The following is a 121,896-nucleotide window of genomic DNA, read 5'->3' as shown; positions in this document are numbered from 1 at the left end:
ATGTTTCCTGACTGACAGAACAATAAATCAACCAAAACAACACACTGAAGGGACATTCTACACAGTACAGAGCAACATGACCAACGTACAGACTCAGGTATTATTTCAAATCATTTATTTTATATACCATACATCATAGTTTTGAGGACTTTACTATTGTTCAAAAATGTGGGAAACTGTAGGCCATTCATTCCTCATCAACAGAAATGAAGACACCAACAGAAAGACATGTAAATACTGTTTTATTGTAAGAAATGGACTTCAGTTAAAAATGTGGACCTCTTAACAGCCTGCAAGTACAAAATCAGGGAGAGAGACAGTTTTGTCGTGGTGCGTGGCCCACGATGTACTGAGTACCTTCGCTACAGATTGTTCTTAAAGGCCACAGAGCATTGAAAGAAAGGAAGGAAGGGTCGATCACTGCCTTTAACAGACATTACCTGCTTCCAAACTATTTCCGTCCACATTTTTACTTGCATCCACCTTGTGCCAATATTTAACAGTTCGGCTTGTGTGAAATTACAATGGCATATTTGTCAATGCAAGTGTCACTTACTTTCCTTTTGTCTCCTATTTAGATCAGATCCAGCGCTGTTATATTAACCCAACCGCAGCAATATATTTCTAATCCAGTGAACCCAAACATCCAGCAAAAAGGCTTGTCTAGCTCAAACAGGCAAGTTCTTAAGGGTCAAGGTATTCGATAGCACCAATAACAACTCTGATTGCCGGTTTTGCATGTGCTATTGATGTACAATGCAACATTGAGAATTACACACAGTAAAATGCCGATCGATTGAGGATGACCGGTGCACATGAAAACAATGAAGCTACACATCGGAGAAAGTCAGAGCTGGCACAATGATCTAAAGTCAGAATCCTGTTGAATCTCCCAAAAAAAACAAAAAAGACAAATGAAGTGAGCGAGCATTGCCTGGAAAGATCAAATTCAGAGTGAGAAGTAAAGCTTTCATCTACAAAGCTCATTAAGTCGATATTTTTAGTGTTTCTGCATTTGTATCATCGGCTTGACATGGTTATTTGGGGAAAGGTCTTGAAAGAGTGCAATATTTTAAAATAACTCGAAAGATTTCACGTTCTCATCTTGTGTATTTAAAAGATTTGGGTCTGAGATAACCAATATTCTGCTGCTGCCGTTACGTCTACAAATAATAATTAAAAGAAACAAAAGAAAACGTAAATGTAAAACTTTGAATAACAAACATTTGCCAAAAGAGACAGTACAGGACAGGATAGAAAAACGCATTAAATATTAAGGCAGTAAAAGAGGAAGAAAACGGGCAGTGTTTGTCTTGTCAACTCAAATTGTGGCCGACGTAGTGGCTACTAACTTCATCCAGCGGTTTCAAATAAAAGCAATAAAATTATAACAAAGACAGTTAAACTCGTGCAACCGTGGCACCACAGTACATCGGCGTCCTGTAGGCCAAAGTGCACGACTGAGTGTTAGCACGTGCGTCGACTTCACTACATCCATAACACAAAGACAAACGTCAGACTGGGTCTACTCCCTCCAGACAGTCTGTATAAGGCACAGTCACTGAGGATAGACTGGAGCGCTGGAGACTGCTACCTGCCTTACGCTAGAACAAGCACCAAAACCATGAGTGGAAACTAGGAAGAGAGAGGCTTTTTGCAATCAACTAACACACGTTTTGTCATTCCGTCCCTGGGTTTTGTGTCAGTAAGGTACGGTTCGGACTAAGACGTGATCACAGATATGTACCACAGCAGTGAGGGGGAGACGCCACCTATCAATCACTACAGAGCAAGTGTCCAAGACGTTTCGGAGACATTTAAGATAAATACAACTGCAGGTGTCTGAAGTCGCTGAAAGAGGAAAGCAATGTTAGATCATATATTACAGACAGGAAACGCACTGTTCCTCGGAGAGAAACACAGGGTATCATGGCAGCCAGAGGTCTGAGGGCATTAAAACGGTTCTTTCTTCATGAAGTGTCTATGCATGCTTTAGCAGACGCATGGAGTTTGTTTGGAAGTCCAGATGCGTAATATGATGTGTGGATGGCGGGTAGTGACTGTGTGGAGAGGACGGGAATGGAAAGGTGAGAGGAAGGTAAAACTGCAGCAAATCACGAGCATTAGAACTCCTCCTGGTCCTCCAACTCAGCGTCTGGTACAACAAACCCCTCCTGAGAGAGAGAGAGAGAGAGAGAGAGAGAGAGAGAGAGAGAGAGAGAGATTGAGTCATCTGAGAAGAAACATCTTGCCATTTAAAGTTTGTTCCACTGTTTTCCACTGCAGGAAACATTCCCCAGAACAGCAGTAGTAAATTAATGTGTCTAATGCGGATCTGCAACACTTTCTCCAGACTGCTACTTGGGAATTCTGTGATGTCCATTTTTATTTAATCTTTAGAGGCTTTCACAGACATATCGGAGCTTTTTTTTAATTAATGTAAAGCTGTAATATACAAAAAATAATAATAACTTGACACTGGAGGCTTTCATTTCTATTTCACATATTGTGCCAAACCCATCTGACTTCTGCTCATCTTAACCATACAGTGGTGGCCAAAATTATAACAACACTTCAAGCAGCTAAAAATGGTTTTAAGTCAGTTATTTCTATGTTTTGCTGTAGTGTGTCAGTAAGAAACATCAGTTGACATTTCCAAACATTCATTTTGCCATTAATTGTAATAATCCAGTGAGATTTTAGTCTGACAGCAGCCAGTAATCCACACAGAGATCTGATCTCATCATCATCAGTCTGTCTGGAATTACATGAAGAAACAGAACTAACTGACACAGACTCAATCCAGAAGAACTGTGCCAACGTCTCCAAGACACTTCAAGAGATAAACCTGCAAAGCTATCTGAAAAACAATGTGCAAGTGCAACGAGGGCAAAAGCTGCTTTAAATGCAAAGGTTGGTCACACCAAATGTTGATTTAATTTAGTTAACAGAAGTTAATTGATAAAGAATCTATTTATGACATTATTTTTGACAGCATCCCCATTTTTACACAAGTGTCTAACACTTTTAACAGTACTGTATCTTTGCGTGAAAGATTTCTGTCCCTCCCTTTAAACTTTGCCGCCAAACACATCCAATATGGCAAACAGAAACTCAAACTTGCTTGCTCGTCATCCAAGAACTATTGAGGTTTTAGAACAGTTATGCTTTGCTTTATTATTTGATGAGTTTGTTGTATTTTGCATTGATCAATGTTCATGCATGAATAAATGGCCAAATTAAATCTGTTCATAATATAACATGAGCATGCCTATTCAGAAGACTTTTAAGATGTCTTTATTATGAAGCATCTAAGACTTTTACTGAAGGGACAGAAATTGCTCAGGTTTGATAAAAATATCTAAAAGAAATTTCATTTCTGGGTGACTATCCCTTGAAGTCTAAGATGATGCCATATTGGCCAGAGAACATAACATATATTAATATATAACTGAAAAGGTCATGATGAAGTCATGAAATTCATTGGTCAATAATTCTGGGAACACTGTTAATTCCTAATATGGTCAGAGACTGTAGTTGTGTTTGACTCACGTCTGTGGCATAGAGAATATCCACAATCCTCTGCAGGGTGGGGTCTCCCTCCCCCTCCTTCTCTTGACAGATCAGCTCAATGTTCCTCAGTTTGCCAAAGTAAAAGTCCCGCTCCTTCTCCATGTCCTGGATGGTAGACTTCAAGATGTTTAACTGAAAGTCACCCAACAAACATTTTAGTCAAAAACCCCAAAGTACACTTAAGTTTTTATGCATACGTTAAGTTACTAAGTACTATGCTGATGACAAAGATGAAACTTTTACAGTGCACGTTGTGTGCCTTTGCTTGTTTCATACTGAAAAGTGAGAGATAGTATGACAAACCTCTTGAATAAGCTCCGCCCTCTCCTCATCACCACCAGCACCAGGTCTCCGCGCAGAGCCAGGTGCCATCTTGGGTGTCACCTTTGCAACCGCTGCTCTCTGTGGTGCTGTTGGGAACAAGCAATAAGTAGTAAGATGCCACAAACTAGTTTGAAATACAGGAAAGAGAGACAATTAGTTAATAGCCTTCTAACAGTACAGCAACATCACTGGACCCGTTACTGAAATGCACTGAAGTGCAAGTCATTGTGTTTATTAAAAAGTATTTAACTGCAGTGAAGTCAAGCACACCCTGTTTCTCTCCTTGAATATCATGCTTCATTTAGAAACATGTCAGATTATGGAAGTAAGATGGCTTGGGAAGACCATTTCATTCTGCTTGTATGCCCATCTATGCCTACATATTAAACTGACTAACAGTCTAAAAGCGTATCAGACTCATCTCATGTTCCCTTCTCAGAAGAGTTTCTGTCCAGCACTTTCCATGTGTGGGTTAGTTAACCTGACACTTAAAACTTTTTAATGTTATGAATTTACTAGAATGACTACAGCAATGTCAACTTCTCCAGCACCTAAAACCATGTGTATTTCTCGGCTGACACCTCTCATCGTCTATAGTGCCTAGACTACAGTGAGCAGACGGTGACTAGTCAGTAAAGACTGAGATGTATCAACAGACTAAAACTGTTACATAAACTAAAGTGTACAAAGTAAACTGCTTTCAAAGTGATCCACCACTTGAGTTCCCTTACAGACACTGAAGACATTTAAAAGCCCAAAAACCCAAGCCACATTTTTTAAGCAGCTGGCATGGCAGTCTTAACAGAAGACGACTGATGGACTGCAGTAAGCCAATGAACACAGACGTATTTGGCAAGTCAAAACAAGGGCAGGAACAGAATGATCAGTTCATGTGCATCTTACCGAAGAATTCATGTAAGTGCACAAGAACAATGTCTGGTGGTTATCAATACACTATTGTGAGTAAGTTTTGTTTTTAATGATCTTGACAGAAGTCTCTTATGCTCACCCAGGCTACATGTATTTGCTCAAAACTACAGTAAAAAAAAAAAAAAAACATTCTAATAATAAATGTTTTCTACTTTAATATATATAAAAAAATTTAATTTATTCCAGTGATGGCAAAGCTGTCACACGATCCTTCAGAAACATTCTAACATGCTAATTTGGAGCTCAAGAAACATTGCTTCCTGTTGAAACCATGCACTTGAACTTTAGGTGCATTTATAAAAAAAAAACAAAACAAAAAAAAAAAACCCAAGAGTCCTCTACAACTTGAATGGCATGAGGGTGAGTAAATTAAAATCAAATTGTGCGCTGACATGATGTTGTGTTATGGGTGTCCCGAGTTCAAATCCCAGCTGGAGGACCTTTCCTGATCCCACCCCCCTCCCTCTCTCCCTCTTCACTTCCTGTCTCTCCTACACTGTCCTATGGTAATAAGACAAAAAAAATAAAAATGGCAAATTAAAAAACACTTCAATATTACAGATCACACACTGACGAATGCTACTGTATTTCTGAATATCTGACCTTTTTGGGCAGATGAGTAAAACATTAAAATGTATGTTTAATCCTAAATGCTGAGATCAAACAATGAGGTGCAAACAACTGGTGAAATGTAACCAACCTGCATTCATGATCTTCCTAGGCTTGCTGAGGGCAGGCATGGTTGGGTTGGGTACAGGCATGGTGTCCTGGCCCTGTCGCGCTTCCACTGGGTCATAGTCTTTTCCATCATAATTGGCATCAAAGAACTTCTTAAACCACTGAACAAATTCAAAATTGTCTTGAAATTTGCCCTTCACCAACTTGTCAACCGGGATAATCTGAAGGGGAAAACACATTCAAATATTATTTCACAGATTTATTAGGGTCACGGTTTTGTTGACAAATTATATATATAACAAATAATCTATATAACTTTTCTGATAAAATGGAAAGTAATAAACCTAAAGTGGCGTGTTAATGAATCTCAAAAAGATTTGTTCAACTTGACCAGACAATCACTGCTTGTGCAGACAAGCTTGAGGAAAAGAAATGAAACCACTCACTTTGTCAACACCCATCCTCTTGAAGGCAGCCTGCAATATCTTAAAATTGTGAATGTATTCATGCTCTAACTTTGCACCAAATTTTACTTTCTTCAACGGTATGCAGCCTGGAAAAAGCATGTCCATGAACTGACAGTAGGCTGCACCTGTAAAGAAAATCAGGTTACAAACAGTTGATAAATTGACAAAATGCTTCCATTCCTCCAAAACATATTTATTATTATAAAGTGAATCAGTGCACACCAATTTCTTTAGCGGCGTTGGTTCTGGAAATATTTTCTCCATTCATTTTATCACAGAGATTTTAAAGAAGTCTTTGAAATGACAATATAAGTCAGAAACCAAACCAACCAGCTATTTCCTTAAATTTCCATAAATTTCCTTATGAAAGGAATTGAAATTTTACTTTCAGAACCCTGCTGTTGCACTCTGTACAACAACAAATCACATACATTCTTACATTCATACACTCTTTACTACAAAGCCGCATACATCTCACCTGAACATAAAAGCTCGATCTTGGTGAAGTTCATCTGTAGAGACTCGTTGATCCACGCGAGCATGTCATGGCGACTCAGATTGTCGCTAGTCACTGAAGTGGAATAAACGTTCACAGCCATGTCCTAGAATGAAGCAAAAGATAAATGAGACATCATGATGAGGAACCATGTGCTGCTGACGCAGACTGAAAATGAATAGTGCTGAATCTAGGGCATATAATATCAGGCTATTATTGATCAGCATAATATTATAATAATATAAGACTTACTCTGTCGCAATTTTACTAGAAAGGGTGCTCAGTTATTATCATACCTTAAACTTGACAGAGTATAAAGAAACATAATCACTGCAATGAAGGCATTTCATCACATGGCTGAATCCTAAGGGAGTGTTTCACGGATGTTAGTTAAATCTCACATTTCCTTTTCTATACGTCTATCCAAAACCAACAAATAGACAAAACACACGATTCTTGATTTTAATAAATAAATAGTCTTTCCTGTCAACAAAAGACTTCATAGTGTGATGTAAACTATGAAGAAGAATGGAGCAGTAATAAATATATCGTAACAGCCAGAGTCTCAAGAAGATGCTGAGAAAGACAGCAATAGTGTCAGTCACTTCGTCTGTGCCTTAAAACCTAATAAGTTGTCATACCTAGACAGCATTCTATTCTTAGTCAGTTTAATTATAAGCACATTAGACGCCCAAAATGCTTTCTTCTAGGCAGCTCGCAGGGTTTTGAGGCAAACACCGCTTCAGCTTCTTTACATCCGGGCCTCGACTAACACACTATAGCCCTTATAACAGACGTATTACAGATAACGTTATTTATTCAAACAAAAAGGCTAAAATGAATATACGTATTAAACCACAAACACTGACCTCACAGACCAGAGTACCGACAAAATATAAGACACGTCTAGCTAATTCTGTGTCCCATAAAACATCCGCAGCAGCTTCCGTTAGCGGCTAACCGTTCATCTCAGAGCACTCGTTCAAAATAAACCATTCACAGAGGGTATATAACGCGTTAACGACGTTGTCGCAACGTAACCTATCTCTTTGCGTCATTTGTTTACAGAATAAACCAAAAGGAAGAATATCTAAAGGTATTTGGTGTGTCTCAGCCAAGTTTTACCTCTTGTCCGCCGGCGCCTCTTTCTATCAGATCATGCGTCGATTTGTTCTTCGGGCGTCTTACGTCATCACGTACAGATACGCAAGGAAAAGTGACATTATACTTGGTAAAATAAGAGTCTTTCCGTCTCATCGCTTTTATTTGGTAATATATCGAAGGAATTGTATTTATGTAAAAATGTGATCGTATTGATGTACGCTAAATAAAGCACATTTTAAATAATAAATAATTATTCATGGATGTATATATATATATATATATATATATATATATATATATATATATATACATAGAGAGAGAGAGAGAGAGAGAGAGAGAGAGAGAGAGAGAGAGAGAGAGACCATAACTGGTCAAACGAGCAAAGAATGTGTAAGGGAAGTCGTGCTTTTGTCACGAAAATTTGCTGCTTATTAGTAGTTAGTAAATTTGAGAACAGGGTATGATGACTAAATTAAGGCATCTAAAATATGTTCATGCAAAATAATGCATTAATATGTGCTTTATAAGTACTAATAAACAGCCAATATGCTAGTAATATGCAAGCAAAGTTGAATTGGTCCCTAAACTAAAGTGTTACAGTAAGGGAACTGCATACACAGCTATTCTTCATGAAAATGTATAAAACACCAAAGATCTGTCTCATGAAGACTTTATTTTTCTTACAGATATCATCTCTGCTTATTCTTTTGTATTTACAGTATGTAAACAAGAGAGTCCACAAGACAAGCAAAATAAGAAACATGCCTACAATAATATAATCTTTTCCTTCACTCCTCTAGACTTTTGCTCGTTTTTGTTTATTTGTTTGTCAAGAAGCCTTTCGTGGATGAAAGATATTAAAGAATTAGATTTTTCCCAAAAAAAAAAAACGTAGTGACAATCCATTAGTACTAACAATCATATTTCATAAGTTTTTGACCTGGTACAAACACGCTCTTCATTTGATAAAATGAACTTACTCTTTCAGAGGCACTACTAAGTGCTTCTTTTACATTAAGAGCAAAAAAAAAAAAAAAAATTGAACAAACACATTTGTTTACAAAAGCTGATATGTATATAAAAAAATGACAACAGTTTTGCAGTTGCATATTTTATATCAAAGGGTGTTTCTGTCTTTGTACTAAACAAGTCACAAATTCAAATACGAAATGTACGTAGAAATGAAACAAACATTTATAGGCATTTGCCCTAATGTTGTGTTGGATGTAGTGAACAGGAAGTGACATCATCACACTGAACAAGAGAGAGTCTGTTTGATACGAGTCAAGGTCCTTTGGTGTTCACATCTGACTCTCTTTTAATGGCACTGTTCTGATGCTAAAAAAAAAAAGTCTTCACACTGGGGTTATGAGACAGCCACGGAGGAGCTGCCTTTAGTGTTGTCCGTGGAAGGGGAGGGTCCTCGGTTTGCGGGTGATGTTCTTTCTCCGGTTGGTGAAGGTTGGGTTTTAGGGGACTGTCCTACAGGTTTTCCGGCTGTGTCTGAACTGGCTTCTGCTTCAGTTTCCTGCTGGGACGCTGTGGCTGAGGAGATGAAAAAGAGCAAGCTAGAACTCATTTGCTATTCAGTAATAAATGCAAAAAAAAAACACAAAGTGGCTATGTTTAGAATAAACTACTAGCTTACATACTGAATACTGCACAGAATATACTGTGTACTGTCTACTAGTTAGAAAAGGACTCTTTTCACAGACTATTCTGATGCATTTTTACAGTTATTAACATTATAAATCGAGCAAGTTTTTATATATATAAAAAATATTTATATATATATATATATATATATATATAAAGTACAATTCTAACATTATACTTTTGTGTTTTATTACCTTGGCATTAAATCAAAAAAAGTTCACACTTTTGTGAGAGTGTTTCTTATACAGCTTGAAAGCTTTCTCTTTTATGACCAACAATCTCTCAATATTTTTTCCTCTTTGGGAAACTCATAAAAACGCTATAGTGAATTTTTTATTTTGCTATCGGGACAAAACGGAATGCAAAAATTATATATGGTAAAGTTTTACTTACCATTACAGAATTTTATCCAAATATGACAACCACTTCAATGAAACCCCCTAACTTGAAAAGGGTCTATAGTAAATGGTAAATAAAATGGTAAAAATAAATACATAGTAAAATAGTACCTATTCAATGATGTGACTGGCTTTCAGTTATCTTTCTGGAGTTAAAGTTTGCTATTTAGAATTTCTATTTATGTAAAATGTCTTAACATCACTTAAATAATATTTTAATCACACTACAACAAGTAAATAAAGAGACACACTGCATTACACTAGAAATGAAAATGCAATGTATACTGCACTTTTTTGCCAAATATATTCCATTCCATACAATAACTGGCATTCTTTGCACACTATACACATTATATACACTGGAGAAACCGTGTAAGTGTTGTGTTAGCGTGCTATTAGCCATTCAGTGTTGTGGTCTTGAATTTGGTCTTATTTACAGACTGAGCTTTGGTGCTATTTGAATATGGCCCGTTTCTTGATCCCTGCCATTTCTTGTCCTCTCTCTTCTACTCTTTGGGTAAAAGTGGTCAACTCTTGGACATAAAACTTCCAAAAGCAGGTTTTTAGTATTGCCACACTTAGTGTGAAGAACATATTCATTATCCCATTATAAAGAACCTTTAGTACAATAGAAAGTCAGTTCTCCATGGAACCATAGACTCCAATAAAGAACCTTTATTATTAAGAGTATAAAAGAGCAAAAACAGAAAGAGAGTGGGGTGTGGGTCTGTTTACCTGACTGGGTGCAGGATTTCATGTGTTCGGGCCAGTGTGCCTGCTGGCAGGGGTAGTCACAGTAACTTGTGTTCCAGCAGCAGTAGAAGATGGCCTCTTTCTTGCAGTTGGCACACCACTGCTTCTTCTTGGTCTCGTCCACCGCCTGCTGTTTCTCCATCTCCATCTGTTTCTTCACCTCTGACACCAGCCGCTCTCTCTCCTGCTCCAGACTCTGCCTCATCTCAGCCATGGTCAGCTCTACACACACACACATGATGAAGATATATGAGTGGCTGAAGCTCTGGCTTGCTCATCTAGAACTAGTAGGAGAGGAGTTCAGTGATCTGTTCTTTGTAAACGTTCTCTACATTGCATTGGATAACAAAAGCATTTGCTATCACAAAACTCCCATGAAGCAGTCTGCGGAGCTATTGTGAGTCATAAAGGAGAGTTACCGAGGTTATGTTTCATCTCTGACAGCTCCTGCTGATGCAACCACTGGAGCTTCTCAATCTCAATCCGCAACCGCCGGATCTGCAACACAATCCACAGAGGATGTCAACCAAGAGAAGCATGAGTTATGCCATTATAGAAATTCAATCTGTCAGCCTGCAACCTATAAATGTCATTTTATATTAATATATCACATATCGAGAATAATAGAATAGAATCAAGCAGAAATGACATAAAAAAGCCCAAACCTCTGCAATGGTGTTCCCCGTCGTGCTCTTAGAGAGATCATTGTATATCTCTGTCATCGTTCCCTTGATCACGTCCATCATCTGCCATTATGATGGAAAACACAGGCAGCAGCCAAATACAACATTTTGAAAAAATTATTTATACAAATTATTTAGGCACAATACTGCAGGTTAAAGATTCATTTAAAAATGCTCTATTGCTTATTATTGTTTCATGGTACTATATAGGATATTTATTTGAGTTTTGATTGAACAGGATTTACATCAGAAGTGAGTGAATATCTGGCTCACCTTAGTGGTGTACTTGGCGATGTCAGCGGCGACATCAGCAGAGGCCGGAGGGGGGAGGAAGTCTCCAGCCAGACAGGAAGTGGACGTAGCAGAGCCCATGTTAACAGGTGAGGTGTCTTTGTGTTGAACAGCTGGGGAAGCAAGAGAATAAAAGATTAATGCCACCTTGAACCTACATTATGGGTTCAATACGAATTGAGCTGCATCATGAAAATACATTGTCTTGTCTTTCAGCTTTATAGTTGTTGTTATTAATAGCAGAAATTACTTTTGGAAGAATGTGAAGCTGGAAGCTGTGAAACTATACAGTATGTACATTTATTATTATTATTTGTTTTTCATAAAAGAATGTAATATTTGAGCTTTAAAATTGTCATTAGCCTCACAAGGATGGACAGATGATGAGCCATGATGTCCAAATGAAGTAGAGACTTACAAGATGTTTCTAAGATTTATAAGTGTGTTATAAAGATGTGATCTATTTTATATGTTGTGCTGACACTAGCTTCCAGTCGACTGTTTGTGTCATTTCTGTAGACTACAGCAATGGATTTGCTTATTACAGGAAAAATCGATTTGTTTTAGATATACATTTTTATATCGTTTTTTTAAATCTAATTAAACAGATTATTCAAAGATCAAAACTTTATTATACAAATTATAATCAATAAATAAAAACATATATTTATATATATTCATCTTAATTATAAAAAAGTTTGTCAAAAATATTTTTTATAACAATCCAAAATAAGAGTTCATTTGCAAAAACAGATAATTCAGTTTTTAAAAATGTTCAAAAATCATGTTTTTTTTTAATGCTGCATTCCAGTTAATATCAATTAAACTGCAGTTTTATTGTTTTGATTAAATAATATTAACAAAAAATAAAACACAATAAAAACATGATTTATGAAAATTAACAAAAAGGGAGTTATCTGTTTATGCAAATAAGCTCTTCATATATATTTTATATCTTAAATAGATTTATATTTATATAGATTATTTAAAAGGCAGGGATTTTTTTATCTAGGGGTATTCGTCTAGATCAGAAACCAAATTAATATTTTTCAAAAATCTATTAAAAAACACAAAAGTTTATTTCTTATAAAAACTAATATATATATATATATATATATATATATATATATATATATATATATATATATATATATATATATTAACATTTGAGTAACTATGGGAATCTAATTTCTGCACAGTTACCCTTGATGGACTGTCTGGTCTGGTAGCGAGTGCTGGAGTTGTTGGCTGAGGTCTGGGGCTGTGCTTGGCTCTGAGGAGCCGTCTCAACTTGTTGTTGTTGCTGTCTCTGCACCTTCTGAGACGACGTCTGGCATTTACCGCCAGCGGAGCTCCACGTCGCAGGCCGCTGGGCCGGCTGTGTGTTCTCCTTGGGCAGCAGAGGGCGCTGTTTCTTCACAACATTGGGAGGGACAGGGACAGCAGACGGGGGTTGAACAGCAGAGGTGGAGGTGGCCTGATTGCTAGATGCAGCTGGGACGGTGGCTGGAGCCTTGATGGCTGATGCCACTGCATCTTTTGGCCCGGGATTTAAGGAAGGTGAAGTGTTATCTGTAAATGAAGGAGCTGACAGACCGGTAGAACTTTTACCTAGACAGAGAAGAACAAAGATAAAGATTCAGATTAGAAATTATAAACGTCTAAATGTTTTTGCAGAAACGAAATCCAAACTGTGAGGTCGCCTACCATCTGTTTTAATGCCGGTCTGATCTTTAGTTGTGGAGCTGGGGGCTGATGGGGTCTCTCGCTTGGCTTTCTTCTTCTCCCTCCCGCCCTGTTCTTCCCCGAGGTCTATCACCAGCTCCCGCTCGGAGTCAGAGTCCCCCTCCAGCTCTGACCCAGCCGGCCGAGCGTCCTGCCCAGGCTGTGTCCTCTCCTTCTGGGGCTGCTGCACGGGTTTGCTCTTCTCCTGGGAGTCTTTCTCCACCCCGCCGCTTACCTTCTCTTTGGTCTGGGGATCGGAGGATTTCTTGTCTCCACCTGGTGTTCCTCCAGCGGCTGACGGGGCAGTGTCTTGTTCTTGTGCTTGAGCGGATTGAGGTCTGGGTCTCTTTTTGGAGTCTCTGTGGACACTGTTGCTGTGGTTAGTGTTCTTAGGCTTCTGTTCATCCTCAGACACGTATTCACTGTCGCTGGAGTCAGATTTGTCCGAGTCGTCCGAGTCACTGTGCTCAACACCACTACACACAACATCTGAGATCTCATTGATTCCTGTGGATAGAGAAGGAGTCGTTGTTTTATTTCGGTTTTAATTTGACAGACTGCATGAGCTCAAAAGCAAGGTTTCAGACACACAGCAGCGTTCAAAAGTTTGGGGTTGGTATGTTTTTTCTATATTTTTGAAAAAGAATTATTTTATGCTTACATATCCTCCATTTATCTAATCAAAAATATTTGTAATATTGTGAAGTATCATTAAAATGGTTTTCTATTCTCTGTGAAGTATAGGATTACTAATACATAATGCACAGTTCCTGAAGCATAATCCACCAATCATCAATAAGTGAAACAAATCTAGGCAATATTTGCAGGTTACCTACATAAGTTTAGCTAATAGCAACCAGCTACCCTAGTAAAAAACAAACAAAAAAAGAAGTCATAATTTATTTAAAATACTTTTATTTCTTACTAAGTATATTTCAAATAAATTACCATTTATTGACATATATCTCTTAATTACTAATATAAAATTAAAATTAATCTCTATTTGGAGTATTTCTTTTTTTCACAATGCACATTCATGAATATTAAGCCTAAAATGTGCTTTAAAATCACTTTTATTACGGATTGTATGATCTCATCGTAATATTAGTCTTTAAATGAAAGATATTTAAAGTGCACCTGAAGTACACTTGCAATTTAGCACAATCAGATAAACTTCAGTAAACCTTTAGCTGGACTTCAGCGATACTTCTGCACAATCACAGTGCATTGAGCACAAAATGAGTTGTTCCAGTTTAGCTGACTTTAAGTAAATCAGTTTAGTAGATCAAAAGTACAATTGCAGGGTATTTTTGTCAAGCACATAAATATGAAAAAGTATTTGGAGTATATATAATGTATTTCAAAATGAAGAAATACATTATAGAATTGAAGATTTCTTCTACCCTGGTTCATAAACCTGTTTGTCCATCTGTCTGTAAGGCCTGTAAAAACATCTAGAATTTTTCTTTTTTAGTTTCAAATAGACTGTCAAACCAACATTAAAAAAAATGTTTTTTTTGACAAACTGTCCCTTTTCATGTTAATATTACACTTATTATATAGGATTGGTGTGAATTAAAATTAAAACGACGTGATTAAGATGTTATTTTTGTTTTCTTTGTGCACAAAAAAATATTCTCATAGCTTCATAACATTCAGATTGAACCACGGACGTCACATGAACAGTTTTGACCTTTCTGGGCCTTGAACACGTCAGTTGTGTTGCTGTCTATGGAGGGTCAGAAAGCTCTCGAATTTTATCAAAATGATATTAATTTGTGTTCTGAAGATGAACAAAGCTCTTACAGGTTTGGAACGACATGAGGCCGAGTAATTAATGACTGAATTTCCATTTTAAGGTGTACAAAGCTTTTAATCTTAATTCTACCTCTTTAATATTTAAACTTCAATGCCACCACAAACTGAAGAATTGAACAAGAATTGAAAACACATTCTCAGTTCAATTCTGAAGGCTGTAAAGCCTGTAGTAAATATTATATTCATATTTTTGCAACAACAACAAAAAAAAAGCTAATTGTTTTTTGGTTTACTGTTAATCATCATTTGCCTGTGTGCATGTGTTCATTACCCAGCTGAGCCTTGCAGCTCTCTATAGTTTTATCCAAACTCCTAGTAGGTTTTGGAGAGGTGAGGAGAACCGACGTCCCTTGCTGCTGCTGTTGCTGTTGGACAGTCTCACTCAACTCCTTCAGGTCCATTTCAGCTTTAATGCGATCTGAGGGAGCACATCCAACACAAATATTCAACAAACATTGTTAAAGGATCAGAGATCAGTGGTTGTTTCTGTGTGCCTCAGGCTGATTTGAGACTCACCTAGATTGAGGTTAAGTATGCCTCCGGTGCCTGAAGTCCTTTCCTGTTTAACCGGCGTGGGCAGAAGAGGCTTGGGGCTGGTGCTTGTCTTCACAGATGCAGGAGACGCTGCGGGCAAAACTTTAAAACTTTAATCACCCACTATTAATCCGTAAACAAAACACTAGCCATTTCAAAGCATGAAATCGAACGAATCACCTGTGCAATCCATGGAGTCTTCACCGCCGCTATAGTGACTGGATGACACCCTCGGCCCTCGCTCGTCCTGCTCGAGGTCAGACCCCGTGTGGACTGAGGAGTTGGTGCTCATTGGTGACCTGGGCATGTCTGTCACAGACACCCGCCGCCCCGGTCCTCCTGACATCACGGTCTTACTCAAGTGCATCTTGGGGGATGCGGTCATGTCGAAGCTGAACTTGACCTTGTCCTGTTTCTCAGGCTTCACCGTGCCTTTTTTAGGGTTATTAGGGTCCTGCAGCATCTGGAACTGGTTGTTGGGCGTGTAAGGTGTCCTGAACGGGGCGTAGTTGAACACGCCGTATTTCTTGCGCACGTTTTCCACGTACACCTCCATTTCCTGCATGGCGCTGTTGAAGATGCTTTTGGTCTTCTTCACAGAGAAGGGGATCTCCTTAGACATGAGGTAACAGTTGTTTAAGGGCACCCAGGCTCTGAAAGACAAATGAGGGGGAAATACATATTTTATTGCATATAACAATTGTGTATGGCAGTAAAATTCCACTTTAATATTGATGTTGGTGTGAGTATAACAAGCACCATTAAGAATTTTGAATGTAGGCCTACATGTAAATACAGATGTAGGAATACTTCATTTAAAATTTTAAAGTAACATATGCATTTTCCCTGAAAATGTTGTCTAAAATAAATCAGTTAAAGAGCCACACAGATGGGAAATCAAAAATGACCTGTATTACAGTGTATGATGTAGCTGTCCATCAGTGTAAACAATGTGCAAAGTAATTACACCAAAAAGTACACAATTTATAAAGTTATTGGCTTCTAAAGTAAGGAGTCGACTCTGAATCGCTGAAACGAGTCGTTAAAGATTTCAAATCTTTTGCCCATCTCTATGTACGTCACTAGGAGCACTTTGCATAATAATCTCCGCCTACCGTCTTGGGAGAAACGGATCTCTGACCTGCCCCCCCCCCCCCCCCCCACACACACACACACAGACGCTCTGGTTGGTGTGATAGCATCATGTCGAGGAGACAGTGTGTTTTTAATTGTAAAGGTAAGTTTGTTTTATTTTCACTGCCAAAGAATGAAGATCAGAAGAACCAATGGCTAAAATTCATTTTTACCACAATACCAGAGAAGTACAACAAATCCTTGTTGTGTTCACAACATTTCACTGATGACTGCTTTTCTAATCTCGGTGAGTACAGCGGGATTTTCAAAGCGTTTGGCCATAAAAGAGGGTTCATTACCAACTTTATTTAGACCAACAAGCATCTCCGAATCACAACGCGAAGTATGAATATGAAGTTATGTGTCTGTTTTCTCCCGAGCGTCTTATCAGTATGTGTGCTGTCTGCAGCCATTGTCTGCGCTGATCTTCATGTACAAACACGTCATTAAAATGAAGTGTAACTCCGTGATTACTCAACGAAGAGACATGAGAGAGATATCTAGAGAAAGCTTGACATGTCTACTTTAAAACGAAACAAGTGCTGGCGAAAACAGATATTCTGTGATAAAGTCATCCATATGATAACAACGCGATGTCTATTTTTCATATCTCCCTTCGTTATATCTAATGTGACCACGCCCCCGCGCTTGAACGCGCTATTCAGATTCAAACTGAAGCGCGAGGCTTGAATACGCACACACAGAAGAAAAAGCAGCGAGACTGTTCAAGTTTTTTATTTTACTGTTTGCTTCGTGGTGAGAGGAATAAGACATAATTCACCCCAAACAGATGCTAACGCATAGTTTACCGTGGAGGTGTGTGCGGAACAACCAATCAAAACTATGTCAGTTGACCAATCAGAACACAGTATGCTACCGAAAGGTGGGGTTTAAGGAAACGGAATCTTTTGAACAGCTTCGCGCAAACCGTTTGGGGATCTCTGAGAATTGAGGTAATTTTAAAATGATATTTTGACAAAATGACAATGTTTTTTAACCTTGGATGGATTTAAACCTTATGTACAGGACTTATAAACAGTGATAGGAAGCTTACAATTTTCATCTTACTGGCTCTTTAATTATTTCTTTTTTTATTTCTACTAATATAATAACAGTAATGTTAACCCATTTTTTTTTATATGTAGAACTATCAAGAGTAAAAGCATTGGCTCACCTGTCATGCTGACCAAAGAAGCGTGCGTCCACCTGACCGTCCTTGTCCCTCAGGGCTTTAGCGGGCCAGAAGGGAAAACCTTTCAGTTTGGCCCACACTAAAGGATGAGGCTGAGACTTCGTGAAAACAAAAAAATATGACCATGAAATATAGCCCTAGACTAGATGATTTAAAAAAATATATCATTACAAAATGATTAGTTCTTACACAAGGTTCACAGAACCAGTTGTCCCTCTTCTGACAGGCAGACAGGTAGCACTCTGGACAAACCTCAATTTCATTCATCTGTGGATGATTTAGGAATACTGTCATTTTTTGTGCAATTATACATATTCTACCTTTCAAAAGCTTTGAGCTTGTAAAAGTCTATTTATTCAGCAAGGATGCATTTATTGACATTCAAAAACCATTCAATCAAATCTTACAGACCCAAACTTCTGACCGCTAATGAATCAGATTGTATAACTTGCTTTATATATTGTAGGGATGAGAATAACTCACCTCATGTTCACAGATCTTGACGATAACTTTAGCAGTTGCCGTTAGCTTATGGTTTCCTGAAACAGAGCCATTGAAACGTCACGACTGTACAGATATGAGTCAGGACACACTCACACTGATTTCAGAGTCCAGCACTCACCTCCGTTATATATGATACAGTTGTGTAGAATCCACTTCATGTCAGCCAAAAACGCTTCTGTGCAGCCGTACATTTTCTTCTTGATATTCTACAGAAACATAGTTCTCAGTTACACTATTTTTTTGCTACCTTTAGGCACATACAGTGGCCTCAATCTAAACTTTAAAGAAAATGATGTTTACTGTTATTGTTTATTGTTAAATGATGTAAACAATAGACATATTGTTCAAAATCAACAGAAAATGTACACTTGTCATACAGAAACCTGATCTACCTTCTCTAGAGTGGACAGGTCCATGGGGTGAAATATATACTCGGCATAATCCGGGTGCTGTTCAAGTGACACTGGCTTCTGAAACGGTTCGGTCTGCAAGATAAATCATTCATAATGATACACCGCAAGGGTTGAATCAATGTAATGCAAAAACTCAAAATAAATTGTGAGTGTATAATGAGGTATGGTTGACTAACCCCTGGCTGTTTCATTTTCTGCAAAGCGAACTTCAGCAGGTAGGACAGCTGCTCCAGGTTCAGCATGGTCATAGCTTTACTCTGAGTCTCTATGCATTCAGCCACCGTTATTTTCTGAAGCAGAGAGTAAAATGTCTACAATACTCATAAATCACATGCATACAGTTCATAATCCTTCATGTGCTTCACAAATCAATTGATTCTGGTACAAGTAAACATGTTTACAACTGAAAACACATCTTTACACCCCTAGAATGAATTTATTTGATAGACAGTAACTGAATCAGCAGTTGCTTTGAGAATGAAATTCCTTCATGTGCTCTCAGTTATTCTCAAAGCAACTGCTGATTCAGTTACTGTCTATCAAATAAATTCATTCTAGGGGTGTAAAGATGTGTTTTCAGTTGTAAACATGTTTACTTGTACCAGAATCAATTGATTTGTGAACAAATTTAAGATTGTATGATGCATGAAAAGATGTGGCAAAAATGTTAGCAAAATTAATTGTTGTCAGCTAGAGCAAATATCTACACATTTATTAAAGATTCATAATTCCCAATCCGCTTGAGGTTGTAAGTGATCGCGCTATGAAAACACGTTTGGGAATGTTATGTGTGATATAAATCATTATGATCTCTCTCCGTGTTCATAAAGTAATGCTCCCATGATTCACTGTTCAGAAACTCTTTGTAAAATTATAGGTTTCATTTAATTCCAGTTAAACGTATTTGGTGTAGTGATTTCACAATAGAATTCATTTCAGAGCATCATTAGAGTGTTGCATTTTTTCCGTAATGCTTTTAGCATTAAGAAATTAAGGCGATTAATTAAATACAGAAGTGGATTTCAATTACAGTCCTCACTGACCCTTGCTCTGCATATTTTGCATGTCCCTCTTATTAAACCTGATTCAGGTAACAGCTCGTTGGAAGAGATCTTCACGAATTAAATGTGTGCCGATTGACATGATCCCTACACAGTGTTCATTGTTCCCTAGTCCTACTCCCTGAGCAGGGTAAATCAGTTTAAGTTTACTTTTCTTAGGAATATTCATTCATGGATTTGCGCTACGCACACAGACACTTACTAGAGAAGTATGAAATAATATACCTTTGTATATAAATGCAATTTAAATTCACGTCTTGTATATTTTAATGCTAGTTTAATATACGCTGCCTTCAGACTGGAATCATGGCAGGATATGTCAAATTCGCAGGGCACTTGCGTTCGAATAGAACAAACGTCTGAAGCGATCGATGTGCAGAGCGGTGGACCGCTAACATGATTTTGTGTTTGTTGTCATTTTACGCTACGTAGCGTGTCCTAATACATAGCGGCAACTACCCGGAATATAACGCGCAGTGACGTAATCTATATTCACATTCTCGTGTTATTTCAGTACTATTTGCTTAATTTTATAGTATTCATTATTTTTTTATATAAATAATTTAATTAAGTTTAGTCTAAGTTTGAATATTTTTTTTGATATTATGTGTTTTTATATTTATTTTTTGCTTTTATTTATTTGTATGTATGCTTTAGTAATTTTTTGTACTTTCCACTTGTTTTCAGTTAGTTGTTAAGGCAACATTTAAGTTGATTTCATCTTTATTTAAATAATAATAAAAAAGAGTTTTCGTTAACATTAACAAGATTATAGGCTACAGTTTTGCAATGACATGAGAGTGAGTAAATAAAACATTCATTTTTAGGTGAAAAAACTTAAAATACTAATGCAAAAAAACTAATGCAAAATTAATTTAGACTACTTTTTGAAACAATCTTCACATCAGTACTGTGCCTGTCCCTTAAAATGCCATTAAGCTCTCTAGGTTTCGGAACAGATCTCACGTTTCCATTTGCCTGGTTATGGCCAGTGTATAAATCTATTTATGCATTTAGCAGACGCTTTTATCCAAAGCGACTTACTCAGGCTTACATTTTTTACCTAACATGTGCTCCCTGGGAATCGAACCCACAACCTTGTGCTGCTAACGCAATGCTCTACCACTTGAGCCACAGGCACACTATTTATTGCTACTGAGCAGTGTTTTATGTTCTGAACCTATTTAAACTGGCAGAAGGACAGTCCCATGACATGACAGCTGACATACACAGTCCTCAGTACCTCACACTCTGGACAGAACCAGTCGCCCTCAGGCTCTGCGGCCAGTTTGAGGCACTTGGCGTGGTAGACGCGCGGGCAGAGCTCACAGCAGAGCACCTGACCCTCGCGGTGACACACCCAGCAGTAGAAGTCATTCCTCCCGTCCTGCGGTACAACATCAACAGGGTCTGTGGTGAGTGCGGGCTGCTTGACATAGTAAAAGGGACCATGTCTAAGCTCACACTGAAATGCAGGCAAGAGAGACAGGGCAAGGGGTCAAATCACAAGCCACAACACTCGCAGGGGAAACGTAGCAAGACACTGCAATAAATCAAGCATGGACAGGTAAGCAGTCGCATGACCACTGGGTCAAAAGCGGCACACTGGGAACACACTGTAGGATTTCATTTCACATTTTCGTAAACACACATCATGACCCATGTGAGATCTGAAAACCACGTGGTGTCCGAGTGCGTTTCACCAGGATTTGAACGAAATCCTAAATTACCATCAGATGCCAAATACAGATTAGCAAATATATACTTCAGAGCAAGTGGAAATAGATTTTTAAAATTGACAGCCACTATTTATTATTATTTATTAGTTTTCAATATCTGTAAGGTAGCAAAAGAAATCAACATGTGCTTCTTAAATAAGACTAATAAGCAAATCCACACTTGGCATCTTTTTTTAATGAAACATTGTTCATATGCATTGCAACACACCACCACAAAGACAGCACAGCATTCAATAAAATCAGTGCACTTGTGTTTTATGAAGTCAACATACTTTGGGCCCATTAAGAAGCATTTGGACATGTGCATAATCTTTTAAAAATTAGTCATATGCAAACAAATGATTAGTAACGAAAGAAACTGTTTTTTTTTTCAGTACTAACTTCCCTTTAAGCTATTTTTGCAGTGACATTAACCATCTGGGAACCACAGGTGCAAGTATATAGACACTACAGTTCAAAAGTTTGGGGTCAGGAAGATTCATTTTTTTAAATAAATACTTCTACTCAGCAGTGATACATTAAATTGATGAAAAGTGACAGTAAATATATTTATAATGTTCCATTTTGTTCCATTTCTATTCCAAATAAATACTGCTCTTTTGATCTTTATATTGATCAAATAATAGAAAAAAATTTCTGTTTCCAAAAAATAAAATTAAACCTTGGTGAGCATGAGACTTTTTTTTTTGTTTTTTTTGTTTTACATCAAAAGATCTTATTCAACCCCAAACTTTTGAATGGTATGTTACAATTATTTTATGATTTAATATTATTAAATATTCTATTTTGTATAATTTTACTAAGGCATAGTTCCCCCCAAAATTAAATTCGGTGTTCATTTATTGACGCTCATCTCTTTCCCAACCTTTATTAAATTATTTCTTATGTGGAACAGAATAAAATGTATTTTTGTCCAAATTTTGTTGTTTGGAACCCATTCACTTTCATTGGACAAAAATATGTTTCACTGAAGAAAATTATATTTAGAACAACATCGGTTTGAGTAAATGACCAATTTTGTGTTGGGGTGACCTATATCCTTTAAATATGTCTGTGGTGTCCAAATGCTTTTTGAGGCCACCCTGAATCTTACAGGACAGAAATTCCCACAAGGGGTCGACTTTGTTCATGCAAATCAGTAAAAGCACTTGGCCATTTCAGTGGCCAGTGTTTTGTCATTAAAAACTGCAGAGTGAATGGAAATTCAAATATAACACAAGCCACAATAAATGCTGATTATTCCGATTGGCCATTTGAATAGAGAAGTGCAGGAACATGTAAAAGGACACAGGAAGAGACAAGAGTTTGACTTACAAACCAAAGGTCTGTTTTGGTTACAACAAATGTTTTTAAATTCATTTGAGCAAGAATTCTCAGCTCAAACCAATTTAAATTCAACAAAAGGGCATCGGGATGAGAGGGAAGCCTAGGAGGGCACATACTTGGTCTTTATTGGTGTTGACTAATCCTGGTTTCTTCTTCTTCTTTGTTGGACTGGGTGACGTGTCAGTAGGAGAGTGTCCGTTTGAGGAATGTGGAGGACTGGGTGCTTTCCTCTTCTGTGGAGCCAGTGTCTGCTCCGCTGGTCCTAGATCAGGGACCGCTGATGAAAAAAAACCCACAGCTGCTTTATTATGCAAAGCCACATGGATAATACAACTCCTCATCCAGCTGGGCCTGTGATTGTGACCTTTCAAAGCCTCGACAACACAAACCACCATTGACCTCCACATGCACAAAGAGGGTTGACTTTTATGCACATCTTCAAAAATAAAACATCTCAAACATCTGAATAACCAACTAACACGAAGCACCAGATAGCAGCAATCAGTCAGCATAATGAAAGAGAAAATTAGGTTGCATGCCACATTTGATGTGGCTCAGACTGACTTGCTTTTTATTCATTTCAGATGAGGAACTGTACTCTCACAATCTGAATCTATTTTTGGAATCTGTTTTGTAGAAGATTAAAGCATGAACTGAAAAGCTAAAGCGAAAGAGTCACATTAGAATCAAAGAAAAAATACCTTTGGGTGGCATGGACACCTCCATCCCATCAACAGCATCAGACTCCGTCTTTATTTCCTCCACAGCCGAACTAAATGAAGAAGGGAAGAAAAAAAGACAGTGAAATCTCGTGAGGTCTCCCCCTGAGATAAAAGACTTGGGTGATGTAATCTAATCTCCAGAGTTATGTTGTTGTTGTTGTTCATAGCAATCGTCCACCATTCCTCATCTGAAGCACTTCTGCTAGTGCGAGTAGACCCTTGCATGAGTATTGCTTTGTCTAAACTGCTCTGTAACCAATCATGGGCCTGGAAAGTGAATTTACAAGATGATATTAAGCTGTTTAACCTTACGAGGGAAACTCGTCTGATCGAGACGTGCAATACGTTAACTCTCTCTCTCTCTCTCTCTGTGTGTCTAGTAATAGATCAGCACCTCCTTCAAATGAAGCAAACATGCTCGTGGGGAATACCGCGGTGAACAGGTCCACACACACGGGGGATTATGGAGTAGACGTCTGCTGAGCACCGGAGAGTGTCTTTTATTCAGTCTCATTAAGTCCACTTCTTGTCTGAGAGGATTTGGCCTCATCCACGTTCAGGCGTAATCGGTACTAAAATACCATCAGCTACTGACACGGATACATTCAAAATGTGGCCTATAAAGCACCAAATTCACATTAGGCTGCCGAGCCGACATTCATTTTTCTGAGTAGTAGTCTTTGCATTATAATTTAGCCTAAACGAATTAAATGATGACTTCATTAGTAATACATTTTAACAAAAAGAAGTTAAAACAAAGCATTGTGTTATTTTGAAACCCTTTACACAATGTAAATGTGAAAAAAAAATTCTCATTGATACATTTTTGTTATTCGCTCCTATGTAGGCCTGAAAAATGTATTGTACTGATGTAACACAGTGCCTATCACTTTACAAAGAGCTTAAGTGCTAAAAAATAAATTTTCTACAACGAAATGAGTGAACGAACATAGTAAAAGGTTCAATTGTTTTTTTAAAAGATGCAATTTGGAAAGATAATTTTCAGCGAACTGGCCATTTCTGGTGACATAAAAAAAGTTTACGCAAATAAACTGCGACTACGAATAGGAGCGATTCGCCACGATACATTTGAATACCGGTGCAGAATAGCAACGACTAAAAAAACAACAGTTTAGGGATTTAAAGAACTCCAATGATTTAATATTATTGTCAGCATAAATGCAGTTTAACCAGCCACTACCACAACGAGCCACATCACATTTTTATTCGTCAAGTGGGTTCAGTTTTTGTGCCGTTGTACCGAGTACGCACACCTAACTGAAATCTCATCGGACAGATGAAAATTTATGTCAGATTTTTACATTGCGTTGTTTTTGGCATTAAGGCCTTTTAGTATTTGCTGCTGAAAAAACTCTATTTGCGCAACACAACATATTTCGCAATTAATATATCCAACAGTTGTGTGGAGTGGTCCTTCTAACCAGTGAAAATTCAATGGACAAAGAAAACCCAAAACAAATTTGCTTCATTTACACTCTGAGTCTTACACGATCAATGTGACCGTTTTAAAAAAAGTTTTCTATAAAAATTTGTTCCGTTTAAATTTCTTGAATGTGGCCCAACACTTGCAAATAAAGATCTATGCTTCTAACAAATGTAACATCTAAGACAGAATTAACAAAATAGATGCAATACATTTAGTGGTAACTTAATCTAATCGGAATCAAACAACGACAAAAAGTTGTGACTATTCTAATTAATGCTCAACCACACGTATCTTGACCACAATGAGACATCATTCACCTCATACAGGGGAAACTCCACTGTCAATCGATCAACAAAAACCTTCTCAACTACAAGGGTTGGATGGAAACGACGGGTACCAAAAAAAAAGATTGTAAATGACAGGTGAAAGAGGAGAGGCGTACAAGGCCAACAGCACAAACACAATCCTACAATGACGAGGCCTTGATCCCGGTCTTTGTGCAGAAGAAAAGACCAGAAAAGATTAGAAGCCGGCAACGGTTCCCCATTACATGAGGTCAGGATTAGGACCAGTGTTGAGAACGACGAGCACTTTTGAGAGGATTGACCATCAGGGCACAATGAGGCCTTAGTCTTTCACTCACATCAGTTCTCATCGATGGGGCCACGGCTTGACGTCGTCGAAAAAAAATCCATGTACCTTCACTCTTTAGATATTCAGAGACTTCCTCCAGGAGGCCGATAAAAAGGAAAACTAATCAAATAAATAAAAATTACACATAATCCTCTGTGGCGATGAATATAACTCACCTTTCTCAAAAGAAAATATTCCAGGTTGTTCATAAAAATTTGTCAGAAATGACAAAAAGGCATAAGTCTGGAGAAAGCATATCCTAAATAAGACATGCAATGTCTGAGGTTGGAAATGCACATCTAAGCATGTAGCCCAGGGCCTGAGGGCTCTCCAATTTTACTGTAATGCGAGGCTAAAAGGAGCCGAATGGATGTTATGTCACATTATGGCCACGTCACGTCAAAAACTCCCATCCACCAGGCCTCTCGGTTTCTGCTCGCTTCAGAAAGGTCAAATAATGTCAAGCCAACTGCGTGGCTGGAGATCCAGATCTCTACACAGAAATCAAAGAGACAGGAAGTCCTGAAGCTGATCCAATGACGAGAAAGAAAACCAGCGCTCTGCAAGCAAGCCAGCCTCTAAACCTGAGTCTTCTAGAACGATCTGAGCAGAGAGACAATCAAAGGTCCTCGCAAACAGGCCAAAATAAAGAGCAAGGCAGCTGTGAATGTGGAGATAACTGGTCAGAGAGTGAGCCGAGGTCTTTTTTTCTCTCTTCGCAGGAAATGAGAGTGCCTCCCTTCCCCCAGCGCTCTGCTCGAGCTCCCTTCCCCCTCCCTCCAGGCCAGAGACGCGGCTCTGGCACGTCCATGGCACAGGAGCTTACAGTAAACAGGGAGAACGAGAGAAACCTGTGCTTATAGGTCAGTCTCAAGAGCCACAGCTGAGAAAAACAAGTGAAGTGCTAATGCACTTGAGGATCAACATGCAAACAAACGTTGGCCATTCAGATAAGGCATACCTTTCTCCCAGATTCTAATCTTGGGCTGTTAAAAACAGCAGCTTTGTGGTTCACGGTGACTTTGTGAATCATTTCAAGGGCAAGCAGTGACTTTACAAGCACACAGTTGTTTCCTGTCACAGATGTCAATGTTGATAGGATTCGACATCTTCTGTTGCTGATATAACGCAGCAAAATAACCTTGTTCAGACCACTGCCGTTCATTTCCTCCAAATGGCAGAAAGCCAATCACCACAATCCTTTCTAATGTTGTTTCCTTGACAAGAATCCCAATCGCAGTGGCATGATCTCCCTGGGAACACATTTTGAGCTGCACCATACCGACATTAAACCCTCCAGTCATTTTCTCATAAAGAGTAGTTAGGCTAACAATAGGCTATATATAAAGATCTAGTCGACTTTATTGTGATTGCAATTAAATTAATTGTTCATAATTACAACAATTAACTCACAGGCCATTTGTTGTTGATATACATGTGAAATATGATACGTATTTGATTTTTCTACTTTGAAATGCAGCCATAAATATCATTAGAAAGGCCAAGGATCCGTTGGGAATGCAGCGGGAGGCTTTCGGTCCCGTGTGGTTTGCGCTCGCTCGTTTTGTCTTTGGGAGCAGCTGTGTGTGTATGTGGCAGTGCTATTTTATTGGTAACTTCAACATAAATCCCTGAAGAAACATAAAGGAGATGGATAATATGTAAATATCATCCAAATCATCTTCTTAAAAGTGGAGTTTCACACCATAGGCCGTTCTATGACAAGAATGGATTTAGTTTCAACACAAGTTTGTTTAAAAAGAAAGATGAAGTGGCGATATGGCTAACTTTGTAATAAAGCGATGGAAAAAACATCTACTCATAAAGAAAAATTTAAGAAGATCATAATTTTGATTAACTTGGTGGCTTTTGATGGCATGTGGTTGTCTGCGGGCATTACATGGAATATATATGCTAATTATTGGTCTAAGAAAAAAATATTTCCCCATTTCCTTGGCATAAAGTTTACATATAGATCTGATAAAATCCTTATCCAAAAATAATCAATGCTTGAAAAAGTTGCGTAAGCAAATGAAAAAATGGTGTCTCAAGACTATTTTTAAACTCATGCTTGCACTCGCAATATGATTGACAGTAAAAATGCTAGCAAAAATGCAAATATCCAGATAGACCAATTATTTTCTTAAGGATGTGTTCGAGAACAGTACAAACAATAGCTTTACCTACATGAAGAATGACGCTAGAATGTCATCTACGATCCCTCCTGAAGCTAAAACTATCACCTGAAAGTATAAAACACACACCTCTGCCACTGAAAATTGAATTTAATATAAAACATTACATTTTTACAATCATCTCTCCACCCCTTATTAGTAGCTCACGTCCTGAATTACCCATCCTGCCCCTGTGTAAAGTGACCACAGCTGGGGCTCTCAGCTCTCTTATGAGGCCCTAGCAGATGCCTCCATTTTCTATGGCGGGGCTTGTGACACAAAAGACAATGGGACAGGCAATCAGCTTACAAAGTACATCGCCTGAGCACCCCACCCCCCTGGTCCTCCACCCCCTTTCATGGGGCAGATCAACAGAGGGCCCAACATATGCAGAAATGACTGTCACTGAGCTGTTTGTCAGTACAGCTATGAGTGATATCTGACTTCGTCTGCCATGTAACCATGTGACTGAGCAGCCCCACGGGCCAAAGCTCAGAAGAGCGAGAGGGAGAGAGCCTGACACCTCTCCTCTGGCCCTCTCCCCCCTCACCTCCTTCCTCCTCTGCCCTGTTTCTCTCTGAGACACAGGCCTTTGCTTAGGCCTCCCCAGTCACTGGAGAATCAAATCTGCAATTCACAGTGTTAGCAGTGGATGAAAACAGTACAATGACGAGAAAGGACAGACGTAAGAAAACCTCAGGCTTACCTCTGTGGATGCATGGCTGAAACAGTGTAATGTCAACACTTATAAAACATGGAGGACAGCCTCAGCCTGTAGACTAGGGAGGGCTCTCCTCTCCACACTCAGAGCTCAGGCCTGTGTGATCAGAGCAGGGCCGTGACTGGCTGCCCTCCCACTCGCAGGATGTAAGGCCTCGTCTGATTGGCCGAAGCGCTTCCTGAGTAATCATCTTTGTTCGACACAGGCAGGATCAGCAGTGAGTGCGGGAAAGAGCACAGAAGAGAGGGAGAGAGAGAACTAGGCCTCACTTGCTCAAAAACAGGCTTGTTTTGCGCAGAGCCACTGCGAAATGGCAGCTGAATGTCGCTTAGCTGTGGATGTGATGGAAATTTGGTGGGATTTGGTGTTAAAGCTCTTTTGTTTGTCCCCAGTCCGTGTGGAGCCATAGGCCTATGTTTAATCCCTCCCCCCCACAGGAGCCGGTTGAGAAATAGGAGACACTCCTAGTGAAAATGAGCCCTGAGCAAAAATAGTGCAACCGCCATTGACTTCCTGTGCTTGAACTGTGACCGATTCTTCAGCAATGTGTAAACACAGATGTGATATTCCACCGAAAATGAGAAAAATCCATGTACCATGCTACCTTTATGTCAATAAAGAGTGCAAATCCAAATGAAATGCACTTTGGAGTTATGTAATGAGTGAAATAACAAAACAGATCACATTAACTAAAACCTAAACCACTTTAAAAAAAAATCATTACATTCAGTGAAAACTGTGTTTTAGAAAAAGCATATATCATGAAAAATATATCTGACTATATCCTCAAAGTAGAAGAGCTAGACAGATGCCAAAGATTCATAGCGTATCGGTGTGTTAAAGTAAAATTCAACGAACTGTGTGAAGACATTGTTACATTTTAAGGCGCCTCTGTGTTTGTTAGATATGTTAGCAGGAATGTGTTCAGGCCTTTATAGCAGAGCTTCCACTAGGCCCCAAACAGCGCGATGACATTAACACCACACTGACATCTTCTGGAGAGAAAGAGAAAAGACTTCCGTCTGAAATCAATGGTAGGATTAGAAATGAAACAACACTGGTGAATTCTCATACCTGCTGTAGGTTCCTGCTGGTGATATTGTTCTTCTGTTAATAAAATTGTGAATGGTCAGTACAGTACAGTGCACTGGGTTTCCAATCAAAGATCACAACCTCAAGGTCATTTCTATCTGCTTGATCACCATGTTTTCATTGACCTGAGACCTAATAGAGATTTTGAACGAATCATTCTTTAGAATAATTGTTTTCATGTGTTCTTGTCACAGGCTGCATACGGTCCATTTGTAAATCTGACTCTTCTAATAGCAGCGCTCAGTAGTTCAATAACCACTTGAAGCACTTGAAGCAAGTTAACAAATCAGTGGATCTGTCTTGTTTGACTCAAACGAGTCAGTGGAGAGTGAAATGATTCTCAGTGCTCCAGTGTGTTTACTACAGTAGTGATGAATAATTCAGTGTTATCAGACTCTTACCTGTTTAACATCGTATCTGTACACTACTGCTCAAAAGTTTGCTCACCAAGGCGGCATTTATTGGATCAAATGTAAGACAGTAATATTTTGAAATCATTCCTCCAGTCTTCAGTGTCACATGATCCTTCAGAAATGATTATAATATGCTGATTTGGTGCTCAAGAAACATTTTAATATTTTTTGGAAATTTGGTTTTACAGCTTTTATTTGAATCAGAAACATTTTGAAACATCACCAATGTCTTTGTCACTGTTTATCAATTTAACGTTTCCATTTCTTTCCCAGAATGTTAGTGTAAGTAAGTGTGACTGGAACATTGGCATTATGGACTATGTTAAAAACTTAAAGTTAAGCCTGTTGGGTCATTTTTTGGGTTCTTTTTTCCATTGTTGGGTTTTTTTTTTTTGTGTTACCCAGCCGCTGGGTTGCTAAATAACCAATGGTTGTTTTTTACCCAACATTTTAAAGAGTGTATGTAAATTCAGAAATAAGTACTTTTAGTACTAATTATTAGTGCAGTTTTAAGAGAGTACTTTTACTGGACTAATATGTTACCAGGACGTCTGTTCTTCTCAAGCAGAGGATGTACTTTGTCAAATGGTAACTCAATGAAAATTCACATAAAAATGCTTTTGTTTTACAGGCTTTGGCTTAGATTTTAACCTGCAACCAGTTCTTACCATAATCGGTATATACTTCATTGTGAAAAGGCCAGTAATGGCCTGGCAATGGCAGATCTTCCTGTCCACCTTGGCTCCCCTCAACCAGTTTCTCTTTGATCATTTTGGATGGGGAGGAAGCTTCCTCGTCGGAGTGATGCTCAACCGTTGCATGGCAGGATCCCTTACGAGACCCATCAAGATAAAAACAAAACTAGTATCTCTTCAGCTTCGCGGTGTGATGTCCTGTGCCATGTGATGTGTCATGTACTTTGCTTGTGGTGTGATGATGCTGGCTGAAGGTGAACTATTACAACTACAGATGGTTGGAAAAGGAACAGAAACAGAGAAAGGTGGAGGGGCTAGAGATCGGCTCAGCCAAAGAGCTTGCTGTCAATGAGGACAAAGACAGTGAAGAAGAGATCAAACTCAGCACAGAGGAAGTAGGAAACTCCATGCACCTGCAAAGAGTTATGAATCAGTCTTGCTTTGTTAAAATCTGTCAAATGCTATCCATCCGTGTGTGTCTGTCATTCTATCTGTCTTTTGTTCAGTCTATCTAGATCTGTCATTCTTTATCTGTCTTTATCTATTATTGAGAGAAGCGGAGGTGAAAATTATTTTATAATCTTACCTGTGGATTTTATTAAAGCTTCAACACATTCTAACGAGAGACATGAAAGTATTGCCACGACTGACCCATCAGAATCAAGTATTCAAGAAATGCATTTTTATTAACCAGCTTTTCTTAGCAATTTTGTCTGTTTTTTTTTTTTTTAATGGATCATATAGGTTTCCATATGAAAATGTTATGCTAAAGGAAAAACAGACGAGTGGAAATGATCTGTTATCTATTATAACAGACATTAAGATTAACCTTGACAAATGAACACAGTGAAATGTCTTAAAAAACATTTATTTATCTAAATTGTTCATTCTTTACACTTTGATCAAAAAACAGTTGGTTTGTTTAATGTATTTAAACTCAGAACACACCACTTACATCTCAGAGCACCAATGTTACTGAAGTCAGGAGAACTGATCGGTCATATAGTTATCATAGTCTCTGATCTATGCATAGTAACACTACAGGCCTTATTTAAGAGTGGAATGTATGCACCAGACCATTAAACACATTCCAGAGCTTTAAATGCATTTGCTGTGCAAGCTCTGCTATGTACATATCCATGTTTCAGACCCAGACATCCTTGTTTAAAGGGATAGTTCACTCAAGATTTGCTTGCCCTAATGTTACCTGCATGCCTTTCTTTCTACTCTGGAACACTGATTATATGAAAATATATTGTGGGTTTTCAACAGTGGAAAGTAAGTCATACAGATTTGGAACAAGAGAGTGAGTAAAATGAAGACACAATTTTCACTTATATAGACTTTCAATAATAATAAAAAAAAACACTTTGGAAGCATGGCCTTTTCATTCGACACACACAGAACAGACATGAACAGAAACCTATTCAAGTAATAAAAGCAAAGAGGGTTACAGCTTTAGCCAGGGATGTTTGAGACACTGGGCTGCGGTTGCCCTCCGCTCTGGCAGGAAGTCCAACATCTGTAACAGGAAATCAGAGAAAACTGATGCCTCTCTGAGGAGAAGGTGATATTTCTCTACCAGCACTTCATACAGCCCCCACGGACGGAGCACAGCTATTCTCCGCAGGTCACCTGTGCAACAACAATCATAGTTAATAATAAGACTGCTGTAACACTTCTGTTGGAGAATAACAGATTCATCTTATTTCTGTAATAAACATATAATCGTCCTTGGATTAAATGATGAATTGAACCTGTCGCCACACTAAGATGAACTAGGAAAGACTAGTGTTGCACTCACCCTTACGGTTGAAATACTGATGGGAATATTTCCCAGACAGAGCCACAGACACTGGGATCTTACCCAGGAGCTCAATAATATGAGCCAGGTGGTCTAGAAATAACAAAACGGTCAACCCCACAAATCTACAAGTTCTCTAATAAGAAGATCGATGATGTGATGGCTATTAAATAGTTTACCTTCCTCTAAGGAGAAATTCGGCCCTGCTTTTGGTTCAAATAGGGAATCTCCAGTAGCAAGCTCAAATGCCTGTTGAAAAATAATAAAGATAAAAATAAACCGTGTCAGGTCGTAACTGATTACGTCATCTGAATTATGTAATCAAATCTTGAATTTGAAAAAAAAAAATGGGTACTTGTAATTAGAGTATATTACATTTTATAATGGATTTAATGGATTTTTTTAATCTTCCTAATTCCTACTGTGTCACCCCATTTAACTTGGACCATATTCACATGTGTTGTGTAAATAAACCATGTATGAAACAGACCATGCTTCTACATTTGGATGAAAAAAAGACCTCTCAAGCAAATAAACCATGTATGAATCAAATAATTGTGTAAGTTACTAAACACTGGTGATGTATAGCTGTCAAACACTATCATATCCACTGATCTTTAGTGATTCTTATATTAAACCCAGTTTGGGAAACCCTGGTGTAATGTAATGTATAATTAATTTCATGATGTTGACATAAAATGAGTAACAGAGATTGTTTTCATCATGATCATCATCAAAATTAACTGTTATAATACAAAAATGTGGCTTAAAACTACAAACAACAAGATCAATGCCTGCTTATAATTAAGTAATCCAGTCATGTGCCACACAGTCGTGCACTTCTGAAAGCCCAGAAGAAATGTTCTCTCAGGATGAGTCTAGTTCGCGGACAGCTGTGGACTCACCAGACAGGCCACACTCCAGATGTCAGCCGGAGGACCGTATTCAGAGCCCAGGAGGACCTCCAGAGAGCGATACTGTCTGGTCTGGATCTCTTGACAAAAGTGTTTGTACTATAACAACAAGAAAAGAGGTTCAGTAATCCAACCAGGTACAAACATCAAGTAATGTCACTGATTCATATGCTTCCACAAAGTTTGCCTTTGAGGACAGCGTTATATGAATTGACTGAATATAGACTGAATGTGTCGCACCACCCAACACGAGCTGCCAAGGTCCGCAATCTTCACCGTGATATTATCCAAGTTTCCAGGTGCTTCTGCATAAAAGTAGTAGATGGTGACTCAATGCTACATTTATTACAGGGATTCATTGTAATGGTTCACTTCCTTCACATTTCAAGATTTTCTAACCAGGATCCTGGAGGAGTGTGGTTTTAATGGCTGTAGAGTAAGTTTGTGTCGCGTCCCCCGGAGGATGAGACGAGGACTGCGGCGTGACACACAGCAGGATGTTCTCCGGCTTGATGTCTGTGTGAATGATCTTGCAGTGACTGTGAAGATACGCCAGACCTTCAAGCACCTGAGACAGATCCAGGTTTTCAGGTCTTGTGCTGATTTCTTTTTAGCCGCCAGGTCTACTGCGTTACATTTCAGACACACATTAGACGTTTCTGACCTGAGTGATGACGTGTTTGACACAGGTGAGAGAAAGGCCTGGATTCCCAAAACACACTTGCCAACAGCGCAAGTCCGGCCCCAGCAGCTCCAACACCAGACAGATATCTACACAGGGGTCAAGAATCAACTCTCCATATGTACTGCTGCATTATATAAAAGACTAAAGTTATTTCCACGGAACAGAACTTGGATTATTTTTATAAAGCAGTTTATCTTTTAATTTGCAAGTTTCGATACATGACTTTTCACTGTCAGTTTCCATATGTGGTCACATTTATCGTTTACCTGTGAAATTTCACTGTCAAAATTCTGCAAATGAAAGGTCCTACAGAATGCCAGTCATTATGAGTGGTGCTATACATCATTTTGCCAGTAGGTGGCAGCATCTGACTGACTTAATGAGTCATTTAAGTCATTCACTCAACTGATTCATTCAAACACACCGACTCAATCAAAAACGAAGCAACATGTGAATAAAGATGACCATATACTGACTTAATTTACTTCTTATATTTCAGCAATCAAGCTGTTAAATGTGATTAATGTGTTCGCTAACGACAGCTTAAATTTAGAATCACTAGTAATGCCGGATTTGCAAACAAATCACTCTTTTTATCAAAAGACCAGAGACTGTTCGTGATTCAGTTTCAGCACAGTTCACTCAGGCACTGGATATTTTGCAAACGTAACAAGATATTTTATAAAAAAAATTAAAAAAGCACTTGATGAAGTAGATATTTAAATACAATTAACTGTAGGAAAATAATCTCTTCCATTGTTTGTCAATGAAGCAGCACTTTATTGCGTGTGCAACTTGTAGGCCTACTGCAGGTAAAGACGGTTTATATATTTATATATGATGTAGGCAAACAATATCAAAATGTATACATGGTTTTTGAAAGTTTAAAACATCCCGAATCAAATCCTAAAATGCTAATTTTACTATGAAAAGGTGATGAATATTATTTGGCTAGTGTTTATTATTGTTGTAAGTGCTTTATTTCACATACATGAGATTATGAAAGGATACGAATGCCGTTCACACCAGCTATCTTAAACTCATCCAGTAACTGCACTATACGGTCTTTTAGAGGGTCGCGGGCTGTGGGACCACTGGCCTGGAGAGAGATAAAAGGTTTAGAGATGTATGTGAAAACATACAATGGAATAGAGACAAAGAACCAGAGAGAGAAAGAGAGAGAGAGAGAGAGACACTCACACATCGCAGTAAAGTCAGTTCATCTTGTCCAGCTTGAGTGAATCCAGCTCCGCTTTTCAACACTTTCACTGCCACATGCCTGCCTGACCTGCAAAACCACAAACACTTGAGAACTTTTAAACACACACACACACATCAATATACACAACACTACAGATAGATCACAAAGTTTCAGTACCTGAGGTCAATGCAGAGCCATACAGTAGAGAAATAACCCCAACCCAGCTTTGACAGAACCTTGTATCTCTTATTAAACACATCTCCCACCTGGACTGGGTGATACCCACCTATAGAGGGAGATATGTCAATGAAAATAAAGGTTCATAATTGGCATCTGCGGTTCCATGGAGAGCCTTTAAAGCAACACTATGTATACTTTGGCGCTCTAGCGGTTAATAAACAGAACTGCACGCATTCCGCGGAAGAACATTCTAACCGGAGCTACTTCTCCAAGTTTATATCTATGGCGATTCACGCAGATACGTGTTACTCCGCAGCGACGAACAGACTACAATAGTCCAAAAAGAACCACTTATTATAAATGTACCGTAGTGATTTAGAATAAGACAAAAAGGCTGTTTGGTAGATTAATTTATGGTGTACTCGCTCATTATATACATTTAGCAAATTTTGAAAACATACAATAAAAATAACATAAAAATGAACAGTGTTGCTTTAACATCCATGGAACTTTTTAATGCACCACAAAGATTAATATTCTTCTTTATTCGGGAGAAATGGTACTTTTAAGAATTGTTCATTGGAGGTGAACCAGAAAGGGCTTTCTATAGAATCAATATTGTATATTAATGACGTTATTGACTACAAGACTCTTCAGTCTCTCATTTTATGCCAGATGTAGAGGCTCACCGTAGCAGTAGTCTCTTGGATCTTCATGTTCCTCTGTGTAATCAGGTTCAAGATGTGTGTAGCTCCTAAGTGTTTTCAGCTTAGAGTCCATAACCGCATCAGACCTGCATTAGAACCCAACACAGACGTATATTATATATTATATTATATTAGTGACGTCTGACTGTTCATTTATACATATTCACACACATATGATGCAAAAAGTAGAGTCATAAAATTTGCAGATGTAAGCATACATAATTCAGTGGTTGCTGATGTAATGGAGCATGTACAAAAGACTAAATCCGTGCTGTGTATTCTTAGACAACCATAAACGTCCATCAGAGGTGGAAGCACAGCTCTTATCCTGACACATTTGGCTCACCAAGGGTCAGATAAGTCAGTACCGCATTTAGATCTCAACACCCGCTGCTGTGGGAGTTTACAGCAGCATCTGAACCGTGACCTGAAAATATATCATGCAACTCTCTGTCTGTCACTCATGGCACACAAGACTCTGGAGGGCAACGTGAGGGAATATTCCCACAGTTAAACTCACTGTAATTTTACTGACACGTGTAAAAGTACCATTGCATGCACTCAGTACAAATCATAGTATTGCTTTAATTACACCTGATACTATCACTGTACCATGGTATATGGTTTATTTTACTAAATATATATTATTAATATTAACTGTTGTTCAAGTGTTTTGGAAATGTGCTATGAAAAATATATAATTTTTTTTTTAATTGATATAGATTTTCTTATATTATTTGTCATTTCATTTATAGGTGATTAACCTGACAGCAGTATACATAGTATATATAATTTATAATATATACTAATTAATTAATGAATTCATTCTAAACTTAAAATTCTATAATTATTGTGATATGTCTGTGTTAAAACAGTGAAGACCAGTCAAGAGACTGTGAGTGTAATGGCACATGGCAGGATAATTTAGGCTACTTCAACTACAGAAATATTGATATCTATCCAAGTATGTCTTTATATCAAAATAACTACTTAGAATAAAACTCAAGAAATATCAATTAGGTGGATGGAGTTAAATGATCACAAAAAGGCTTGAAGGCTTTAAGTCTGAAAACCAGTGCTATAGACCAATAAAGCACATACTATATATAAAGCAACATAACTCATCTAAATATAAAACAGACGTTTTCATTATATAAAGATTAACTTCTGCCAACACTAAGTGTGCAGTACAGTATTCTGGTCCTGAAGACCAGTGTTTACTGCCAAACAACTGCAGCCAAACTCTCTCATTTAAACTTTTTATAGAAGAATTGAGAGACATTTACTAGATGGAAACCAAAGGCCACAAAACATAATCTCTGACCAAAAAAACAACAACCCAACAGCAGCAGATTTTAAGATATTTAAAGTAAAATATATACAGAAGCATGCTGAGTAACGAAGCGTGTTGTACTCACGATTTGGTGCAGATCATGTGCTTTGTGTTTGTTTGCATGATTTCATCAGAGGTCTGGAGCTGCTTATAGATGCTCATCCTGACTTTATGATGGTGGGGGTTTCCTAAACCCTCCACAACCCTCTCACTTTCCTCACCTCTCTCTCTCTCTCTCTCTCTCTCTCTCTCTCTCTCTCTCAGAGTTGAGAGATATTCTGAGGAGACAGGTGTCTGTGCTGCTCATTTTAACTAAAGCATAGAAAACAGAGAACACTGAAGCTGGCAAAAAAAAAAAAAAACATTAACAAGAAGCTGAAGCAGCTAAAATAAGTTGTACAAAGCCACAAGAAACCAACATTTTAAAGAATAAGATTGCAGTATTCTGCATAGCAGCAATAATTCAAAATGAAGACACTAGAGAGGGGGTAAGTGTTTATCTGTAACATATTTAGGGCAGTTAGTATTACGCAGTATTTGGAACGGAATGTAAAGCACATTTTACTCACACATGACATCACATATCTATAAAAAGACTGCAGTATTCACAAAAACACCTGCTGTGCAGTCTGGAGCATGAGTTGCTGTGGTTTCTGTGCATTGTGCTGAAAATAGCCACCAGTTATCCAGGAAAGAGAGAGAGAGAGATATACAGTAGCTATCTGCCGTTAATATGAGCCTGTTAACACTTACTAGTTTAAGTCATAAATACTGTAGAAATTGGGCTGTTTGTGGGTGTGAAAAAGTAGATGAAAGTAGATGAACGCAAAATACTGTATATATTTAAATGAATGCAGATGAATGAGGGATTTTAAATTGCATGTAACATAATGATTTGATGCAAACAAAACACTAAAATGAAAGAGAATAAAACTTTTCTAACATTTAAATTAATTTATAATAATGAGGGATAGTAAATTTCACAAAAGCAAATAATAGTTGTGTATGAAATTAAAATCTTAAATTTTTTTGTAATTGTAGAGATGTAGAGAAAACATGAAAATTTTAAATTTTTTATATTTATTGAAATTGCTGTAGAGGAACGTCATGCATGTTTAAACTACACAGAGCAATGATTTAGCAAACTCAAAACATATTCAGGTCTCTGTTTTGGTATTTGTTGCCTTTCAAGTCACAATTTTCTCAGTTTATTCCTTGTTTGATTTGGAAATGCACTGTATTGTGGATGTCAAATATGTTGTGAATACTTTTTCGTGTTTATTTTAAATGCCGTCTGTAAAACGTATTAAATGTATTTTATTAGATGCATTTTATGGAAGACACTGTGCTATTTCAGTCTGATCGCAATCCAGATAATTTACAAACACTTTTTATTCATAAAATCTGTATTTTTTAGGATTTTTTAATGTTAGGCTAATTCTCTTCCTAGCGTTCTCCCCTGGGCTTCGTACTCTAAATGGGACGTGTCTCAAAACTGCATCGTGGGTTATAAATAGATCACTTCTACTCTCAGACCACCAACTGCCAAAGTGATACAGTTTGACTAACACAAATCAAAAGCAATTATCTGGAGGAGAAAGCAGCTGAGAATTAATCACAAGGCACATAATAACTGAACGATGAGTTCATTAGCAATGAGAAGGATTCAGCAGGCATTGAAAAGCTTGGAGTGGATGAGCTTTTATGGCCTTGAGTTGAAGGTGTTTATCTTCCATTAAAAGTGCATCGGGCTTTCCATTGGCCTCAATAACATCAGCTGTTGATGCTTTGCTACTGTGCTAAAATAGCCACCAGCATTTATCATTGTTCTATAAGAGTAACGTGTTTTCATTAATTACTACTTTTTAACTAAATTTATAAAAGGAATTGTTTTATCTCCAAAACAGCAGTTATGCTATAACAACTGTATGTTATATTAAATCAATTTTGCACCACTAATGTCAATGTGTATGTGCACTGATTGGAAATGAGATACTCCTGAAGTAACTTCTATAGGGTCAAAATCCTCTGACCTTCAGTCTCTGGATGGTTTCCAAACACACATGAAGGCACTTATCACTCAGTACCTCACTCTCTCTCTACACACACACACACACACACACACACTTCGGAGGGTCAGTGCCAGTGAGCTGTTTGACCCGATCTTATTTAAAACATAACATGAGTGAGTGACCTGGTACTGAAGAGTAAAAGATTAATATTTATTGACAATATAGCCTACCATTTGTTAGGATCACATCACGATTAAAGCAGTTAGTCAGCATATGAATGCATTATAATGACTAACAATTCGATTACAGCTATTCATGTACACACAGGAAGCAGAAGTCTTGATGTTTGTCACCTATAAGAGAAGACACTCCTGAGGTCTTTTCTCTGACAGGGATTAAAGATCCGAGGATAAATATACACCGTCTCTCTGCTGCGGTCCTGCAGAGGCTGGTTTTAGACCTGGCGGACGGGCAGATGCACATATCCTGGCTGAAGTCAAAGCAGCACACATAGAAAGTCCTTTTAAGGTAAATCTTTACTTCACTGTATGAACGCAAGGATGTGATGGAGACACTTCTTTTCCAGAGATCCCAGAAATTAATTCAAGCATTACTTGTTTATGATTACTTAACGGTATTCTGAAACTACAAAAAAACTGTTCCTTTAATACAAGGATGAAATCATTTTGTCTTAAAATGCTGAATGTCCAACAAATTCAGAAACATATGATAGTTTTGAGTTTGAACATTGTAGAGTTATAGCAACATTTTATTTACAACGGAACAGAAATGCACAGGTAGAAGAACAACAGATGGTAGAGACAAATTACAATCACTTCAAATAGGCCAGCGCGTCCTGTGCAAGACTTACAAAATCTATAGTGTTTCACAGCCACACATACGTACAAAACACTGAGCACAACAGTGAACTACAGTAAAAATAAGAGCAGTAAATCTGCACCAATGCTTAAAGAGATCTGAACAAACACTGAAAACGGCAATCAGTTCGCTGTAGATTACAAACCAAAAAAAAAAGAAAAAAAAAGGTCATTTTAAATTTGGGGGTGGATCACAAATGACCAAATTTGGTCGGTTCATTAAGCGAACACAAAATAAATAAATAAATACAATAAGAAAGTAAAACGTGCGAGCAGTGCACAGTACGACAGTTATCGCAGCAGCTCACAATATAATGTGCATTCAGTGTTCAGAAACGATATAAAAAGAGAAAAAGAAAACATTAGAGCCTAATTTATGTTAGCCACGATCCAATAGCCGAAACAAATCAAGAAATAAAGAGTGTGACAGCTGGAGAATTTATTTGTAAAAAAAAAAACCCTATGAAAATAGTTATTGAAACATTTGAAAGGATAGTCATGATCACGCACACAAAAAAGCCCAGCATAAATTAAATACTTCTGGCATAACTATTTCAGCGAAGTGTGCAGGGATGTATTGCAGATATACACTTATTTGGGACAGACACCTTTTTTTTTCTTTTTTCTGAAAGCCAACCAAAAACAAGCACACTTTTAACACTGAAGAAAACAAACCTTAATGAGTATGAACACATGTACAACTGAGCATTGTGACCATTACATGAAACCTATCCACCTAAATCAAGTGTGTTAATCGGGTTAACCTGCCATTTACATAATCAGAATGGACAATAAAATGCACACGCGACATGCATGTGTCAACCTAAAATCTCTTAATTCACGGTGAGTATCCATGCATGTTAATGTATATAATACCATAGCCTGTGCCACATGAAAACATCTCAAATGGCCCTGTTAGCTTGAGGTCCCTTAAAACATTGTTTATCATTTAAAACAAAAATATCTGCATAAAAACATTTCACAAGAGAACACTCAACAAAAAGGGAGTGTTGAGCAAGAAAATTAATTTAGTTGTCCTTAGAAGCCATCCTTTGTTTTTGTATTTTTTCTTTTGAATTCTTTATTAAGACACAGGCTGCAACATAAAGCACATCACACCAAATGCATGAATTAGAGGACAAACAGTAAGACTTCTTCTTTAAATACAGGAAAGGTGTTGCTCAAGCATGCTTGACACGCTGAAAACAACATTCTGAGCTTTGGGCCTCAAGTCACAATGCACCAAACCCTGCAGGACTAGTGCATCTCTCAGAAATGCCCCGCACACAAGAGTAGTTTTACAGGCACTGCAGCGTGCTGGCGAGTGACGGCTGTGCAGATGAAACATCTATGAGAGATTCACGCTTCTCGAATCTGTGAATGCGGTCTTTAATCGTATCTATCCGTCTCAAATATCCTCTTTTCTCCTCTGTGCTCTGGAGTCTTCAGGAAGTAAGAGTTCATGCCTTCTGGTGAGGTCTCTGGTCTCTTTCTGTCACTGGCTTTGTCTCTTTTACAGTCTTTTCAACGTCTGTCCGAGGGTACAGGTCAAAGGTCAGTGACTTTATTCTCCACAGCTGCAGCGATCTGTTGGAGTCTGTAGCCCAGCTGCATCTTTTGAGCAGTGGAGTCCTCCTCTAAAGCGGTGATGATCTGAAGAGACAAAACCAATTACAGACAAGATGATGATTGTGGATCTTTTAATTTCCTGATATATAAACCATCGCCCCACAGTTGGCCGTTTAGTTTCAGACAATGTAAAAAGGGGTAATATTATGCAAAGTCCATTTCTAATGTCACTTAAATTTAAAGATTAAAAAAAAAAAGGAAAAAAAAAAGCTAGCAAACGATTTCCACTCCATAAATTGATAGTAATTTGTAGTAAGCACATTGCAAACTTTTACAAGAAAAGGTCAGGTGTTTAAATGACCTAAAGTGGCATACGTTAATAGTACAACAAATACTTTATTCTCTGAAGATCAAGAACACGTGATTCCTCATGATAAAAGTAATGTCTACTCGCAAATATTGCTGTCCTTTCAAACGTGGGGCAGTAGGGCAGGGGATGTTTGCAACAAGGGTTTATTTTTGTCACTGTTAATACTGTGCATCGTTTTGTTACTAGGTTGCTATAAAACACATGTGCCAAAGCATGAGTGCATGACAAGAACGTGCTATTCACTATTCACACCGGAGCATGCAAATATCAATAACTCCTCTAAAGGTCAAAGCACCCAAACAGACAAAAGATAACCTACCTTGAAAATATGATTTCAGTTTAATAATCAAGTTTGATATAAAAAAAACAAATCTTTTAAAATTATATAAATACAATATTAATGTAAAACATAAACATACAGAGAGAGAGACAGAATATATCACGAAGTTCTCACCTGATCATAATATTTGTTGATATACTTGTACAACTCATGCAATGCCACTAGATGATTGACTTCATTAGAGTAGTTCTGCAAAGGAAGCATAGCAGAGGGTTAATATTAATATTATAATGAAGTATGTATGCATTGTCATCCGCTGGAACACCACTTTCTCTTGTATGTGTGTACAACAGTTAGTAGAAGCTAAAGATTTTGGGTTATAAAGTTTTAAATAAGCACATTTCTCTTACACAAACACATCGACTCCAGAAGGCCTTTTTTAACCCTCGGAGCCATTTGGAGCACTTTTTATGATGGATGAATGCACTTTTTTGGGCTTCAAAATCTCAACCATCATTCATTGCTATTATACAGCTTGGAAGAGACAGGACATTTTTTTTTAAATAACTCTGCCTGTATTCATATTCGGAAAGGAAAAAAATTAATAAATCATATACGCCTAGGATGGTTTGAGAGTGAGTAAATCAAGGGGTCATTTGAATTTTTGGGTGAACTATCACTTTAAGTTTCTTAAAAATTGGATTTTGCATTCACCAGATATAAACCTATTCATTAAAACAGGCAACATTCAGGCAACTTATAACTTTTTGTCACCACTGTCTCAAGATGATGCATGCCAAATTTCATGTGAATCAGACCAACAGCTTATAATAGTTATATAGTACAATAGTACAAAGTACATTTATCAGAAAATTATAAATGGCTGGAAATTTTTCTAAACACAAATGAAGTCAGAGATATACATATTGTAGGACTTGACAGAAGAGTTCATACCAAAACTTAATCTTAAAACATTCCCCAACTTTTACAGAGACCGATAGGTTAACCCGAGTATCACAGACTTGGTAAATGCCCATAACTCACCCTAGAGAGTTCAGCTAGAGAGGAGTTCATCTCTTGGTCACTGACAGGGATGGTCTGTCTTATATCTGAATAATACCTGATGAAATACAAGCAACAAATATGGTCAGCACATGCCATTACACATTAAGCATTCAACTGCATTAATATGAGCTATCTGAACCCACCTCTCCACCATTTGTTTGTAGCGTGGGATGTCCCGAGCGTACAGGAGCTTGTTGATAGGGGAATCCTGTATGTACAACACAGAAAGTCATTAGCAGCTGATCTCTCTATCTGGATTATTCCCACAATGCAGTCTGATTGGCTTACCCTGCCCAGTTTGTGGTCGGCGATAGTGCAGGAGTCCATGAAGGTCTGAGCAATGACCGACAGCACTGCGTCTACATTGTCAGAGGCCTGAACGTCGAAGATGAACTGGGGGTTCTTCAAGATATTAATCCAGAATCTCAGCGGCAAGCTGCAAAACGAAGTCACAATACAAGTTGTGACCAAATTAGCCATAACTGATGGTTTATCGGACCTTAATTATTTACCAACCTGTTTGTTTTCCATATGTGGATTGTCTCTGGGTCTGTAATGTTATGCTGGGCAGCCTGGTCGTCCAACAGATCAAAGAAATATTTGACAGCCAGAGGAACCGGCCGACTGGTGCTCAGAATCACAGTGAACAGATCATCTACAAACTTCTGCAGGGTACCCTAAAACACAGAGTACAGGTCATCCATCTGCCTTGTTTAACACTAGAGCCTCCAGGGGTCACTGAACATCTAAAAGCGCCAGCTGGTAAATCTTACCCATGCACATGACAACTGTTTTCTCATGGCTAAAGCACAGATGATTTCACTGTATTATGCCACTGTCTACCCATTGAAGCGACGAGAGTCATGAAATGATTGTGTCTAGTCATCAGCTATATTTTATGTTCCACTTATCACTTTTTATAACGGGTCAATATAAGTAAAACAAGCTTGCACTGACAACAAGAATTAGAATGAAGTGAATACATATTTGGTGGGTGTAATATTATAATATAAAATGTTATTGATCAATATAATTAATCAATAACCTATGTTATTCAAAATGACTAAAATAGCCTATACCGTATTTTCCGGACTATAAGTCACACTTTTTTCATAGTTTGGCTGGTCCTGCGACTTATTTATCAAAATTAATTTGAAATGAACCAAGATAAATGAACCAAGAGAAAATATTACCGTCTCCAGCCGCGAGAGGGCGCTCTATGCTCCTGTAGTCTACACTGAAGACATAGAGCGCCCTCTCGCGGCTGTAGATGGTAATGTTTTCTCTTGGTTCTTGGTTCTAAATGAATGTGACTTATAGTCCAGTGTGACTTATATGTTTTTTCCTCATCATGATGTATTTTTGGACTGATGCGACTTATACTCAGGTGCGACTTATAGTCTGAAAAATACGGTATATAGACAATGAGCAATAATAATTCACCACACTGCATAGATGCGATGACAAACTCAAGCGCACAGCTTCACCTAATTAATTGTTCATTTGTTTATTTTTTTCTTCAGGTAATGGCAGACTAGAATAAATAGCAACACAGAAGTGAACAATAAACGATAGAAATGGCAAAACAAATAATAATCAAATTTAATAATCAAATTTTTTTTACAATTATGAGTAACAATAGGCTACAACATATAAACACTGTCAGAAGAGCCGTCCCAGGACGCATTAGGCTATCTCCTCACCATCAGACTCTATCGCTCATTATGGTTTTTAGTGCTTCTATACCTCTTCAGCTTCCATAAACCTTTAACTCCGGCTTCTTTAACTCATTTATGAAACTGATAACTGCTAATTCAGTGAGTGAGAGGCATTGTCTAGCAATGTACAAGTGGCAAGAAAATGACAGCGCAAAAATACAAACCCGATTCCAAAAAAGTTGGGACACTGTACAAATTGTAAATAAAAACAGAACGCAATGATGTGGAAGTTTCAAATTTCAATATTTTATTCAGAATACAACATAGATGACTATCAAATGTTTAAACTGAGAAAATGTATCATTTTAAGGGAAAAATAAGTTGATTTTAAATTTCATGGCATCAACACATCTCAAAAAAGTTGGGACAAGGCCATGTTTACCACTGTGTGGCATCCCCTCTTCTTTTTATAACAGTCTGCAACGTCTGGGGACTGAGGAAACAAGTTGCTCAAGTTTAGGAATAGGAATGTTGTCCCATTCTTGCCTAATACAGGCTTCTAGTTGCTCAACTGTCTTAGGTCTTCTTTGTCACATCTTCCTCTTTATGATGCACCAAATGTTTTCTATGGGTGAAAGATCTGGACTGCAGGCTGGTCATTTCAGTCCCCGGATCCTTCTTCTACACACCCATGATGTTGTAACTGATGTAACATGTGGTCTGGCATTGTCATGTTGGAAAATGCAAGGTCTTCCCTGAAAGAGACGATGTCTGGATGGGAGCATATGTTGTTCTAGAACTTGGATATACCTTTCAGCATTGATGGTGCCTTTCCAGATGTGTAAGCTGCCCATGACACATGCACTCATGCAACCCCATACAATCAGAGATGCAGGCTTCTGAACTGAGCGCTGATAACAACTTGGGTTGTATTTGTCCTCTTTAGTCTGGATCACATGGCGTCCCAGTTTTCCAAAAATAACTTCAAATTTTGATTCGTCTGACCACAGAACAGTTTTCCACTTTGCCACAGTCCATTTTAAATGAGCCTTGCCCCAGAGAAAACACCTGCGCTTCTGGATCATGTTTACATTTGACTTCTTGTCTGACCTATAGAACTTTAGCCGGCAACACCGAATGGCACGATGGACTGAGTTCACTGACAATGTTTTCTGGAAGTATTCCTGAGCCCATGTTGTGATTTCCATTACAGTAGCATTCCTGTATGATGCAGCGTTGTCTAAGGGCCCAGTATGGTTTTCTGGCCTTGACCCTTACGCACAGAGATTGTTCCAGATTCTCTGAATCTTTGGATGATTTTATGCACTGTAGATGATGATAACTTCAAACTCTTTGCAATTTTTCTCTGAGAAACTCCTTTCTGATATTGCTGCACTATTTTTCATTGCAGCATTGGGGGAATTGGTGATCCTCTGCCCATCTTGACTTCAGAGAGATACTGCCACACTGAGAGGCTCTTTTTATACCCTATCATGTTGCCAATTGACCTGATAAGTTGTAAATTGGTCCTCCAGCTGTTCCTTACATGTACATTTAATTTTTCCGGCCTCTTACTGCTACCTGTCCCAACTTTTTTGGAGTGTGTAGCTCTCATGAAATCCACAATTTTCCATTCCTTTTTTTACTCACAATTTGTCCCAACTTTTTTGGAATCGGGTTTGTACAAACATTATATAGTGGATACATTTGACTGGGTGGTGCTTATAGGTATAAATGCCCTGTGTTTTGATCTGGTTTTATCTAAACTATTAAAAAAAAAAAATGGGATTGTAAATGACACAGTTTTAGTAAAAGCCAAAGACTGGGAGACTCGGGTGTTTTATTGACAACCTGTTATGTACATTTGAAAATCTTGGAGTGTGTGTGTGTGTGGTACCTTCACAGACAGCAGGCGTGTGAGGTAGATCTCTGGGATGGCCTTGGCTCTCTCACGCTCTTTGTCTCTCAGACTGCCCCGTCTGTGTTTGGGTAGCTCCGCCTCCTCACCAGCCTTCACCAGGTGCCACTGCTTCACTCCTCCTTCATCTCCATCCTCCAACATCGGGGTCTCTGAGAGAGGAAAGAAACAATATAGGAAAATATGAGAAGGTCTGTAATAGAAGTAGACCAAATGTTTTTTATTTTTTTTTAAGTATTTTGGTTTGTATGCTACAGTTCGAAGATTTGGGGACGATAAGGTTTCACCAAGGCCTATGCTCATCATTACTCCAGTCCTCAGTGTCACATGATCCCCCAGAAATCATTCTAATATGCTGATTTATTGCTAAATTCTGATGTTTCTGACACTCTTGATCGGGGAAACCTACTCTCTCCTGGTATGTAGTCATGGCTGTCGTGGTGGATCTGCTTGGATTGTCGTGACACCAATGTTACCGTGGCTCCATCCGGGACCTGCAAAGATGTGGGAAACACTTACAAATCCAAAAAATAAAAAATAAATAATAAAATAAATTCACTCCACAAAACAAAGTCATTAGATTGAGGTACAAGTTGAGTGACCTTGTAGTGTTGTAAGGTGTTGAGGCGTTTCCAGGACCCCTGAACTACTGATGTCAAGTCCTGATCCGATAAGATCAGATGACCAGCCACTCCAGCCCTCCACTCTATAAAACACAGAATCACAGGAACCACTAATAAATGCCTTCTTAGAAAATATCATATACTCTTCTTTTACTAATTGGCTTGGTGCATCTTACCCAGATGCACAGCGTCTGCGGAGGGTCTCTGGGAGTATGACATGCCCTTCCACGTCTGCTCCACGATCTTCTCCTTCACCTGTGTGATGGTGTCACAGTCCAGCACTTTAGTGGGGACCGTCTGAGACTCGCCCGCACCCCCGCTGCTCACCAGGACATTCAGAGTCTACAGAACAACATTCAAAGAGGCTGAAAAGCAGTTGTTTGCTTTAAAGTTTCACATCCTACTGCTCTTTTCTTTTTTTTGTTAAGGACTCTGTCATGTTACAAGTCATGTGTGAACGAGTTATTAGATTGAAAATGATGCCGCTGAGCAAAAACACATAAAGAAACAGTAAAATATCAGTATTTTTTTAAATCTAGATTATGCATGACACTTTAGTATAAAGATAATTTCCGCATGTGTGTCTCACCAGTGTGCGGTACTCCACGTCCTCCCGCAGCAGTCGGTTGTCATTGAGCGTGTATTTGGCTTTGCCTGTGACAGCATCCACTGGCCCTTTATCCACCTGGAGCTTTATGGCTCTGAACAGCATGTAGAACGCCTCACCTGCTGTGTCCTGCCAAATGACAAACAAACACGGCATGAAATATGAAATACAGAGCTATGCTTGCATTGAGTCATGCAAATATTACTAACAATATAAAAGTTATATGTTTACTTGATAAAAATCAGTAAAGATTTCACAGCAAAAAGGCATGTGTACCACAGTCGAATGCAATTATCATGCGTGTCTCGTCAGTAAAGCCGGTTCTGTGATTAGTAGTAAATCTCCATTTCATTGAATCATTACTAAGTCCTTGTGAACCAAACCCAAAGCAGAACAAGCGTCCCTCACCCTGAGGAAGGTGTAGAGACATATGGACATCCAGTTAGTCAGCAGCTTCTCCACGACGGACTCGGTCCTGCAACACATGAGAGGTTTCCACTGAGAATCAATGATACCACAATTACCAGCAGTGTATTCATGATTACAGAGATTTGAATTAAAATCGGACAAACAGACGCATCCCTACAGACCTGCGCAGCATGAGTTTGGGGTTTTTAGTGGTGTACTGCTCCACCAGGTGACCGAGCAGAGTCTTTAGGATGTCGGTGAAATACTCCAGCTTGCCGTGCAGCGCCACCGTGAGGAGGGAGGCCACATACGCCCTGTCCCGTGGAGAGAAGGTCCGCTGGGCTTCCAGAGTGTGGATGAACTGTAGGGAAGTATATGAGGATATGAGATGAGGACACACCCAGCCCTAAAACCTTAAAGATCCATATAATCCAGTTTGGCTGCTTGAATAATTCTTCCTCAAGGGTTTAAGGAAAGCCCACCTTGGTGAGGAACAGTTTGCTGTTTAGCAGGTTGGAGAGCTGAACCAGGCCTTGCTCCACTGTGGCCCGGCGACAAGCGGGAACATCAAGGTCCCGTCTCAGAGGAGAATCACGGTGACCGGGGAAGAAAATCCTCTCAGAGTATTTACGATAATCCAGGACTGGAATCCCAGAGCCCATGAGATCACTGGACACATCCATCATCTCAGTCATCAGATCTGCACATAACACACACACACACACACACACACACGGTTTATTATAAAGACATTTCAAGCATGTTGTCCGAGTCTGGCTGATGTTTATGTGGGAGCTTCTGACCAGTAAACTCCTTTTTACAGCGGTCTCGGACACTCGTCTCCAAGTTCTCCAGCTGGATCTGGACTTTCTTATAGTCTCTTAGTGCTTGCTTGCTTTTCCTCCTGTTAAACACACACACACACACACACACACACACAAACACATATTAAATATAAAGGTAACACTTTACAATAAGGTTCATTAGTTACCATTAAGTAACTACATTAGTGAACACGAACAATACTTCTACAGAATTTATTAATCTTAGTTATTTTCAGCATTTACTTATGTATTTTTAAAATCACAAGTTTGTTAACATTAGTTAATGCACTGTGAACTATGAACTAACAATGAACAACTGTTTTTTTATTAGCTAACATTAGTAAAGATAAACAATAAATGCATTGTTCATTGTTTGTTAATACATTAACTAATGTTAACAAATAACACCTATACATATATATATATATATATATATATATATATATATATATATATATATATATATATATATATATATATATATATATATATATATATATATATATATATATATATATATATATATATATATATATATATATATATAGACACACACACACACACACACACACACACACACACATATATATATATATATATATATATATATACACACACACACACACACACACACACACACAGTATTAATAATTTCTCAGACTTTTTGATCCCAATGCAAGTCTAAAATGAGTAATAAATTGTATAATCTGTATGGGAATACCTGTATATGAGCACGATAACCAGCACAATTAGAGCCACGATGGAGGCGCCCACCCCGACCCCCACCTGGGCCTCCAGAGGGAACGCAGCGGGGCCCTGAGACTCATACTGCACCCGTCCCAGAGAAAAGTTCAGATTCCCCATCCTCACCTACACAAACACACACAAGAAACTGATTTCCATACCGTATCGTTGGGAAACAGCACAAACACAAAAGAGGAGAGGTAGAGGCTGGCGTACAGTGAAGTCTGGGAGCGTGTCGCTGGCCTCTTGTTTCTTCAGCGCGGTCACTGACGGCTGCAGTGATGGAGGCTCACAGTACAGGTGATTTCTGGTTAGAGTCTTCACAGCACACTCTCCATCACCGATCAGAGCAACCACCTCGTCCTTAGACATGGCCAGGTCCAGATTCTCCCCCTAGAACCCAAATTCAGACAAAGCGCTTGTCATTTTTGTGTGCAATCAAGTGTATATAACAAATTAATCTGTTGTGCATTAATACACGGAAGACAAAAGAATCCATTCTGGAGTTACAGTATGCTTTGTAACACAATGCAATATTTTTAACTGCATAATTTCATTAAATAGTATAGAATAAAATAGAATAGAATAATTCATTGTAATTTTTTTAATTATTTGTATTCAATAATTGTTTTTTATTTAATTGTAAAGAAATAAATCTGGGTAGTTATTATGGTTTTAATATACTGTACTATACTATAATAAAATAAAATAAAAAATAAAATAATTAATTGTAATTAATTTTTTTACATTTGTATTAAATATATTTTTTATTTAATTGTAAAGAAAGAAATATTGGAAGTTATTATGGTTTTAATATAATAAAGTATAATATAATATATAAAATAATTCATTGTAATTAAATTTTTAAATTTGTATTAAATCAATTTTTTAAGTAATTGTAAAGAAAGAAATCTTGGTAGTTATTATGGTTATACTATACTATACTATACTATACTACACTATACTATTTTCATTGTAATATATTTTTTATTTGTATTACATTACTTTTTCATGTGATTATAAAGAAAGAAATTCTTGGTAGTTATTATGGTTTTACTATAATATACTATATTATACTATACTATACTATATTATACTATACTATAGTATACTATACTATAGTATACTATAGTATACTATACTATAGTATACTATAGTTATTATAATATAATATAATATAATATAATATAATATAATATAATATAATATAATATAATATAATATAATATAATATAATTCTGTTATATTAACCGTTATTCGTTTTGGGGCTTTGAATTGTATAGTTCCTCTATGTTTTTGATATAACAAAGTACCAATCTTGCTGACCTCCACAGAGATGATGCTGCCGGGTTTGTGTCTGAAGGGTTTGCTGGGCTCGTGTTGATTGAGGCTGTGAAGGACAGGATTGGGCTCATAACTGAAGGGGCTGCCTCTGACCGCCTCAAACTCAAAGTGCAGGTTATCCAGGAGGAAGCGCACGCTGACAGCAGCACGCAGGGCCTCGGGGCCCACCTCCGGAGTGGGACACAGGATCAGGGTCGAGCTGTTCACTGTGCACCGCTCCTCCACCTGATCACCCACAGGACACGAGGTGTTACAATAACTGAGGAGTGAGCACTGGACAGTTTGTGTAATGCTGTGAGAAGGCACAAGCACAGACTCACTTGTGTGAACTCTACCTGTTTGACGACACAGAGACTCTCTTCAGGACAGCTGGGCTCTGGGACGATCCGCCGAGCTCTTCTGAGGAGACTGGGATCCACGCTGCTCCTCTTCCTCTTCCTCTTCCTCTCCAGAGGGGTCAGGGTCACGTGGATCCGAGGCTCTTGTACCACGTCCAGATGCTGGCCAGACACTCGAATGATACGACCCCCGCTAGACAAACACACATGTTAGTTCTTATGTATGCTGGACTAATGACGCACTGTAAAAATACAGCAAATCTTTAATTTGCTAATTGGTGAAATGTGACTAATATATTACGCTGCGAAAACCATAATACCAGTCTATAACCCTTCTGTAAATTACAATAAAGACTTTTATGATAAATACATATTTGTTTTTACGTTTGACATAAAGATAACATAAAGTTATATATTTACATGCTTAACAAGTTTTATCTGACGTCAGATAAATACATTAACATGACTGCTCACATTTATAGCAATGACTACATAAATAAGAAATTAAGACTTTAGAATTGACTTCATTAAATTGTATTAAGCATGTGATCACTACATTGGAAAATATATATATATTTTTTTTCATTTGAAGCATATATCATAAAATTTCCTTCTTCAATTCACCAATGTAAATATATATATATATATATATATATATATATATATATATATATATATATATACACACACACACACACACACACATACATATATAAATAAAATAAGAAAAAATCCTTAAAACAAGATAACTTCATTAGACTATTTTCTAAGACTCCACTGGCAAAATGTTTAAAATAATTAAGCTGTAAAAAATATAACGTTATTTACCCGAGGAGCTTTTGGAGCGTTTTAATATAAATACAATGAAACGAAGTAGAGTATTTCCCAGAGATAGGACAAGCACTTTTGATAAAATAAAATCTTTAAAACAAGATAACCTTTTGATTTGATTTGTTTTCAGAGGAAATATTTTTCTCAATCCATTGGTAAAATGTTGTTTTCTTACTTGGAGCATAAATCTAACTTAAAATTCCTTCTTCAATCTACTAATAAAAAATGTAACATTAACACATTCTCTCAAAAACAAGTTTTAATACTTAAAAACTTGCAGTTTCGTATAAAAAAATCAAATCAAATAAATACAACTATGCATAAGTTCTTGAGAATACCCGTCATGTTCCTCACCTGATGAAGCTTCTGGAGGGAGCAGCATGGGTCACGTTGGGGTCTGGGGTGTACTGATAGAGGACGTCCTGTAGATGGCGCTCAGCTCGACCGAAGCGCAGCGTAACGCCGCTCTCTCCGGTTCTGTTCCTCCCTCCAGTCACACACTCAACACGTTCACTGCTGTACCGCTCAGAAGAACTGATAACACACAGACTTATTACTTAACACACTCTCAACTGTCTAACTTAGTCTTACCAAACGTGAACAGTCATAAAAGACAATAAATCCTGTCTAACTTATCTGGTATATTATATTCATGAATTGATATATTTAGGACACAGCGCACTGTTTTAGATCTACAAAGCCTTGCAGCGTTAACAGAAGGATGATTTATTATTTATAACACAATCAGCTGACATGATATGAGCTGTAGAGATGATATCATGATGAGATTTACTGATGACTTCTGTCTATGACTGCAGGGCTCTACACACTTACATGTAACATGGGACTCCACCAATCAGGATGCTGATCTCATTGGGACGGCCCGTCAGAAGGTCCCGTCCCGTGATGGTGAGTGATGTGCCTCCTGACATTGGGCCTTTCAGTGGAGACACTCCCAATAACACTGGGTCCTTGAGTTTAGACAACAGCACACACACACACACACACACACACACACACACGCACAAAGCTTCATACATCTGTGCTGTTATATCACTCCATTTAAAAAACTAAAAATGTTTAATACTGTACTTTAATACTTTACTTAAAGCCTTTACGTATAATGCAATATAATAAATGGCATAATGCATTAGAATTATTCATAATGTGCATTATAATACATTATATCTTGTCGTAAACAATTATAACCGAAGTTAAAATGGATAGTGTAACAATGATATTGAAAAGTGTTATAATGTATTAACTGTGGTTACAATTATGTATAAGATTGTACAATGCATTATAAGGTGCATTACAAGGCATCATTTCTGCATTAAAACTACTTTTAGAATGCATTATACATAAAAGCTTTAAGTAAACTGTTTCCATTTGAATAAAAAAACCTTGTTTTAACCACAAAAGCTCATTATATTTTGTTTTGTTTCCTCTTTTACATTGTGTGGTATTATTATCCTTTTAACTTATGCACTCCTACACGCCATTTAAAATCTTATTAAAGCCCCTGAATAACTCATTTTGGTTGTGTTTTCCATTAAATATATCTAAAAATCATTCAAAAAATATACATTTACTTCATTGAACAGTATAAGATTTACACATTCTTTAAAAAATTCAGTTAGCAAATTGCTTTTAAATGTCACAATATTTCATTTTTCAGTGCCATTTTTTTCCCTTCAATTTGTGTGGCATTAAAGCCCTGATATTTATTTATTTTCCAGTATAAATATCTAAAAACCTTTAAAATACACGTACTAATAACTTATTTTTCAGAACTGTACAGAAAAAATAAATAAAAATAATAATAATAATAAAAAAAAAATATATATATATATATATATATATAAATATTACATTTTTACACATCCTCAGTAAAAATTATAAAAAAACTATTTGCATTTACATGACTGAATTCTAGAAGACATAAAAAAAACATTTTTTTACATTTCACAATATTGCTAAATGTTATTCTTTGATCCATTAATCACACTACATTTGCCTTTAAAAGAAAATGGCTTTTAAAATTTAAATAAATTTTAAAATATAAACTGACAAAAAAAAAAACTTAATACCTTTCACAATTTAAAAAATAAATAAAAATAAAACATAAATAAACAACAACAATAAATTAAATTCAAAAACACTGTTTAAGAAAATTCATTCGGCAGTGCACAAAGTTGTTTTAAAATGGCCAAATACCTCCCTGCCTTTTAATAACTACAAAATGAATTCCTTGCATGTTATTCATTCTCGCTAAACCATTTTTATTCCTCTGGATGCCGGCAGGATGAATGGTTACCTGGTAATGGAAGCGCTGGGCAGACTGCCCGATTCCTCCTCCTTTAACCTGAACTGAGACGTGGCCGCTCTGCTCCCCTGCACTCGCTGTGGTCTCACACACAATACTAACAGACACACACAGAGATGTCCCGTTAATCAGGGCACTGGGTCAATACTCTTCATCACACACTGTGGAGCAGAACTGCCTGAAGCCAATAATACAGTGTGATTAACCAGAGGCAGTAATATCTCTCATACTCCACAGTCCGGCAGAGTCCTGTCTGATTTACCTGGAGGACACCTCGTATCTGTCGGGGATGACCGTGCAGGGGACTCCGGCCACCGTCACCGAGTGCTGGATGTCTTCAGCTCTCTGACCCAGATTAGAGCCGGACACTGTGAGCACTGTGCCGCCCTCCACTGGACCAGAGAGAGGCTCAATCTGCAAGAAAACACGAAATCAGTCATGAACTTACTCAGTGAATACATAATACAGAATGAGGTCAAGAAGTTTATGAGAGAATTTTCATTTCTGGGTGAACTGCCTCTTTAACAACACTAAGTATAACATTAACGGCTCCCAAAAAGCAGACGCTGACAGACGAGCCCCTCACCGTGTGTATGTGAGGAGCAGGACAGGTCTGCTGGACGTGTTGGGTGCAGGAGCTCCTGTAGACGCAGCTGGAGCGAGACCCTTCACACCACACACACTCGTACCGCTGATCAGCCGTGTGACAGCGACTGCAGTCGGACCGGCCCACGGAGCAGTTATACAGCCGCACTGCAAACACAAAACACACGTCACACAAACAGAGTACAGCACATGCAAACCTGGCCAAACAGCAGGTAACGTACCATGAAGGTCTTCTGGGTAATCCACCTGGAAAGAGTCCCTCCTCCTGACTGAGATCAAGCTCCTGTATTCCTCCACCGCGGCCGAGTAAGAGTACTTTGAGAGAGAAATGCAATCACAATCAGCAAAGCATTACAGGCACTTTCAGAGTGTAACAGTTATTTATATGCAAGCCACAACCAGCTTCTATGGATGATCTATGACACCGCAACAAAATTACTGTTAAATTACATTATAGTTCAATATAATAAAAGTAAACTTATTTTATTTCAGCTAGTTGCTAAGGCAGCATTTCACATTTTCATTTAATATAATTTGATGTCCCAAAATAAGCACAAAAAAAATATATATATTGTTTTATAAAATGTACAATAATATTAATACAAAAAATATAAGCATAATATATATATATATATATATATATATATATATATATATATATATACATATATATATATATATATATATACACACACACACACACATTTACATGGAGTATATATAATAAAAACTATAATAAAACTGACATGGGACGTCCATTATCACATTATGCTTTATATATATATATATATATATATACACACACACACACACATTTACATGGAGTATATATAATAAAAACTATAATAAAACTGACATGGGACGTCCATTATCACATTATGCTTTATATATATATATATATATATATATATATATATATATATATATATATATATACTGTAAAAAAAAAAAAAAAAAAAAAAAAAAAAAAAACTTGGTAATTTTCTGTAATTTTTTCTGCCAATTCCATGAACTGAAACACAACGCAATGAAGTGCTAAAATACAGGCAAAACACCTGTAAAACAAATCAATATGGAAAATTCCTTCAAATTAATACAGTGTGGCAAATTTCTTTTTATTTCTAGCAGACCTGGTGTAGCTGGCAGGTAATGAAGAACAGAGACGGCTGAGAGTCGTCCACCTTCACAAAAGCTTCCACCACCACCGGTCGGCCCTCAATCACCAACACACACTGGTAATCCAGATCTCTGTCCTTAAGACACACACACATACATACATACTACACTGAGAATCCCGTGCAGTTTCCACATTGTTGCACATCAGTCAATTAATGAGAGATGACTCCCCCCTAAACGTCCCATAAAGAAACCGCAGCTGGGTGTTGTGCATACCAGTCAGACAGATTCTGGCTGTCTCTGTGAGCATTAGCAGACATTATGCTCAGGGTCACAGACCATCAAGCCCCAACAAGCCTCAAGACCTTGTGTTACCTGATAGAGGTGTAAGTTGCGTCCCAGCAGAGTGATCTCTCTCTTGACATTGACAGGGAGGAGGGAGCTGCTCTGGATGCCCTCCACACACGGACAGGCGTGAGAACCTCTGCTCACGAGTAAACTCTCCTCTTCCTGATCACACACGCACACACACAGATGGACAACACACTTTATTACACACACCACTGCTCTGAAAGGAGTATCCCTCATCTTCTGACTGACAGCACGACAAAAGTGAGTGTGTTAGACAGAGATTTAATGAAAAACAAAAACAGACGGGGAATAGCCAACAGAAGCAAATGAAATGATTAAAGAAATGTTCTGGGTTCAACACAATGCAACAGTGTTCCTCGCACCTTCTCAGCAGTGCTGGTTCTGAAAGTATTTCTCCTAGAAATAGCATATTCTACAAATATTACAAATACTGAACTAGTTTGAGAGCAAAGGGAGACTGACTCTATTACGTGATTTGTGGTGCTTCATGGGAGTGTTGCAGGCACTGAAGTGCTCTTTTGGTTAAATTTGCTTGCTTCAATTCCCTGACTGGTGGAGAATTGTTGAAGAATAACGGGTAATGCAGTTATTTATTTATTTCTTTTTACGGGAAATTCTGCTGCTAAACACGATTTAAAAAATAACAAGGGCTGATGGCATCACCAAGAGTATATACACCAATTGTTAAAAACCATGTAGCTCACACTAGGTCTGTTTTCAATGTTTTTTCATATCTTTTAAACATTGGCCTATAAAAAAACATAAGATTATATATATATATATTATTATTTTTTTTATTTTTTTTTTCGGAAAAAAAAAATCAGCTGTTTTATATAAAGAATCACTCAACAGCGCTCAAAATGCTCGCAGGGAATGCTGGTGTCGTCTCATTTTTAAATTTTCAGTACTCTAGTTTGCAATGAGGGGTAAGTAAATGACAGAATTTTTCCCTTTTTTGGGGTTGAACCATTTAAAATGCGTGTGTGTTAATGTAACCCAGATTTTGGCTTGTTTATTCAAACTCATGATGGATGAGTCAAATGAATGTCTGTGCAAATCAACATCATGAACCCAGAACATCGCTTTAATGTGACATTAAATGACTTTAATATATAGTTATGGTTGAATTAGTAATAGAGCAGAACTGCTTTCATCCATTTAATTTTATACACACCATCATTCAAGCATGTAATTTACACTTTAGGTACGTTCAACCTCCTGCATCCGCAGCGAGCAGAGTTGGCCCGAGGACCCACACTCACCAGGAGGAAAAGGTCAGCCGAGTCGGACTGGTAATCTGTGTCTGGAGCGAGGGGGAAATCGGATGAATCAGGCCCTGCCTCGCCGTCACCAGAGGGGGCGCTGGCTGACGACACAGGGACGCCCGTGTCTATAAGAGCATCTATATCCATCTCGGTCTGTGAGAGGGTGACCACTTCAGAGGCAGATGAGGGCAGTGCTTCAATCAGCGGCCCCATCGTCACCACTTCCCCAGCTCTCAACGCAGGCAGCGTCACTTCAGCGGCCTCTTCACGCGACGAACGTCCCACCAGCTCTTCGAATGATTGCGGGGTCGGTGTTGACAGCAAACCTACCTTGATGCTCTCCTCCACCCAAGAGGTATTTTGTGAGAGGGTGGTGGCCTCTGTGATGGTATCGGTTGACTCTGTAGTGGCACTGGATGGGTGTGTAGAGGAGGTGGTAGCGTGGTTGGGGGTGGTGGGTGTTTGGTCGAGTGGGGTTGTGGTTTCCAGAGCTGTGGTGGTGGGGGCGGCCGTGGGCTCTGGAGTAGTGGGTGGGGTCACCGGAGGGGTAGTCGTGACAGCGGTTTCACTCGTTATGGCCACCTCAGTGATGGAGAGGGTCGATGTCGTGGGTGTGGAGGTGGTGTACGTGTGCACGTCAGAGTCTTTTATTGTTTGAGGAGCAGACGTGGGGAGCGAAAACTTTAGACGAACAAAGGACACAACAGAAAGAATGAGGGGAAAAAATGAAATAAATGGCAACTGAAATAAATGAATATCAACTCAAATCCGTAAACAATGGTGCTGAATTAAACCATTATAAAATCATAAAACACACAAGCAAGAGTTATGCATACTGCCATTTAAAAGATTTATGTTTTTGAAAGAGGTTTTGATCACTAAGCTTAATTCAGAAATGCAGTAAAACTTTAACACTGAGAAATACTATTATGATAATTATGAAGTGAAGTGTTTCTGTGTGAATATATTTTAAAACCTAATTTGCTTCTGTGATGCAAAGCTGCAGTTTCAGCATCATTACTCCAGCCTTCAGTGTCACATGATCCTTCAGAAATCATTCTCATACGATATTTGGAAACATTACTCATAATAATCAATGTTAAAAACAATGGTTTTGCTTAATATTTTTGTGGAAAAATACTTTCCCCCCAAGATTCTCTGATGAATACAAAGTTCAAAAGAACAGCATATATTTAACAGAAATCTTTTGTAACAATGCATTCTTGCTGAAAAAGTATTAAATTAGTTTGAAAAAGTCTTACTAACTACACTCTTTTAAATGGCAGTTTATATGAACCAAAAACAGTTATTTAAAGCAAAAAGGAGCCAAAAATACATACAGCGGAGTCTAAAAGTCTGAGACCATACTAAAAACTGTGATTTCAAACTTTAAATAATAGAAATAAATGTTTCGGGGGGAAAAAAAAGACTAATTTAATAAGAAACAATTATCTTTCACTGTTGGTCTCATAATTTTGGGCTCCACTATAATTGCACAGCATATCAAACTCACAGATGTGACCTCACATACTAACACAAACTTACATGCTGGTTGTAGATGATCGCACCACGGTCACACACGGACCGGTGAGTGCACACATGCTGGTGGACGCACCAGTTACATTTCCAGCGGCTGTTCACACAGCCCCTACACCTAGAAACACAGCAGGAAACAACAAACGTGTAGAAGTGACTGCATGAATTAAACCCATCTACATCCCTCTGAGCATTCAGGTCAAGACAGCAAAGCAGCACTGCATCCAAAATAGCTGAGCTCTACAATTACACATGACTCCCCTAAACTCATCAAACCACAGAGAGCTGAGTTCACAGCTTTCCCAAATCGCAAATCAAAACAGCACCAGGGAGAGCCGCCCCATCAGCGGCTGTCTGCAGGGGTGTATGGGCAAGGGAGGATGGTCATGGTGGAGGACATGGCAGGAATGTAGGAAACAGCTGTTAAATCATCAGGGATGTGTTAGTGAGGTCCGGAGAGCGAGACAGCTGCCCTGCCCCTCTCACGCCTCTGGGACATTCTTCAACGCATGACAGCCGCTCACCAATGGACGTTTAATATTGCTCTTGGATGATGATGATGGCATGATACTAAAAGTGGTTAAAACTTTTCCACTTTACTATAAGGTTTCATTTGTTAACATTAGTTAGTTAGCATTGTCCTACATTTTTGTGATTGCTTTATTGATGTGACTTACGGCCTGGTGCCAGAGAGCTGCTGCGCCACAGAGCAGTCGTAGAAGGTGAAGTCTGCCAGGGCTATGGTGACCGTCCGAAAGCGCAGGGACAGCGTGACGGACACACAATCTGTTATAGAGGACAAACATGAGAAGAGTCTGGGTCAACCGGCACTGGAACATCAGGTCACACAAAACCTTTATAATATGAAGCTGAATGCACCATCCGCAGCTTATTTCGTCATTCATGTAATATCATTAACTTTTCAGTGGAATGCTTCCATTGAAGAGTAATGATGCGGAAAAACCAACAGAGGAACAGAGTGAAACCGGAACATGACTATTACAGAAATTCCAGAGTCATGAACTACAGTTCAAATGTTTGGTTTTGGTTGCATTTTTCAGAAGTTTTTGAAATAAGTCTCTTGTATTCATTAAGGCTGCATTTATTTGATAAAAAATACAATGAAAGTTATAATAATGTGAAAAAATTATTACAATTTAAACAAACTGTTTTCTATTTTAATATATTTTAAAATGTAATTTATTCCTGTCATGCAAAGCTGATTTTTCAGCATCATAACTCCAGTCTTTAATGTGTACTATGCTAGACTAACTGAGACTTGTCATGGCACTTGTATACTGTTGTTGTTCTCTTGTTGGTCTGATTGCTTCTTTTGTTCTCATTTCTAAATCGCTTTGGATAAAAGCGTCTTCTAAATTATTAAATGTTAAAGGGGTGCTATTATGCTTTTTCATTTTTTCATCTTTAGTTAGTCTGTAATGTTGCTGTTTGAGCATAAAAAAGATCTGCAAAGTTACAAAGCACAAAGTCCACTTCAGGTTTATTTGATGAATAGAAACTTCAAAAGAACAGCATTCATTTGAATCAGACATTTTTTGTAAAACGATTATTGTCTTTACAGTCACCCCAAACTTTCTGAATGGTAACCAGTCTAAATTGTGAGAAAATGTCACAGTGACAATCATGGGAAAACAAAGTATTCTCACTAAAAATGGGAATACAAGTCTCTTAGACATGTTAACCAGTTCCTTAAGGCCAGTTTTTAAGAGGTTTCACAGAATGTCCAACATTACACGCTACTGGGTTTCCTCACCCTCTCCCTGTGGCAGCGCTGGGAGTCTGTGGGTCTCAGGAGTGGCACAGGTGACTGTGGTGCCCTGGACCGAAGCAGCTGTTTCAGCGTCTCCAAAGAAACACGAGTACATGTCACCCTCTGACAGACTGGGCAAACCCGGGACACCCACAGCAATCTAATCACACGCACACAAGAAACATATTAACCATGATTATAATCTCACAATCAATATAGCTTTGATTAATTCATTCGAAAAGCATCCCTTACAGAAGAGTTAAATAAAAATTACACTGACTGGGGAAAAAGCTTTTAAGCATAAAAAATGAGGCAAGATAATGTGTGAATTATCCCATAAGGGAGTGCAGAGACAGAGTCTGCTAGCTTAGAGTCTAATTACTGTAACCATATGCTAACTCAAACACATAGAAACAATTGACAACGATGCAGTGATTTGATTAAAAGTTACAAAAGATTGCTATTTCAGTAAATGCTGTTCTTTTGAACTTTCTATTCAATAAAGAATCAAGATAAAATGCATCAGTTTCCAACAAAAAAAAAAAAAATTAAGCCGGACAACTCTTTTCAACATTGATAAGAATAAAACATGTTTGCTATGTACTCTGCATGAGCAGCAAATCAGCATATTATAATGATTTCTAAAGGAGCATGTGACATTGAAGAGTTATGATGCTGAAAATTCAGCTTTGCATCACAGGAATAAATTACATTTCAACATACATTACAAAAGAAAGCAGTCATTTTAAATTGCAATAGCATTACTGTACAAACTGTGATATTACTGTTTTCACTGTGTTTTAAACCTTGAGGTGCATAAGAGACTTCTTTAAAAAACATAAAACCTCTTATAATCCCGAAATGTTGAATGCTAGTTTATGAAAGAAGTTATCTGAAATATTGCAGGGTTTAATTTTAGGCTTACTGGTTAAAGAAGGACTGAATTTTGATGTTGCTCTAAAACGTCCCAGTTTATCACCATTTCTGACTGAATGACTGACTTCATACCTGTTTCTGCTCTCCAAGGCTGGCGTTGTATTGGCTCAGTGACTCCACTCTCAAGCACTGCTGCTGCTCATCGAAACTCCAGAGCCAGTGACCTTCGACCGAGCCCAGCCTGCAGTCTGAACGCATCCCACACCTGGAGGAGCCCGGAGAAAACACACCAGACAGGAGGATGAGCAAGATAACTGACAGACAGAGAGAAATACTCCCAAAATAAACTGAAAAACTGCAGTCCGAAGCGGGAATTACAAGATGAAACTCACCGGCCGTCAAGAACACACCAACCGCAGTATGGGTCCTTCACTGCCAGACAGGAAGTGCAATCAGTGTGTTTGTCACACTCTGCCACAGGCCTCTTCTCCACCTGACCACACGGCACAGCGGGAGAAATCACTTATTCACACATCGCACACGGACACAGCAATGACCCAGTGTTTCCACTCCAGGCATATGGGTGAACGTGATCGTGACCCACTTCATATCTGCACTTTACCACATGTGTGTGCTGATTGTGAGTGGAAATTGTGCAGTGTGTTTATTTGGAGATCATACAAATGATTAAATTAAAGTTGTCTTCCATTACTGTTTTACTGTGTTCTGTTTCTGGTGTATTGCTATTATGTGTTTCTTGATCTAGCTGAGTGGGCATGGCAGTAAGTGTGAACCTGATAGGGGAAGCGCTCATTTTAGCTAATTTATGGAAATGTTTATGCAAATTAGAAATGTAACGGTTTGAACATTTCCTATCATGATTGATAAATTGATTGATACAGTTATCAGTATTATCAAAGAACTGTTAAAATGTGCTGGAAACATTCAAAATGTACCGACCTCATAAATCGTTTTTATTAAAATCATTTGAATGTATTTTAAAATGTAATTTATTTCTGTGATGCAAAGCTGAATTTTCAGCATCATTACTCCAGTCTTCGGTGTCACATGATCCTTCAGAAATCATTCTCATATACTGATTTACTGCACAAATATTAACTGTTTAATAATTAATTATTAATAAGATGCATTAATTTAGCAATTATTTGATATTATGAACTGTTATTACAATTTGAATTCACAATAGCTAATAAATACAGCCTTAGTAAGCATAAGAGACTTAAAAAAAAAAACTTTTAATTATTATTTTTGACTGGTAGTGTGCTAATGACATGATGTTTGAGCTCACAGAATGGCTGGTCATGATGTAGACGTGTCTCTGGGTGGAATCCAGCAGTAAGTCACCGTTGATGGCCAAACCAGGCTGGATGGGAAGGGTGGAGTACTTCTTCACCTCTCCTGAGTCACCCAGGAACACCTAACAAGAGACCAAATAAATAAATAAAGAGTTTCAAAGAGTAACCTGACAACGGCTCCTAAGAACTTCCTCAAGGTTTAATTGAATATTTAGGCTTCTAAAACTACATCAGTTGAAACAGGACACCTCGGAGACGCGAGGAGAGCTGGATGTGGACAGGTCTAACTAAAAGTGCTGAAAGTGTCTGCTGAAATGGTTTAGCGCTAGAGCCATTCAAAGTCTCGTTAAAGGAAAACGACGTACAAGGATCTGAGAGAGGTGCCTAATGCCTCTTGAATTCTATCACGACTGGGGTCGATTTCAGCAAACAAGATTAGAATACTGAGAATCCCATCAGAAGAGCAGGTATCCTGCTTAAGAGTCTCAGACACCTTACACCGTGAGCTGCTCACGCACTCCACCCAGTCAGGTTTGCATTTAACTGGATTAGCATTGACAAACTGTCGGCCACAGTCTACTGCAGGAGGAATCATGCATTGCAACATTATCGTATCATGCAAGACTGAGTAGCTGTGTAGATGTAGAGTTAGAGGAGGTCTACCTGCAAGTGTGTTTGTGAGGGAAAAATACAAATATGACTGATGTCAGATTTTTATTTTATAAACACATTTATACGATTTTATGAGCTGATGAATAACAATGTATGTGTTACTTATAAAATACTCTTTACATTACAATGAACGGTAACACTTTATAATAACTGCATGCTATTAATCATTAGTTATGCATTAGGAAACAGTTAATTCGTCATTTATAAAGCATTAATAGACATTTATGAGCAGTTTATAAATACAGATATAAATGCTTTATACCTGATTTAAAAGCATATCTATAATGTATTTAATAATTGTTTTTTCATACTTTATTAATGATCAATTTATCATTTCTAAATTAAGTATAGCATTATTTACACACCAGTTATTAAGGAGTTGTCAGTGGTTCATAAGATCACATAGAAATTGTAAGTAAATGATTAATAAACTATTTAAATGTGCATTCATACATCTTTTTATTCAGACATTTAGTAATAGTAACTTATAGTGTTAATAAATGGTTTATTAACATGTATTTCTACTGTAATTCAGGGTTAATTTAGGTAGTTATAAAACATATGTAGTTGTTAGTTAACTATTTTTGTGAGCTCATCTAAAGTGAGGACTATTTATTCCTTGTAAAGCTTTTACAAATGAGATTTAAAGGCTGTTAATATTTATATGTTCTGTATCATTGTGTTGTGATGTGTTTCCGTTTTTTGTTTAGAAGATAACTGAGCCTTTAAAAACAATTATAAATGCTTTATAAGGCATAACTAGTCCTCACTTTAGATGAGCTCACATAAATAGTTAACTGACCATTACTAAATGCTTTATAACTACCTGAATTTTGCTACATTTCTTGTGATCTTATGAATCACTGGCAACTCCTAAATAACTGGTTTGTAAATAATGCTATACTTCATTGAGAAATGATAAATTGATCATGAATAAAGTATGAAAATACAATTATTAAACACATTATAGATATGCTTTTAAATCAAGAATAAACCATTTATATCTGTATTTATAAACTGCTTATTACTGTCTATTAATGCTTTATAAATTATGAATTATCTGTTTACTAATGCTTAATTAATGATTAATAGTGTGCAGTTATTATAAAGTGTTACCCAAAAAGGTTGTCTAAATGCATCACATGTCTTCCACTAAAAATGTCATACATGCTTGTGAACAATGACACTGACTTGGCAAAATGTGTCAAAACAGCAGAGAACAGTGGATGGCTGTCAAAGGGAGGCTTGGGTCAGGCAATGTCACTCAGATTTAACCAAACACTACGGTTTAACCTTTGCCCACTGTGGCATGCGAATCCAGTCAGTGCAAGGCCTAGATGCAACTTGGCCTGTGTTTAAACTTCAGCTCACTGTGAATTTACAAGCGGTGTCAATCTAAGTCTTCGGTGGTCTCTGAGCAATCACTACCCCAGCAAATACAGTGTTTCATATAGCGTGGATTGTGGTGAAGCCTGCTCTGCGGTCCAACTGAGGAAACACAGAAAGCCTTATGTTTGCTGTTTCAGCACTATGTTGGGATATGACACATTCACCCTGCAGGCAAAATCTCTTTCCGTCTGCTGAAGTAGACAGATAATATTACCATATTAAGTGGACTAATATTTCCCTAGTGGTTTACTATAAATCAAAAATAAATTATTTTAGAAATGACCAGTCAAACGGCTAAATTTCATGTCACATACCTTATGCAAATAGCCTTTGGAGTCACCCAAGAAAACAATGGTGTGCCCCTCCCGTACACTAACGGTGACAGCAGTGAGACGGGTGGATGAGCTGTTCAACACGGCTTCAGCTACAACAGGCTTCCAGCTCGCCATTGGACTCGGGGTGTGGTCCGAGCCACAGGGATAAGCCTTCAGGGTGTTCTGTGGGAGACAAAAACAAGTATTCGTGACTTTGGTTTTGGCAAAACCATTGTGACCTAATCCAGTTTCATGTTGTGTAATAATAAACTCTGCAAAAGGGTAAGGGTTTAGTTCTCAGTCTATAGCCTCAAGGCTGTCAAATCCTCTTAGTTGAGAAAGCCAGATTAGATGAAGATTATCTTGGTCTCACACTAGGATGGCAAGGCTGCTCCTTTCTTTGAGTCTAACGCTATCAAATCTGCTCCAGCGGTCTTTGATAAAATCTAGCTTGCATGTCATACTATGTTCCCTCATTATCAGAAGTGATCTGTTTGTGTACCAGACTGGGGATCAGGAAATGTGTTTCAGTGTTTGAGGATTTGCTAGAAACACCAAGAATGCTGTATTTGGGTGGCGGTGTTTGTCTGTGGATCAGTAACATCCTCCTTAAAAGGAATTGTGTTAATGCTAAACGTCTGTCATCACTTATTCAACCTCGTGTTGAAAAAACCATATGACTTTCTTTCTTCAGTGGAACGCAGAAAGAGATGTTTTGAAGAATGTTCAAGCTGCTCTTTCCCGTTCAATGAAAGTGGATGGAGACCAGGGTCGGTCGAACTCCAAAAAAAGCACCATAAAGCAAGTACTTTGTACTTTGACTTGAGCATTATATTTCATGTCCTAAGTCATATTTACAGTAATTATTTGAGCAAAAGCAAAAATGAAGTTGTCACAATAACAAGACGGCTATTGTGCTACATTAACAATCTAGTAAATAACATCTCTTATTTAATTTCTGGAGAATGAGTGTCCATCCCAATTTACTTTTATTTAATTTAAAAGTGCAGCATGAACATTATGCTAAATATCTTCTTTAGCATTCCATAAAATAAATAAAGTCATATGGATTTATATACCATGTTGGTAAGTAAAAGATGTAAGAATCTGCCTTTTTAGCTAAACTATCCCTTTAACAGGCAATTCTATCCTTTCGATAAGTCTTCTAGACATCGAACCCTCCTCAGACGTGTGTTTCTCCTTCCTACCCTCTTTTCTAGCAGACATCAGTAGTTTGAGCTTGGGGTTTATTGATCCGAATAACTCTGTTTAGGACTGAGCAGGCTGGGTTCTGGATGCTGAGTTGACAAATATATGGAGGTCATGAGGAGGCTGTTCGCCTGTGAGCCAGAATCCTTGAGTTCTTTGATTTGTCTTAAGGTCTTGTTAGGACTAATGCTCATCAAAGAGTCAAAACATAATTCACTCAGATTATGGCAGGCAGAATCGTATGAGCGAAAGCAATCTGCCTGAGAATTAATGATGAGCAATGCATCTAAATTAGGATAGATTTTAGTTTAAATATACTGTTGGAGGAAAATGAGGCGGTCCAGTTCCCTAGAGTTATGCTGCGGGCATCCTTTCCCCATTTTCCCATGCTTTTCAAAGAAAGTTAAACTACTATGATGATTATGTGGAAACGGCTGACCTCAAAACCTAATTATAGGGATCATTTATAAGTATAATGTTTCAATGCGAAGACAGTGTACAAGTGAACAGCCACTATCAAATATTCCTATAAAAGGAACACTTTAAGTGCCATTATCAATTGTGACAAAACAAATACATTTCTAGCATAAAAAATAATTTTTTTTTTTTTTTTTTTACCTCTACAAGGTTTTTCTTATTTATGCCTAGGCTCAGGCCACTTTTAACACTGGATTACAATTTTTGCCTAATACAGTGTCTATACTAACATTGTCTTAAAGCATCGCATATCACAGAAGAATTCGGTCATTTATGTTTTTTTGGTTTGTTTATTTTTGAAAATTGTGTATGTAATTTCTACCACATCTCACATGACATATAGTGTCATATGTGTTGGAAATTACATTTTGAAATAACATAAAATTCTCCTTTGTCTTGCTAAAAGTAATTTCATGACTAGGGATGGGTGGAATGATATCTTTTTTAATAGCAAAGATAAAATAAAATATACACAACTGTACTGTGATATCCAAATGTTGTAATGAAATTAAATTACTCTGATTATTAAATTAAATTAAATTATTTTGATCATAATGCCACCTCTAATACGAAGTAAAATTTTATGTATCCTAAAAATGCTATTATATTTACATAGATTTTTACATCCTGTCATATTTCATCTTAAGCATTTAAATGACCATGTTGTCTCCAACTATAATCACGTACACGTAAAACTAAACATCAAAATATTTATTTTTTAAATGTAAAAATTATTTTATATTAAAGAAGTGATGAAAAGGAAGTAGAGACACATCTTTTCATTTGTATTGTGATATAAATGCAAGTAAAACATATTTCAGGAAAACAGTGGTACTTGTGCTGGTTGTTGACTGGATGTTGAGATTTGGCCCAAAAAAGAATAAGATTTCAGGGAAGTAATTGTTGAATAAAGTTGTTAGTTTTGTTTTCTTTGCGGACAAAAAGTATTCTTGTAGCTTTATAAAATGAAGATTGAACTACTGAGGACACATGGATTATTTTAACGATGTGCCTACTATGTTTCTGGGCCTTGAACATGTCAGTTGTGTTGCTGTCTATGCAGAGTCAGAAAGCTCTCGGATTTCATCAAAATATCTTAATTTGTGTTCTGAAGATGAATGAAGGTCTAACAGGTTTGGAACGACATGAGGCTGAGTAATTAATGACTGAATTTCCATTTTGGGGAGAACTTTAAAATAATATTAAAAACTCTCCATCTATTTACTCACCGTAGGCAGGTAAGCACAGTTGGATTTAACATCATATTCAATGTATGCCACCTTATCGCCATCTTTCTTCCCATTTTGCGTGTAGCACAGATCTCGTGTAGCATCAATACTACGGTCCACTTCATCCAGAGAGTACACACACAATGCAGATTCCTCCCCGGGTCCATTAGCAGCACTAACCCCCCTAGAAAAGACTCCCATCAAAACCTGCGAGCGTCCAGATTCCTCACCGCCCACCTGCGCCCCCTGGAGGAAATTATAGTTCCATGGTGTTGAGTTCGAGTGACAAATTAGCGGTACCTCAACGTAGGAGTAATACGCCTGATCGTCCAAACACACCCGTGCCACATATGTACGATATTCCCTTGATGCTTTTAGGTCGCGTCTATAGAACAAAAAGTAGACGTGGTTGCGTCGCGCAAAGGTTGTGACAAAATTGTGATCGTACTCCGAGAGGCGCCCGGCTACAGCGAGCTTAGCAGTTTCCTCGTAGGAAAACACCGGCTCTGTCGAAAGTTGGCGAGTGGAAACTGGCGGATGACTGCTGGTGTAGCCTCGTCCCACATAAAGGACCGGATCTTTGTCTTGCGGTCGCACCACGAGCCCGACCGTTGACACCGTAGGGTCGTTAGCCGCCACATACTGCGTATCAACAGGTCTCTCGGCAGAGAAGAGGACTTCGTTCACATTGGCTAGGCTGCGTTTCTGGCAGGTGCCCTGGTGTACGCTCCCACAGGTGATGAGCTGGAGGGAATATGGATCCACTAACAGAAGCTTGTTGTGATTGTTAACGAGCCCAGCCTGAGGGCAGTTCTCCAGGGTAACCGGAGGCAGACAGTCCTTGCTGTCTCTCACCGGGCCGGTTTTCTCATCCACTTCAAGACGGAGGCCATCAAGGCCAGCGAGCTGAAACAGATGGTCCCGGGCCCCCACGTAGACCGTACCTATGCTGGGGTCAGGGTGCAATGCCAGGTGCTGGAAGACCGTGTCGTTGGAGGAGAAGCGAGGGTAACTGCTGTGGACCCCCAGAACAGCCAGGACGAGGAACTGAAGCAGGGTCAAGACGAGGGCCATCCCACACTGCACTGCAAAAACACTGATCGCATGTGAAACGAGTTAGTATTAGCTCGCAGGACAGAGCCAAGCATAGTAGAGATAATCAAAGACATGTTGGAATTAGTATTATTCATTCCTAATTATAAAGAATTGTCAGTTTTTTATTTTATTTAGTTATATTAGACAGGACCTGTCATGAACAAAGCAAAATAATATGTCTTGTAGAAAGGAATATAGTAAATAAAATAACATACGTACTTAATAAAATAAAAATTGAAATATTTTGGCATTTTGATATATATCAAAGTACTAGAGGTGGATTTTACCAATAACCAGGTTGGACTACACTTATCAATAACCAAATTATCAACCAATAGTTTTTGGATACTGAATGAAAGCCAACATAATAGAAAAATAGTGCTGTAATTTATTACAAAATAAAAAACTGTACTGTACTTTTTAAGCGAAATAGTAAATAAACTTAAAAAATAAAAAATAAATAGTAATTATACTTGGATAATTCATGTTAGTTAATTGTGCATTAACTAATGTTAACAGATACTATTGTAAAATGTAAAAATGTATTAGTTAATGTTCTTCATAATATAACAATAACTAGGGGTGCTCCGATCACGATCGGCCGATCGTTATGCGCATCTCGTCAGTAAAGACGGTTCTCTAATCAGCGGTTAGTTCCATCAGGTGCGTGATTTCACATAGAGCAGCTGTTACGACACAGAGCCGTTGTTAACTGAGAAGATGCGCCAAAAAACGCTGAAAATGAAGTGGATTTGGAAGTGGATTTGGAATTAACAGCTGATTAGAGAACCGGCTTTACTGACGAGATGCGCATTAACGATCGGCCGATCGTGATCGGAGCACCTCTAACAATAACAATGAACAATACTTCTCCAGCAATTGGATATGGGTGCCGATTAATCAGCAAAACTGATCGATTGACCTCTACACAAAAGTGACCGATATTCATATTCATTCAAAGTATAAATTTAAATCATGCATATTCATTTAAATGGTACTTTTTTTTTTTTTATATTATCAAATAAACATGTATAAATCAAATAAATATAAACATATACAATGTAAGTGTAAACATATAAACAAACAGTATTGTAGTATTTTTGTTTTGTTGTTTTTTTTGGACATGGTACCATGGTGATATAACCTTAAATGTGTACCATGTTTTTGTACGTATTTAAATAAATTAGAAATGGGATTTAAAATAAAGGCCAGTGTTACCATGGTAAATTTCCAAAAGTATGGTATTATCATAGTGCATGTAAAATAATAATAAAAAAAATAAAATAATGCATTACCATTATTGTACATGTACAAAAATCAGTCAATAAATCTATCAATATATAAATAAATAAACTGAAAACTAAATATTAATTTGGTACAATGCCAAAATAACAATAATAAAGTTCTTAAAAAAAAGAATACCAAAGTATTCCCATGTTATTTGTCTCATGGATTTACTAGTGGATACTTACATACAATAGTCAACATTTGATGAAAAAATTCATCAAAGTTGTTCAAACACAAGAACGAATTTTGGTTTTAAGTTTTAGGACAACTTTGATGAAAGGTTTTGATCCACTTCAAATGTTGACTACTGCACAATAGAGTGGTCTACTACATGCATGAATTATCACTTTGGCACAGGGTAACGATTTTCAGACAAGGCCTGTAAAAACATCCATATTTATGAAATATGATGGGAAATTATCACACATACCATCTGTCAGACATATAATGTTCGGGAGGCTGCTGTCCTCTTGATTATCCAGTTGCATAGCACATGCCTGTGGAGACAGTCTGTGAGGGTAGAAAAACATGCCGGTTAGCTCTTACACAGAGCGGCATTGAGCAATCTGAAGAGAGCAGGATTAATGCCATTGTGGCTCAGGGGAGACACAGCTGTTGAGCTGAGCAATCCTTCCCTGACAGGAAATTGGATGATATAGGCTCTAAGTCACCATCGAAGCCCTAATGCATTGCTCTGCAGTAGCAGTTTGGCAGAGATCCTTTACTCTGAGGAAAACTGTCGATGAAGTTTTATATGAATTAGATGTGATTAATAAGAAGCCATTATAGGGTAGTAGTCTCCACTTTCTTGAAGCAATTCAAGCCGACCTAAACAATCAATAAGAAAAAAAGTGAAATAATGTGATTTGATTACTTGTGTTATGGCTCAGCATCACCCCTGATTCTCCATTTCCCTAAGTGGAGCAATCTTTCGTTCGTTTCCCATATTCACTCGTCCACTTCTGACCTCTTTCTCCAAGTCATCATTGAATAAATGGGCACAGTTTAAATGCACAGTATAGGGACACTCACAAGAGTGACTGCAGGTCAGTGAATAAGAGGATTATTCTTATTAATTTTGACATGATGGCCTTACTCAGTTGTCTTTTCTTGGTTTGGCCATTTCCTGCTAAAAAATGATCTGAACCAGTAATGACTATGCAGCAATTCTGGAGTATAATCTCCCAACTTTGAAACTGTATTTTCGATACTGAATGATTTTAAAATAATAGTGGGAGGTTGAATCAAAATGAACCAAACAACTCTTGTTCTGTAATGGTTCAATTAACAAATATTTTGAAATTGAGAAAGTATTTGAACAACAAAAAATACTGGGATAATGTCAATACTGAATGTGACACAGTGGTACTCTTGTGAATCTGCAGTGATTACTGACACGCAAGAGAAGAAATTGTTGTATAAAGATGTTATTTTTGTTTTCTTTGTGCAAAAAAAGTATTCTTGAAGCATTGTAACATTTAGGTTGAACCGCTGATGACACTTGAACTATTTTAACAATGTCCTTACTAAATTTATGGGCCTTGAATGTGGTATTCGGATTTCATTAAAAATATCTTATTCTGTTCATCGAAGATGAACGAAGATCTTATGGGTTTGGAATGACATGATGGTGAGCAACTTTTGGAAAAACGTAATTTTTGGGTCTGATTCCTGAGCAAAAGACCATAGTTTATGAGCAGGCTCTTTTTAGTGATAGTACTGAAAAGAAAAAGGCTAATAAGAGTAATTTGTTTGGCATGTCTTATTCTCGATCAAAAGAAAAGACTCTTAAAAGCCACTTATTTTAATGTCCATGCTGTATGATTATGATCTGCCAAAAGACCACCTTAAGTAGAATGTCTCTAGCCCACTGATACGACCTGAGTCAGCTCATATGAATGTGCCTAATTTGAAACATATAGTACAGCATTTGAAACATAATTTGCAGAAAGTATTTCATTAAGTGTACAATTTGTTAGAAAATGTTTCAAGCGCCAAAATAGCTGCAAAAACTAAACAACTAAAGTAGACAACTAATGACAGGCTTGTTAGCAACAACATGCTAAAGCTAACCGACTGTGTGCTTTTGCCAAACCCCTATATAAAGTAAGGGTGTACTCACACTAGGCACGGTTGCCATGAACCGGGCCCGAGTACGATTGTCCCCCCTCCCCACTCCCCCTCTGGCCTGCACTCACATAGGGTTTCAGCATTCGTGCCGGAGCACGCTTACGTCATTATGGTGCGACGGTTTCGGGATAAACAGGAAGAGCGGCTCTCTCTTAACACAATGGAGTGCATCGCTCTGTTTTCTTTGTGGATAATTTTGTGTTGTTTGGTCCACAGCCTGTTGTTAAACAGATGTGTCGCCTTAGTGGCGCGAACATTTTCACGTAATCGTGCTGCTCGTATGAGGATGTTTGCAAGATACCAGCTGAAGTGCAGCAAGGACTTTGCAGTTCCCTCTCGAGGCGGTAACTCAACATTACGTCAGCTAAGACGTATATGGGAACTCTTCCCTTCTCCACTTTCACTGAAATCTTATTGGCTAACGCCAGCTGGGGACAGCTGGCCAATTGACGCGAAGCATGCAAATACTGGCGGGTAAGCGTGCAGTATAAAATGCATGGGCGCGAAAATTACGTCAGAATCTCTTTCTTCACGCTAGAAGTCTTATCTAAGTCATCGTGGAAGTTGCAATAGAGGACTACTCACCCTGTTTTTCCTCTCCGCATCCGATGGCTGCTAATGCTAGATTCTGACCTTCAACAGTTCTGTGTGACCTGCTTGGGATTCTCACACGGACAACACTTGCGCCCACTGTACCGAGCTGCCAGTGCGCGCCCTCAGAGCCAGAGTGGCTCGGAGGACGGCGGGAATGAGGCCCACTGCCGCCAGCGAGCCGCTGGTGGGCCCTCCCCCGCCCGAAGACGAGTTTGACGTCGGCGTGGTGGACTATAGCTTCCGCGAACTTCGTCCTCTTCGGTACTGGCGAAGAAAACGACTCCATGTCGCTTCGACGTCGGAAAAGGTTTGGGCCTCTCAGTGGGACCGCCCCGACCAAGAGGGCCCTGAGACCTCCAGGAGAAGCTCGTCAGGGTCTTCGGAAAGGTCGTCTCGGAGCTGAGTCTCGCTTGCAACGCACATGACGAGCCTGTGATAGGTAACTAGACTCGTGGCTCCTCCAGTCGAGCTGCTACCAGATGGCATTTAGGCATGCAAGAGCTCGTGGTGAAATCGTGGGCTGCACCCCAATCGGCGCGCACCCACTCTGCTACGAAGGCCATATCACGCACGTGGACGGGACGGAAACCCTCCCCCCCCCCGTCTAGGAGACTGTTACCACACACCTGTGCTCGTCTCCCTCTGCTTTTGGTCCGGACCACAGTCTAGAAAGAGCGAGTGCAGCTTCTGCTCTTTGCCAGGGCAATACTCAAGGTGTTTCAGGCAAATGGCGGCACAGTAGCTCTGACGTCATCAGGATCGCGGCAACTGATCTCGCGCTGATTGCTATTAAGCGCTCTGCTGAGCTGTTTCACGGAGCTCATGGTCATCTTTACAGGCACCTATGGCTTCCCTAGCTGTCCTGAAAGACGCGGACCGTAGGCCGCTCCTAAACGTTCCAGTTGCTCCCTCCGGCCTCTTTGGTGACGTCATGGAGCTATTCTCAGAGACGCAGAAAGCGCGCCAAAGTATGAGCCATGTGATACCCCGTCGCTCACCCCAGTCCTCTTCTGCGAGATTCTTATGCACCGGGCCAGGCTCTGAAACCAGCTAAAATAACCCGCAGTGGCACCCCGCTCTGAACCGGACGCTCGTTTCTGCCGAAACCAGCAGTGGTAAGAACCTGGAAGGTAACATCAGGGTCAGTTTAGGACCCCGCGCCGCGAGAGAGCCAGCGCGCCATACGAGCCGTCTCCCTGACGGTGAAAGAGTGAGTCAGCGGGAGGCCCCGCCCCCAAGCGCCATGTTCATATGCATCATGTCCCCCATTTCCTTCGGGCGACGATTGCTATGTCTGTTTGAATGCTGTTTGTGTGAGTTCCACAATAAAAGCAGGTATACAATCAGCGAAAGAGCTTTACTGCCTCTTACACTCATCTCTGTGTCACTCGCCCTGTCTCAGATCAGTGCAGAGCCACAACCCATGATTATACTGGCCTCGCGAGAGTGCCAACACCACATAAACACGGTGTCTCCCTCAATGTTCAGATGCATCATGTCCCCCATGTTTCTTCGGGCGACGATTGCTATGTCTGTTTGAATGCTGTTTGTGTGAGTTCCACAATAAAAGCATGTTACAATCAACTAAAGAGCTTTACTTCCTCTTACACTCATCTCTGTGTCACTCGCCCTGTCTCAGAACAGTGCAGAGCCACAACCCATGATTACTGGCCTCGCGAGAGTGCCAACACCACATAAACACGGTGTCACCCTCAATGTTCAAATGCATCATGTCCCCCATGTTTCTTCGGGCGACGATTGCTATGTCTGTTTGAATGCTGTTTGTGTGAGTTCCACAATAAAACAGGTATACAATCAGCGAAAGAACTTTACTGCCTCTTACACTCATCACTGTGTCACTCGCCCTGTCTCAGAACAGTGCAGAGCCACAACCCATGATTATACTGGCCTCGCGAGAGTGCCAACACCACATGAACACGGTGTCACCCTCAATGTTCAGATGCATCATGTCCCCCATGTTTCTTCGGGCGACGATTGCTATGTTTGAATGCTGTTTGTGTGAGTTCCACAATAAAAGCATGTTACAATCAACTAAAAGCTTTACTTCCTCTTACACTCATCTCTGTGTCACTCGCCCTGTCTCAGAACAGTGCAGAGCCACAACCTATTATTATAATGGCCTCGCGAAGGAGCGAGAGTGCCAACACCACAAAGAAACATGCATCATGTCCCCCACATCACTATGGGTGACGATTGCTATATGTGTTTAAATGATGTTTTTGTGAGTAAAAATTGTACTAAAGAAGCATATATACAAATTCTTGCACCCAACGTTGTGTCACTCGCCCTGTCTCAAACAGCGCAGAGCCACAGTCCATGATTATAATGGCCTCATGATGGCGCAAGAGTGTCACACCATTTAGCGACGCGCCCGCCCTCCCGCCAGTGCTTCCAGCCTCGCGGGGGCGGGGGCGGGGGCGGGGCCCTCATTAAAATAAGCCATCAGTGGCTGTAGACCTAACGCGTCGGCCGTGTCATCTCATGGACGGTAAGAGGGCTATCCCGGGCGTTTCACCGTGGATACTGGGAATAATTCACGACGGATATTCTCTCCAATTCAAACGCAGACCTCCCCGCTTCAATGGCGTGGTCCCGTCACTGACTTTGCCCCAAAACCGTCCTGTTCTGCGACAGGAAGTTCTCAGTCTGCTCGAGAGAGAGCGATAGAGCGAAATTTCCCCTCAGATCGAGCGGAATGCGCATGTTGAATTATCTGGACGATTGGCTGATTTTAGCCCACTCAAGAGATGTGCTATCAGTCACGTGGAAACAATGCTTCGCCGTTTGGATACGCTGGGACTGCGTGTGAATATGCAGAAGAGCGTGTTTTTACGAGTCGGACTGTAACATATCTGAGAATATGTTTGGACTCGATGGCGATGCGAGCCCATCTCTCTCTAGAGCATTTCATCGACTCTGCGCTGTTTCTGACTGGGCAGGTCGTTTGCACTGAGGGAATTTCAGAGGCTTCTGGGACTGATGGCGGCGGCTTCTTCAGTGTGCCATCTGGGTCTGCTACATTGCGGCCGCTAAAGTTTTGGCTGTAACTCGAGTTCCGCCGAGGGCGTGGTCTTCGGTCCACAAGCACTTACGGTCATTCACAGTTGCGTCAGCACTCTGAGACCGTGGAACAGCCCGGATATGTTCAGCCCAGGAGTTCTTTTCTCTACGAACGCGATCTAGGCCGGGGAGCAGTCCGTCTGGGCCTGTGGTCAGAGTCACAGAGAAGGTGACACAAAACCGTTTGGAATAATGGAAGCGGTGTCCTAATATCCCTGCAAGCCTTTCGGTCGAGATTGGAGCGGAAACATGTACTGATTCAAACCGACAACACGTCTGTGGTCTCGTACATAAATCGCCAGGGCGGCGTGCGCTCCAGAGCTCTATTCAAACAGGCAGCGAGTTTCCTGTTGTGGGCGGACCGACACTTAATCTCCATAGGAGCGTCGCACATCCCCGGTACTTTGAACCGTGGAGTGAGCATGCTTTTGAGGAACGGGATTCCTTAAGGAGATGTTGGCTTCACCCAAGATCAGATCTAATGATTTGGGAGGGAGGAAGTGGATTGTTTGCCACGAGCGAGAACACGTTTGCTATCTCACTCCCCCCTGCTGGGAGATGCTCTGACATCGCGCTGGCCGGAAGCCAGGCTTACCGGTTCCCTCCTGTGAAGATTCTGCCTGTGTTGTGCAAAATCAGGGAGGAGAAAGCATCAGTTATACTCGTGGCCCCGAACTGGCCGAATCAGCCCTGGTTCGCGGACCTGAGAGAGTTACTGATGGCTCCCCCATGGCGAATCCCCCTCAAGCAGGACCTGCTGTCTCAGGCGAATGGCACAATATAGCACCCCAGCCCCGAGCTGTGGAACCTTCATGTGTGGCCGCTGCGGGGACCCTAATGAGCGGGACGCTCTGCACTGACGAGTGCTAAACACACTTACTGAGACGCGAGCATCATCAAACATTCGCTGCTACGCGCAGAAGTGGTGAGTTTTCACAAAATGGTGCGAGAACATTTATATTGACCCGGGGACCTGTTCCGTGTCGGATGTTTTGCGCTTTCTACAGCACAGTTGGATAGCGGGAGTTTGAAACCATCCACGCTGAAGGTGTATGTGACTGCTATTGCCGCTTTCGTTCCCCGGTTACGGGTAAACGATCGGTAAGCACGCTCTGGTATTCAGTTTTCTCAGGGGAGCAAGTGGATTGTGTACTTCATGGCCGCCCTCCGTGCCGCCGTGGGATTTCGCTCTAGTTTTGAGGGCTCTATCTCTTATTACCGTTCGAGCCATTAGCTTCGATTGCGGTTAAGGAGCTTCCCTGAAGACTGCCTTGCCTCTTGCTCTCGCCTCAGCGAAGTGCCTTGGAGAATTTCGTGAGTGTTTGGTGAACGATATTGCATTGGTTTCGGGCCTGGCGACTGTAATGTCACTCTCCGGCCGAGACCGGGTTTCGTTTCGAAGTCACTCAATACACCGTTTTGTTTCCCTGCCCGCCTTATCTGTTGAGCCGTCAGCCTCGCGCGACGCTGATACTCAGAGCGCCGGGACCCTGTTAGGGTTTTACGGATGTATATGAATTGCTCGGCCGCCTTTCGTCAGTCGGACCAGCTGTTCGTGTGCTTGGTGGATGTAATAAGGGACGTGCTGTTTCTAAACAGAGACTTTCTCACTGGATCGTGGACGCTATCAAATGCCAGGGGAAGGATTACCCCCTCAACATCAGAGCTCATTCTGCGAGGACATTATAAATGCTTCCTGATGGGCCTGGTCTAGAGGTATGTCTGTCCAGTATTTATGTTTTGCTGCTGGCTGGTCTTCCCAGAACACAATCGCCAGGTTTTACAAGCTGGATGTACCCTCTGTAGCGTCACATGTTTTTCGGTGAGTTAAGTTTTATTCATTAAAGCTGTTATAACCAGCTATACAGTAGTTACCATGGCTGCTAACTCTGTGTTATGGTTTAAATGGTTTATGCAGCAGTCACCGCAAACGCCGTCGACTCTGTTTAACTCTCATGCTTGAGTGCTTATTGCTTTGTGTCTGCCCTGGTTAGTGCAGATTTCGATATATTGCTTGAAGTTATGCATATTTTGTTAGGGTCGGAGCAGATGTCTCATTGGCCTAGTTCCGCCTATCAGATGCAAGCACTCTTAGCGACACGGCCATTGGCTAGAACTGTACTGCTTGTGTGAGGGTGATTGACTCCGTTCAGGGCTTATCTTCACTGCTCTCACGGCGGGATTTTATACAGTTCCCATATACGTCTTAGCTGACGTAATGTTGAGTTACCGCCTCGAGAGGGAACGTCTCCGGTTACTATCGTAACCTCGGTTCCCTGAGAGGCGGGAACGAGACATTACGTTAGCCGCCGTGGTCGCTGTTTGATCAGCTGTGCTAGCGTTCAGTCGTGATTCTGACGTAATTTTCGCGCCCATGCATTTTATACTGCACGCTTACCCGCCAGTATTTGCATGCTTCGCGTCAATTGGCCAGCTGTCCCCAGCTGGCGTTAGCCAATAAGATTTCAGTGAAAGTGGAGAAGGGAAGAGTTCCCATATACGTCTTAGCTGACGTAATGTCTCGTTCCCGCCTCTCAGGGAACCGAGGTTACGATAGTAACCGGAGACGTTTTTAGTTTTTTTATGCGTTTTGCACCTCTGCCGTAGACCAAAGCGACCCTTTCCCTGCCATGTTGGTTTTGGAGCGTCGCAAAACCGTGATGCAAAGCATCCTTTTCCGTGCCCCGGCACGGTTAGCGCTCACACTGCATGCGAACCGCGCCCGAGTCCAACTGAACCGTGCCCTGGCCCACCTCTTCCAAGCAGGCCAGGGCCGGCCAATCGAGCCGCGCCCGGGCACGATTCGGAGCACTCACGCTTTGGTGGTCAAACGCACTCGGGCACGGTTCAAACTGGCAGTGTGAGTACACCCTAAGGCCCTATGAAATCGATTACATTACTTTTTTTTTTCCAAAATCCGTTTTTCCATTTAAAATTTTCTGCATTCTCTTTTTGTTTTAATGGTTAAATGAAATTTTTTATCTTAATCAAAAAGCATGTCTTATTAATTGAAATGATGAAACTTACACAATTTTTTAAATAATTTTTTTCTAATAAAAATAGTGAAAAATTTAGTGTGAAGTGACATTCAGCCAAGTATGGTGACCCATACTCAGAATTTGTGCTCTGCATTTAACCCATCCGAAGTGCACACACACAGAGCAGTGAACACACACACACACACACACACTGTGAACACACACCCGGAGCAGTGGGCAGCCATTTATGCTGCGGCGCCCGGGGAGCAGTTGGGGGTTCAGTGCCTTGCTCAAGGGCACCTAAGTCATGGCACTGAAGGTGGAGAGAGAGCTGTTCATGCACTACCGCCACCCACAATTCCTGCCGGCCCAAGACTAGAACTCACAACCCTTCGATTGGGAGTCCAAACCTCTAACCATTAGGCCACGACTTCCCTATAAATAAAATAAATAACTATATTATAACAATCTATATAATTGTTCTACTGATTTATTGTTTGTTATGTGTTAGGCTATAAAAAATCTGGTAAAAAAAAAAACATTCTGGTAAATATTCTGTTTTAGTAATCATTTTAGTAGTAGTAGTACTATCATTAAATTAAGTAATTTATTTCTGTTACAGTTTCTTCAAGTTAAACTTTGAAAACTTTTAATTTGATGAGTCAATGTGAAGGCCTTTCAGTTTTTGTTTGTATATGATATGATGGTAGATTTGCTCAAAAGAAATGGTAAAATGCTCATGAAGAGACTCTCAGGGAAGTTCTAAAGACTACGTTAATGTGTTCATACACTCATATATTGAGGCGGCAGCATTATACAGTAAATTCCATTTTTATGACTGGAGTGGATTCCATGATTCCGTCCGCTTTTTCCACATCACAGGGCCCTAATTAAGACATACCCACGTCCAATTAATTCACTACATTTCACCCAAGTTGCCAGAGAATGACTTAACCCCAATAGAACTGCTATTAACCAAACCAAACAAACAAAAGTGCCCTAAGCTGACCTATTACCAGATTCTGGAGGTGTGCTCCAAGAGGTCCTGTTGAGCATTTAGAAACCCCCCACTCAACATTAGTCTGTACCCTGAAAAGCAGCACAGACAAAAGGTCTCAAAAAGAGCTCAACCTCCACAGTTAGCGAACAGCAACCTGAATAATAGAAGCTCGTTAGGCCGACTGCTTTTAAATCTTCACTAGAGAAGACATGCAGGTGGTGTTGATTTAACACCAGTCACAGTTAAGACCAACACAATGCAGAGTCTCCTCTTCACAGACCAGTCATAGAGAGAAGAGGGGGAAGGAGAAAGTGAAAGAGCGAGAGAGCAAGGATTCCACACAAGAATGACAAGCACTTCACCCGGTATTAAAGGATAAAACTCTGAGCCGGCCCCTCCGAATCGTCCCTGGGCTGAAGGGAGTGTATTGTTTGGAAGCGTTCCCAGGGGCACAGATAGATGCTGGGACCGGAGGGGTAACGTCAGGCCCGTGAGGCACGGCTCACACAGCAGCGCCGAGAGGAGACTGACCCCTCTGTCTCTCTGGGAGGGGTTGGCAGTGACCCCACATTTTTATGGCCTCTAGCAGAATGTTACGCTGTCACGCCTCATTGGGCATGACAATGAACATGAAAAGTTGCCACTCTGGATGATTAGGAAAGCTATTTATCCATCTCTGGGGACAATAAGGCCATTCAGCAAGGCTGAAACATAATTCACAGTCTATGAGACGTCTTTTCAGATATCAAACCGATGTCGTTAGCCTCTCCGCGAAAGGAGATTTGTCTGTAAAATATGGTGAATGGCTGTTGCGAACAATCCTCGGTTGTATTTCAGATTCTTCCACGAAGGCGTGAGAATTGAAAGAGAAGTGAGGGAGAGGGAGAGTGAGAGGGTGAAACAGTGGCATGTTTATGTTATTAATAGAGCTCTTGATCGTAGAGGGGCATCGCAGCATACCCTGCATTCCAGACACTATTGTTGACCTTTCCAGAGGCTTGAGTAGCCCGACTTCATCACTAATGTCGGTCCAAATTTGCAGCTTTCACTAGCTAAGAACTGCCCAACTAGACAGGAAAAAAAAACAACTGATCTAGGTTGTTTTAGGTGGTGTTTAGAAGGCGGAGATAAACTGATTTGATTGACCGATCAGCATGGATTTTTTTAACAACCCTTTCCACTATCTAACAAGCAGCAAATCATGATTTCACAATTAAATCATATTAGTTATAAAAAAATATATGAATAAAAGTATGAGCTCTTCAATGCAGTCCATCCAAACTTAAGGTGGCACTTGAGTTTAAAGTTGTGGGTATTTTTATGTAAAAAAAAAAAAAAAAAAGGATTTCCCAGCAACCTGTCTGTTAGGACCAGCCATAAAAAACAAATAAATAATCTCTCAATCCCAGAGATCTGACAGAGAGTCCCACTTCCTTCAAGCAGACAAACTTCCCATGACAGCTGGACCCCTCGGCGCTATAAATATCCCCATAAAAATATCCCTAAAACCGCTTATGTCACAGATGCAGATCGGGTGGAGATGCAAGCAAACGAGCACAGCCAAGTCTACTGTTTTTCAGCGCGCTCACTGTATCGGTCTGCGCCGTCGCTGTCATGCTGTGGTTTCTCTAAATCTCTTTCACAAGCTCGCTTGTGCCCACAATTATACTTGGCACACAAACCAATGCGAGCAACTCAGTATTTGTCGCTCAATGCGCCAGTGTACTGACAGAAACCAGCACAGAAACTCTATGATACTCTAAAAATGCCACATCAAATTACAGAAAGCAACTGCAGCATAAGAACAGGACCACATGTGAGATAACTGGTAACATGTAATTTATATCATGAGTTGTAATGTATAGCATGCTAAATGCATATTATGCTTAATTAGGAATGGTGGGTTTCAAATCATAGTATGGATTTTCATAGTATGTAACCATGCATGCTTTTTGGTCTTATATTGCCCATAACCCCTTGCACAAGATAAAATTAATTAAGCAACAGTGTGTCCCAACGCTGGACAACTTAGGCCAGAAATATTCTCCAGGAGTATGCAAAGGAAGACACGAATGTCTAGCCAAAATATTTCAAGTGTGTGTGGTATCGCACTAAAGGAACTTTTCCAAAATTGTTTGACTGCAATTCAGCTACTTAATTTTATGCCTAATTCTTAATTTTAACTATATTGTAACAGTTTCAAAGAAGCTCCTCAACCCAGTGTTATATTGTAGCCCAGTGTATAATTTATATACTATTCATTAATATTATTACTAAATAAATGTAAAAAATTACTTATATACACTAAATACTGCAGTAAGTATTAAAGTGTGTGTGTGTATATATATATATATATATATATATATATATATATATATATATATATATATATATATATATATATATATATATATATATATATATATATATATATACACACAAATTTTATTTATTTTTTTAAATCAGATTTTAAGTGCCTTTGTTATGTGCCCTGGTCTTTTCTATTAGGTTTTTGTCATTTAAAACATTACTATACATTTACTTTTATTTCAGCTTTAGTTTTGGCTTGGTTTTAGTTTTTTATTTCCAGTTAGTAATTTTAGTGCTTCTACTTAAACTTGTTACAGTTTTAATGTATGTTTTTTTTTTTCTGTTTTACGTTTACAGTAAGTAATTTTAGTTGGGAATTCCTTTAGTTCAGGTTCTTCATCTAATATATATGAAGAGTTTTGGTTCTAAAATGCAATAAATTCATTTTGATTAATTTGAATAAAAAAAGGGTTTTCTTTAACACTATTTTCTGTTTCAAACTTTCAAATAGCATCTTAAGGTTATAATACCAATAAAACTTAAAATCCAGGTTTTGATTTTCAAAGATTTATTATAAAATGTATTTCTTTTTTTTTTTCTCAAAATGCAATAAATCCATTGAATCAATATGAAAGTAATTTTTCATACTGAAACTGATGAAAATACACAACATAGTAAGTTGATCCACATATGATAGCCTCTGAACTTGGTCAGTACTAATCTTATATACAGGCACTGGACTAAAAATATATACATCAGTCATCGCTTCCAAAGTTAATTCAGCGGGTCATCTTGTTAATGCTATAAATTACAGCAATAAAATACGATTTCATCATGAACAAGAACATGAACAACATTACATTAGACACAGAAATTCCAAAATGACATTTCCCTTACATTCAACTTCCAAAAGTGCATTCATCTTTGTCATGTTACATTCATTTAGTTGACTAGTGCTATGTGCTGTGTTAACAAAAACATAAATGGCATTAATAACAACACTAACGCTGACAAGCTAAGCAATTTAACGTTCATAATCAAATGCAATTCATTGAATGAACGCAATATAGCGCAATATAGTGATCCATTGCTCTGTGTATTAAATGCATCTTAATTATTTCCATCTGAAGGCCTGTGGTGGAGATTTACAGGTACTATTACCGTATTCTACTATAAGTCGCACTTTTTTCATAGTTTGGCTGTTCCTGCGACTTATAGTCAGGTGCGACTTATTTATCAAAATTAATTTGACCAAGAGAAATGAACTAAGAGAAATGAACCAAGAGAAAACATTACCGTCTACTGTCTACTCTCGCGGCTGTAGACGGTAATGTTTTCTCTTGGTTCTTGGTTCTAAATAAATGATTGATTGGTTGAGCGGATATATCGCATTCTGCAAAAAAGGGAGACTGGCGTTTGTCACGGTTTGGAAAAAAGAGGAGAAAGCATGACCTAATAACTCTGCGAATGGCACAAGGAACATGATAAAAGCGTTTGCATGCATGCTTTGTTAAATATTTAAATCCAAAAGCATCTATGTTTTACTATAATAAGTGATAAATTGATCATAATGAATTAATTTATCAGGATTGAAAATTAGTCACACAGAAATAAAGCATTTTGAACATAGTCTGCTATTCAGTCGAGTCTGTTTCTGTTTGTTTGAAGTCACAGTAGCCTATATACATCACAATTAAAAGAAATTATCATTTATATATTTTTATAAAAGCTCCCGAACAAAAAACATTATTATACAGTATTTTTATGACATAGGTTATGCAGAGCTAAACTCTAGAGACGAGACTAATGACAGATAAAATATGTTACTAAATAAAAACACGATTGTGATAGAGAATAAGAAGCAGACGTCTGATTTTTTTCAAGCGGTCACATTTACCATGTTTACTATAGTAACGTTAATGCCTAGTGTGCATAGTCTTTTGCATCGCTTATAAATATTTCTGCCTTGTATGGTGATTATAATCCACATCGATCAAGTTATTTCAAACACTTGCTGCTAACTGAAAGTGAGTTTTGAGGCCAACTTATTTTTAAAATGTTTTCAATGCTGGTGTTACAGCTGTAGCTTTCTGAAATGAACGGCGCTGACGCTCTCCAGATGCGGAGAAACTCCACCTTTGTTCATAACCACTCCTCTAGCCCCAGCTGGCACGCTCTGGCCCAAGGTTTTCGTCGGGCCAAAAAACACGGGCCTTTGTCCCTGAGGAAGCACTGACAAGACACAATCAAGCACAGTAGTCTGAAGAATTACAACTGGTCCTAGCACACCCGCTTTTGGCCCAACAGTGGAAACGTGGCTATTGGCAGTGTAGTACATATGTTTTGTGCAAGCAGATGCAAATTGGGATTCAGTCTTTTTGATCAGGTCCTTCTCAAGTGATCAATAATGCAGAAGCACAACTGCTGATCTGAACCATGGTTTATGTGGCAAAGCACTGACTTCTGGGCAGCACCACAATAGTAATTGACAGCAGCTGCCAAACAGACCACCAAAAAACAACTGGATGCTGATCAAGAGAGGAAGGAAGCAGGATAAATGATTGAGAATGAGGAAGAAAGACATCTGCCAAGTTTAATTACTGAAATTATATGTAATTACAATTAAAGCGACTGCATTTCAGGATTTGGCAAGACATCGCGGACCGGCGTATCAGATGTCAGTCAGAGTTCAGAACAGATAAATCACATTTAACAAGGCACATGTTAAACATCACTTCAACACAATGCCAGTCACTTTGTTTGAGGAGCAGTCTAAGGCCCCTAGCAGCTTCCGAATATGGCTGCGTGTCATGAATGTTTCATGGGTTTTTCCATCATAATGTTTTTCAGAGGGGTGATGTCCGTCCCCCTCTGCGAAACTAGCCTTTGTCCTGCCTGACTGACCAGAAAAAAAATCTCACAGTTTCAGATGAGAGGTAAAAAAAACTAAGCCCAGATGGATGATGAACTGGGGATGAACAGACACTTTTGGAGCCCTATCCTACATTCAGATGAAAAGAGGGCTCACGTGGCTGTAGGACGCGTGTTTATCAGGGGAAGTCCTGAGGCAGGATTGAGGTTTGGGGCCTTTTCAATTATTCAACACACTCTGAGCCCTCACAGCAAACTCCAGATGCTCAGGTTCAGGGTTAGTACTAGTTATTACACAGTTATTGTAATTACTATAATAAGTACAAAGTATGTACATGAGGAACAGGACTGTAAAATAAAGTGCTACCAATAGTTTAAATAGATATTTTATTTAATGATTACATGATCATTATTATTATATTATTATACTACTCTCTGATAATCTGATAATTATTTAATGCATATATTATTTTCATATAAATTATTTGATATTTGTATAATTATTTATTTATAATGACTAACTATTTATATAACTAAAAATAATATTCATTATTAAAGATAAACATTTTATACCTAATATTTTAAGAATTACATCTACAAAAAATATTTTACATATAATTATATCGCTATATATACTGTATATATAGAGAGATCGAGAGAGAGAGAGGAGAGAGAAAGAGAGAGGAGAGATTTATTCATTATTAAAAAGAGATTTATTAGTTGTTATTTATTCATTTAGTATTATAGCATCGTATATAGTTTTGAAATAAATATTTCTTATAGTATTGTAAGAGATTTTATTTTTCTTAAAAATTATTTCATATTTCTTATTATTCTGTTAATTAGTGACTACAGTGACTATGAGCAGTTATTGTATACAAAAGATTCTTTAAAATTCCCACTGGGAAAAAAAGGCATATGGGTTTGATATATTTGTACTGAATATGGTTATGTTTTAAGCATTGAGCTTAGTTGCATTTTGACTCGTCTCCTATGTCTAGACAAGGCAGTGCTGCACTGTATGAGTCAGGGGCATGTGCTGTGTCAGTGACTGTATACGCATCAGTCTGTAGTAACTGTATTGAGCAGCAGTATGATGATGAAAGAGCCAGCTGATATCACCCTGCCCCCACATTCAAACTTCCCTGAATTATGTTGGCTGCTCGAAAATCACATTCATGCAGGAAAGCATCACAAATGGCTCACTGATTATGGCAGCTGTACAGGAGCCTAAAGCCATCCATATACAGTATAGTTAAAGCCATTACCATCAACATGGATAAACACTTCTTTGATATTTGATTAACCTTTTGTTTATTTGTTTTTGTGTTCCTATAGATCACAATTCTGTACAGAATTTCTAATAATGTACAGAGCTTCTAATAATAACAAACTGTAAGACCTTCATTCATCTACAGAAAACAAATCCAAGATATTTTCATGATGAAATCCGAGAGCTTTCTGACTCTGCATAGACAGCAACACAACTGACACGTTCAAGGCCCAGAAAAGTAGTAAGGACATCGTTAAAATAATTAATGCAACATCAGTGGTTCAGCTGTAATGTTATGAAGATAAACCTATGCATTAATACAGTTTTCTTTGCACACAACATTTTTTCTCGTAGATTCATAAAATTACGGTTGAACCACTGATGTCACTTGTTTCCAATAAGTTTAAAGGAAACTTCCTCCATTTGCCATTAGACAGAGAAAAATATAGTACTGTCTTGAACTCACATCTGTGGCTGGTTGGGATGCTCAAAAAGAGTATGAAATAATATTGTTTTCATAGCTCAACAGTGTTTGTTTTGTCAATTTACGAATGGATTCTAGTCTCTGAGCATAAAGTTCAGTTTGAGAGTAATTAATCTCTCAGCTGTCGGCTTCATTGTGACATGAGTTCACATACGGGTGTGCGAGTATGTTTGTCTGTGTCCATATGTAATCTGTATGACCATCTTCAGCCTTAATTCATCTTGCTGACAAATGGGACCTCTGTTTACAGCTCACAGATATGAAATGCGATAGAGAACAGAGTCGAGTTAGCATGCTTATTCGTCTGTTTGCACACTAAATGAATATATTACTTCCCTCCCACAACTCCAGCACAAAAGCCCCTCTCACTCTCATGCCCCTGAATGGTCCTTTGAAGGCTCTTTGTAGCGTGAGGTTGTCTTGACGACAGCCCATGGTCCAGCGATGAGAGAAGTCTACATGGATATACACTCCAGTCAGGTAGGGCTTTGTATTGCCAGGCGATACGATACGTATCACGATACAGGGTTTCCAATACGATATGTTGCAATACATTGCGATACTGTCAGCAATGGGATATATTGGGATATTTTTTTATTTTAGGAATAGGATATATTTTTAGGAAAGCGGTCATTAAGAACACAATTCAATTCAAGTTTATTTGTATAGTGCTTTTTACAATACAACTCAATAAAATATTTAGTAGTCACTTATCAGCGGTGTCTGTCAGTTAATGTACATATGGCAGAAATGTGTAGAAAAATCAAATAAAGACGTAATCAAACAGACAATGAACATTATTAACATACATATGCCCCACACGAGCCCCTATTCACATGGGATGCGGCGGGACCAAGGGAAACTTCAGCTTTGTACACCTTTGTACAACAAACCAGGAATAGGGACAATTCTTTCACCCTCCATTACTTGGAGCGATATTAACGCTAACATTAGTAGCGTGCCCTAATGCTAGTATTTCCTGTCACTTTCACTATCGTTCAGAGATGAAGACTGCCATCTAGTGGTCGGGATGTAAACTCAAAACGAAACAACTAACATGGATCTTGTATGAATTTTATTATTATTATTTTATTTTTTTTACATTTAGATATTCCATTTTTGAGAATCGATACAGTATCGGCAAACAGAATATCGCGATCTCATGTGTATCGATATTTTCTTACACCCCTAGAGTCAGGGAGTCTGTAAGGACTGGACGAGAATATTCGATTATTTGAATATTTGTTCGTTGGGCAGGCACTCGATTTTAAATTTTGAGATTTGAATATTCTTTTTTCTTTTCGTTTTTTACACCTGGCACCCCCCCCCCCAACATAGAACCATGTCTGCATGCTCCACACTGCTCAAAACTTGTGGTTACAGTTAATAAACTATTCCTTTAATATGCCAAGCAGACGTCAAATACTAAGATAAGTCACATAAAGGATAAACACTCAAAACACACAGTGATAAGTGAGCATGATTTACACTGCTAATACCGCTGATGACTGCAGTACAGTCAACTGGCATTGTGAGGAGCTGATGTAATGGATGTTAATTCATTCTCAGGTGCCTGAGGCTGTTATTTCCAGACAGGACTGCAGATAACATGGACTTATGAAATGCCCGAGAGTCTTGCACCCCAACTGCGGTAATAATGGAGAACTCAGCTTTTCAACTTTGTAACTATCCTGTGCAGACTCTGTGGGACAAATGTGCAAGCCTCCGATTAGAGATCAAGAAACTGATCTGATCTTTCAAATAACCTGAACCTTTTTAACTTTTTTTGGAAAGAAGAGATTTTGAGCTCTTATTTAAGAGATCTAATAAATCGATTATAGAGTATTTATTTCTCGGTTTTGAATGGCCAATAATGTCTATTTCATCAATTTCAACAGATATCAGGTTTTCTTTTCAAACTAGAAATGAAAATGATATCATCATTAATTCACTCTCACGTCATTCCAAACTTGTATTTATCACTTTCTTTTTCAAAACACAACAAATTTTAAAGAATGTTTGTTACTGTTAAAGTCAACTGGTTTAAAAAGGTTGGAGTAACATGAGGTTGAGTAAACTTATCCTAATCCCTTTAGGCTCCAAGTGGAAACATTGCACATTGCACGGACTTGCACATTGCACAGATATGTTGGATATAATGTCTAACATTTTGTTTGACTTACTCTATTCTTTCAAAATTACTGAAGTTGGAACGCTAAAAAATACTTTCCACACCAATTAAACTTTCCAAACATGCCATGTAATCAAGATTTTACGGTCAAGATTTTATAGACCAAAAATGGAATACACATCACAGTTCCGGTAAAAATGTGCCTTTTGGTTATTGTAGGTCAGTGCACAACAACAGTTCAATCGCATGTGGGGGAAAAAAATATGACATGCAAAAAACTAAGCCTGTCATTTTATTCACATTTAGCCTTGTGTTTAAATACTGTTTGATTGGCTTGTTTTGAACATACATTTGAAACTGGGGGAAACATGTTTTAATACTTTGCAATAAGGTTTAATTTGGTGAACCATATTATTTAACAATGAAAAAATACCACACTGAAAAAGAATTAAAAGCCTTTTTTCTAAGATTTACACAAGTAAAATTCCATAAAATTGAACTAAATAATCAATTGTATTGTGTATTGTTTCAACATATTTTAATTGAATAAGGATTGTTAATTTATTCAATGAATATATGTTAGGATTATTAAATTCACTTTTTAGTTTTTATTAAACTGCGTAAATCTCAAAGGCTGAAACTATCTTTTACGGATTCATTATTAAAATAAAAAGATGTACCTGTTTATACTATTTGACGCACACAAGTTATCATGAACTAATATAAACAGGTGCAAAGATGAATAAATACTGGGTAACAACTTGAAACTTAAAATAATGTGTGACCAAAATATTGAATTGGATATAACCCCCAATCTTAAAAATCATGTGCAAAATACATTTTTAAGCAACTATAAACCCTCATTTTTATTCACTCCGCAGATTAAAGATCTTTTGGGCTGAATTGCAGCAGCAGGTCTGGTGTGACTGGCCTGTTCTCACCAGTGTGGACAATAGTTTCTCACTCATTTGTCCTGTGTGTTGTTTGATCCCGTGCCATAGAAGCCATGCTGAAGTAATCATAAAAGGGATTCAGTCTTCTATGCAGCTCAACACAACCAGCCTTTTGTTTTAATACCCTTCATCCCATTTTTGCCAAACCAACCTAGTAATAAATTCACACCGAACATTGTAACAATAAAATAACTAAATGTTTTAGCAATAAAAATCAATACTAACCCCCCAAAACAGCCCAGTGGCTGCACCAGCACACATCCTCTCACAAATCAACTCAAATTAACTCCGAAATAATGGCTGGGAAGTCAATTTGAAGCCAGTTGTTAAGCAAGGAGCCAAACAAACAGTCAGACACCGCCACTCACTGCGAAAATAACCATCAGTTTTTTTCCTGATTGATTTTTGAGTGGGCAAAACCTGGGGGAAAATAAACGTACATTGCCAACACAGCCATGCAGCTGTTATCGCATATGGATCGCTTTAAACAAGGGAATTACAATCTGACGACATATGAATCGCAATCAATACCAGTTATTAGTTCAGATAAGACTCACGTACACCACATGAGTTCATCATTTTTAATATTAATGAGCACGTAGAGCGAGCAAGTAGGCGTCATTGATAAATTACTCCAAATACAGGACGACGGCGGTCTACGACAAGGTCAGCTGCGAATTTTGGGACCTACATCACAATCAGCAGAATCTGCGTCAACAAAGAGGTCCACCCACAAATGAGCGTTTCAAGCATAGGACGGAGGGAGCTTTCATGACCTTCTGTTCCAGTTTTGGAAGGGGGACAGCTTCATTTGAAAGACAATGGACTACCCCTGGACACACACATTGTCCTTGCTGGCAGATTGCAAATGAGAAGAATCTAAGCCATGGGGTTTTATAGTGGGAGGTCTACAGTTGTCAAGCACTTTATAAAATCTCTTCTCTTTGGTTTCATTCACTCACTTAGATGGAAACATACAAATAAGCATGCGCGCAATCCCACACCACACAATTAGACAATTGCGAGTGATCAATCTCCAGCCCTCTCAGTCACCGCTGTCAGGAAATCATTGGCGATCGATGTTGGCTTGCCAAGTTGAAAAGCCCCAGTGTCATTGACTGTGGGCATGAACGTGGGTCGGCAGGAGGATCGACCCCGGTGGGTGGGTGGGTGGAGCTCTGCAGGTGGTAGAAATTAAGACATCTGTCTGTTTGTTTCCTCAGTGTGATGGATGGCACGGTGGAAAGGGAAAGAAAGCGAGGATGTGAAGAGGTGACAAGTTCCGCCTGGGCTGAAAAGAGAGGGAGACTGGAGCTGAGGAACAAGACGTGGTCTCTGAAAAGCACAGCAGATGCCTCCTCTCTCAGCAAGAGCTCTCCATGGCACTGTCCACCGGGACACTCGCATCTGCCCTCAAAGTCAGGACAAAGGACACACTTCGGGCATCTGCATCTGGCTGTCATTCCAGAAAATCAAAAATTTATCAGCCCACGTGCGCTAGTTAGCCTTTAACCTTGCTCTTAGATCCATTTCACATCACAGGCATATCCAGATTGAAAGAGAAGTTTGGAGTATCCGCAGCTCCTCACAGAAAATAAAGACATTTCTGGATTACTACATTAATTACAGTATTTCCTTTAACCACAAACAAATTATAATTTTAAAAGTCATTAAGAGTAGGCTATTGATAAGTATTAAAAATGTGATCATCATTAGATGTATTTTACACGAGGAGCAGATTGCATTTGCATCCAAAAGTTCATTAATCTATACAGATCCTAACTTCTGCTTTAAGATTCTGGCAGATTTACTGAATAGGAAGTATTAGTAATTAGTAATTTTCTGAAGGAAAAGTTGCCATTTTAATCATAGGGAGTTGCTAAAGGTTGTAATACACTACATGACTTCTAAAATCTTAAAAGATAGCAACTAGCATCGACTCATTCAAACTGTAAAATGGGGGTAAATCGGGGCAAAAGTCGTATAGTGTGTTCCAGTTACAAGTAGGTTCTAGAATGTTGCTACTGTAGGTGGTTGCTAAGGTATTCCAAGTTGTTGCTAGGTGCTTATTTAGGGCTGGAATAAAGTATGTGACTTTTGCCCAGATCTTTGTCCCAATTTGCAGTTTGGTCCAGATGCTAGTTGCCGAAAGTCAGAGTCAGTTAACAGATTTTGGGCAGTCAGAGTTGGCCAATTCATAGAAAATTGTGTAGTGTATGATGGATACAGACTTTGATTTGTTTTCTTCCAGGAGGAGGATATTAAACATGTTTGATATTTTAAGCCAATTTTAGAACACAGAGTTTTTATTTGAGTTTGAAACATGAGTTTGTGTTCAGAATGTAGTAGTGTGTGATGCCCAGGTTTTCTCTGTATCTACTGGCTCATGTCAGAATAACCCAATCTCTCAACTACATTTTTGTCTCTAGAGACTCCAGAATTTTGGTGTTAGTTTAACCGCCATTAGCTGAAAAAATCTGATTTGCTTTGAAAAGCAATCTTTAACACCAATTAGATCAAAAATAGTAATGAGAGTAAACATTTTAAAGCATTTTCTGCATGTGACCAAGTAAATCACAATACAATAGCATATGCAGTATGGATGGGCAATTACAGAATGATAGTATTATATACAGTCATTAAGTCTATGTTGATTAACATTGCATTATAAATATACTTTCCTTATACAAAAAACCCAAGATTGCTTGAAGCACACAAATAAATCATATATTTTGTGCAATCGTATGTTTGTTGTCTTCAATAGTTTCATCAGTTAAAATGTTATTTTATTCAGCAATAATTGGTTATCTTTGTCCACATTAAGGATTTCCTGTCGTTAGTAGTATTACTTTTGCTATGGATATGAGTTTCTGTGCGAGGGCGTCAGGGCGACCTCCAGCTTCCAGGATGAATTAAGCAGTCAATATATTACATGTGTACTCAGTAATGCTCACAACACCCTATTTTGGGTAAAATATCAAATATAATAATTTTCTCTAAAGAAACAAAATTCCCTGAATTATCGTCATTGATATCGTTCGTTATCACAATAAATAGCAGAAATATTGTGATATTTAAAGCCCTTATATACAGAACTTGTGTTATTAGCATTTGGTTTCATCAGTGATGTAACCATCACCACATTATTGTTTCTAAAATACAACTATGTAAAGATGACTAAATAAAACCAGAGCTGATATAAATAAAACCCTGAACAGACACTCACTCATCCAGCCTAATTTAAAACAACAACAACGACATTGATGTTTCCATGTGATTAATAAGAGAGCTTGCGACTTGAATAACCAGACATTGTACAGACAGCAGCATGTGGCTTCCTCAATCTACAGGGAGCAGAGCGGAGATAGACAGCACACGGCTTCCAACAACACTGCTAATGGCTTAAGGAACCCCACCGTCAGCTTAATTGAAGCAATCTTTCCAAAATCAGGGATGGAAAGAGATAGAGCGTGACAGAGGGTGGGAGAACGAGGCCCATAAACCCTCAGCTGGCATGAGTGGCCCCTTCAGATTAGGTGAGAAGAGAAGCAGAGAGGTTTTGAAGGATGGAAGTGTGCAGAGGAGGGAAGCACTGGGGTTCTCCCCTGTGGTCACTGCAAGTCAGTTAACAGGCCAGACACCTGGGAACCACATAAATGATTAATATGAGCAGAGTCACTCGCAGGACAAGCTCCGCTGGGCCACAGACACAGAGGTGCTCTGTTCTCCCCGGAATCAATCGCGAGAGCCCGATCCAGACAGCCTGATAAAGAACACCATCGCAGTGCAGATTCTCTGCTTATCTATCGGAGCTTTGATGAGGGACGACACTGAATTAACAGACCATTATTCTGTTCTGCTCCATTAAAAAAGACTTCCTAGGCATTGACCTTGAACCACGTCTTCTAGCAGAGGGCGATTCTAATCTAACAATTGCATCTGTCAGTATGTAATAAAATGACATGCATAACACAAATAAAAATAACTGAAATGGGCATTTCCCTGACAGTAGTCTAAACAGCCATTGGTACAATGGAGGGAGAAGTTTAATATTCAGTGCGCAGCGCTCTGTGAGGTCGGAGACAGAGAGCGGACGCTCCCACACTCGCTTCAGCCGCCGGTCATCCCACGATCCCCCTCCTTTCCTCCCGTCCTCGACCGAGACCGCAGTCAAAGACAGAGGAAGTGAATCCTGGGATGTGCTCTGCATGGAAACGACCGGATGCCTTAACGAGGGAGGCGGCCTGTCAGGTTAATTCCTCACTCCTCCTCAGTCGAATGGACGTGAGCCATTTGGTTTAGCCTTTAAGTTGAACACCCAGAGGAACATTAACCCGAAAGTTGGCCTCAAAAGTTGCCTTCTGACACAGTCCTGGGGACAAGTACACTTTATATAGAAAAAGAGGAAAAGTTGGAAAAGAAAGAAAGAAATTCAAAGGAGACTTGTTATTCCCCCAGTCTTTGTGCAGCTATAACATGAGCAGGGCAAATAGCCGAGTGTGTAACAGTCTAAGGTTGCGGTTCCTTTTAATGCACACACAGTAGTGACTCAACTGTGTAAACAGCTGAAGCTACAAAGGCTGTGTGGTGTTTGCTAATGTATGTGCTCAATACCATCTATGAAGACCAGCACAATACACAAATCACAGTGAAGTTCAAAGTCCAAAAACCGCTTACTATTCAAACATTTTACCTAGCGCTGCAAACAACCTCCTGCTCTGATGTCTTTATGAATTTACATACACTTCTTTTGATGCTTCAGTTTAAGATTTTTCACATAATCAAGCCAGTTTCTGACTCAGAGCTGGTTTAGATTTCGACAGTAACTGTAAAACGAGCATATCCTTTTACACTTTCACGCATTAAGACCGAATTTCACACGCAGTAAATGGATGCTAATCAAACGTCTTTCTTCTGAAATATGGCTCATTTCCTTGATGCGAGCCAGATTGTGGCAACTGCTGGCACGTTGAGAAAGCACCTCCTTGGAACTCCAGCACGTGATGCTAGGAGCAAAAACAAAAGACGGCACACAGCTGGCAAAACAGTGTAACTGCCCCGGGAGCCAAAAGCAACAGCAAACTCAACAACGGCCCAATCTAGTAGCAGACTCCTGCAGAGCAGAGCAAATGGAGAAGATCCCTACTTTAAAAGGATTTCAGAGGGTTTTAGAGAAGAACGGCTGCTATATTCACAAGAGAAATACATACAATTTGAAAAAGGCACTACTAAGCTGTCAACAGTTAAGTCACATATCTAGTAGTCTTGTTTAGCAAGCACTTTAATTAAATGGCATACAGTCTGATCCACATTGCAGATTATTCAAGCCAAAAAACGCCTACTTGGACAGGAACTAAGATCATCTGACCAACATGATCAACCACAGTTTGTTTTCTTTCAATCTGCCATTTAAGGATGGGTTTTTCTGAAATTTGTGTAAGATTTTATCATAATAATAGATTGGTGTGGGAAAAATGAACGGCTGCACTGCCTTTGTAAAATATCTAGTTAACCTGTTCCTCAAACAAAACTTTGAATAAGCTAAAAGCCAAAAACTCTTGCTAAATCTAGCAATTATTTAATTTTCAGAAGTGGTCATTGTATTAGAGACTAATTGCACTCAACTTGATTCCCAGTGGATTGAAAAATTATTTACTGAAGCTGCAAAAAAAAAAAAAAAAAAAAAAAAAAAAAAAAAAAAAAAAACCTTGCCAGATCAAGAGAGTGCCTTCCAATATTGTACACAAATGTTTATTCTGGAAAAAAGCTGTAATATTGTGAAATATTATTATAATTTTAACGAACTTTTCTTGTATATGAATATAATTTAATTAGTAGTTTAATTTTAGCATTATTACTCCAGTCTTTAGTGTCACATGATCCTTCAGAAACCATCCTAATATGCTGAATCAAAGCTAAAGTAACATTTCTTATTATTATCAATGTTGAAAACAGTTGTGCTGCTTAATATTTTTGGAAACGGTGATACATTTTAGGCTTTCACGATTTTAGGATAGTTGAATTGAATAATGTTATTTATTAGCAATCTTCTGTATCATTATACATGTCTTTACTATAACTTTTGAACAACTGAATGCATCCTTGCTGAATAAAAGTATAAAAAATAAAATAAAATAAAAAACATTGACCCCAGACTTGAATGGTATAGTGTATAAATATGTTGTGCTATGTTGTACTTTTAAACACGGTTCTGTTTTAAGAAAGCTACAAATAAAACCTACCTGTGTCTCCTCTCATCTAGCTCACTGTATCTCCCTGGAGGGATGGTTGAATAGTGCGAGACTTAAGTGCTGCTTTAGCTCTTATAGACGTACTGTGGTTTAAGAGAGAACACTAGACAATAAATCCAACTGAAGTATGAAAGCATGAAAAGAAAAATGATGAAGTGATGTGGGGATATCAACATTTTTCTACACACCACAGACCTTTAGAGGCAATAAACTGGGCGACAGCCAGTGAAAGAGCTTCACCATGAGAAGGGTTCACCTCACATACTCAAAAACACACCAAGGAATAGTTCAGCCGAAACTGAAACTATATGATTTTTGCTCAAGTGAGACAAATTAAGCCTATTTCATGCAATTACAATGAGTGAGGACTGGAAATACCCATTAATGATAATCTTTCCTTTTCAATGGCAGTTAAAAACTGAATCATTGATCAAATGCACTGAACTTCAGAATAAAATTTGAATAATTTTGACTGAAGAGTGACTAGGATATTTATCGAAAGCTCACCTTTTGTGTTTGCAGAAAAAAGAGAGTCACACATGCCAGGAATGAAGTAGGAGTGGCGATGTACAGGTAGACAAAATTAACTGGTAGAAATGTATTCATTTTTTGGACTATCGTCTCTATCGAGGTTACGCGCTCACATTAACTTTGCTGTCACAAAAACGTATCGTTTGCACTGGTTTTTAAGCATCGTGGTTTAAAACAAGTGATTTTAAGCCGTTGAAATGCAATCAGCAAGGAAAGAGAACTAATTTTGCTACATGCTTGTGCTGTCAGTTTCTGAGGACTGTCACAGAGGCACGCGCACATGAGGACATTACTCAGAGCATGGGAGTGTAGACTGTCTTCAGAATTTTTTTTTTTGTTGCCATTTTTATTTAATCTAGCATGTAATGCCTAATAAAGCAGCATTTGTGAGCTCAGTGCTGTGTACAGCCGTTAAAAGGGAAACCTCTATCCCTGCCACTATAAAGCAATTAATTTGCATTTTTAATAAATCCATCTGATTTACGTAGCAAACCTTTTTTGCTTGTTATTAGAGATAATCCTGGCCCTGTCCACACGGAGATGCGTTTCTGTGAATACGCACAAATTTTAGGCATTTCATCCGGCTTTTTGGATGGTGAAACCACTATTTTTTTAAACCGGGTCCCAGAGCGGATAAATCTGAAATCATCATGAATCTGTAAATTTTCTTAAATTATGACGTCATCAGCCCACGTTTTTCCCCAATCACACACCTCTACGTCACGTAACACCAACAAAAACATGAACACAGACTGAACGATCGTCTTTTTATTAACTAACATTAACACAGATTATTAAATGTATTGTTCCATGTTCGTTTGTGTACCACGCGCAAGGTTTATGCGCATAGTCCAGTCTTCTTCTCTGTTTTAAGTGTATCTCTGTGGCAGAATTACAGTGCCACATGCTGGTCTGGCATGAATACTACATCGTTTTGTGGTTTCGTGTAGACGCGGATATTTCATGAGACGAGGGAAAAACATTAGGATTGGGATAAGCTCCGGCTTCGTGTGGACGTAGCCCTGCTCTAGAGGGACTTGATTCTTTGTGGAAATCTACCGGAAGTTAAGTTTGGGCCTCAAAAGTACACATATGCAATAATGCTCATTTATGTTGTTGCCGATGAAAGATGAAAAATTCTATTGAACTGAGATATTTTTGTCACTTTGTAGGCCTTGAGTGGTAAAATACATACACTTGTATGTAAAAATGGCATTTTTGTTTTTTCGGCCAAAAGAGAAAAACAACAGAAAATTCGAGCAGAAAATTTACATTGAATAGTATATATGGTGCACCCAGTGGCATCGGCAGTGTTCAGCACACAGGTTTCACTTTCCTCGCCATTGTGCGGTTTGATGCTCTGCTCAATATTCCTCTTTATGAATGTGCTTAAAGAAAAGTCCGCTCAAGTAACATGCTGACAGGAAATTTCTATGCAGTATATTTGTTCCTGTAGTAGCACTACTGTGCTGTAACATGCTGTAGTACAGCTGTACTTGACAATACTGGTAAAATGATGCTACCTTCACGTGATGCTAAGCTCTGCTCACATGCTCTGAAAATAATAGCTTTGTAGGACTACACATTATTTGGACAATTAGTCCAAAGAACAAAAGCAAAACAACAACAACAACTTATATCTAATTCTGTTACATAGAAGTGCATAAAAATAATAATAATAATAATAATAATAATAATATCAATTCTTTCCAGCTTTATTGTTACTTTCAGTAAAAGTGTGGTGATTTTATTGTCTTGTTTTTTTTTTTTAAGTCAGTCTCATTACAATAATTGAGTTCAACTAAAAAGTCTTACAAAATTACTTTATTTTATTTAATAAAATAATAAATAAATCACAGCATTTTCGGGTTTCGGAGAAGTGCATCCAGAATCTTTAGTTTCGGTTTTGTGTGCTAACAGTAGGCCTACACTGGATTTCGAGCGGCTCTTAAAGTGACAGCAGTCAAATATTCCTACTGTCTATCATTCAAACAATAAAAGATAAACATTTCTCACTCCTCTTGACTAAATCACTTTTGTAACTTTAAAAAGAAATATATTTAATTTACATGGTTAAATAAAATATGCCCAACTCTAGAACATTGACATAATTTTCATTTTAGGTTTAACTATCCTATAAAATATTTTAACTGTATGGTTGTTTTTACATTTTCACCACATGAGGACCCTGATGCTGTAATGACAGCATTTAAGCATATTGTAAACAGAGCTAAAAATAAATGGATAAGATTCAAAGCAGTTTTCCGACAACCCTTCCAGAAGGCCTGTTTGTTCCCTCAGAGCCTCCGTGTGTAATGTTTAACAAGCTATGGCTGGGACACTGTGGTCTTTTTCCATCACTGGATCTAACTACAGTGAAATAAAGAGAGATTTGTGGTGTTCGGGGTGAAAGTTTACCTTGGGCTCCTTCTGAGAAGGTATAGTTGTTTTGCATGGTGTCAGTACAGTGGGTCCAGCCATCACTTATGAAGTCACAACTGGCTGTGCTAGCATCTTAGCCAGGCACTTAGCATATGCACTCAACACAGGCAATTATGTATGTCTTTAAACAGCATTTTTGTGCTTGAACACCTGACAGTGAAAAACACTGTGTACATGCTTTAGTTTATGACATATGGACAAACACTGAAGTCCATTAAGACTTCCTGTGGCTGTCACTTAATGTGGAAAATATGGCCTGATCAGTATTGCTTCAGTTATACACCAAACAGTGCCTTCTCTTTGAATGACATTATTCTATGTCCCAATTGATAGTATGTTGAAAACAGAAAGTCAAAGGTTGTCAGCATTGCATACTATACTCAAGGGATTTTCAAAATATGCTTTCGTGTAGGCTTTTTGAGCTAATATTAGCTAATATCAGTCACAGGCCCACATGGATGAGGAGTTTGTAATGGTCACCATTTGACTTTGTATGAAACTGGCAAAGAAAGCTAGGATGGAGTTAAAAAATGTAGCACAGTGCTAAGGCTTTTATACAAACACAAACAGAGCATGACAAAGAATAAACTATATCGAAATTGTGGATTTTTTCATTTATATTTTTTTACGATTTTTAATGGTTTAACAAGACTTTAAACTGCTTGCATTTAGAAAGCAGAAGTTACAATCACTCATTTAAAGATGATAGTGTGTAGATAATCAATAATCAATGATCAATATTGAAAAATGTAAATTTTATATTAATATTTTTGTGAAAACTACAATACTGCAAAATTATTTGATTAATAGAAAGATAAAAACACAGTTTAGTTAAGATATATATATATATATGTTTAAATGTTTTACTGAATCAAATGATTAATTTCTTTAAAACACACACACACACACACACACTTTCAACCAAAACTTTTGAATGTAGTGTGTGCACAGGAGTATGTTTTAGTTTTACTATCCCAAAGGAAAGGGGTTATCCATCTAATCATAATGCTACACTCCCTTGTAAGCATACAGGTCATGTACACACATATTTAATGTGGAGTCTTTAAAAAAATATACTGATCTGTCTACACAAAAAGGCATGTGGACAGAGAACACGTCGAAAATCCTAAAGAGGTTGTGCAGATGAAGCGAAACAGATGTCAGTATGCATCGAGAATCCGTCTCTGTATGGTTTCAACGTCTAGCAATGTCATAGGTCTCCGATTAGGATGACATACTTTTTTAAACATATTAAAAGAAAATCAACAAGGAAAAGACAGTTTTACTGAAATGTAATTCCAGCATATAAACAGAGCAGAGATATCGCCGCATGCAACGGTGCTGGCCAAGAAGCGGCTGAAGATAACATGCTTCTCAGTGCTCATAACATGGCTTGCAGCGATTTCCTCTTTACTGACCAAAGCTGGAACAAACAACATCCCGAGTCCTCAGCCAAATTCTCTACTTAATTACAAGGCTCAGCAGTTAGGCCATGAAAATCTCTCCTCCTTTTTTTCGCCTTTCCACCATCTTTATTTTTCCCTCTTCCACCATAGCACTAAACTCAGTGAGTGGATCTCTCAGAGAAACCATGTTCTCATGGTCCATGGAGCAAAACCCAGCCAGTAAACACAGTAATTTAAAGCCACTCTCCTGGTTAAGTGTAATCATCAGGATTGCCGAGGAGGCCTCGGCCTGGACAGCACCATCTGTGGAAGAGGAAAACAACAACTCTTTGCATCCACATAATGACATGCAGCACGCCTTTGTAAAGGGCTCGTGCAATTTAATTAATTCTGGTAGGAACACACTGGGTTGATTAACGATTAATGACATGACTCTGAAACTGTGTGCTAAATAGCTACTATTGATTATAGCAGAGTCACTGAAGTAGCTATTACACTGAAGTAGGACTGAAGGGCTGAAGTTGTACAATATAGGGATGCACTGATATAAAACTTGACCTGAAACATTTTGGCTGATAATTATTTTCAATGTGTGTTAAAATTCTACAATACGTGCTCTAAATAAATGAAAAATAAAATACTAAAAACTAAAATTTATGGCTGCAGTTAACGATTGTTTTGATTATGGATTAATCTTTCTTTTCTTATCAATTAATTGGATAAAACTCCAAAAAATATTAAATATATATATTTTTTAAATAATTAATTATATAAACTTAATTATATTGACTGATTATTATTATTATTATATTGTAATAAAATAATTATTTTAAAAATACAAATTTTGCAATGTGCAATTTAAAGGCAATGTAAACACACTTGAAAGCATGCAACATGCAATTAAATATCATGCAATAATATATTTTTTATATTATTCACAATTCAATGGTTAAAAAAATGCATTGTATATTATATATATATATATATATATATATATATATATATATATATATATATATATATATATATATATATATATACACACAATAATATACAATACTACTTTGTTATCAACAAGTTCATAATTATTTAATTAGTAAAAGTCCCATAAAACAATCTTTGTAACATGGATCCGGCGCTGAGAAGATAAGTGACAAGCAGTGTGTACATGGCCTTGCTCTACTGTTATGGTTAGCAGAACACGAAACACAGAAGCTGAATTAGATTAGAAGATTTTTATGAGGTTTGTTTAGAAGAGATAATTGCACAACCATTTTCATGAGCAGACATTCAAGAAACTGTCTGCAGTAAAATCAAATGAAAGAGTATACAGCCATGATGACCGACCGCAGAAATTCTCTCTAATTCTATCAGCTGAACACTGCTGTCACTAGCCCATAATAATAACACACAGCAGATTCATGAAGACCATGGGAAATGCTTACAAAACCACTTTATGTCATTTGCCCTGAAGGCACAGGCCTGGCATAGGAACGCATCATTTCTTGATTTATGAGTATGTTTAGTTTAATTTCTTGTCAGGAAATCCATTAATGTTTTCACCCGTCTGTGCGGGAGTCAGCTAATTCTGCAATAAAGTAAAAACAGTAACACTCTCAAGACAAGGAATGAATCTTCAAGATCAAGACAAGATCTTCATTATCATTTGATGTTCTTTTATCTCCTTTTATGAACTTTTTATGGATTTCTGAGGCTCATGAACTAATAAATGAAACAAATGATTTGTTTTACAACCAACTGCGCGGTTACTTTGCTAGCTTTGAAACTCAGGCAGGCAGAGGTTAGGCCAAGAATCTCTCAATGAAAACAGAATCAAACCAGATAGATGCTGGAGGCTTTGTGAAAGTATTTTACCCCATGATGTGACTTTGAGCACCGCATTAGAGATGAGACAAGTGCTGGAACATCCCCTCAGCAAAAAATGCCTTTGAACCAACTCCAAATCTAAGAAAACATTCCCTTCATTCAGCTGTATACTTCTTACATGAGCAAACCCAAGGCCTCCATCAAGCTGAGTGAAGTAGGCAATTTAATGCTAAAATATGATGTTAAATGCATATCTTTAGAAGTTGTTTGATCTTGCATGCATGTGAACCTATTTTAGGAGACTCCCGAAATATTATAAGGAAGCTTAAAAATGGCATAATAGTGGCTAGTAACTAGCTTTTTAATGACTAGGTGACTGTGTTTGTCACTATTGGTGAGCTCCAGCAGTCTTTGCATTCCTTAAATGCTCTGTCCTCAGCTATGTGAAACACAGATGAAGTGGCAGTTAGTAATTGATCGGTTGATCAAACAGAATAATTCCCAGATCCAGTGGGATTAAGGGATTTTTGAGCAGGCATAACCGGAGGGGAGGGCCGTGTTGAGTTCCAACATCTCTTACATCACCCACCCTCTTCATTATCCCAATCATTTGAGATTTGGGGAAGGAAGGAGGTGATTCTGCATCGAGAGGTGTAATCCTCCTTTCTCTCGGAGGGTGTGATTGAAGTGAGGGGCAGATGCTCGGGATGGACACATGAAAGGAGCTTGTTACCCATGCAATGGTTTGGCCTCATTGATTTTAGCCATGGCTTAGATCTTTTACAGCTTCCTGCCAAATAAGGTTAACTCAGCCAGCTTGCATTACTGTACAGCGGAGCCTACAAGTGGAACTGAGTGCAAACTAACCACATTTAAAGCCATTATAAGCGTGGAAGACTGTGTTAAATAGCACTGCTATTTCCTTACGAGTAATTCACTCATGCATGTGGAATAATGACAATTTGCACTTTTGCATGTATTTTCTAGATCTTGGGTTCATGCATTGGGAGATGAAGTGTGTGCCATTTAGGTTTTCAAACACCCTGAACTCTTCTGGCTGAGTCAGAAGTTGACATTTGACCCCTCTAATACGTAGCAATTTTGAAATAAATTTAAAATTTAAATTTAAATTTACAAATAAATTAAAAGCTGTGCAATGTGCATACATCTCATGAGTCAATAGTAACTAGAGGTGATGCAACGAAATTTCAGCAACTGAAAATATTCGCAATATTATTAGATTATTAGATATTATTAGATTTTATCAAAGTTATTATAACTATTTAAATAAAATAATTAAATGCATCACTATACACCCTAATGAGGGTGAACATTTTTTTAGTTTGTATTAAAACTCATTTTGATATGTTTCATCATATTTTATCATAATGAAGAAAGACTCATTAAAAAAAATTCAATAAATTTGACATTTTTTGACATGGCAAGGTAAGATTGTTGTAAAATGTCATGTGGTGCAACTAATACTACTGCAAATTTATTCGTAATACTCTCCGAAAAATGAAGAAAAGCTGTCACTGTGGCGGTACCCTTCTAAAAGGCACTAATATATAAAAAATGTTGTACTAATTTGTACACTTTAATTTGTATCTGTAACTTTAAGGTACTAAAATGCACCTTTTAGCAGTAAATAAGGCACAAAGATATAGCTTTTCAGTACCAGCCGCTTTTCTGAAAGTGCACTGTGGTGCTTTCAACGTGTTTTATATTTGAGCGGTCTAACATGTCAACTTCAGACTCAACAAATTGCATGCTTTCAAGATGGGACTACCTTGTCGGTTTGGTTGAACAAGGGAAGACAGGGGAGTGTTTGGGATAATGCACTGATAAAATAAACTATATCTTTTTTGTTTTTTTAAACCGCAGGAGGCTTACACAAAAAATATTCAATCACTTTTTCAATAATCAAAATTGTTGTTGACATACCATGCCATATTATCGTGCTTAATGCATGTCACTTCAACTTTAATGCTTCAAAATCTTCACTTTCAGTAAGACATGCGATTACAATAAAAGAGTGAAGCTAGCTGCACAGATGGACTAGCTGTTACCATCTGCACTGGGGTCTGTGAGCAATTAACTAACTAGCAGAGGTGAAAAGATAATCAACTATACCGCTGGTCCATGACACCAGTGAAATCTTAGTCATAACAACAACAACTGTTTTCTGACTCAAATGTATAAAACTTAACAAAAAATCCAATTACAGTATATTTTAGCAAGACCTGTATAAAAATGTACACTATGTTACATTATAAAGCAACTAAAATCCTATTAACTGCCTCTTTTCCTTCTTTCGGCTGCTGCCCAGCAAAAGGTCGTTGTTCATCTCTGGTGCAATTGCTTTGCTTCAGTAGATGCAGCTAATATCCTCTCACCCAAACAAATATGTCAGTCACTGTGCGGATGTCCATAGATAAAGCCAATATATTGTCAAAAGGACCCCAGGTCAAACCCCCTCCAGTGGCTTGTAACATTTCAGATAATGGATTAGGCAAAATGAGAGCAGATGCAGCTGTCGTGTCAGGCTGCCTGTCTGTGACACAAACCCTGCTTACTGTACTTATCAGGAGCCATATTTCATAAGGCTGGCAAAGCTCTGTGGGGGACAAAGGCAAGTGGCGCATGTCAAATCGTCACATAGTTCATCCAAAAATTGAGAATTATGTCATTGCTTTATTCATGCTTAGGACAAAACCAACACAATTTATATTTTTCTGTTGAAAAACAAGTTTTCTTTTAACCCTAACCCTAAGCTCCAAATATGACACCCAATGTTAAAGAGGACATGAACTGAGAAACCAAAAACCCCTTGATCTTTTGACACATAAGAGGTCATTGTACTACAAAAACATTCTGTAAGTTTCAGATCTCAAAACTTTCTCATAAGTCTAAAAACAGCTTATACTGAAGCCAATCTGCTAAAATGACAGCGTGTGGAAAGTGTCACTGTGTATTTAAACACTGCCTCCACAGAAAAAGAGCAACACCTGCTTCTATATCGCTGCCATGATAAACTTTATTGGACGAACTTTATTTTTAATTAAGTTCCTGACCACGTCAGTAAGAACTAGGGCTGCAACAACTAATCGATAAAATCGATTATTATTGATAATGAAACAACGGTTCCCATTATCCATTAGTCGGGTCTGCCCACAGTGCACAATGCATCAAACTACATAATAATACATTTGTATGGAAAAAAATGCATTTAAAAATAGTGGAGGAAACAGAATGATCTCCTGCAAGAAAAGTAGGTGATCCAAGCTGCCCAAAACATGATAAATCTTTATTTTAAGCTTCAAGCTGATGCATTAGTGTAATGGCTTGCCTGTCAGGTGCTTTGATAGATACACAAAAAAACTTTCAGTTAACATTCATATCCTTATCTGTAAATGTCACAAATTCATGCAAGCCATTCCATTTTGTGGTAAAGGCCCGTCCTGACAGTCTGCGTTAAGTTGAAATCCTTTCTGAAAGAGCGCCATCGCAGCTGGTGTGCATGTCTTAAACAGATGGAGCACAGTAGAGAGGGAGACAATATTCAGCAAAAAAACATTCATTGTGCTGAAATATCTCTTCTTGAACATTAAATTTATGTTTGAAAGTCAACATGCGGTGCGAGTAATTTATGAGAGTACTAGAAACTGTGAAGGGACAGCAGCGTGTAATTGTCTGAATATAAATATCAGACGCTTTTACAAGATAAAGAAATGACAGTAAAAGGAGCATTACTGTGATTTTATCTTATCTCTTTTGTCTTAATTATATTTATTATTAAATTTTTTGACCTAGAGATTTAAACTATATTGCCTACAGTTTCACGTGTTTATTAAAACAAATTTATGTCAGGGTTTTAACTAATTTTGTAAGGTTTGTGAGAGGGGTCAAAAGAGGACAGAAGAATTATATTATTATATTATTATAAAAATCTATTATAACCTTATTAAATTGATAACATTATACTTGAAAACATTAAGTTGCTAGAACTCTAGAGAACTGTACAAAATAACAAAAAAGGCAGGTCATGACCCTTTTAACATAAAAATCATCTAATTTATACACTATGTTCCAAAATATTTGACAGAAAAAGCTAAATTCAAGTCACTATTTTGTGATAATATTCCCTTCCAGTGAGCTGCTACTTAAAAAATGTAAAAGAATCCATGAGTTCAAAATATTCCATGTAAAAAAAAAGAAAAAGAAGAGGAAGTTTGGAACAGCATAGGGTTGAGTAAATAACAAGATGAACTATTCTTTTACAGAGTCAAATGTCACAGGAAAAGAGAAATAAAACAAAATGAAATATATAAAAAAAATTCCATAAACAGAATGAAAAGTTTAGTCTGGTGTTAGATCAGAGAAATTTTATAAGCTACGCTCTCCAGATTCACCAAAACCTCATGTAAAATCTCCATACATGGCCTCCACAAGAAAGCACACATACTGTATGTCATGGCACATATGCACCACTGAATATTTTTAGCTCAACAACTTGCCGCACTTGCTATCATGGAGAGGAACCTCAGTGTGTGTGGGAGACAAACTGACAAGTATGTGTGAGTTGGAGACAGTGAAAGTGTTTTCACACATTCAGCACTTACACAAATAAACCGAGAATAAGCAATCACCCATCCCAATGTTAGCACAGGCAACACCTCCACACGCTTCTTAATCTCTGGCCCTGTAAGAGCCTCTGTCTGGCCCCAGTCTAGATTAAAAATACAGGAAAAGCTCACTTTGGCAAAGTAAACACACAACCGTGCACTAATAAAAAGGGTTATTTATGGTCAGGGCACAGCTAGGATGGATGTTGGCACAGTAGCCTAGCATTTGAGGTTTAGCTTCTCAGCAGGGCATTGAGAACAGATGGTATAAAGTCACAAAAAATATATATTCAGAAGATCATCTCTCTTAAAGGAAGAAGTAAAAAGTTATAATTTTAGTAAATTTTACAACAAGTGTGGTTTTATTGGCTTAAAATTGAAGTGAAAATTGGAGAAAGCTGCTGTATGTAAGCTAACCTGAGGGTTGTTCGTGTAAGAGTGTACCCAACAGCAAGAAAGGAGAGATATGCAAGGCCTACACATGTGACCAGAACTAATGAGAAATCCCGGGTGGGCTTTCTGTTAATACACACACACACACACACACACACACACACATAAAGACAACACTAGCACGGTTTCACAAAGGAAACAACATTATTTCAGTCTTCAATACACAATCCTAACTGTGGGAAATATGTGAAAGGTAGTGAATTAGCAAATTTAAAGTACATTTTCTAGTGCAAACTCTACGTCACGATGCTAGGGTATTCTGGGTAATCTTCCCAGGTTTGCTGTGCTTGTTGTATGGCTAAAGAATTTACAGAAAAAAACTATAATATTTATTAATATTAAATAATATAATGAACTATAATGTTTTAAAAGTTCATTATAAAACAAAAAAAATAATAATTAAAGAAATTGTAAAATTACATTTTGTTATAGCCCTGTAAAATTACAAAACAAATATTTATATGGCCTTTTTTAAAATACGTTTCAAATCATGATTTTATTGTGGCAGTAAATTAAAGGGACAGTTCATCCAAAAATGAAAATTATGTCATTAATTACCCACATGTTGTTCCAAACCTGTAAGATCTTCATTCATCTTCAGAAAACAAATTAAAATGTTTGAGAACTACCATGATTAAAGCACATCAATAAAATAGTCCATGTGACATTAGTGGTTTAACTGTAATTTTACAAAGCTACAACAATAATTTTTAATTCAACAATTCTTCTCTACTTTCTGTGTGCACAGAAATCAAAAATAAAGACTTTTATCAACAATTCTTCTCTTTCACGTTCACCGCTATTCACGAAAGTACCACAACGCATGCGTGTGAATTGTTGAATAAAGTCATTTTTGTTTTCTTTGCACAAAAGGTATTCTCGTAACCTCATAAAAAAAGTAAAAAAAAATATGGATAAACTAATGATTTCACATGAAATATTTTACAAACATTTCAGTTCCACTGCTGTCTATGCAGGGTCTCGGATTTCTTCAAAAATATATTTGTGTTCCGAAGATGAACTAAAGTCTTATGGGTTTGGAACAACATGAGGGTGAGTAATAAATGACAGAATTTTCATTTTGGGGCAAACTTTCCCTTTAAGAAATTATGATGTAAATTTTTGTTTTGTAATTTTCCTTAATTTTGGATGATTTAAAAGTTCTCATTACAAGCTTGGGAAGATGGTTGGCGCATATTGCATTTCCAAATCTCCTAAACTCAGAACACATGCAGAGATCAGTATAGATGCGCCGATCCGATATTCATATCAGTTATCGTCTCCGATACTGCCATTTTTCTCGGATCAGGATACACACATTGTAAGCGGTTCATGCTGCACTGTATTTGTTTTTTCCTATTGTATCTATCATATGTTGTTGCCTTATTAAAAAATATGCTATACATTTAAAAGGAATGTATTTAAATGTTTTAGTATATACTTATATATAAATAAATTAATGAATGTTTTTAATGAATGGATTTAAAAAAAAATACAGATAGCAATGTGTAACATTTAACCATAACCACTTTTATTTGTTCCCCAAAACATATTGCTTATGCGCTAAATGTTTGGATTTCAAAAATTATTGTGCACTGATTTTTCTAGAATAACCTTTGCTGCCGATCGGTATCGGTTAATACAGAACCCTTGGTATCGGAATCTGTATCGGAATCCGTATCGGAGGCGAAAAAGGTGGCTTGGAGCATCCCTAGAGATGAGTTCATGTAAAAGGGGTCATATGATGTGATTTTAAGTTTTCCCTTCTCTTTGAAGTGTTACAAGCTCTTGGTGCATAAAGAAGATCTGTAAATTTGTAAATTCTCAAACCAAAATATTAGAGATATTCTTTAGAAAAGTTAAAATTTGTCAACGCCCTGCTTAAAAATGCCCCCACGTCTACGTCACAATGTGGGAAAATTTGTATTACGCCGCACAAATGTTCACGCAAAGAAGGAAGGCATAATCTTTTATTCTCGCTGTAGTATTGTTGCTGCTGCCAGCATCATGTTGTGCTGAGAGGTCACAACTAGAAATCAGTGGTTAAGTTGTATTTACAACACTGTTCCAGTACAGTTCAACCCAAATATTCAGATGTGTGCAGCATATTTTATGGAGGACTGTTTCCTGATCCTGATAGAGAAGACTACAATGCAGGCTGTTCTGACTCACAGTCTGTAAGTACGTTTACATATGTAAAGGATTTGCATGTATTGCATATGTACATATGTAATATTTGCATGTATTTGCATTTATTGCATATGTACACATGTAAAGGATTTGCACTGATGATTCAAATGCTAGTTTTGGGCAGTATAGAGTAGCGCTGGTTTGTCGTTTCTCCGATCACAAATGCGGACATTAGGTGCATCTCAATCAGCTCCCTTGTTCAGTAGTAAGGTCAATGGGCCGTCTCAATCACGAAATCCTTCCACTGGAACATTCGCTCCCTGAAAAGTCCCACAATGTGTTGCAAAAACATCATTGCTCCATATGTTCCCTTAACGGAAATTATTGTGTCATATTTTCTGAATCCTCTCAGGTGGAAGAAAAAATGGCGGACGTCTCAACAAACTTCTTCTACAAATGTAAGTAGCTTGTTGTCATTGTTGTATATATGTCAAATGATTAAGTTAGAGATTTTAAACTTTATATGACATTCTTTATATGGTTCGTTTGAATCTTACGGCGCTTACATTTAAACAATTTTTTTTAATCTATTAGCTAGCCTACGATGCTGCTTACAGTACCAAAACATAAATGCGTGTGAAAAAGCTAACGAATTTACAAACCTTAAATATCTTATATTTTGCTTACAAGCGCTTACATAAGGTAAGAACAATAAAAAAGATAACTAAAGGATTTTGTTAAACCAGCATGAAACCGTTACTTTTGGAGTTAAAACGTAGCTTGCCTCAATGGCGCAATACACAATTCACATGAGACGAATAAAAAAACATGACACAAAAAAAGTTTTGAAAAGAGAAACTTTTATTATACTTTCACATAAGTACAAACATCATTAGACAATTAACAATCTTGTTAACATTATAATTTATATTCGGCTGAATACTAACAGCCGAACATTAAACTTATTTTTCTGAATATACGTACTTTAAATAACATTTATAGTATACCTTTACAAAGATATCGGTCCTGCCAGATGTTGATAAATACCAGTGCGATTTTTTACAACGCGACTAGTCTGTCGCCGGAAATTACAAATTATAAGTGTCTCAAAGTGTAGTGAGCCAGGGTTTACCAGTGCCTGACTTTGTGTACATGATATACTGATTCAAGACCTCGGGAGCTAGGGAGTTGATTGAGATGCACCCATGGTTTTATGGTTTATGTTTACACACCGCGATGCAACACAATGCATAAAAAGAAAGTATAAGTCATTATAATCCGTAATTATGTCCCCACTGGATGCAACAAATGCCTCGTTTGTAATGGGTTTTATTATTTTTGTCTTGTGGTGCCAGTGTTCTGACCTGGACACACATCACAATATGGTGAGGGGCATAACATTTTTGTCACAAGCTTGAGGTATTCGGCCAATCACAAAGCACTGGATAGCTGGCCAATCAGAGCACACCTTGCTTTTCGGACCAATGACCATTGTAAAAAAACGACACATTACAGAAATGGCGGGTTATAGAGGAGAAACAATAATGTAAAGTATGTGGAAAATTATGTGTGTTTTTTTTAACCTTAAACCACATAGACACACTGCATCACACCAAATACACAAAATAATGTTATTTTTAGCAACATCATATGATCCATTCAACCCTTTCGCATGTGAGTTTCAAATATTCTAGCTGAGCGTGACTTTTTTAGACGACCATTATTTTAGTATGTATCGCCTTATTGTTTCCATGCTGACGCGTCATGCTTGTCATGTGACACAACACAGCCTCAATAGATCTGTACGACACACGGATCACTTTTATTTCATTTTTTCCTGTTTTATTAAAAATGTTCCCAAAACATGCTCACTATATTATGAAATATCTGATATTCCGAGTCTGAAATATGTGCAAGTAAATATATTTGGTAGTTTAAACACTTTTATATCGACCGTGTTAGTTGATCTATACCAGGTGATGGGTGCCACCATGTTAGTTCGCGCTGAATCCGAGCTGTAGGATTTACAACACGCACATTCATCCTCCTTCCAAAAACACATAAAAGTAAGTCCGCGGTAAACTGGGAGAAGAGCAGAGTAAACTTTAGTTACCTACACAATCTGTATATGATATCAATAAAAACATGTTGTCAGATTATATTTGTAAGGATCATTATTGCCGTTTCCACAGACATCAGCGAATATTTTACAAACTGTAAATGTATGTTTTTGCTAGTACTTATGTGAATTTAAATGTCTGAAACATTAAATAAGTATTAAATGGTTGAAAATACTGAATATTTGTGACAATATGACAAGCAATCAGCTCGTCAGATCTGGCTTTGTGCCAATCAAAGCACGAAAGTGGATTTAAATTCAGCAGTTGATGATGTGACACACTGAAAGTTCTAATCACACCGGTGTGATCGTACGCTTCAGGGTCCAGCCAAGACTGATCAAACCGGTGTGATCGTACGCGTCAAAGGGTTAAGCGGCATTTACTATGACACAAGACACTGAAAACACTGGATCATGAGCTGCTTGTGTGTAAACAGTGCCACACTTTACTCTGAAAATGCAGCACATATCTTTAATTAAATCACATGCTTTGCAGTTTGATTATCACACTAAGCCATAAAGCAGCTTCGCTTTTAAAATAATAATGGTGGTCATAATACACCTATAAAGGTTTTAAGAGCTGCTCTGTGCTGGAATACAGTGGGTCTTGCTGACCTGAACTACAACAATAAAAAGAGCAAATCAATTTCAAAACTCTTTTAAAGCTTTCATCTGTTTGCCAGACTTATTAGTGAGCATCTGATCTTCTAACCCATTGTCAGATTACTAGCGGTATGACCCACAGCTTTGAGGAAGCTGACCTTGCCATGGCAGCATTGGCATGACATTAGTCTCTAGAAAGATTTATCATGTTCTTTCAGTTTGTTCAAGGCTCTTTCGAGTCATTCCCGCACATCCTTGTAAACGCTAAATATTATTTATCTACTTTCCATTTTACAGTTCTGGGGTGTGTAACCTTCTATGTGTGGGCTTATAAATCATAACTCAGGTAAAGAAAAACAATGACAGAAACACTATGGACCAAAAACTTGCTTAACAACGTAAGGAAATAAAACTGAGTATTAGAAAAGGATGATGCCTGTTTATTTCAGGTTTTACACATGCTTTAACAAATGAGTTCCCATAACTTCCCAGTTATTGTTTAGTCACAGGGATTGCTTTAAAATATTATAGAGCTGAACATAACTAGCTAAATTCATGTTCACGCTTTTACATGCCTTTATAAGAATTCAGTCATTTCTATGGCTTGTCCTGGCCTGGAAACCACAACTTTTAATTCCTGAAAATATCAGGGTTTCATGATCCCTGGTGTTTGTATAGAAACACAAGTATCTGCATGTAAAGAAAAGCCTGACGTCATCTAGTTCAAACCGAACGACTTTCGCAAACAAATCGACGCAACCATTAACATGTACGAACTGAAGTAGAATAAATCCACATATCTGGGGGAGTTATATAAGACAACCCTGCATAATCTAAACTCATTTCAAGATGAAAATATTATGATTTCACAACACTGTAAAATAACTATGAGGTTGCTTTGTGTTTCTTGGACGTATCATAAAATGGTGCAGATGTACAAGATCACTAAAATGTCAAGTTCAGGTTAAAAATCATCTGAAGCTCATCTACCACAAAGCAACAGATGCTGAGAGGCAAATTCACGACCTCCTAAAATACACACTCATTAAAAAATAAAAAATTCTACCACACACCACTATTTAACTGAGCATTAACAAAGCTGAAGCAACAGACCAAAAGCTAGAATGCACTATACGCAATCTTTCGCTCAGTGACACATATCATTTGATGACACAGTGACATAACTGACACAATCAATATCACAAAACACAATTTTAAATTGCATACCAAGAACACCGAGACTAGTATTTAAGGCTAGGCATTTAAACAAGAAGGCCAACGCTTCAGGATCTATGTCTGCTAGCACCTGTTAACCCTGGCCAACACCCTCCAGACGCGTGGTTTCACACTACAACCGTCCCGCTCTGCTCCACACTCACATAGAACATGAGGTGAGGGGTTAATCTGATATTGTGCTGAAGGAAACCACAAAGCGGCGAGCAGATGGCCATCTTTGAGCAAGGTTTCTGCTAATACAAGAAAGCCAGAGATGGAAACAAGAGAAGCATTTTTGACTTAGACCGCAACATTTTTGGCTTGACGTTCACATCTTTGTGCAGATAATGAAGGAGATTAAACTGAACCGTGACGTGTTCCTCCACGGGTAGGTATAGAGAAACCAAATAAGGGACGGGTCAAATATTATTCAATAATACACTGCATTTCATAATTTTGACCTGAGAAAAATCTGCACTTAAGTTTAATTTGTTGGCCGAATACGGATGAAGATAGAAAGCCTTTACAGAGTATGGAAAGTGCAAGAGACAGTCTGATGAAAGTCCATCATGGTCTTTCCCACAACGTATCCCTCTGTGAGATCCGGCAACAAAATGACATTTGCTGGATGTGAGAGTGTGGGAGTATTTGAACTTCCTCATCACATTTTTTTTCCTGATGGGGGAGGGGTGATGCCATCAGCCACACATTAAATATGTACATGCTCAGTTACAATCACGTTACAATGTGTTTCCTAAAGCTACAAATCAAGATACAACCAAGCTACAGTTTACAGCCAAGCTGTTTGCAATTTAAAAAAAAAAAAAAAAACCCTGATGGTCTTTTTTTCTTTGTATAACCCTGTGAACTGTTTATATACAAGTATTGGTCATTTTGTTTGGACAGACCACTTTCATAAAGACTGGTTTAATCATGCAGTTTCTATTTTATCTTCTGTGTTATTTTGGCTTTAAGGTACTTCGAGTAGGTAGGTTGGTAAATTAGCATTAAAAATATACTTAAAACTATATATTTTATAGTTGTACCATATTTTCTACTGTGAATTTTTGGCAAAACAAACAAAGAAAATGCTTACAGTGTAGATCTGTTAGTCTGCCTGCAAAAGAAACCAGACTGATTTCAGTCAGACACAACATTGTCAAATTGATCAATTGTGGTCAATGAATCAACACAAATATACGGATAGAATTAGAGTAAATCTTGTTCTCCAGTGACTCTTATTTAAAATTCCCCTGCATAATCTAAACTCATTCCAATATGAAAATATTATGATATCATGACACTTCACAATAAATATGAGGCTGTTTGTGTTTCTTGGCTAAAGCATGAAACAGTGCAGATGTACCAGATCACTAAAATGTCAACTGCAGTGCATTATGGTTAAAAGGCATCTAAAGATCTCCTGCCACAACGAAACACACACACACAGCTGAAGAATGCACCATGAGGCAACAGATGCTGGCCGGCAGATTCATGACCTCCTAAAATACACACTCATTAACAACCCTTGTACCTCACACCTTCTTCTGTGATCACCATTTAACCAAGCTTTAGCAGGTTTTTGTGCATTAAAGCTACAGTTTTCATCCTGCTGGATGAAGCTGAGCTAGAATTGTAATATCTAAGTCTGTTAGTCTGACTTAACGAAAAGCAGACTGATCCGATTTCAGTGAGAACAAAGCATTCACATCACATTTTAAAAAGATGGATTTTTACTTTAATCCAACTGAAATCGAACATTTAAAGGGGTCATGACATGAGACATCAAATTTGCCTTGATATTTGGCATACTGGCAAAGAGCAAATATAAAATTACAATCACTGCTGCTATCTTGTCAACACTGGATACAGGATACATCTGGTCTATTCTTCAAACAGCTCGTTTGCGTCTTTGTACAGATAATCAGAAGGATCCCAGCATAAGGAACAAGTGGGCAGTTTATTTTAATGGCACCCCGGATCGTGTCAGAGGATTGGTCGGGGCATGTTGTTTTGTAATCGAGGCACAGAGAGTTCACAAAGAAACACTGGTTGAAATATGAGGCTGTACTATATCTGACTGCAACTGTATCATAAACTGTGAGTAAAGGATATAATAATGCTTTGTCTTGAAATTACCATCTTATTTTGATTATGTTGTCAAAACACACATGCAATAGAGAGGGGGCATTGATAATGTTCCATTGCAATGACGTTAGCCAATCACAACAGTGGCCAATTACTGAGAAGCCTTAAAAGACACCCCTCTAAAAAACAATTTTTCACATATATATACTTATATATATATCGTTTTTTGTGCAAATTTGTTTTTCAACTTTAGAAGTAAACCTCAAAGAACATATTAAAATAATACATTAAAAAAAAATCTATGTCATGACCCCTTTAAAGTGCATGTAAAAGCACTACTAATCCAATTAAGCACAGGGAGTTTATGTATCAGAGAATTACTTTTAAAAGTGCACTCGATAACTTTTTGTTCACTGTCACCATCTGGCCTGGATGTATTAAGATGTATTAGCTGCTGCCGCTTTACATAGAAACACTTTACATAGTCACTGTCACTTAGAGGATTTGTAAAGTACTAGTCAAATGCCCTATATAAAGAAAAAATATTAGTAATAGTAGTATTATGCATGGCTGGTCAGGTGAAGTCAGCATGGCAGCACCTATTGAATGAATGGGTGGCTCTCAGCATGTAAAATAAAACATACTTATCTTCATTAAAATAGCTTTTAATAAGTGGATATATATATACATATATAATTTTACTTTTGTATGTTTGAGTGTGTGTAAAACATTTTAATCTACCAAAAAATTATCTTGACAGCAATTTTATCATGGTGGCCAGTTTCATGTTAAACCCGAATCTCTGAATCATTTAATTTACTATGAATGATTTAATTTTACATTTAATATAATCCGATATATACCAGTATAAACATAAACAACATTCAATTTTCAAACATGACAGTCCAAACAATATCTTTCCAGCTGCAGCCTCAGAGACTGAATGAGCTAAATAAAGCAACTATACCTCAACCTGACAAAACAGAGGATCAGTAACACTAACAGTTACTCATCATTCTTCATCATTTTGATAGAGTTGTTGTTATAATCATATATATCTAGAATACACAAATGTTAGCATTTACGTGAAATCCACAATTATACCGCAAAACGGTGTTGGCAACTTTGTTTAATCTGTGCCATTTCATTGGGTTAATTCATCAGCAACAATAGCTTCCAGAGAAGTTAAGTGCACTAACGTTACTGCTAACTCATAACTTACTAACATAAAGTACAAAACCCCAAAACAGCGTCGTTGTTATTTCCTTACCTGAATTTAAAGCGTTGAACTCTATTTGGCACAGAACCGCGTCGCTTCGCCTCCCAGAGACTCGCAGTGATTTGAACGCGATTAATCCGCGCGAGCGAGAGAAGAGACTCTCAGTCTGTAAACTTCACCGGGAGCGCTGCTGCCCGCCGGTACACACGTGTGTTTGTCCCTCGCTGTCTGTCTCCACGCAAAAAAATATAAAAATATTTCCTAAAAACTAGTAAGGTAAGTGAAATGTGTCTCTGAGTATTTTTAGCCGCGCAGACTGTGCCTCTCATCCGCGGCTCTGTGTGTCTTTGGTGAGGGATAACGGGAGGTGAGCGTCGGTTCACAGTAGTGTTATTGTCCGCGAGTGCGACCCGGCGGCCGCTGATGGAAGAGGGCTGGGCTTCAGACATCAACTAGTCCATACACTAGAGACAAAAACAGCCATCTTTATTCATCTGAACGCTTTCAAAGATTCCCTATCTGCGGATTTATTGTTAAAAACAACAAAAACAAACATTTTTTGTTAGCATAACATCTAAACAAAACGTTTTTGTTTGTCATAATAAGTAAAAAATGTAAACTATTTATTTATTTGTTAAAAGAAAAAAAAAACTTTTGTTTGATAAAAGACTGCATTTGCCTGTTTGTTTGTTTGTTTTGTTTGCTTGTCTTAATTCAGTGAATTTTGGTTCTGTGAAGTGTGAAGAGAGTTTCAAAAACAATAAAAAAAAACTTAAACCCCTAAACACAGATGACCATAATTTTCTTTTGAAAGACCTTTGAAAAATTAATAATAAATAATAAATAAAACAGGAATGCAAACGAATTCTAAATAATAAATAAATCAAGACTGATTTTTTCTTTCTATCTATCTATCTATCTATCTATCTATCTATCTATCTATCTATCTATCTATCTGTCTATCTGTCTGTCTGTCTGTCTGTCTGTCTGTCTATCTATCTATCTATCTATCTGTCTGTCTGTCTGTCTGTCATTGTTGTTTATTTCACATTCACTTAAACCATAAAGCATTGCCAATTTAGATCTTAACACATTATGGAAGCCTCATTCAATTTCAGCTTTATAGAGAAGGTGACAGGGTCAAAGGTCACGTTTGGGCTCCCTATCAAGCCAAACAAAGAGTGAAATTGCAGAGGCAAAGAAACATAAATGGCAGGATATTTTAAATCTGTTGATTTATTTAGGAAATTATGTCATTTTTATCCTGATTTATTGTTTCAAACAGTCTACCTTTAGCAGTGTTTCAATGTGTGCCACAGACAGAGAGAGAGTGGTCCCACAGATGGTGGGTGTGTTGAGTGGGTGTTTGTTTGAGTGGGTGTGTCCGTGTGGTGGGAGTTCACAGTGAGCCAAAGAAAGAACACACAAACACATTCATGAAAACACACCCAAGCGTGCCACACCTCTCATCCAGCATCACCGTCATGTGACCAATCCCTCTTCACCTCACAGTGGGCATCATAAAAATACAACCAATCTCCTGTCACCCCTGCAAATGCCCTGTGGGCAGTCTCCTCCACACCTTCAAAGTAAACCCACATCAAGGCCTTACTCTTTTCCACAAACACATCATGTTTATTTGCCCATATCAGAACGGTTTCATTGCTTTGAAAATCACAGTGAAGCGGAGTATATTTTGAATATGTGTGTTGCAGTTATGGACCCTTTCTGAGTACATTACACAAAGAGACCTCAAGCCAAGACTGATTTTCTTATACACACCCACATCAATATGCTCTTTACAAACCTCCTTAAGATGGCATTTAGTTAAGATGGAAAAAGTGAACTGAGCTGAATTAAACGTTCAAAAGCACTCTGTCAAAACGCCTAATAAATAAATCAGATTCTTTTACATTCTTTTCTTGCTAAATGTATTATTTTTTTTTTCTCATTTCAGATGTGTATGTATGCATGTATGTTTGTATGTATCAGGAGCACCTTAAAAAAACACAACAAAAAAAGCTAATTCTGATTCTGATTCTGATCTAAAGATATGAAAGGATTAATTTCTCTAAGACTTGGAATGTTGCCTACAACCCGAAGAGGCCGCTGTTGTCAAAATATTCAATGAACTATTTTTAAACAGCAGGATATTCACTATTTATTAGTCTACATATAGACTACATAGGGAAGACTTGGATAAGTGCCTGTTTTCACTCCAGTGACCATTAAGGATAGGTAATTGAAATTAAGTAGGAAAATTAAAGTCTAAAACTTTTTTTTTTTAAGTTTACATTTTCCTTAAGTTTGGCTAGGAAAAAAATATTTTACATTAATGGGGAAGTTTGCAACAGATGTTGACTACACACTGTTACATTACATTACATTGTTATAATAATTTACCACATATGTAAGTTACAATAGTGGAAGCTAGTGTATTGTAAATAACTTTATGAAACACAAAACAGGTAACACACACACACACATATATATATAATTTTTTAAAAAAAAATATTTTTTTGTGTTTGAACTGAAAGTTTTCTGCCTTGAGGATCTGACTGACCTTTGACCTCCTGTGAGAGTGTCTATTTATTCCTCTGCAGTCCAGTGTTTTCTTACACACCAAAGCCAAAAGAAGTGGAATCTGCAAACACTGTCTCTATTTGATGTGACACCTGTGTGTGGAAAACACATGTAACTCAACCACCTCTGAATGAAACCTTTTGCTGAATCCTGCCTTAAAAACCTTTCTGACCAATCCTTACTTGACAAATGCTGTCTGACAAACATTAGATCTTGTCAAATGCGTATGTATGTTTTTATTGATTTATTATCCATACAGTGAAAGTCATTTAGATCCAGTGTCTTCTTTTCTGTTTTGCAGGTTTGGAATGACATTTAGGCATGTAACTGACAATTTAATTAAAATAATTTGGTGGTGAACTATCCATTTAATGCACTTTTTGTGTGTGTGTGTGTGTGTGTAGCTCATACTAACATTTCCCAGAGCCTCATGACCCTCTGACAAATAACAATGAATCATATTTTCTGCAGCAATGTCAGCGTAGGCCTATGTGGGAATTATCCATGCAAACTATGACAGAAATCAGTGTCATCTCTTCATGTCTTTTCTTCTGCTCATTTGCTCACACTGTGCTCGATGGTTATGCTGGATGTCATATATTACTCATCCACAAATGTCACAGAATCCCCCCACAGTCAATGTACTAACTGTCTGATCCATAACAATGCACACAAACCGGAAAACGCTTTTTGATGTTATAAGCTCTAATCTGATTGTTGTCAGAGAGTAAAAGCATTTTTTATCAGTCCGTCT

General features: G+C 38.2%; 4 protein-coding genes across 12 annotated transcripts; all 4 read right to left on the bottom strand.

Moving 5' to 3' along the window:
* Positions 1-225: 225 nt before the first annotated feature.
* mapre1b (microtubule-associated protein, RP/EB family, member 1b) lies at positions 226-7,703 on the bottom strand. Of its 2 annotated transcripts, none has more exons than XM_052594234.1 (7): positions 7,594-7,703; positions 6,451-6,574; positions 5,952-6,097; positions 5,528-5,726; positions 3,877-3,983; positions 3,553-3,705; positions 226-2,174 (listed from the first exon to the last, which is right to left on the bottom strand). In XM_052594234.1, the coding sequence occupies exons 2-7, from the start codon at positions 6,569-6,571 to the stop codon at positions 2,124-2,126; spliced, it is 777 nt and encodes a 258-aa protein (XP_052450194.1). In that variant the 5' UTR covers positions 6,572-6,574; positions 7,594-7,703; the 3' UTR covers positions 226-2,123. The 2 variants fall into 2 exon arrangements, with proteins under 2 accessions (XP_052450194.1, XP_052450195.1); XM_052594235.1 differs by lacking the exon at positions 7,594-7,703 and adding an exon at positions 7,338-7,516.
* A 523-nt stretch (positions 7,704-8,226) lies between these two features.
* Positions 8,227-28,635, bottom strand: LOC128011592 (protein kinase C-binding protein 1-like). Of its 7 annotated transcripts, XM_052594188.1 has the most exons (21): positions 28,482-28,635; positions 23,501-23,571; positions 22,916-23,076; positions 20,978-21,199; positions 18,850-18,963; positions 18,653-18,745; positions 18,379-18,466; positions 18,240-18,295; positions 17,946-18,023; positions 17,739-17,854; positions 15,611-16,083; positions 15,413-15,520; positions 15,168-15,314; positions 13,061-13,585; positions 12,557-12,964; positions 11,336-11,466; positions 11,045-11,125; positions 10,799-10,877; positions 10,362-10,601; positions 9,622-9,684; positions 8,976-9,117 (listed from the first exon to the last, which is right to left on the bottom strand). In XM_052594188.1, the coding sequence occupies exons 1-20, from the start codon at positions 28,493-28,495 to the stop codon at positions 9,656-9,658; spliced, it is 3,234 nt and encodes a 1,077-aa protein (XP_052450148.1). In that variant the 5' UTR covers positions 28,496-28,635; the 3' UTR covers positions 8,976-9,117; positions 9,622-9,655. The 7 variants fall into 7 exon arrangements, with proteins under 7 accessions (XP_052450141.1, XP_052450147.1, XP_052450146.1 ...); XM_052594181.1 differs by lacking the exon at positions 9,622-9,684 and having other exon boundaries at positions 8,227-9,117; positions 28,482-28,634; XM_052594187.1 differs by lacking the exon at positions 9,622-9,684 and having other exon boundaries at positions 8,227-9,117; positions 20,978-21,121; positions 28,482-28,634.
* A 2,909-nt stretch (positions 28,636-31,544) lies between these two features.
* On the bottom strand, positions 31,545-37,741 carry si:ch211-220i18.4 (SRSF protein kinase 3). Its single transcript, XM_052594753.1, has 12 exons — positions 37,606-37,741; positions 36,170-36,273; positions 35,478-35,586; positions 35,300-35,387; positions 35,111-35,198; positions 34,079-34,185; positions 33,814-33,982; positions 33,655-33,719; positions 33,406-33,513; positions 32,680-32,749; positions 32,501-32,593; positions 31,545-32,331 (listed from the first exon to the last, which is right to left on the bottom strand). Exons 1-12 carry the CDS (start codon positions 37,680-37,682, stop codon positions 32,147-32,149), a joined length of 1,263 nt encoding a protein of 420 aa, XP_052450713.1. The 5' UTR covers positions 37,683-37,741; the 3' UTR covers positions 31,545-32,146.
* Positions 37,742-40,280: 2,539 nt separating this feature from the next.
* On the bottom strand, positions 40,281-118,976 carry LOC128011456 (plexin-B1). Of its 2 annotated transcripts, none has more exons than XM_052593891.1 (38): positions 118,611-118,976; positions 72,276-72,355; positions 69,464-70,559; positions 66,549-66,731; positions 64,167-64,295; positions 63,250-63,350; positions 62,990-63,122; positions 61,985-62,141; positions 60,888-60,996; positions 60,220-60,328; positions 58,672-59,355; positions 57,413-57,547; positions 57,052-57,174; positions 56,143-56,236; positions 55,902-56,068; positions 55,578-55,729; positions 55,307-55,412; positions 53,824-53,960; positions 53,344-53,523; positions 52,156-52,351; positions 51,803-52,045; positions 50,693-50,869; positions 50,454-50,602; positions 49,712-49,812; positions 49,391-49,608; positions 49,091-49,269; positions 48,909-48,975; positions 48,483-48,629; positions 48,070-48,235; positions 47,873-47,976; positions 47,680-47,764; positions 47,250-47,422; positions 44,211-44,371; positions 43,983-44,130; positions 43,838-43,902; positions 43,674-43,749; positions 42,804-42,878; positions 40,281-42,063 (listed from the first exon to the last, which is right to left on the bottom strand). In XM_052593891.1, the coding sequence occupies exons 2-38, from the start codon at positions 72,287-72,289 to the stop codon at positions 41,959-41,961; spliced, it is 6,444 nt and encodes a 2,147-aa protein (XP_052449851.1). In that variant the 5' UTR covers positions 72,290-72,355; positions 118,611-118,976; the 3' UTR covers positions 40,281-41,958. The 2 variants fall into 2 exon arrangements, with proteins under 2 accessions (XP_052449851.1, XP_052449850.1); XM_052593890.1 differs by having other exon boundaries at positions 52,141-52,351; positions 118,611-118,967.
* Between the last annotated feature and the right edge of the window lie 2,920 nt (positions 118,977-121,896).

This window comes from Carassius gibelio, chromosome B23, assembly GCF_023724105.1.
Source record: "Carassius gibelio isolate Cgi1373 ecotype wild population from Czech Republic chromosome B23, carGib1.2-hapl.c, whole genome shotgun sequence".
Taxonomy (NCBI): Eukaryota; Metazoa; Chordata; class Actinopteri; order Cypriniformes; family Cyprinidae; genus Carassius; species Carassius gibelio.
Note: the sequence above shows the minus strand (reverse complement) of the source record. Positions and strands in the feature narration are given on the sequence as shown.

Coding starts and splice junctions, on each gene's coding strand:
- mapre1b (XM_052594234.1), bottom strand. CDS start 6,571: ATGGCTGTGAACGTTTATTCCACTTCAGTGACTAGCGACAATCTGAGT. Junction 5,727..5,951: donor AGAGGATGGGTGTTGACAAA/GTGAGTGGTTTC, acceptor TTTCCCCTTCAG/ATTATCCCGGTTGACAAGTT. Junction 3,984..5,527: donor TAGGAAGATCATGAATGCAG/GTTGGTTACATT, acceptor TGTTCCCAACAG/CACCACAGAGAGCAGCGGTT.
- LOC128011592 (XM_052594181.1), bottom strand. Junction 23,077..23,500: donor GGTGTCCATGCCACCCAAAG/GTATTTTTTCTT, acceptor TTTTTTCATCAG/CGGTCCCTGATCTAGGACCA. Junction 21,200..22,915: donor TCAACACCAATAAAGACCAA/GTATGTGCCCTC, acceptor CCTGCATTTCAG/TGTGAGCTTAGACATGGTCC.
- si:ch211-220i18.4 (XM_052594753.1), bottom strand. CDS start 37,682: ATGAGCATCTATAAGCAGCTCCAGACCTCTGATGAAATCATGCAAACA. Junction 35,587..36,169: donor TCCAAGAGACTACTGCTACG/GTGAGCCTCTAC, acceptor CTCCCTCTATAG/GTGGGTATCACCCAGTCCAG. Junction 33,514..33,654: donor TTGGCAGCTCGTGTTGGGTG/GTGCGACACATT, acceptor TTGTTGTTATAG/TACAAACACTTTTGTCAAGA.
- LOC128011456 (XM_052593890.1), bottom strand. Junction 49,270..49,390: donor GCAAACTGTTCCTCACCAAG/GTGGGCTTTCCT, acceptor ACTTCCCTACAG/TTCATCCACACTCTGGAAGC. Junction 43,903..43,982: donor CCGACCACAAACTGGGCAGG/GTAAGCCAATCA, acceptor TTGTACATACAG/GATTCCCCTATCAACAAGCT.